The sequence below is a fragment of the Pecten maximus genome, chromosome 12 (genome assembly GCF_902652985.1).
Source record: "Pecten maximus chromosome 12, xPecMax1.1, whole genome shotgun sequence".
NCBI lineage: Eukaryota > Metazoa > Mollusca > Bivalvia > Pectinida > Pectinidae > Pecten > Pecten maximus.
In genome coordinates, this window is record NC_047026.1 from 6160139 (window position 1) to 6304317 (window position 144179).

The 144179-nt window shown below is 37.2% G+C and overlaps 3 protein-coding genes across 7 annotated transcripts; 1 reads left to right on the forward strand and 2 right to left on the reverse strand.

Moving 5' to 3' along the window:
- Positions 1–1934: 1934 nt before the first annotated feature.
- LOC117339177 (protein phosphatase 1 regulatory subunit 3B-like) lies at positions 1935–25707 on the reverse strand. 5 transcript variants are annotated; one of them, XM_033900622.1, is made up of 2 exons: positions 25621–25707; positions 1935–5919 (listed from the first exon to the last, which is right to left on the reverse strand). In XM_033900622.1, the coding sequence occupies exon 2, from the start codon at positions 5909–5911 to the stop codon at positions 4862–4864; it is 1050 nt and encodes a 349-aa protein (XP_033756513.1). In that variant the 5' UTR covers positions 5912–5919; positions 25621–25707; the 3' UTR covers positions 1935–4861. The 5 variants fall into 5 exon arrangements, with proteins under 5 accessions (XP_033756513.1, XP_033756515.1, XP_033756510.1 ...); XM_033900624.1 differs by lacking the exon at positions 25621–25707 and adding an exon at positions 19288–19447; XM_033900619.1 differs by lacking the exon at positions 25621–25707 and adding an exon at positions 14076–14191.
- On the forward strand, positions 16246–18131 carry LOC117339742 (sericin 1-like). Its single transcript, XM_033901457.1, has 2 exons — positions 16246–16396; positions 16729–18131. The coding sequence occupies exons 1-2, from the start codon at positions 16246–16248 to the stop codon at positions 18129–18131; spliced, it is 1554 nt and encodes a 517-aa protein (XP_033757348.1).
- An 11193-nt stretch (positions 25708–36900) lies between the features above and the next one.
- Positions 36901–84640, reverse strand: LOC117339476 (DNA replication complex GINS protein SLD5-like). The gene is made up of 7 exons (XM_033901085.1): positions 84466–84640; positions 83272–83418; positions 82493–82546; positions 80290–80387; positions 79765–79853; positions 72708–72798; positions 36901–37342 (listed from the first exon to the last, which is right to left on the reverse strand). The coding sequence occupies exons 1-7, from the start codon at positions 84550–84552 to the stop codon at positions 37246–37248; spliced, it is 663 nt and encodes a 220-aa protein (XP_033756976.1). The 5' UTR covers positions 84553–84640; the 3' UTR covers positions 36901–37245.
- Between the last annotated feature and the right edge of the window lie 59539 nt (positions 84641–144179).

A 144179-nucleotide genomic window follows, 5' to 3' on the forward strand; every position in this document is an offset into this window, starting at 1 on the left:
GTAGATAACCTCGTGTCTATCGCAAAGCCGTATACGGCTATAGCTATGACTTACAATGTTTGTCTGGGCTCCGTGAAGTCTGTTTGGACTTATACCGCAAATTTACTGGCGAGGCGGTAAAAATAGCCGTCTTTCCACCCAAACCAAAACTGTAGAATTCGTACAGCTGAAAGTCGTATGCCATTTGTATGGAAACAAAGTGCACAAAATTTAAGCTTACAAAAAAAAGTTAAAAGTTAAAGGACTAACAGACGGTCCATGCCGCAAAAGTGATCTAGTCATCTTAATTTGAAAGGCAGTTTTGAGTTAAGGTTCTTATACCAGTATTATACCCAATTGCCATTCAAAGAGACATATTACCAAACTCGGTATTGGTAGCATATAAACTCCTGATAGAAGGGGGTCGGTACCAAAATGATATCAACGATGGCGACCAAATGTAATGATGATTTTATTGAGGACAAAAACCATTTTTAAATAATATACCAAGTTTAGTAACGATTGATGGGCAACTTCACGCCTGTAACGTGAAGTGTCCAAATTGTTCTGCTCTAGAACTACCAGGCAAATATATAGAACGTGGCTTTATATTTAAAGAATTTACATGACCATGTCCATGAACCTATCTTGTTGGCCACATTTTGTTGTCCTATTTAGGCCGAAATTTTTTAAGAAACTGAATCTTATTGTATAAACACTTTTTATATGTGAAATAGTACATATTGACCTTCTATCAATATACATACGCCTTATTTCCAAGTCCATGTGACGTTTGTGTTTCCTTTGCTGGGGAAAAGGATGTGTCCAAAAATGCACAGGGTATTGTAATATTCCAGTTTCTCGCCTTACAAAAGGGAGACTACCGCGCAGCGTCTGCCAACGGTAGAATTTATTAATGGATATCGGAAGTTCTCATCTTTCTACTTAATTTCCCTGTTCCGCTAAAAATAAGACTGCCTTTTTTTCTTCCAATTTCTCTCCAAAGGCCGTGTATGGAACCACATGTAAGTCATTATTTTGAGGACCATCATTCAAGAATTTCAAAATCCAAGATGGCCGCTTACCCGCCATTTTTTTAATAGTTTATATATACATGTATATGTGCGGACCGAGGAAGCCTACAGTTTGATAATTTCTGAAATTTCATTTAAAGGGGCATTCCTTCGTTTGGACATCAGAAACATGCACAATTTCTATTTATGAAATATATGCCCTAACAATGACTAATGAGTGTCTGTGCTTGTAATTTACATGTAATGAAATTAACGCCGAAATGTAGAAGAAAAAGGCGTATTGTTCACAAATACTGTATGTCTTTGCGGTAATTAGTGATACTTCCGATCAAATTAAGAATTTTCAGGATTTAATAACTTGAAGAACTTTGGTTTATCTTGAGAATAAAACTGCCTTATTAATGTAATGATTATAACTTTTACTACTTGGAAAAAATACATATTTTCCAATTAGTTTAATCTTGACAACCTAAACTTTATTCAAACGAAGGAATGCCCCTTTAAGTACGTATGAAATAGTGACAGCACATGACATTAGGGATCTTATTATATGTCCCTGATGACATACACTAAAAGGATTATTGATTGACAGACAGACTACCATCTGGTGATGGTGGATTATCAATAATGTATTCCATTGTCCTGCAATTCAATAAGCATATCTATAGCTATCTAAAAGTGTTTGTCCCTTAGGCTTATTATAACAGGATATGAAGTATAGGTATATTGAACTCCCGACTCCTGGGTCTTTGCAGCCAAGATTCTATCCACAACCAAAAGAACCTTTATGACCCTTCGCCGTCATAATTTTTATATATTCATCATTTCGAACATCTTATAATATCACCACATTTGGTAAAATTCCATTGATTACAAGAGATATCCAAATACTTGACTTATAAAAGACAACACAAGACCAGGTTCAGTTTAAAATTTGAGTTTTTTTAATGAACACTCTCTGACGATACACACCTGTAACAATGATGACGGATGACTTATAAACCATTCTCATGCTCTCCGTTCATTACATAGCTCATTACCTGCCGTCACTCTCATTAATTAAAAATCTGACACCCTATTTATGCGTTAAGCATGTCCGTTGAAAGCCACTGCATTCTGGTCAGTGCATATAAGGATATATATAATGTCATCCAAAAAAACTTGACCCGCAGCCAGCTGGCTTTCGCCACCTCTACTCCCTAAACTTTAACAATAATGCAGTAGAGTCAAAAACTCGCATCTTATATATAATTTGTAGGAAAAACATTTTATCACAGATATATCTAGTTTCTGTGATCTCAGGACCCTAAAGTGAAACAAATTCCCAGTTTCTAGGGCTATTTACATGTACAAAGAATACATTCCCAATATCACAATGACTTTTTATTAGTATATATATGCTATCGAAGATCTAGGTGTATATAACAACAGGTAATAAGGGCAGGCTTGATGTGTAATGCATTACACATCCTAAAGTATATATCACATAGGTACATATGTATAGATAAGGTATTTATATAAGTATTTAATTATTAAATGTACAGTCCTGTTTGTAAAATTTTACAAGCATGTTATTATTAAATATTATTCAGAGGAAAATATTTAGTTTTTCTCTTCATCATATTTTGAAAACGTTTAAATGATTTGATAAATTCATAATGAAAGCCAAATTTTGACTTAAAGATATATAAATAATTACAATCAAAATAGTGCAATTGCCATGCATATATATTCATCTGTACAAAACTATAGACCACACAAAGTTAAAAATATTTGTGTTTCTAGTATTTAAATTAAACCTCACAAATTTTACACATCGTAATTAAGAGATTCCTGGTTATACTTATTTCAATTAATTACAGATTTTATTTATGTATGGTGTAATTTGTAAACTTGGACTCTACACTATACCTATACTATGATTCAGATTTTCCACCCAGTGATCGCGATCAAGTCACAGAGAAAAAGAAACCCAAAATACGGGATTGAAGAGACAAAATCATTGTCCGAAGACGACTAGTTTGTAGCAATTGATCACTCTGAAGACAAAGATGCCACTTACAACAAAAAGTGAAAATATACCAACTATATATATATATAACCGACTTGATTTTTTTACATCTTATAACATAATGTATTCGCATGAAGTCTGTCAACATTTTCATTCTAAAGAAAGAATATGTTAAGTCCTATCTTGCAAGCTAAGATTTATTTAAATGACAGCTATATATATATGTGTAGTAATTGGATTCATTTTTTATCTAATACTGCAATAATTAAAGTGATCAATTGCATAATACAATATACATTTAATCTTATAGAGTATTACATCAGGAAATTTAATGTAAATTAAACAGATCCTCTCACATATTCTGTTAAATTATTGTTCAAATCTCACGCATATCATTATGACCATTTCTTCATTATAGTTCAGAATTTATGACCATTTCTTTGATTCATTAGAGTTCAGAATTTATGAATATGTCCAAATTTCAAAAAACAGAGATCAAATTCAAACTGTGCAGGGGTTATTGTAATTTTTTTATCAGAAAATTAATTATAAAGGAAGCATTAATATTCCTATAGTATATGTGATGTTCCTGTATATATATATTATAATTTGTGTGCATCTATAGCACAAACTAAAATACTTTTATATATCACAACCTTACAGAAATCATAATGTCTATATATTCATAAAACCTATTTAATTGAAATTCACAAAAAAAGCTGGTACATCTTGTAATTGACAACAGGCTATTTATATAGATTAATTATGCACAGTAATTCAGCTACATAACATAAAACTTGTATTGTATTCAAATAACAAGAATATTATATACAAAACACAATTTTACTAGCTACAGTAAAACCTGTGATGTAATCACCTTAAACATATGACAGGCATATTCAATGTTGATTTGAAAAAAAATAATACAGTTTTCTTCTGATTACAAGCAATAGGATACTGTATGTAATTATATATATGGAACAGTGCTTTATTTAAGAGTTACTTCCCTTCCACAAGGCTGAATAATGTTGGTTCAAAATAGAATTTCTGAATAGTGGCTGGGCAAAAAATCCCTCAAATCTTCAAAATAAAATACTAAGGTTTTATGAGGAATTATTTATAAAGCTCAAAAATGTTTTGTCATTTGACAAACAGGAATATCACTACAATAATGCACATGGTATGGCAATATTGAAAGGTATTTACAACTTCCTGCATCGTTTGTAAATTACACATTTTGGCACTTGTAATCTTACAAATTTAACATGTTTTTGTACAACATCAACTATAATATTTAGCATTCAACAAACTTATATAAGTTCAAACCATTTTTTCCAACAATTAAAAAAGTCTACCCTTTGTAGACTTTTTGTTTGTGCACATCTTAATGTGTAGTGTGGTACACATTTAAAGGTGAAAATTTTACAACATGTATTTATATTAGCTTACGTCTCTCAATGGTGTGATGGAATCCACATCAAACTGATGTTCAATACATCTAAATCAAATTAAAATGTTCAAAGGTAGATCCTACATGTAAACTTCAAATGCTACACATTCATATAAGGACAATTACATGTATTTTTTACATTCAATTTACATTTTAGTAGGACCTGACCTTCATAAACATTTCTGTATCATCCAACCTTATACAACGCACCAATTGCAATTGCAACATCCCCATACTTTATCAAGTTCCGACCATCACCTACCACACTTAAAAACAACTATCGCACATGTAAAGCATGTGCATATATTTCCTTCGTCACAATTTTTAGTTTTAGCCATCACTGAAACTTTTGACAATTTAACCACTCAGGATGTATATAATAAACCTTCACCAATATGGCACACTTGTGTCCACTCTGTTCCAACAAGCAAACTTCGTCCAAGAGTCCACATTCTGTAAAATATCGCCTTTCTTGTTGTTACGATGTTCATGAGGAAGTTTGTGAGAGGCATCGGTGACATCTAAACTCTCAAAGTTTGCAGACACAATTCCATAGTTTTTACAGTTATTACTATCCCAAAATTGCTGAGTTTTTACATCAAAACACACTGCAAACTGAATGCTTTTGCTCCTATCGAAATTGGTAGGAACTTCAATTTCAAAAGAGAAAGTATCGAAAAGGTTTCCACTTTGTTTCGAAGAATTTGGCACGTAAGTTGCCACAATATCTTCAGAGGTTTCCCAGGAGTCAAACGTGCACCTCACAAATACATGCTTTTCAAACGAAATGTTTTTCACTTTGACTGTCCCAAGAACATTGTAATCGCGAAGGATTACATTTTCCAGGGACAAATTGTTGTGTTCCAAGCGATCTCTGAATGCAAGGTAGTCTGAAGCTGGCTGCTGAAACTGAAGAACGAGCGGAGGCTGTTCTGTTACACCTGCTGTAGCTCCTTGTGTGAGGGACGAGATGATATCTGGTCGCAGACGAGGTGGCATGTGTGAGGGCTCGGTCATGATTTTCACTGTGGCTAAAGCTAGTCCTTTATGGTCTGCGAATGAGACCTTTTTCTTAGTCTTTCCTGGTGATGGAGACTCTGACCTTGATGAAGACTCTGACCTTGATGAACTGCAAGATTCACAGATATCTAACTCATCCTCCCGATCACTACAAGAGCCAATATATTGGTTAATTATTGGCTTTAATGGCTCTTTACTTTCATTTGGATCAATCGAAGGATCCTCAAGTTTTGTAAAGTCCTCATTTTTAGATTCAAAAGCACATCCCCGATTCCATGAATCTCCCCTCGGAACAAAGGCCGAGGTAAGGAACTCGAAGCTTGAGGCCGGCGGACTTGAGGATAGGAGATATGCTGATAGATCAACCGGCATGGTTTTCAGCAGGTAGTTAGCACCAGGTAATACTGACTTCAGCATTAGTGTATCTGAAAAATATAAAGGTAAAGCAAATGTCAGTTAATCATAAATATTTTATTTTTGTAGCAAAACAAGATAGATTACAGGGATTACTTTAGGCTACAAATTAAAGTAAGGAATCCCCTTATACTAATTTTGCTATTTTGACCAAAATACATTTTACAATTTTTTTCAATAAGAATTTTTAGAAATGTGTATATTTTCCAAAAGTGATAATCCCCTGATTTACATACATATATAGTCGTATTAAAGTAATACAAAATTTATTCAACCTTTTTGCACTGTATGTATAAAAACAGATCATTTTCACTTATGATATATCAGTAAAATATCAAATGTATCAACTATGACAGTTTCTTTTTTAGGGTTTGGTATAAGCAAAACAGCAGTACATGAATGTCTGAATTAGTTGTGCAAGAGCTCAGAGAGACTTGGTTCATTTTGAAAAGTAACCTCTCATAGTCAGATTGCTACTTACAACTTGTGTTAGGGCATTTGAGATATTTCAGATGAGGATTTTAAAAGACTTCTGCATTGAATGCCAAACGACTAAATCAACATTGGTTGATCATTACACAACCATTGCAAATTACAATATAATGCACTTTCACATTCAATTAAGTGAGTACATTAACTTTCCATGGACTAAATTGTGGTACACAGTTTATCAAATTGTCAACAATTTTATAAACTAGCTATAGGCTTATTATTTAACTATTACTCAACATATTTATAATTTTGAAGCCCTACTACAGTAGGCTAATGCGCACATTTTGCTGAGAATTCATGCATGGTTGTCATTTAGCAGTAATACCATAATACAAAAAAGACATGTCCCATCCCAAATAGGGTACAATGACATTACTATACACAAGCCAAAGATCTATATAGTCTAAGAAATATTGCTAATATGGATCTCTGGACAAGGAAAGAGGCCAGGGGTGATGCAATGTGCAAGCCACCGCAAAATTCCACTATAACTGTTAGTACACAGTGGGCCGGACTAGAAAATTAAAATAATTTAAAAATAATATGTAAACGACATTCTTAACATAATTATGGAATCAAGGTTACAGTCTATGTAACGTATAATAAAATCCTTTTTCATTATATTAGCAATCAGGCCCAGTCAGACCATTGACCTATCCCACGACAAAAACTCCCTTCGATCGCCAGTCAAAAGGAGTGCAACTGTCAGAACTCAAAAATTATACAAGCACAATATCATAATTTTAAAACTCACCGTAATGTTACCCTTCTTAATAAGACAAAATCTGACCACCTTTCATTCACATATATCCTGGAAAACAACTATTCTCAGCATTACTCCTCACTACAATAAGGCTTGTCCTCATATGTACGAGTACAAAAACACACCGGTCCGTATTGGTGTCAAGGTCTTTCATAATTTTCAGGCAAGCCTTAGGTTACCCAATCAGAGATGGTCTACTACAGCATTTTGACCAATCAACATGCTCAGCTCTCTCGATCATGTGATCAGCTGCTTGGCAAGTGGAAATCCCCTCGTGAAGGTCGAACCATGACACGTGTGTACTACTTTGCTTTGTGCAATGTCAAAACAGCTGACAGTGGCATGTTGATCATGTCCAGCTATTGTTGGTTGAGACAGCACTGCTCTGTAGAATACTACAGGCTGATGAAATACTTGCATTTTGAACAACTAATCTACTGTGGTCCGGACAAATTAAAAATTCAAATGATATTTAAATGAAATCACGGAATTAGATTATAAATCTTCAATTCAAGTCCTTGTTAAAATGAAAAGACGTAAATAATTACGTATGATATTTTCCACGTGTTAAATTGATGTACTGAGTTGAAATAGATCCCAATTCGTGTGTTTGATTGTTTTTAAATAAATGAATTTCTACTAAAAAAATAAATTCGTCATAGAATCTAGACTATATGGTTTTATCCAGGGACATATATCTTAATTATATATTTCCGTTTTGTGTGAAAGCACGGGATTTTACATGATTACAGAACCAGACATGCGAATAAAATACTAGACTAACTTTAATTAATTAAAAAACATCTTATTTTACCTTAAGCAGTCAAGTCGAATTATGGAATTCTATACAAAAAAAAAAAAAAAAAAAACCTTCTTTAAACAGTAAAAAAACCCTGTATAAACCCCATCGTCTTACAGAAATTTGCTTGACGCTAGTTTACATATTGTACTAAAATACTTCATACCTGATGTCGTTAAAATTTTACCACTTGAGAGATTTTTTTTCCATTTAATTGAAATCTGACGAAAAATAAACCCTTTATATGTAGATAGGTAGGCCTAGCATAGAACCTTTTTTTTGTGTGCGAAAAAATATAAATCAACAGTTCATATTTAGTTTAACTTGATATTCTACATTATACTCTCCGGTGATTCAAACTTGATGGATACAGAAAACAAAACAGTGACTACAACTGTACAGAATTTTATATTTTAAGAGGTTCGAGTAAATATATACATATATATATATCTACTCTAATTAATTATCTCAATCGAAATTAACTAATGTAATTATATATATTTATGTCCTACAAATTTTCTAAACTGACATTGCTGTCAATCACTATTGAACCCTTCGTTAAAATAAATACTTTTTATTACTATTTTGAAACAGTGTTGGTAATTCAACTTATATTTAATACTATGGCCAAACTTAAAGAGGGAAATAGATTAATAAAAGCTTTAAGCTTTTTTCCAAAACCTTCATAAAAGTTTATTTTCATCTTGTAATATATATTCATGATTTAATACAAAATTATAAAGCTGTTTAAACTTCAAACCCGGACTGATATCAGAGGCCAATATAAAAATAGATATCGTAATTAAGGCCTCTACTGATACAGAGTCCAATTTCAGAGTCTATCATGCTCACAGGGACCCGATAAATTCCCTGGCTAGTGCGCACGAGACTGTAACAAATTCTCAGGTCCCCGTGATTATGTAAATATGACCTATACACTCTCGCTCTCCAAGACCTCACATTAATTTCGTCTTCACATTAATCTTACTGCTGATGTCATTCCAAGAGGACACGATGTTTTGCCGTTAATTAATATTCTCAGCAGTAATGATATTGTCACGTGCTGGCTACTCCAAACTTTATCTGTACACGTGTATCAGAGACACGTGTTCATCTCTCGTGTGTGACCGCGACACACCCCCATAAAAAAGGTGATGTGTACACATGTTACATATATTGTACCTAAGTGTCAGATTGAAATTTTCAACGTTGATCTGTACTAGGTATATGCATAATCTGTTTTGGTAATATTTGACGAACCGTACATTTCACTTTATTATAAAAATCACGGACTAATTAACTAAGTATGGTATTCCAGTTTATTATTTTTTTTAAATTGTAGGTCGGTGTATTAACTGTATCATTTTGAAGCAAGCGTTGCACGAGTACAAATGTAATTACATGGGATCGAAAAAATGCTTATTTTAGTCAATTAGACCAGCTGACGAACAGCTAATTAAGAAATCTTAATAAATCTATAATTAAGAAATTTTAATAAATCTATAATTAAGAAATTTAATATAAATCTATAATTAAGAAATTTTAATAAATCTATGTCAGAATGTCTAACTCCGGTGTCAGGGTCAGAGGAAACTCGGGCTATGTATTTTGTCGCGAAATTGATTAAAACAATAAAAGCCAAATATTTTATAGAAATTTGCGTAACACTAAGTTTCTATGACGTTTTATGACATATATAACAAATGTACACATATGTAGCTATTTAATGAATATGCATGATCAGATCCGTTATCGGAGCTAAAAATAACCGTAGAGGTGTGTTGCCGACAGACAGGTCACACACAACTAATTATCTTAGTGACTCCATTCCTGCTCATTTGAAGTTCAAATGGCGTGAATTTCATTATCAAATTAAAGTTTAAATTTTTCGTAACCCGATAAATGATGTTATTTGATAGGTTTAATGATAATTATTTAAAAGCACACGAATAACCGGTAGCCCTGATATTTACAGTGAACGGGGGAACCCCCTACTTGGGGAATTCCTTCCTTTATACACCTGTATTTTAAACGTAACTATTAATTTCCCAAGAAAACTTCAGAAACACGCTTTCTTTAGGGATTTGGTTTAGTAAGCGAAACATGATTAGCTGAAATACTTGTGTGAGACCTAAGATGGACTTTGTACAAATTTCCAGTCCAAGGTCTCATATATTTAGTTTGTAGAAAGTCTATGTAGCAGGCGATTGCATAATTCTCCTTATCTTAAAACGGACAAACTTAGGAATTAAACAAAATTAAGGATAGCAATCTAAAACGGATACATAGCATGCTGCAACTTATGTGATCCGCCTCAAATTAAGTATACAGAACGGGAAAATGGTATTAAAAGCAACAATTTCCCCTATATGACGTTTAATATCTTTCAAGAAATACCGGTAAAAATATCTATAAAAATTAAAAAGTATGGCTACTCTCCCGAAAAATCGAATTGTTAGCAACCATGACGGCTGTAGGGGCGCACTTGATCACTTTTATTCCTGCCCAATCTTCAAATGGAGCATGCGCAAATAAGGACAAAGAGTATCCCGGAAATGGATTCCGAGATACATTCTCTCGGAAATACAATTAGCTTTGTCCGCTTGATTGATATGTTATGATATATTCCGAGTGATTGATCAATAACCTATGTAAATAGTAGCTAACTGCCTCACACAGCCTCAGCAAGGGACAGACTCTAAAACTCAATTGGAGGAGTGTCGGACTGGTAAGTCAGATGTCATGGGTTTAATCCATAGCGGGTCATTACAATGTAAAGACAATGTATGGTGGCTCATATACATTGGCGCTCAATTAGGGACCCCGAGGAAAATACCAAAAGCATAATTGTTACTGTACCTCTGGAAAACTCGAGGACGGCTTCTTTTCTGAAGCAGGAGCATGGAATACTAGCCGATCCATACTGTGTCGGCGAGAAATAAGCGTCAGGCCAAAAAGCCAGCGGTCACGGGTTTGATCCGAAGCGGAAACAATAAATATGGGGGAGGAGAATTACAACGATCAGATCGGGACTCGAACCTGTGACCTCTTATCTTTAGACGGTAGCTCATGCCATTTCAGCTACCTCCCAGTCCAGTTCCGCGATACACATCAATTTAGATTTCGGAGAAGGAACTGTACCCGCAATCGGAAAAAAAAACATTCGGGTCTTTCCGTCATATGTGATATGACGGAAAGGCCCGAGTGGATTTCCGATTGCTGTACCAGGTTACCGTAATCTGAACATGGACACAAAGCCAATTGTTCAGCCGAAGATATGACGGTTGTATACTTAATATATTGAGGATCAGCCGAAACTTATCAGTTAACACTTCAAACCACTAAATCCCCTAGGAGTGTCCGACTGTCGCACACGGAAACTTACTTCCGGAACAACGACTTCCGGTTAACCACTCGGTAGCCACACCACAGCTTTAAACATGACCAGGTTTAGCACAATCGTGCTTTGTCATTATGGACACTTAATGAAATGTAAACATATCTTATCGACCATGCTTTATAATCAATTCTAACTGGTCTAGTATCAATTATGCCAAATACATGTAGTTGGTAGGATATTTGCAGACGTAATACTCCAGATTAGAACCACCTGTGCATTATAAATATACGGTGTCACGCAACACAGAAGTTTTACACTGCATGCTCAATGGAAACCTTTGGAGAGAAAAACAAAACTGTCTACAATTTTGAACTTTACGTGTCCTTTAAAAGTAACGCATAACCCTGCTTCTCGGGACCCATGGCGATACTTACAATATACTACCTCAATATGGTAGCCTTCTTACAAGGTTAAGGATAGGTCGGATACTAAACATGTCATTTCGAAGCTTTCAAGCTACGAATCGAGAGAGTTCATTGTCACAGCGGTAGACATCGACACTATATTTTTATTGCACTGCACGCGAATTTTACAGAAAATCAATAGCACATGTACTTGATAACAAGAATTCCACGGAAGTGAAGGTGTCGCCTGTGTATGCGAATAATTAAAGGGTCATAACCCTTTAAAATTAGGACTTGAATAAAAAAAAACAATAACAAACTTGTCCACAGTATTATGGTAACGAACATTCTATTTTCGCAAAAAAAATTAAAGGGCTATAACTCTTTTAAAAAGGTCCGAATACATTTGGTTAACGAACTTGTCCACAGTATTATGGTAACAAACCTTCCCATGCAGTTTCAAAGTTAATCCAGTAATAATTATTCAAGTTATTGAGTGGAAACCATTTTCGCAAAAAATTAAAGGGCCATAACTCTTTTAAAATGGTGCGAATAAATTTGGTTAACGAACTTGTCCACGGTATTATGGTAACGAACCTTCCCATGAAGTTTCAAATTAATCCTGTAATAATTATTCAAGTTATTGAGTGGAAACCATTTTCGCAAAAAATTAAAGGGCTATAACTCTTTTAAAAAGGTGCGAATAATTTTGGTTATCGAACTTGTCCGAGCTATCATGGTAATGAACCTTCCCATGAAGTTTCGAATTAATCCGTTCTAAACTACTAAAGTTATCGCACGAAAACCATTTTCCGGACGACGCCGACGCCGACACCGACACCGACGCCGCCGACGCCGCCGAAAAGTAATACCTATATGTCTCCTTTTTCAAAGGCGACACAAAAATGACGAATGCTTTCATTTAACACACCGATATAAGAAAATTGTATGCTTTTAACCATCGCATTGTCAAACTATGCACATTAATTATTCGTAGAAAGAGATTTAATATAAAATGAAGAATACTGAAAATTTAGAATTTACATAAAAGAAATGCACAATAAGCTATCATTTTAAGATTTTATAAAATAATCAATTTTCAATAAATTAGTTATGTTCATAAAATCGTAATGCCAATTTAAATACATGTACCTTGTCTGCAGAATGAAGCAGGAACTACCTTGCTCCAGCGCTTGGCCAAACAACAATGGCGAAACTAACTATACACACGTAATTTAAACCTATACCGAATGTCGGGGTCTTCATCGTTCAAGGACACTTGTTGGCTCCGTAAACAGGTAAATCCTCGCCGTGTGTTACGTTCATACTGTATCTTGCACCTTTAAGATAATGCTGTAGGTGTTAACTGTTTTAGATATTTCGTCCGTTCGACAAAGCAATGTCAATATTGATATTCTCGAAACGCAACATCAGGATATAGCTTGCTAATGAGCCAGAACCACAGATCTTCTGAAATTACACAATACGGATCGCTGCCTGGTATATCTAGATAAAAGAAACACCCTCTACATCAAGCTGAATGATTTTCCAACTGAACTAATATAAGCAAATTTAGGAAATATTACAATATGATCTGCATATCATAATAACTATAGTTGAATTCATTTGCAGAGAAAAAGCGCGCACAAACGCATAAATCATTACAAGCATATCGTGATTGACCCTTGACACCGATGACATCATTCTTCCACGACCATGCCAATACGTGAGGGAGAACATGTCCATATTCGCTGTCACTGTTGTACGAACAGTTAGTCCGAGTTTCCTCTGACCCTGACACAATTAGGGCTAACGAACAATATAAGATAATACTTGTTCCGTTACCCAGCAATATGACTTCTATACCTGCGTGAATACAGTGTACAGATGTCAAGCGGAAACGGATGATGTGTCCTTACACATGCAGAATGAGTATACCCGCTACTTCCTCCCTACTCCTATTGTTTAGATACTCAAGTTTTTGTTACATGTTGCCAAATTTATTATAGTTAATTTATCCATTTCTTCGTCGAAGATGTATTTAATACCACTTCCGGTTCATGATCAATTCATTTTGAACATCGCGATTCAAGCAGGAAAAAAATATTGAAATTACAATAATCTAAAAAAAAATTAAAAAAAAAAAAAAAAAAATGTTTCAACCTTTTTGCCAAATATTGTCTAGATAGCAGACATATTGTAGAGACCTTTATTTATCAAAGACTGCAAATATACGACAAATTTACAGAAAATATATAAAAATATGCAAAGCGGGAAATGCACGAGACATTCACTGGAACAAAACAATTGATTGAACGTTCTGTTTCGTTTCTGATCAATTCTCATCTGTAAATGGTGCCAAAACGTACCTTTTACGATGTGCATTTCCTGACAAAACCAAGCCTGCTCTGTCTACCGTCTCGCTCAATAATAAATGACTGTCACGTACTTACGCGAGGTTTTGCCTATTGACAATGGCCATCCAATGGCTGACACCAGTGTGATGCGGATACAGAATTGATGAGTCAGCGTCTTTTCCTTACATACATCATTAGGTTACTGACAAAATAAAAATCGAACGCGTAATGTATATGTATATCTACAGGAAGAGAGACTTAGTGCATCGCCCCGGCCGCATATCGATATACAGAAAAAATACCAACATTGTACTGAATGACGTCTCGATCGATAGGACGTCATGCCGTCACGCTGTATCATCTAAAACACTTATGTGAGCTGTCGGGTCAGATACAGGGCATGTCTCCTGAAAGGTCTTGGATGTTGCCGAAGCGGTCGCGGTTAGCACCAAAACTTCAACAAAGGTGTATGAAGGAGTCGAAATATACGTGCGAACATCCATGTCGCGTTCTGTTTGAGACCAGTTTGTTTGTTTGTTTGTTTTTGTTTAACGTCCTATTAACAGCCAGGGTCATTTAAGGACGTGCCAGATTTTGGAGGTTGAGGAAAGCCGGAGTACCCGGAGAAAAACCACCGTCCTACCAAAAACTGGTCACTTCAATCTATGATTGACGACGATAATTTAATAAAAGATTAGATCTTAAGTTACCGAGAATCAAGGCGCCAAGTATGAAAACATGCATGTTCCATCAGTGGATTCCGCTGACGATGTATAGATTGTTTACAGGGAATTATCGAGAACAGAACCCTTTGATGTCGAAGTTGGAACAGTATCGACAGTCGTGTTTCATTATTAATGTGTGAAACAAATAGGATTGTTCTGTCCATTTGCTGTGTACATGTAAACTGATATAGGGGATTATTGAACTTAGTTCTATGGTATATCTGACAATACTTTCAACCCAGAATGGTGTGCCTAATTCAATTTACTTTACTCCTGTTTTTTATTGCGAAAAGCTGGAGTAGTTTGGACAAAGGTACAATGCAATTCAATTGTATTTACGTCATCACTGTTTTATGCTTGAACAATAGCTAAATTAAATAAATAAATACAAATGAAACTTTTGTTGTATATATAATTCATCCATATACACCACACGTCGTAATTACAAACGCACGCTAGCCCGAGTTTCCTCTGGCCCTGTCACCATGTCTGGTGTATAGCCCCTACACCAGATATGGTGACAGGGCCAGAGGAAACTCGGGCTAGCCCCTACACCAGACATGGTGACAGGGCCAGAGGAAACTCGGGCTAGCCCCTACACCAGACATGGTGACAGGGCCAGAGGAAACTCGGGCTAGACAGACGCGTGGTGACTGTAACGCCTCATAACAAGGGGACAGAAACATTACGTCATATTGTCTTCTCGACTGTTTCAATCACACATTGGTGGAAGGTGTAGTAGGATTAGGAATAAATTGAACATGCACTTTTTAAGTCTTGACGTTGACGATGTTTTTGTTAGAAAATAATTTGGCAGACTTTGCATCTGTAAGCTTGATGCAGGTTGATAATTAAGCCATCGCTCTAATATACATACACATACATATATACACATACAGTATATAATATAGTAACACAGATGACGAAAGAAGACAACTTTATGACTCATGCCCTGACCGGGTCTCGAACTCACGATCTACGGCACCCAAACGCTTAGCCAGAAATACCCACAGCTTATACCACTGCGCCACAGCCACGATATTTTTACACGTTCTTAAAAAAAACATTTATATATAAGTATGAAATTCTATCACACCACATTTTGAACATTTTCATGTTGGTTCTAACACTCTTCGCGGTAAAGATCGATGTAAACATTTAAACATGTTGAGAAAAACTGACCGGGGTGGGACACAAGAAAATAACAGAATATGAATCAACTTGACGAAGCTATATTAACAACTCATAGTAATTAAGGCGATGTTCGATAATGATTGAATAATCCTTATTGTATATATCAGACCATGGTATAACCATTGTATGTATTGTAAAGACATGGAGTCATCACTGCAGATATACAGACTGAGAGAATGGCGGAAGGGAATTACTAAGATATATCAATAATTAGAACAAGAGACAGATGATTACGACGAAAGGACGATACAAGTGATGGAATAATGTCTCGGGTTGTAGAGAGTGACGTCATAGAGACGGTGGCTGTATCTCGAGAAAGAGAGGATAACGGCACGAGGAGGCCGTACGTCGATATAAAGAGATTGGAGATACGAGAGAAGAAGTCGTATCTCGACATTCACAGTGGAGAGCGTCGTATTTCGAGCTTGAGAGGATTGTGACACGGGGGAGAGCGTCGTATCTAGGATGGAGAGAAATACGAGACGAGGGGGCCGTATCTCGAGATAATGCGACTGAGGACACGGGAAGGAGTCGTATCTCTTGAAGGGGATGATGGTGATACGAGGGAGGGAGTTTGATGTCGAGACGAAAATATTGAGGACATGAAAGTACAAGTCTCATGTCGAGATGGACAGATTGACAACACAAGGCGCCGTATCTCGGTAAAAAGATATTGACGAAACGAGGAGGGAGTCGTGTCTCCAGATTGAATTGACGTTACGAGGGAGTGAATCGTATCTCTCGAGATGGAGAGATTGACAACACGAGGGACGGAGTTACATCTCGAGATGGAGAGATTGACAACACAAGGGACGGAGTTACATCTCGAGATGGAGAGATTGACAACACGAGGGACGGAGTTACATCTCGAGATGGAGAGATTGACAACACGAGGGACGGAGAGATTGACAACACGAGGGACGGAGTTACCTCTCGAGATGGAGAGATTGACAACACAAGGGACGGAGTTACATCTCGAGATGGAGAGATTGACAACACGAGGGACGGAGTTGTCTCTCGAGATGGAGAGATTGACAACACGAGGGACGGAGTTACCTCTCGAGATGGAGAGATTGACAACACGAGGGACGGAGTTACCTCTCGAGATGGAGAGAGTGACAACACGAGGGACGGAGTTACCTCTCGAGATGAAGAGATTGACAACACGGGGGACGGAGTTACATCTCGAGATGGAGAGATTGACAACACGAGGGACGGAGTTGTATCTCGAGATGAAGAGATTGACAACACAGGGGACGGAGTTACCTCTCGAGATGGAGAGATTGACAACACAAGGGACGGAGTTACATCTCGAGATGGAGAGATTGACAACACGGGGGACAGAGTGATTGACAACACGAGGGACGGAGTTACCTCTCTAGATGGAGATATTGACAACACGAGGGACGGAGTTGTCTCTCGAGATGGAGAGATTGACAACACGAGGGACGGAGTTGTCTCTCGAGATGGAGAGATTGACAACACGAGGGACGGAGTTACCTCTCGAGATGGAGAGATTGACAACACGGGGGACGGAGTTACATCTCGAGATGGAGAGATTGACAACAAGAGGGACAGAGTGATTGACAACACGAGGGACGGAGTGATTGACAACACGAGGGACGGAGTTACATCTCGAGATGGAGAGATTGACAACACGGGGGACAGAGTGATTGACAACACGAGGGACGGAGTGATTGACAACACGAGGGACGGAGTTACCTCTCTAGATGGAGATATTGACAACACGAGGGACGGAGTTACCTCTTTAGATGGAGAGATTGACAACACGAGGGACGGAGTTACATCTCGAGATGGAGAGATTGACAACACGAGGGACGGAGTGATTGACAACACGAGGGACGGAGTTACCTCTCGAGATGGAGAGATTGACAACACGAGGGACGGAGTTACATCTCGAGATGGAGAGATTGACAACACGAGGGACGGAGTTACATCTCGAGATGGAGAGATTGACAACACGAGGGACGGAGTGATTGACAACACGAGGGACGGAGTTACCTCTCGAGATGGAGAGATTGACAACACGAGGGACGGAGAGATTGACAACACCAGGGACGGAGTTACATCTCGAGATGGAGAGATTGACAACACGAGGGACGGAGTTACCTCTCTAGATGGAGATTGACAACACGAGGAACGGAGTTGTCTCTCTACATGGAGAGATTGACAACACGAGGGAAGGGGGCACATCTCGAGATTGAGAGATTGGTGACATAATCCGGCATAACATGCAAGCCATCAGAAATCCAGGGAAATTTCGAGAGAGTTAGGAAACTCAGGCTAGGTAGTCATTAGAACGAATATTCATACCCTGCCTACACTGCATCTGTCAGAAATTGTCCGTTCGTCGTCCAGAGCTATGTTATCGCAGCTAGGTAGTCATTAGCCCGAGTTTCCTCTGGCCCTGACACTATGTCTGACCAGACATGGTGTCAGGGTCAGAGGAAACTCTGGCGAAGTAGTGATATCTCGAAGCGGAATTCGCGATTCAAGTCCGAGATATTATTATATAATACACGTATGTATATGTTTCACGTGGCTTATAAATAGCATACAGATATATACGTTTCTGTACTGAACTATCTTGTCACGAGTGTCCCAGATATAATACATCTGAATTTTTACTAACGTTATACATGTTTTTCATTGCAAGCTCACCATTATCAATATATATATATAATTGTCAAGTAGTAATAACGACAGTACAGACAAGTAAATTGTCGAATTTTCGAGACAATCTGCCCCTTTATCAAGACACAGTGTCCTTTTAACTTTGTCTTGATAAAGGGGCAGATTGTCTCGAAAATTCGACAATTTACTTGTCTGTACTGTCGTTATTACTACTTGACAATTATCTATTTCTAGTAATACGCATCCAATATTTGTTTGTTAGGATCCAGTACCTAAATTGGATTATACCGTCTTTATTACTAACTAGACCCTAAATATAAACGAAGCAAATCCATAACATTATCACTGGCCAATTACTACTTGACAATTATAAAAATATATATACATTGCATATGGACCGTCATTCGGAAAATCGTGCCAGGCCCCTGTGATTATTACAGTGAATACAATTTACAAACAGCAGAAATGTCCAGGAAGTTAATCTAGCACCATGAAACGTCTAAAATGTGTTAAACAAACTAGATTATGTCGAAATACATCTTATTCTTACAACTCAATTGCATGTGTCCCATGAGTTACAAGTCTTTATGAAATGTTATTTCATATTTTGCAGTTCATCTAGTATTTCTCTAAATGTAAATTTGACTCACCTACGCCGAGCAGTTTTTACATACATCTTGCCCATAAAACTTGGTAGCAATGTCGATGATATAATTGTCTATGTTCGTTAAATATCCCATGTAAACAGCATGAATGGACGATTGTCAGCTCGCCACACTTCACACCATACCTATGTCGGGCACTGAACCTCGCAACACGGAAAAATGTGAGCACAGCTCGGACATCTAGTCAAAAACAATAGGTACCCGCGCGCATCGGTGGGCATTAGTGACGGACAGGTATAGACTGCAATAACATGTTGGGTTTTTTTTAAAACGAGATATGGTGATTTTCAGAATAAGATAACACTAATCATGTATCAATGTAGTCTTAATAGGAATTTACATGTATTTTAATGTGAAAAAAAAATGTTCAAGATAGCATTGCCCGGATCTTACCTACGTGAAGCAGACGACACATGTGCAATACATACTGATACTGGTTACCTTTAAAAGCTGCAAGCTATCAGCTGAATACACATACAAATGTTTCACATTTCTGCACAAATTACGTAATAGTCACGACACCTGACTATATTAGGCCGTTTTCGTTTTTGCGGTCCAAACGGTTGGACCAGTTGGCCCGCTGTTGTTCGTTTGTGAAATAAAGACGGACCTGGTGATTTTATATTGTAACATTAGCAGGTCCGTCAAGATAATATGTTTGAAATAATACATTTAAAAAACTGATGAACCGGTTTGTCCGCATAAATGAAGCGGCCCTGGTTTTTAAATAACAGAAGCGAATTTAATCAACCCATATACGTACCGATGTCCTTATTACACTCCTCTCACTACCCGACGACCACGAACAATTTTTAACTTTTCAACTTTGTATATTATTCCTATTTACAAAAATACAACGTATAGAGAACATATATACAACATTCAAGAAATAAAATATATCTGTTTATTACATTTTTATCATAGAGGACTTAAATTATTTAGAATTTAATTAACTAGAAGATTTAAATATAGAAGACAAAACATATAACATTTTTAAACAGTACGCTGATAAATTTACATAAATTCCGTCAAGTTTTGATATTGGTAGAGTTAATTAGCTGTCAAGATTTAACAATATCATGTATAGAATAAAAGTGTCTCTTAATATATTATTTTCGTTCAACAGTCACAAATTGACATTTTTGCAGTTTCTACAATGAATTTATGGTTACTTGTTCTAGATTTATAGCGAGAGAATCGTGGAGATTGTACTTTTTTTTGTACGAGTCCGCATAACCTTTTCAAGTCCATTGTTTCAAAAGGGATACATTTTTATCTGAAATTATTGAAGTCACCGCGGCGATGTGCACATTCATTGGTTGCGTTTCAAGCAACACTATATACTGTAAAAATAACTGAATAAAAAAATAAATCAAAGAAAAAAAAATGGATGATACAGGGACATAAAAAAAAGATTGATAAAAAAATTAAATGTTAGAATAATTTTTTTTATCACACGAGAGTTTGACAATTTCTACGGATCATTGAAAACTAACGTCAATGACGTCACCACAGCTGGAAGAGTTCAAGGTCGACATCTTAGTGACGATTGTCTATAAAAAAAAACTGGTGCCAAAAAAACATAAAGTATGCATGCTGAAGTTTGCTAACACAAAAAAGGTCAGGGTTAAGGTTAATTTTAAACTGACGTCATACAGACCAAATAGTGAGTCGCCAGACAGGCATTGTTAGGAGATCCGATGGTACCATCGAGTGTTAGTCTATCGGCCAGTCAACACGCCGTCCGGGGTAAAAAAATATACCACTAGTTTAGGACGGGATAATGAAGTAATGACATTATCTATTTATTATAAATACCAATATCTGGAAGATTGTCAAATGTCATGACAAAACGTGATTTAATTTAATATTACACAAGTTTGTTTTTACCTCATTTCGTGTCTGTATAATACGGTTAGGGTTTTATACGAAAAGCTGTGTAGCGGTATGCATTTGGTCACGTATACAAAGTATATATTATCTACATGTAGGCCTATGTAAGGTTTATACAAAACACGACCTAGAATACCGTGCCCGGGGGTGGGGATGGCGGCTGGGTGGGTGGGTGGGGAGGGGGTTAGTGTGTATTACGAATCGAATCGAACCCGGGACCTTTTACCTAACTGGTGTAACGCTCGCAACAGGGACTTGACGAATTCCCAACCCCAGGTCCACACAGGCATACAATTGTATACTGTTATAGACAGTGGTTTGGGAACTCGCGCCAAGTCCCCGTGCATGGTGACGCTAGCGACTAGACTTCAACCATTATCAAAATACACATAATAATTATTGATGATCTGTTTCTTAATCAGATTGGATATTTGATTAGTCGCGGATCGCACCAGGACATCCACACGGACTTGACAAGCCCCTATGAAGACATCTTGCTTATTAATCGAATATTCTTCCAAATTCAACTTATGTGAAAAATCCTCGATCCCTCGACGAGCTGGTAGCCAGAAGTGGATAGTATTTTTACCTCTGTGACACGATGGAAAACACTCCAAATTCTCCAGGGACAACAATGGTGCTTATGGGAATATTTCTCTGTCCTTCCATTGCACAAAGATCGAATAAAATACCACTGTCGTATTTTAAACTTCTACCATATGAACGAGATACTACCATTTTAAACAATGATGGTCTATGGTCTATCTGTGAATGTAGGCTTAGTCTATAGTATTTTATATATGCCAGTCTATACCGGGTTGACTTATATATCTGACCACTGTCCATCGCGTGGTCAAGCGGCCACAGGCACTCCTCGTGTCACCGGACAAACTCGGGTCATTTCAATCCCGTAGCCCAATCATTTTGTAGGCTGTCACAACACCATTTGTTCCATGTCTACTTAAACGTAATTTTATCATAAATCTCGTGTTCACCTTTCGTCACGAGGTCCCATGAGCTTATCCATCACTCGTCTGGCTAGTTGTAGTGGCTGGATAGGACCCTAAAGTACTTAAAATACCAGCAAGTCTACGAAGGAACCTGTCTATAGCCTTATTTAAACGACAATCGTTCTGTAACGATCTCGTACCGAATATAACGAGACCCGATTTATAAGCAACCATATCCAACAATTGAGGATTATAATTGACTGAAAAGAAGTTATGTTTTTTTTTATCTGTTTAGAAAGTGGAGATAGTAAGGTTTACATAATAGCTCAATCGCAACATTTCAGGGAAATTTCCGGCAATCCTCGGAAATCGGAGTTCCGAGGTTGTCGGAAATTTCCCTAAAATGTTGCGATTGTCACACAGTTTGGGATTTCCCTTTAGGCTAGTGGTAGGATGTTTGCCTAAATTGAATGAGGGGTCGCTAGTTCGAGCCTCTATGTGGGCAAGACGTTTCATTACTCCCTCCTATTACAATTTAAAAGAGTTATTAAGGTAAAGAAGGAAAAATTGCAATGATGGGTTTGGTCACAGTTAGACAGTATTTATCCAGAGTAAAATTATTCGTTATGAACCACTAAGGCCACATGTAGGTCACAGAAAATTCATAATTGGCAATAAATAATCCAGCTCACATTTCACATTTCGATCGTATTGGAACAAGTATTACCAAAAGGCGTTTAATGAGTATGAAATCTACAGATATAGTCGCTTTAATGAGTATGAAATCTACAGTTATAGTCGCTTTTATGAGTATGAAATCTACAGATATAGTCGCTTTAATGAGTATGAAATCTACAGTTATAGCCGCTTTAATGAGTATGAAATCTACAGTTGTAGTCGCATTAATGAGTATGAAATCTACAGATATAGTCGTATTAATGAGTATGAAATCTACAGATATAGCCGCTTTAATGAGTATGAAATCTACAGTTGTAGTCGCTTTTATGAGTATGAAATCTACAGATATAGTCGCTTTAATGAGTATGAAATCTACAGTTATAGTCGCTTTAATGAGTATGAAATCTACAGATATAGTCGCATTAATGAGTATGAAATCTACTGATATAGTCGCATTAATGAGTATGAAATCTACAGATATAGTCGCTTTAATGAGTATGAAATCTACAGTTATAACCGCTTTAATGAGTATGAAATCTACAGTTGTAGTCGCATTAATGAGTATGAAATCTACAGATATAGTCGTATTAATGAGTATGAAATCTACAGATATAGCCGCTTTAATGAGTATGAAATCTACAGTTGTAGTCGCATTAATGAGTATGAAATCTACAGATATAGTCGCTTTAATGAGTATGAAATCTACAGATATAGCCGCCTTAATGAGTATGAAATCTACAGATATAGTCGCATTAATGAGTATAAAATCTACAGTTATAGCCGCTTTAATGAGTATGAAATCTACAGATATAGTCGTATTAATGAGTATGAAATCTACAGATATAGCCGCCTTAATGAGTATGAAATCTACAGATATAGTCGCATTAATGAGTATAAAATCTACAGTTATAGCCGCTTTAATGAGTATGAAATCTACAGTTGTAGTCGCATTAATGAGTATGAAATCTACAGATATAGTCGCTTTAATGAGTATGAAATCTACAGATGTAGTCGCATTAATGAGTATGAAATCTACAGATATAGTCGCTTTAATGAGTATGAAATCTACAGATATAGTCGCTTTAATGAGTATGAAATCTACAGTTATAGTCGCTTTAATGAGTATACAATCTACAGATAAAGTCGCTTTAATGAGTATGATATCTACAGTTATAGTCGCTTTAATGGGTATGAAATCTACAGATATAGTCGCTTTAAGTGAGAAGGTATGGTCCCACTCGATCCCGTAAAATGGCAGCACGTTTATTCAATATCAGGATACAGAGGAAACATGGTCATGCTCAAGCATGTATAATCCTACTCAAGCTATACCGGATAATATATGACCACTGGTCAAACACTTAGGCCACTAAAGCGACATTTTACAGTCTCACTCGATCGAAAGTAGGTTGCACAAGGACAAAAGGTCATTAAAGAATGGATTTCAGGGAAAGAATACGTCATAAAATCACAGAATAATAACACAAATATTGACTTTGGTTACAACATGACGTCAGATAACTATGTAGATCTAAGTCCAGGGTTACAGACACTTTGACCAGATCTTTGAAAAAGGGCGATAACTACGGTCAAACTTGGACCACAGCCCGGGACCAGCTTCTATCGAAGATAGGAGTGATACTTCACGACACACAAACAAGCTAACAAGGTTACCAATTATTTTGACAAGATGACGCAAAGCAACGACAATATGAATAATTTGTCAGTAAACGAAGACAGATTAATTTTGACTAGCTTATTTATGATCACTCTCGGCTGGAAATCAGTCTGGTTTGGGGATCCTGACATACAAGTTGATATTGGCGAGGCATTTCGACGACACAACTTCATTATGCCACCAGGAACGAAGGCAATATCTAATTTAATGTAAAAGTAGAGAATATAAGGTCGCCTAACTAGTTCAGACTATTGGGAATTTCCCTTTAATCTGGGGCCTACATGTTCGTTTACGCGGACAAACCGATTCGTCAGTTTTCAAATGTGATTTTTCAAACATTTTTTTTTGAAAGACCTGCAAATGTTAATTCAGGTCTTGAAAGTCTTTGTCAAGGCTCGTCTGAAATCAATATAAAATCACCAGGTCTAACTGTCTTTATTTCATAAACGAACAACACCGGTCCAACTGATCCAACCGTTTGGACCGCAAATGTGAAAATTTGTCTCGAGAGCGAAAGGTTGCTAGTTCGAGCCCCAGCGCGGGCAGGGTATTTTCATTACTCCTTCCTATTACAATAGTATCCCCAATTACAATAGACAATGAATTCATTGTTTATGACCTACAGGGCTGTAATTACTAGTATTGCAACACCCGAAACTGTCTATCACACCTCTCAAGTATTCACAAAAGGAGGGAGACATCTTCTATCAGCTAGGTACCGTGTACTTTAAGGGGTATGTCTAGTCCTATATTAGAAAATGGCCAGATTTCTGGCTATTATTTAATATAAGACTAGACATGCCCCCGTGGTGTACTAGTTTAAGAATCAAGATTATGTTCACGCATAAAGGTGGTTTGCTTACGTTAAAAAGGGACTGGAATATTTAAAACAAAAATAAACAGTTATATCAAATAATATATTGATTTGAATCTTCTAAAAATTTTAAGTACTTACATAATGTAATTGCATAAAAGAGCGGAGAAACGAATACTCGGCATATCATGATTCGACCCGTCTCATTTGTTTAAGAAATATTATCAATGGTTCAAGGAGTAGAAAATGCACGCTTTAAAAAAATAGCAAATCCCTGTGGGCTGCCTACAACGAAAACAGCTTACCTTGTTTTCAGCAACGTCCATCCAGATCCTGTGCAAACCGAACTGCAACTGCCGGAGTTGACAGGAAATAAACACTTATTGATTGCTGCGCATGCGTCACTTTTTCGATGTAGGGCTGATGTTGACGATTCTTAGTCGGCAAAGATGTAGACTGAATTGAAATTGTACATGTCGTATTTTAAGCACGATTTGGAGCTCTATTTGTGTCAGACATTTATATGTACAGTTTGTACTGGAAATACGATCGATCTAGCACCATTACATAAGAGTTACATGCATAAATAATTTGCTGGATTAAAAATCACACAGATCTATATATGGTGTGTACCTTGCACGACTTATTGTCTCGTGGGTATCGTGCATGATTTGAATTAAACATTTATCGGAACTTGTCTCGAGAAAAAAACAAAAATTCGATACTGATAATGCATCACGTAAGATATTATACAAGCTACCATATAAATTATGTATGGCTATGAACATTACTTAGATGATACTAATAGTTTCGATATTAATCCTAAACCGGCATTACTATGCAGACACGGGGGCCGGATGCTTGATATAAGACACATACTGAAATAAATATATTTTGTCATGTTTTTTTTTGCGTTTTAAAAACAATGAATTGACCGACTGTGAATCTTCAATCTAATTAAAATCTAGATGGTCATTATCACTACGTTACAGGAACATCTAACAACATCCCATAAGGGGTCACGTCAGGGTGACCTTTTGGATTAGCGAATCAAATGACTACTTCCAGAATCTTGGAAGTGAATTTTATATGTCCGAATTAGCATGACTAGAATGCATAGCTTGTATAATCTGTCAATTTAATTTAAGTCATTTCGTCCCATAAAGCATATAACTATATACTGTGCCGAAATGGTTTGCTTCAGATGCATGCTGTGACGAAATGTTTTGCTTCGGTAATATCGACAAAATGCCAATTCGCCATGAAAAAGAAATCTCGGAGGTCATCAGAACGTGACCCCTTATGGGATGTTGTTAGATGTTCATGTAACGTAGTGAGAATTACCATCTAGATTTTAATTAGATTGGTGAATCTTCGGATTAACACTAAAATAGGTTACACGACCACAGGGATTACATGAACCATAGGTACGTACCGGTTATAATAGTTTTCTTGCTAAAGTAAAGCGACCCAACGTATAGTCACAAGCGCCTGTGGTAAACGGATTTTCGCTGTAACTTATTTTTAATTGCTGTAGGAGCGAAACACATTTTTAAAGTACTAATCACATTTTAATTGGGGAGGTGATTGTTTACAGAAAATATAAACATTTTTTTAGAGTCGGCGTCAACTTCTCATCAATTTACTTACTGTGGGAATATTCAATATTAATACGACAATAAACTGAATGTGGTTTCAAAATAACATTTAGATAAAGCCCGTTAAGATTGACTATGCTTCTTTATGATCGTTAGGTTAGTCAAAGTCTGTGTTCCTGTTCACATGAACACATGGTACCATATATATGGTTTGGTGTGTGAAATATCGCTCTCCAACAAAAGTCTGGAGACAACTTAGCACAAACCAAAATATTCAACTGTCAACATTATTTTAAGCCACAAAGGAAACACCGTAAATAATTTTAAATATTCTCTAAGTTTAGAGAGTGAAAGCATTCTGTCCTATCGGTAGATATGGAATCTCTCCATTGATTAGCCTTACCCGAATCGAGATGAGTGGGTACATATAAGTAGACTCTTGCACATCTGTGATCAAAATTACATATAAAGCGTAGCCGTATTGATACTTCAATTCGTATGATACATATAGTTGATGTGACACCGGAAATGTAATTGCAGTCTGACTCTCGTATATTTGACAACCCTCGAGTATATGTACGCTTCATCTGTTATTATTCGTATGAAGGTGATGGAGTACAGATCGTAGTAGCGAAAGTTCACACATCGTATTTCTCTGGCTGTGCTATATAAACCAAAATATACATACGTATTTATTTACCAACCAGAAGAAAAAAAAATCTTTTTGGCTAACTCCCGAGACAATAAGATGTCCTTGACGTGCATTGCAGAACACCGAGTCCAAATCCACAATGAACGTTCTTGGGATGTGTATTCAGAACAGACGTACGATTGTAGTTTTTCGCGACTTCATAAAAAAATAACGGCCCTTTTTACTGGAAATCTTTCATGTTCAAATCGCCCGAATTATTTTATTGTATCTTCCTATCTATTGTGTAAAATTTAAGATCCGAGAAAAAACGAAACGATCTTTTTTAAAAGTCGGCATAAAGTGAAGTGCATATGTTAATACACCTTATGATAAAGCTGTTAGTCCAGTCGTTCTGTAAGGTCGGGAAGGGTCAACACCACAAAATGACCAATTGATTTGGTTGAAGCTTAATAATGTGCTATTTTTATTCAGAGTTGAAAGGAACATACACATGTATAGATCTAATTTAAGTCTATTTAATCCCCGGAAGTTCCTATTTGAAGTCAGATTTCACCCTAGACTGGAAACCGAGGCCATCGACTTAGTTTGGTAACGCCTGAGATTGTTTTTCCTCTGCAACAACACATAACCGTTATGGATTAGCCTTGGCCGGCTGGATAACAGAGGGCGTTAACCTACAGCCAGGTCAGGCAAAGTTCATCACCGCAAGTACAGTGTAAAATGAGTAATAGAATAGAAACGGAGGTCACGTATGTTTTTCTTTCTTTCTTTTTTTTTTGATAAAGAAGCGATGTTATAATCCTATTGTTGTTTTGTTGTTTACATAATTAAATTAATCACATAGGAAAAATCATTAATAAAACAGCGACACATAGGAGATCACCCTGTACAAGTCACTACCCCTTACGGCCAGTTAAATGTCCCCGTTACAAGCCAAGTTCGACCTGGCTAGCAATTTCATACCAAAACACCAGAGATTTATATGACTATAGTTAGTATGTATATAGATCTCTGCAAACACCAAACAAATTAGTATGTGAGCGTCGTAAAGTGTTTTTAGTGAACGTTCTGTGCTGCTTTTATATAAAATATTTATCAATTTCATGGTTAGATTATTAGATACGCCTGCTATTTTCATTATTCTATTGGCAAAATGTGCTGAACCTCGAAAATTACTTTTGTGATAGTTATCTATGCTAATACGATTGACAGACATTTTCTTTAGTGAACACTGAAGCATATCATGGCGATATTATGATATTTTCAGGTTGTTTACATAAGAAAAGTAAATATAAGCATATATCGTGATTGTTAACCTCGCGCGCTGGGGTACACGCAGCGGTTACAGAGGCTGAGGACCTAGGTACGGGGTCACAATCAATATCTGATGGCATGGATACCAGTATTAGTGTTTCTTTACACGGATATCGTTTATCGTGTTTACTTATGTATCAATTCGTCCGATATATGATATTAATTTCGCGGTGTAATTATATCTCTGAAATAATATAATTTTCAAATACATGTAGAAAGTAAGAGAAAGAACACTCGGTCAGATATATTGCGTAGATAGAAAGAGATCTGAGCCAAAAAGACTGCACTGACACCTCCTTCCTCTCCATAACTGCCAATCTCCGATGGAACTTTCCACCTCTGGAGGTTGAACAAAGGGCAATAACTCTAGAATTAGCGAGACACAATGCCCGAAATGATTGTAAACGAGATACGCCCCTCCGAACAGCTTGACTGACGGACTGATTCTCCAGCATCTGGACCAATTCAGTCAAATCTCAGAATGCGAGCATTGACGGAATTGGCCGAGATGTTACGATTGATATACAGTGCCCTCAGTAGAACCACTAGATATAGTACAAGGCCTCACTTACACACATCTACATTGTATGTTTCTGAAAAACATTCAATTAAAAAAACATACGAGCTTCAATAATGACTAAGTAAAAAATATTTTGTCAAGATACCTCAATTATAGAGCGGGTCTAGTTCTATAATAGGTTCTTACACTTTTTGTATCTTATTTTCGAAGACACATATTATAGGACAAAGGGTGGTTTGGTTTGGTTTTATTTCTTTAACGCCCTATCAACAGCCAATGTCATTTAAGGACGGCCTCCCGTGTGTTTTAGGAGGCCGCGGTATGTTCGTGTAAAGTCTCCATGTGATAGCATGGAACTTTTGTCGATTTATAGTGCTACCTCACTGAAGCATACTGCCGAAGATACCCAACGGGAATCCCCACCCGGTCACATTATACTGACCACGGGACAAACTAGTCGTCCCACTCCCAAAATGCAGAGCGCTAAGCAGTAGCAACTACCATTTTTTAAAGACTCTGGTGGGGACTTCTTATTGAGTATACGTAGGGATGAGCATTGCACTCGCATATCTTAAAGTTTAATGTAGCGTATTTTGTAATTTTCATATACACCAATACAGTAAAAAGGTTTTGTATGCTGATATCAGACTTCCGGTTCGCTACCTCTCCCAAATGATATCATATACGTTTATATTCTTATATATACTTATGTAGGTAATACAAAGTCAATATCTATATCACAGCCCTAATGATTGCTCAGATTTTAAATTGGTTTGTTTTTGTTTAACGTCCTATTAACAGCCAGGGTCATTTAAGGACGTGCCAGGGGCCGCGGTGGCCGAGTGGTTAAGGTGTCCCGACACTTTATCACTAGCCCTCCACCTCTGGGTTGCGAATTCGAAACCTACGTGGGGCAGTTGCCAGGTACTGACCGTAGGCCGGTGGTTTTTCTCCGGGTACTCCGGCTTTCCTCCACCTCCAAAACCTTGCACGTCCTTAAATGACCCTGTCTGTTAATAGGACGTTAAACAAAAACAAACCAAAAACAAAACAAAACATTAAGGACGTGCCAGGTTTTGGAGGTGGAGGAAAGCCGGAGCACCCGGAGAAAAACCACCGGCCTACAGTCAATACCTGGTAACTGCCCCACGTAGGTTTCGAACCCGCAACCCTAGAGGTGGAGGGTTAGTGATAAAGTGTCACCTTAACCACTCTGCCACCGCGGTCCCCTCAGATTTTAAAACAATACGGTTAAGCTAGTAATGAACATTTCTTTGAACATTTCTTATTTATTGTCAACACTTGCATATAATATTCTACTCTGCAATTTACACATGACACTATGTTAACCTTCACCGCAAACAAGATGATGTATATTTAGCCGGGAACTATTTGGCAGTAGCTCAAATTCAAACTCTCCTGCACAGATTCTAAATATCGCTGCAGTGTGATTGAGTGTATCGCGTATCAAGGACCATCCGTTCGGAGTCGTACAATATTTTTTTCGTATCTGGCATTGTTCCAGGTGTATTGTTGTAAATTGCATTCAGCTTTTAATAGCAAATATAGTAATTTTATGCTCAAGTGCAGAAGTGTAAATGCATTCAATTGACGCATTGGTGTCGATTTTTATGCCATAATAATTGGTTACTTGTTTTCTTGTAAAGGGCTGCAGAGGTTCTTTCTTTATTAAGCACGGGGACTTGTGCAGCCTCAGAGGTGTTCCGAGGGGCGTGCTTCGACTTTTACCTTGGCCGATTTCACAGGAAGCTGAATGTTCTGTGCTTTTATGGTAGTGTGCTCTGGATAGCGGACGACAGGCGTGTCTCGTATGATATTTAGTGAGGTAGCCCCCAGCTACTACAAGATGCCTCACCTCAAACCGACTGTTCAAAGGGCGAAAAAAAAAAAAAAACAGAAAAAAAAAAAAAAAAAAAATTTAAGCAAACGGATTATACATAAGTGTTATGAACTGAAATTTCGACCGATTTTATCCGCGCTTATAAACGCATCAGTATCACAAGGCATACTTAGCAATACATGTCCCCTACCGGTCCCCAATAGAACAGTAACAGTGACCTTGACCTTGACCCCAAACCCCTGAAACAAGAACATAATCTGTAGCTACTCATAGGGAAAATACATACGAACCGATATCACCAATAATCACTAATATACCTTGAAGTATGGCTGAGAGAAGTGCGGAAAACTGAGTGGACGGATGGACAGACGGACGGACGGAGAGGAAACCTATAGTCCCCGCTTTCATCGGTAGGGTACTATATTGATTTTGAATTGAAATGTACAGAACTGGTCTATTAATAAATGTGTTGCATCCAATTTTAAGTCAGTTGCGGATATAATCATCATACTTACCTTTACAAATAAGTTCGAAATGACTTAATTAAACACAAAATAATTATTGTATATAAAATCGATATGACCACGCGGCATCGTACGGGATCTAGAACATTAGCCAAATTACAGCGAAGAGTATCGGTTGATGACTTTGTATGATTAATCTTTTACGCGAGGTAGACCCGGGGTCAGGGACCGAGGTATATTGTAACACGTTTGGCAGCATGTGACTCTTGTCTTTCAAGTCTATGACACGTTTACAGACATGTGAAGAACTTACGCCAATTTTAGGCCCGACAATCCAAACTTAAGATCATACAACAAGAATAGAATTTTAATGTATTTTTTAAAAGTTTTAAAGTACCGCCGGAACTAAAGAAGTACTTCGAGTTAAGCGGAAATTCGAGTTTTTAGAGTTCGAGTAAACGAAGTTCCACTGTACAACAGCTAAAGTACAAATAAACTAGAAATAAATTGGTCTTGAAATTGGGAATTTGTGCAAAGCCCATTAGTAACAGACGTGAAATGGCGTAGTTTGTATTAGTAACATGCGGGCTAGGCCTTTCGGACAACAACGTGTCTAAGAGAAAGGGGATGGGGCGAGAAACAACATACCTCTCCCGTACGTAGTTCCGTATCCTGGGCCCACAGAAGTGTTAATAAGATAATACATCACCAGTGTATACATATCTTATATACCACTCTAGACTGGCCGGCCTGTTTGATATTTATATACAATGTATATTCTAGTCATTTCTATACTTATGATTTTCATTGGCTACCGGAACTGTCCCGTGAATTGCTTAGATTCTAATTGCCTTAACCTTAAGCCTTGGACTTGTCTTCAATGACTTCCAGAACTGTCCCGTGAATTGCTTAAGACTCTAACTGCCGTGACCTTGACCCTTGGGACAAGTCTTCACTGACTTTCAGAACTGTCCCGTGAATGGCTTAAGACTTTAACTGTCGTGAATTTGACCACTGGACTAGTCTTCACCGACTTCTAAAACTGTCCTTTGAGTTGCTTAGATTCTAACGGCCGTGACCTTGACCACTGGACTAGTTTTCAGACTTACAGAACTGTCCCGTGAATTGCTTAGATTCTAACGGCCGTGACCTTGACCCTTGCAATAGTGTCCTCGGTCATATTAATTCAATGTTGAGTGAATTTTACTTTTTGAAGTATTCTCTATGTAGGTTTAATTACATAATTGGCTACTTAAACATGCTTTTAATGTTTCGTAGACTACACGAAGTATACATTTAGCACTATTTAAAGTCTGTTCCCGTTTGTAGATGCTCTTGAAAAATCCACTTTGCTATCTTGTTTTGGAATCCATAGCTGATGAGGATTACAGAGTAACGCTAACATACAAACGTACGGGGTTTAACGTCATCGAAACGTAGGATGGGTGTCGGGGAGACACCAAACAGGCGGGGTCAAACGAGGATGGGTGTCAAGGAGACACCAACAGCAAGGGCCATATATATGAGGACGGATGTCAAGGAGACAACAACAGCCAGGGTTAAATGAGGATGGGTGTCAAGGTGGACACCCACAGTCAAATGATATGTGTCAATGGGACATCAGCTGCCAAGGTCATATGTCAAGGAGACACCAACAGTCAGGGTCATATGAGGATGGGTGTCAAGGAGACATCAACAGCCAAGGTTAAATGAGGATGGGTGTCACGGAGACACCAACAGTCAGGGTCATATGAGGATGGGTGTCAAGGAGACAACAACAGCCAAGGTAAAATGATGGATGTCACGGAGACACCAACAGTCAGGGTCATATGAGGATGGGTGTCAAGGAGACATCAACAGCAAAGGTCAAATGAGGATGGGTGTCAAGGAGATACCAACAGTCAGGGTCATATGAGGATGGGTGTCAAGGAGACACAAACAGTCAGGGTCGTATGAGGATGCGTGTCGAGGAGATACCAACAGCCAGGGTCATATGAGGATGGGTGTCAAGGAGATACCACAGCCAGGGTCGTATGAGGATGGGTGCAAGGGGGGCATCCACAGCTAGGGTCATATGACGACGGGTGTCAAGGAGACACCAACAGCCAGGGTCAATAATTTTGTCAAAGGTTAGAACTTTTGTTTGGACAATCTAGTAGATATCTCCAGCAGCGGTCTCAGAATCAGAAGACATGTCAACTTTTAGATAAAGGTGAATATCATCATCCTTCATTTTAAACAAGTAGAAGACAACAATCTTTACTTTTGGTTTGATATATTATGTCTGATGTAAGATTTTACACATCTGACACAAAAAATGGCCTTTTTTTATTTGAATTAAAACTTTACAATAAACAACAAGCCCTTTTTTCATTTCATTTTTATTCAAAAGTCAAATATCGGATCATCCTAGGTCAATTAAAGTTCTTTTTATCATTTACAACAAGTTTGAAGAACATATTAGCTCTTAGGACCTTTGTTTTGTTTAACATATCTGGCCCAGTCATTGAACTTCAAGGTCAAGGTTATTTATATTCTTGCAGAAAAAAAAATAACATTATGATAGATTTGATAGCCATTAATCATCATAGATATTCTCATATGAGAAAAGTCTTTAATTAATTAAAGTGTAAAATCACTCTGGTACAATATAAGGTAGATCTAACATAACTCATGTTTTTCAAAAAAATATGTATATTAGTTCATCTTCTAATTAAGCAGGACATTTTTACATAACATATGTGATGTGATCTACCAGCACAATAAGTTAATCTTGTGTCTAAAAACACAAACATCATTACATGATCGAGAGGTTAAAACAGGTATAGGTATGTGCTGACCATTTTTTTTCGGTTAAACACAGGGATAGCGATTTAATCTCAGCATTTAGGTGGAATGGGCTTATTGCTGTGATATAAAATTGGAAATTCATCCGAGTTCATTACAAATACATGGGCTTATCACCAGGCATGGGCTTTTAACCAGGCACGGGCTTATTGCCAGGCATGGGCTTATTACCAGACAGGGGCTTATCACCCGACATGGGCTTATTACCTGACATGGGCTTATTACTAGATATGGGCTTATTACCAGGCATGGGCTTATCACCAGACAGGTCATATCACCAGACAGGGCTTATCACCAGGCATGGGCTTATCACCAGGCATGGGCTTATAACCATACATGGACTTATCACCAGACAAGGGCTTATTACCAGACAAGGGCTTATAGCTGGATAAATGTGGTATGTGTATAACTAACTCCCCTAACAGATATGAAAACTACTTTGCCAGTAAACATACATGTACCATGTAGATTATCAATATCACACAGTAGGTACATTAGCAGCCTGAACCAGCATTACAGTACAGTAGTTATTAACAACAATATGAGGAAATCAATATGAGAGTTTTATGATTAATGATCAGTGGTAGTCAATGTCCTGGTCTAGTTAGATCAACAAACATGATCATGATAGATCAGGGTCATCACCACAGTAACATCAGCCTCATCACCACAGTAACATCAGCCTCATCACCACGGTAACATCAGCCTCATCACCACAGTAACATCAGCCTCATCACCACGGTAACATCAGCCTCATCACCACAGTAACATCAGCCTCATCACCACAGTAACATCAGCCTCATCACCACGGTAACATCAGCCTCATCACCACAGTAACATCAGTCTCATCACCACAGTAACATCAGCCTCATTACCCCAGTAACATCAGCCTCATCACCACAGTAACATCAGCCTCATCACCACAGTATCATCAGCCTCATCACCACGGTAACATCAGCCTCATCACCACAGTAACATCAGCCTCATCACCACAGTAACATCAGCCTCATCACCACAGTAACATCAGCCTCATCACCACGGTAACATCAGCCACATGACCACAGAAACATCAGCCTCATCACCACAGTAACATCAGCCTCATCACCACGGTAACATCAGCCTCATCACCACAGAAACATCAGCCTCATCACCCTAGTAACATCGGCCTCATCACCACAGTAACATCAGCCTCATCACCACAGTAACATCAGCCTCATCACCCTAGAAACATCAGCCTCATCACCCCAGTAACATCAGCCTGATCACCCCAGTAACATCAGCCTCATCACCACAGTGACATCAGCCTCATCACCCCAGTAACATCGGCCTCATCACCCCAGTAACATCAGCCTCGTCACCCTAGAAACATCAGCCTCATCACCCCAGTAACATCAGCCTGATAACCCCAGTAACATCAGCCTCATCACCACAGTGACATCAGCCTCATCACCACAGTAACATCAGCCTCATCACCCTAGTAACATCAGCCTCATCACCACAGTAACATCAGCCTCATCACCCCAGTAACATCAGCCTCATCACTCTAGTAGCATCAGCCTCATCACCACAGTAACATCAGCCTCATCACCACAGTAACATCAGCCTCATCACCACAGTAACATCAGCCTCATCACCACGGTAACATCAGCCTCATCACCACAGTAACATCAGCCCCATCACCACAGTAACATCAGCCTCATCACCCCAGTAACATCAGCCTCATCACCACGGTAACATCAGCCTCACCACCACAGTAACATCAGCCTCATCACCCCAGTAACATCAGCCTCATCACCACAGTAACATCAGCCTCATTACCACAGTAACATCAGAGTCAGCACGACAGTAACATCAGCCTCATCACCACAGTAACATCAGCCTCATCACCACAGTAACATCAGCCTCATCACCACAGTAACATCAGCCTCATCACCCTAGTAACATCAGCCTCATCACCACAGTAACATCAGCCTCATCACCCCAGTAACATCAGCCTCATCACTCTAGTAGCATCAGCCTCATCACCCAAGTAACATCAGCCTCATCACCCCAGTAACATCAGCCTCATCACCATAGTAAAATCAGCCTCATCACCACGGTAACATCAGCGTCATCACCACGGTAACATCAGCCCCATCACCACAGTAACATCAGCCCCATCACCACAGTAACATCAGCCTCATCACCACAGTAACATCAGCCTCATCACCCCAGTAACATCAGCCTCATCACCACAGTAACATCAGCCTCATCACCACAGTAACATCAGCCTCATCACCACAGTAACATCAGCCTCATCACCACAGTAACATCAGCCTCATCAGTCGAATAAGATCAGTGTCACTGCCCCAGTAAGATCAGTGTCCCTGGTCGAGTAAGATCAGTGTCCCTGGTCGAGTAAGATCAGCGTCCCTGGTCGAGTAAGATCAGCATCCCTGGTCGAGTAAGATCAGCGTCCCTGGTCAAGTTAGATCAGTGTCTCTGGTCGAGTAAGGTCAGTGTCCCTGGTCGAGTAAGATAAGTGTCCCTGGTCGAGTAAGATCAGTGTCCCTGGTCGAGTAAGATCAGTGTCCCTGGTCGAGTAAGATCAGCGTCCCTGGTCGAGTAAGATCAGTGTCCCTGGTCGAGTAAGATCAGTGTCCTTGGTCGAGTAAGATCAGCGTCCCTGGTTCCCTTAGATCAACGTCACTGCCCCTGAAGTGACTAGTGGTGCTATGGGTTTATACTGCATGATGTGTTGGTCACCCTTCTGTAAGTCCACAATCTCCTCTCTGTAATGATAAAAGATTGACCAATCAATGACCATCTGCTGACCAATGACAACAGTAATAGCGAATCCCCAAAACATCTTTATGTTGGGTTTTCTGTCTATGAATTCTGTATTTGGTCATATCAACAACACATATCTGTTAAAAATATGTTAAAATGGAGTGTTATACAGATGTATTGTTATGCTTTGTGTAGATTTTAACAAAGGCAGGGGTAGGGAAAGAAAGGATCCATGGGTCCTTGACATTCTTCATGGCCCATAGAAATTTGAAAATCTTACATAGACAAAGAGAAAAAGGCCCATAAGAAGTTTTTAAAACAGTGGTAAATGGCCATGACATAGTCACAAGTTTAAGATTTTGTTTATCATATGAGTTTATTAATGAGAATGTCAACCTGTGAAAACTCGAGAATTAATTTCTATATGCTTGTAAACAGACAAATTTCATTCCCTCCAATACCATACCTTCCGACAGGAAAGACTCAACACTTGAATAACAATAATAGTATTTATTGATAAGGAGCGCATAATTGCCGACACATACAGTGGAACTTCGTTAACTCGAAGTCGACGGGACCACGAAAAAACTTCGAGTTATCCGAGTGTTCGAATTAAGCGAGTTATCGTTTGTGGTGAAAAGTTTGGTCAATATTTGTCAACATTATATAATCATTATAACTTCGCTCTGTCGCTCATCAGTTTAGTGTGAAGACTGGTCAATACATGTAAATATATATGTAATGTTTCGTTATGTCACTTGTAATTTGGTGTAGTTTTGCGGATATACAGTCACGATAAAGTTTCTTTCACTTAGTCACTTCAATAACGATCTGATGTGCAAGTCATGTTTGCAAAAGGTAAACGATAAAATGGAATTCGACAAAATAACAAGTTATTAATGTCAAAACAAATAACCGTTTAAACACAGATTGCATACAAAACGTAACAGAACCATTACCTTTTATTGGACATATATAAAATACTGTTTGATCGGCCTACTTACTTTTTATTGATAACCACGCCATTTCCATGTGTATTAGCACCGGAAGTTGGGCTGCGCATGTGCGTATAAAATGTTACTGTAACTGAGTTGGCGTTTTATCCGATTTAATAGACAGCACTGACCGTTACAGTTGTACTCTGAACACCTCGGCAGTAATTACGCTATTGTTTCAGCAGTTTAAAGATTTAATAGGCGCCGGTGACTGTGTCATTTCTACACCTGTAAAAACATCAGCCGGGTAGATCTACCGGTGTGTCAGAGATTAGTTCCGCTTGAGCGAACGGGTAGATGAGTTGTTGACTATCGTGTGTACTGATATCGGCGACCGCCTTGGGAAATTACCTGATGTAAGTAAAGCAGTACTTTTTATCACCAAGACTTGTTGTTATAAGATTCAACCGACAATTTCTTTTATGAATTTATGAAACACTTATAATAGCATGTAGGTTAGTAGTGCCGATATGTTCAGTATTACAAACGGAATTTAGCTCTTAAAAAATGTCGGCGTTTGCCACCGATCGACGAAAATTATACTTCGAGTTATTCGAACATTTCAAGTAGGATTTGTATTGTTGGGACCAAATTTTTACTTCGTATTATCCGAGTTTTTCGAGTTATCCGAATTCGAATTATCCGAGTTTTTTTTACTAAGATAAAGAGAGAATTCGGCCGGGACCGGCGAGGTACTTCGAGTTAAGCGGGGTATTCGAGTTATCCGAGTTCGAGTTAACGAAGTTCCACTGTATGTAAAATGTTATCAAAACCCTCGCACAGCTCACTTTTTTGATATCCCATCTAATCTCATTCTATACAAATTTTATAAATTGTAAACCAATAAATCACCTACATGAATATTATTTAAATTTATATATTTTAAATCAAAAATAAAACCCCATGTGCATTATCACTGAATGAACAGACAGTCACATACCATGTAAACAAGCATATGAGCTATTTGACCATAACGCCTATCGGAAAATATGACACTGAAGGGAAAATAATTATCGGCTAATTCTGTTCAATCAACCTCCGATAATTATATATTTGGATGTTATGTTTTTCTCTACAATTGCGCAACATAACAGATTCACTCTGACATTACAGTTGTTCTATAAAACATAATAATGATGACATGGTCGAGAACGTTGTACACCGTAGAACAGGACAGTCATGTGATAATTTGATTTTTGAACAGGACCAAAACATCAGTACATAATGCCTCTATTTAGTCAATGGAACCCTCATGTTCATTCTACTAAAATAGAAAAGAATATTTCTCTATCTCATTGCATTTATACCACTGTAAATGCAATTAAAACAGTTCAATCCCTTTACAAACTTGTGTCAACGTTCCCAAAGATATTGAAGGCAGTAAGATAAAAAGTAGAAAATTACTCATGATTCCTTTAAAAGGAGATTATAGTTTTCTACATGCAGGAATGTGATCGAAGGAGAACCATACAGAATCCTATCAGAGAGGATTAATATTCCGACAGAAGATCGGATTAAACATCATCACATTCCCCACGATCAATACCATCAGGTAATGTGTATTCAGAATCACAGACTATTAACGAATGCCTGATATGTCTGAATCAATACACAACATTGTGATAACGATTCTACAGGTACAACAGGCCCATGTGGCCTGTACTGTTTATAAATTATGTAATAGTGCTGACGAGATATGCTGATATCTATTGACTGAGGACTTGCCTTTTGTACTCTACAGAATTTGATGTGTGGCCTTGTTGGCAGCAAGTTGGGTGATAGAAATAAGTATATTTTTCACTTCAAAAAAATAATGTTAAAAGCAAGCAAGACCGGCATCATTCAAATATGCTCGAAATTCAGCAATACAGAGTAGGATCATAGGGTCAATGATCACCTCAAGAAATTTGAGTTGGATTGGCCGGAGAGAACTGGAGTGATTGCATGGATTCTATCTTTTATTTGAACACAGAGTTGAGCCGTACAATATTCGTTGAACTTTTGGCTAATAGTTGTTGATATGGTAGATATTGTAGGTATATAGGTAGATATAGATGAGGTGAGGTTGTGTACTATCAGTGAAATGTATCTGAAAACATTAATTGAAGTAAAAATCGTAGTGTCACATGATTATCCTAGAACTACCCCAGAGAAAAAGTAATTATGCGTGAGATGATTGATCACCCCATTACAGACAGGTATATTATTGTAATTCATAAGCAACTATTCCTCTGGGCCAAGGTTCATTACTGTTGATACTGACAGTACATTATAAAATAAGTCTTTGTAAACAAGAACATACATCGCCACTGAGATGGAACCTAGTAAGTCATAGAGTAGATGGAGTCACGCAAACTAAAAATTAACGATCATCTGTAAAGAAATCATTTGTCCTTGACCTGTACGTGACCTGGTGACCTTGATATCTCGTAAGACAGCTTTTTTGTTGAACATTGATCATCTTTTCTTTTACATAGCCAACAATTAACTTTAAAAGATTTTTTATTGACTTTGAACTATGACTGTGACCTAGTGACCTTGACATTGGGGACACAATTCCTCATTTTATTCTGATAACATTTCCTACAAAATGTTGATGAGGACAACAATTAAACTTTGACATAACATTTCTCCTTTGACCCAGTGAACACTAACCTTTAGCTAGGAAACTTTGTTGAATTTTGATAAACATTTCTTCAAAATGTTATAATGTGATATTTACTTATTATGAGCTGAACAATTTGACCTAATTAAGTCCTTTAATTCCAGACATGCTGAAGACCTAGATTAACTGACCACATGTCCATACAATTTATGTTTTCCGACTGATTTTGTCTCATATTAGAAATGAATATCAGTTTTATTGCAAATATAGTTGTATGAATGCAGTTTGGTACATGTTAACATGAAGTCATTTACCACTGAGAATACTGATTTAAACTTGACCTTTCCCATACCGAAATAAAGCACACTAAAGTATACTTTTATGCTACTTTAAGTATACACTTTTTCCTACTTTTTTGAAAAAGTACCAAAAAAGTATACTTTTTTTGTACTTTTCTGGACTTAGAAATTTTTCAGAGTACTTTTTCTGTACTAAATTTGGACTCTGAAATTTCTCAGAGTACTTTTTTTGTACTTTTCTGGACTTAGAAACTTTTCAGGGTACTTTTCTGTACTTTATTTGGACTCTGAAATTTTTCAGAGTACTTTTTTTGTACTTATTCTGGACTTAGAAATTTTTCAGGGTACTTTTTCTGTACTTTATTTGGACTCTGAAATTTTTCAGAGTACTTTTTTTGTGCTAAAATCTGACTTAGAATTTTTTTGAAAGATTGTGAAAATATGGATGTACTTTTTTCCTACTTTTTTGGGACTTAGAATTTTTCAGCTAATGCCATTGTGCTTTTTTTGTACTTATTATGGACTTAGAATATTTTCAGACATTGCGAGGGGTTATAGCATATTAATATTTTCAAAATTAAATCTGACTTTTTCAGTCGACTACAAATCTAAGACTAAAAAAATAATACCCAGGATTAACCACAACAAATATCTATCAAATAAGATACAGTCTCTGGTAATATTAAATGTTTTTGATCTCGTTTTTTGTTGTTGTTTCTTTTGTCTTTTTTATGTTCTAAAAAATACTTTTCATATTTTGATCAGTACCACAGAAATTTATCTAAAAATAATTAAAATTCAACAATTATTATCATAAGTATTTCACTTCAATGTACTTTGTTAGTAAGGTTCACACATTTTAACGGTGATTTCTTTGTCACTTTTCGTTTGTATTTCCATATGCATCTCAGATGTAATAAACTTCACATTGATGAATGTTACTATACGTTCATGTGACGAACGTCAAAACTTAGCTCTATAAAAATTTTGTTCCAGATCGTTCTTTGAAGTTACAGTATTTTGGCTTTAATTATAAACTCTTTAACGGAGTTTAAAACATTTCGTTTATCCAAACGTTAACCTCTACCAGATCGGGGATCACTCTACGAACACACATGTGCCCGTGCCTGTAATACGCTTTTAATTCATTCAAATGAAATTAAAATCACCTGCTCTTTGTCTGCATATCATATACTTGCTGGATATACGTGGTTTTAAGATTACATCTGATAATTGCACCCGAAATCACGTCGTGTTCTGTCAAAATATTCACCGATATACTCATATAAACATGTGTAATACTGATATAGTCACTCGGACGCTTCTTTGTAAAACGTATATTGAAGTCAAGCGCTGTGATGATCTCGATCTCGATATGGCTTGACTGACAACAAACAGGCATGATCAAGGAACAATATTCCGGTATTTAAGTCAGAATTACATCGCATTCATTGAAATGGTGAAAGTGAACACAAAAAGAAAACTTAATTTGTCTGATATTTATTTAGCAAGATCGTACGATAATTCGGACAACGACACAATGTAGCTGTACTCTAATCTGTTGTAGAATGATCTCGTAGGAGTGTTGTGTGTACAAATAAAATACTCTATTGTATACAGAAATCAAGATCAATACCAAGATCTATCATAAATATTTCAATTGATACAGTAGACGGCTTGAATAACTGCAACACCAAGATCGATCAAAAATATTTCAACTGTTTTAAACTAAATCTTGAAACCTGTGTGTTAAGCTAACAAAGCGATCAGGATATATGCTTAACGTCGTACCGAAAGTTAATTTCACCCGTGGTGTTAATTAATATAAGCGACAGTCGACTGTAATGGCAAATCATACCTAGCTTTTTATTGTTTATTGGAGTTACCTGTGTACCTCCCGTCTCACCTGTACACATATTGCCCCTCTTAGACTAAGTCTTATGCCCGCGGCGTTAATTATAACAATTTATATTGTCAAGCTTGACTGCCTTTCACTACGATCAGATCACAGGTGCCTACCCTCATTTAAACAAAACATCCGGATTACATAACAGGTACTGACGAGGCTTATACCTGTGTCAGATTACCATCGGTCGGTTCACCTATGACCTCGGGGCCGTGATCTCGTTTGTTTACTTCGGTTTACGGAATCTACCGAGATTTGACGAGTTCGCTTCGTGCGATCATTTTGTGCAATGTGCAAGCTTTAAATGCTGAAGTAGTAATACCAAAAGTATGAAACAATAGAGGTTAAGGAAGTAGAATATAAAAAAAACAAGTAATAAAAGAATGAAATCGATACAGTAGATCTCCGACAAAACTTTTTTTTATCCCATGATGCAACAAACAGCGAGATTTTAGCGGGAAGTCTGATAGCCATGTTTGAATTTCACCGGATGTTTATCAACGGAAGAAACATAAACAAACACGATTTTGATATAGAATAGCCTAAAAACGAAATTCATTTTCTTGCCTAACTGAAGAAGATCGACTATCTGTCAGTAAGTGGCCAAAGAATATCAGCTTTCTTGTTGTTTTTGGCGACAAATGCTCATTTTCACCCGAAAATATCACAGATATCGCGACCAGGTAAGTTTACAATTTTATTATTTAAATCTATTTCGTCTTCTGCACGTTCCTACATCGTTTCACATTATATAGGTGAATAGGGGCCTACACATGTTAATATTAATACTTGATTACTTCGTGTTTCAGGGTTTTCATAATGAATTCATCACCGATTACAGTTTACACGGCCCGAGTTTAATTAACAAAGAACTGCTAGATCCACGTGTGTTTCAATCGTAAGTATTCAATTTACAGATTTATGCTACCATACGCCTGGGATTTTATAAGCATCCTGATTGATAGCACCCAAATATTGAGAACAAGAAGAATTTTATTTCTTTATTGACGAACTTCGACGTAGTTATATTGCATTTTTATTTCTGTCACGTAACGGTAAATTCGTAATATCTTTTAATTTTTATGACTTCGTTTTTCAATGGAATTTATTGAAATTTCACTTACATATAAAGAATTATTTGCTTATTCATCTGATAATATTTACAGAATTTTTTGTAGTTGATTTCAAGAGATATTGCATAAAATTTCAAAAAAAATAGCAATGACATTTTTAAGTTAGAATATAAGAACGAAAGTAACGTCACATTTCGGGCAACATGTGTATATCTATTTTAGGGAATATATGTAAAAATATCGGTAAATGAGCTAATAATTGTCTACTATAGTATATGGAATTTGAAGAAAATACATTCAAAAACGAAGTCAATAAAATCCATTGAAAATTTGTTGTATGTCATGATCATGATCAATTCACAAAAAAATGATCTCAAGAAATGATTGAATAAAAAAAATCTGTGTTTTGGAGTATTTTGATAGTTAGTTGCATAATTTAAGATGAAACAAACTGTCAGAGAATTCTGGAGTAGCTTGATTTTTATTAAAGTACTTATCCTTATAATTAAAAGTTTTATGTTGTAGCTTTAAACTTGTATACCTGTGGCTAGCTTTTCTTGATAAAAAGACTTCCAAGCAGACATGCATGTAATAAATGACAGTAAAGTGATCAGGTGCATATATAAGGAAAATTATCTACATTTTTATATTGAACAAATCTTCACAATTATGATAAGTTTTGATATAAAAAATATTTTAAAATTTTCTCTTTCTTCCAACAGATTATGCAGTACATTCTGAAGTGACGGAAAGCTTGAAGATATTGCATTGTGGTCCGAATTGAGGGCAATGATTCGCATAAAGCAAAAAAGCAATGAAGAGGATCAGACATTTTATTTTCCGAATTCACACTTACTTGGATTTGACCAGTTTAAGCAAGCAATATTATGCATATACCATACTTCATTGTATTCAGTATGCATTTATGCATTGTTTTTTATTTACATTTTTTTGTTGTGTTTCCTCAAGAGGAATTATGATTCGACAATTTTTACAAATGTTATTGCCCTTTTTATTTAGAATAGTATATTTTTTTGTCTGGATCTCCTACATACACATGATATAAAATTGTGTTTTCCTGCTTGAAAAAAATATTAGAATAATTTATCAAAAGTTATTGCCCTTATACATAGATGTCCATCTGTAAATCCTTAACGTCACCCTTAAACAAATTTCGAGCTTATTAGATCAAGACTTTGCTATGGCATAAAATTATACTCAGTGGAATTGTGATTGGATAACTAATCTTGTATTTCAATGTTTGTTTTCACTTGATACAATTGTGCATTTCTCTTAGGAATGGGACTGATGTATGTATTGTTTAAGCATGCAGTATTCTCATTTAAGCTTATCTCCTATATTTTCAGAACTAATTTCTAGATCCTACACCATTAAATTAAGTCCCTTTTTTTGGTAATTTTTTCCTACTTTTTCAGTACTTTTTTTATACTTTTTCAGTACAAATTTCCTACTTTTTTAGTACTATTTTCCTACTTTTCTAGTACTTTTTTCCTACTTTTCCACTACTTTTTCAGTACTAATTTCCTACCTTATTGGTACTTTTTTCCTACTTTTTCAGTCCTAATTTCCTGCTTTTCAATACCATTTTCCTACTTTTTTGATACTTTTTCAGTACAAATTTCCTACTTTTTTAGTACTATTTTCCTACTTTTCTAGTACTTTTTTCCTACTTTTCGACTACTTTTTCAGTACTAATTTCCTACCTTATTGGTACTTTTTTCCTACTTTTTCTGTACCATTTTCATACTTTTTTTGTACTTTTGTACTTTTTTTGTACTTTATGGACTTTCCTGTAAAAGTACTAAAAAAGTATAAAAGCACAAAAAAAGTACACCATCAATTTGGCCCTGTGCACTTTATACTATTATTGTACTTTTAATGTACTTTTTCTGTACTATATTTGTGCTTTTTCTGTACTTATTGAAAACAATAAAATGTACTAAAGGTATACTTTTGTTAGACTTTTTTTGTACTTTAGTACTTTTTTTGACTCAATTTGGAACCGTGTTGGAATATCGGTTCCAAATTGAGTCAAAAAAAGCATACTTTTTCTATGCTTTTTTAGTACTTTTTTCCCATACTTTTTTTGTACTTTATTTCGGTGTGGGAATTGACATAGTCAGAGACTATGACCTGTTTTTAGGCAAGCTCACATGATTTTGATGTGCATACCAGTGAAAAATGAAATTGGACATTGACATTTTATCCAATGACCTTGCTTATAGATCTGATGACCTTGAGCTATTTTTTTTTTTTTTCACTAGCTGCATGATCTTTACCATTGATGTTAGAATCATATAAGAGTACTAATTTCCATGTAATCTTGATTTTTAATATTTTTTAAAAATTATTATATACAAAATATACTTCATGTACATATGCTTAAAGTGTTTGGGTTCTGATAATAAGTATCAAAATCAGACTTGCTTTGATAAATGGCTGGCAATATATAATGGGATAGATGACCAAGCAGTAAATATATAGTTCAAGTTCAGAGAACTGGCAAGGTTAAGAATTCAGGTTTACATAAAGCTGTTGGGCAGTAGTTATGAAACTGACACAGAAAAAGTCACATGACCAAACAACAATACATTCTATGGCACACATACACTTGGATCATGACACATGTTCCATGATCAGCCATGAGTCAAGGTTTTAGTATGCATAATAACATTATACAATTCAAATATGATTAACATCGAGTAATACAGCTGTGTACCCTTATTTAACTTAAATTTATGTATAAATTTTCTATACTGATATGTTCAGTAAATTATGTGTGACGTCCATCTTACCTTGTTAAATAATTTAAAAAAATTAAACTTAAAGAAATTTTTATGAAATAAGACTTTTATCTACAGTCAATTTAAACCCGGGGCCCCATATATCCAATTTTATGTTTCTCCATTAATTTAGAATGAGCTCTTAATTATCGACTCATTTGGCGAATAAAATTAGTGAATTAGGAATGGGATATTTCATGAGAACATAAATCTAACAAAAAACAGCTTTATAGGAAATATTTCAATTGGAAATTGACTCTAAACAGCTCAGGAGTAACCGTTACACAAGCAGGGATTTATCCACTGAAGCCTGGATCAGACACTGTACACCAGTAAACAGCTGATCAGCTATTTTTAGCTGAACTTGAACTTTTGTTACAGACGGACTGAACTTGACCTATATAGACCACTATGAGTACACATGTGAAGGTACAGGTAGGGCGCTCTCGTGTTGTCTGCGTGTTAGGGTGATTATGGTAGTGTGGAATGGGAAGGTCTTATTTAAGGGTTCTCAGATTGGCCTATATGTATACATGGGAGGAGGGTGAACACCACAGGAACCAGGGCATGTGTGTCCTCAAATGTTAAACTATTAACTCTTGCTACACAATTAATTTGGCTGGAAAAAGAAGTTAACAGTATATGACATTGTAGACAGACTTTGAATCACACTTGAAAGACATTTATTTAAATAAGAGATTAATAACGGTATATGACATTGTAGACAGACTTTGAATCACACTTGAAAGACATTTATTTAAACAAGAGATTAATACACGAACATGTCTTTAAAAAGTGTGAAGCTCCCCATACCCCCAATCCAATATCTTATAGTTCTTGAATAATAGAATTATTCATGTTAATTATATATGTTTTTTTTCGTAATTTTTTTTATCAAAATTTAAAATCAAACTTCAGTTTGAAACCATCAAGCTACATGAGTCTATAGATAGCTAAGCTCATATATAAAATCATATAAGAATTTCATCACATAAATGATTGATACTATCAATATTTTAATTTACGAAGAATAACATTTTGGTTTGAAGAAAGCTGTCGGAGGTCCCTTATGGAGATTTACACTGACAGGGAATAATATAAGATAAATAAGTCAGTTTTGAACATATTAAAAATAATTAATCCAATATAGTTGTACTTGAGTAGCATGGAGTTATTTCCCTTGCTATGGGGGTTTATAATAAAGCACTATCTAGTGTTATTTGTATAACACAGAGTTATTATCCCTGACTTGGTGGCTGTAGTGCACCATCTAGTGGTACTATGGAGTTATTCCCCCTGATTTGGTGGCTGTATAGCACCATCTAGTGGTACTTGTGTAACATGGAGTTATTGCCCCTGATTTGGTGGCTATAGAACACCATCTAGTGGTATTTGTATAACATGGAGTTATTCCCCCCTGACTTAGTGGCTGTAGATCACCATCTAGTGGTATTTGTATAACATGGAGTTATTGCCCCTGATTTGGTAGCTATAGAACACCATCTTTTTTTTTTTTTTTTTTTTTAATCTGACTGAAAATTGGATTTGCACAACTAGGGGACCTACATGTATCATGTCTGAGAAATATTCCTCAAATACGTCTCAGGAAATACTTTTGTATATAGATATAACAAACTCCAGATATCAAAATACAAGATGGCTCTCTGTTGGCCATTTTGTTTCCCTCCCCAATTCAATGGGCACAACGAGGTACAAACAGGAACCTACTCATCAAGTTAAATGTAACGGTAGTTCACACTAGTCTAGCTCTGGCTAAATATCCGGATCCAGACAATTTGGCCAGGGAAGCTGTATTTGACACAGGAATGCTTCCTAACTTAACTGGTATTTTGTGATAATGAGGAACCATACAGGAAGTTATCTATTACGCAACTAACACCCGCAGAGCATGCCGCAACGACTCTGAACATCAGCTGATTCACAACAACAAGGTCAAGTTCAAGGTTACACATCTCAAGTGCACATACACATATATCTCTGGTTACGGCTGGATATTTTCGTCAGTCAGAAAATTTATCTTTCTAGAAACATAACCAGGGAATAAAAAATAAAAACTCTGCAGAAAATTTATAACTTGAACAAATAAGAAAGGTAAGAAAGTTGAAGAAATTTAATGAATATACAGTGTCATATTTCTGCAATAAGCCCTGCCCATAAATAAGCTTGATCCCCTTATTCCTTCTTGCATTATCATCAATTTCACAATAAGCTAAAAAATGTAAGCCAAACTTAAAGACTAAACTTTTACACTAAGGGAAGGGGCTAGGATTATAAGGTCAGTTAATTGGTAGAAGAATTTATGGTTTCTTCGTTGTTAAGGGGATACGTCCACACAGACAGAAAATTATGAACTGATTATCTTGAAAATTGACATGAGTAATCTTTATGCCACCATTTGCTTTGTTTTAAAAATTATTATGCCTTTCCATGCTAATTTTCTTGATATCTAGACTTGTTGGAAGTCTTTTTTCTTGGGAGATAGCATTTTATGAGTGTTCATGTTCCATTAAGATTGGATAAAGAAATGCCTGGGAGTTAGGCAGAGGTCTTAACAAGAGCTGTTGTAGAACAGCATAGCTCGTCTCGCAAATGTTTGCCAATAAATAATTAAAATGTATGAATTGGTATTGTTTTTGCATATAGGATAAATAATATTTATATTGTGCTCTTGACGGAATTAACTTGTGACACTCAACCGAACTGACGTCATTTATAAATAGCTGAAAAATCTAAAATCTCTTTAAAAATGCAAAAAAAAGTCAAACCTCACAGGGACCTTATGTCAGGTCTAACCCCAAAGGGACCCTTATGTCAGGTCTAACCCCAAAGGGACCCTTATGTCAGGTCTAACCCCACAGGGACCCTTATGTCAGGTCTTACCCTCACAGGGACCTTATGTCAGGTCTAACCCCAAAGGGACCTTATATCAGGTCTAACCCCACAGGGACCCTTATGTCAGGTCTTACCCTCACAGGGACCCTTATGTCAAGTCTAACCCCACAGGGCCCCTTATGTCAAGTCTAACCCCCACAGGGCCCCTTATGTCAGGTCTAACCCCCACAGGGACCCTAATGTCAAGTCTAACCCCGAAGGGACCCTTATGTCAGGTCTAACCCCACAGGGACCCTTATGTCAGGTCTAACCCTCACAGGGACCCTTATGTCAGGTCTAACCCCACAGGGACCTTATGTCAGGTCTAACCCCCACAGTGACCCTTATATCAGGTCTAACCTCACAGGGACCCTTATGTCAGGTCTTACCCTCACAGGGACCTTTATGTAAAGTCTAACCCCCACAGGGATCCTTATGTCAAGTCTAACCCCACAGGGCCCCTTATGTCAAGTCTAACCCTCACAGGGCCCCTTATGTCAGGTCTAACCCCCACAGGGACCCTAATGTCAAGTCTAACCCCGAAGGGACCCTTATGTCAAGTCTAACCTAACAGGGACCCTTATGTCAGGTCTAACCCCACAGGGACCCTTATGTCAGGTCTAACCCCAAAGGGACCCTTATGTCAGGTCTAACCCCACAGGGACCCTTAGGTCAGGTCTAACCCCCACAGGGACCCTTATGTCAGGTCTAACCCCAAAGGGACCCTTATGTCAGGTCTAACCCCACAGGGACCCTTATGTCAGGTCTAACCCCAAAGGGACCCTTATGTCAGGTCTAACCCCACAGGGACCCTTATGTCAGGTCTAACCCCACAGGGACCTTATGTCAGGTCTAACCTCACAGGGACCCTTATGTCAAGTCTAACCCACAGGGACCCTTATGTCAAGTCTAACCCCACAGGGACCCTTATGTCAGGTCTAACCCCACAGGGACCCTTATGTCAGGTCTAACCCCACAGGGACCCTTATGTCAGGTCTAACCCCACAGGGACCCTTATGTCAGGTCTAACCCCACAGGGACCCTTATGTCAGGTCTAACCCCACAGGGACCCTTATGTCAGGTCTAACCCCCACAGGGACCCTTATGTCAAGTCTAACCCCCACAGGGACCCTTATGTCAGGTCTAACCCCACAGGGACCCTTATGTCAGGTCTAACCCCACAGGGACCCTTATGTCAAGTCTAACCCCCACAGGGACCCTTATGTCAGGTCTAACCCCACAGGGACCCTTATGTCAAACACTTGCACCAAAAGTTTTTGTTCAGATAAAAATTCTATGAGAACCCCCCCCCCCCCCCCCCCAAAAAAAAGTCTTTTAGTTGGATTCCGGGAGAGGGTAGTATAACCCCAACAGGGAACCTAATGTCAAATACCCTAGTACAATCATAAAGTGATGTGTTAATGCCTTTTAACACTTGTACCAAAATGTTAATATTATAGAAAACCCAAGCTGATACAAACACAAGGGGTGACACCATTAACTCTCCCTCTTCTTCGGAGAGACAAGCTAAAAATGTTGATTTACTTCCAAATCAAACTTTTTTATTTTATTCTACAACAATTGCAAAACCAGTTATATAAACTTACATCGATCACTCTTGGCTGGGATGGAAGCCTACGATTAACTGTCATCCTTTATCAATTGAAAAAAATAGACATATTGAAAAGTATTTCATTCATGGAAAGTCACCTTAACCTTTACGCAATGTTAGCCGTAATCCTTTTTCAAAATGGCTTCATGTATCAATGCAAAGGTAAGAGAGCAGTTGAGAAGAACCAGCTCTTTATCTGAAGTAACCCCACAAAAAAATGGCTTTGTGGAAAACTCTTTCCAATTATAACTTTGAGTTATTGATAAAACACCTTTTCAGTGCAGAAAATCCAACCCATACAGATAGTCTTGGTATGTATGTTGATATAAGGTTTCTTTTAGGTTTAACTCCTTGATTTGTGGCCATGGACTCTGCTGAACTCTGAGAACCTGGACAATACCAGTGCTATACTATGTGTATATGGATGATTCCACTAGATTTGTGATCTGGTATTTAAATACATTTGTAAGTAAATCAGTTTATCTCTATCCTAAGTTGTATATACATTTGTATAAATCTGTTTATCTTTGTAAATAAACTCATTCTATGAGTAAATTCATCCTTTTAATTTAGACCTTGTGTAAATGCCCTAGACTTCAGATCCCTGAGTTCTATGTCCGTACAGGTCAGACGATATTTAACTCCAGTACAATGCTTAATTCATTACAAAGCACCTGTACTTTAGCCAGGTACATATTTCTATGGCTAGAATTTGTTAGCTTTACCAGGTGTAAAAAAAAACCCCAAATTATAAATTTTGAAATTAACAAACACATATTCCAGTTCGTTGCATTTAGTAATGATATTTTGTATTTTAGAAAAAATAGTCTTGGTTTTCATTTTCATAATAAAAAATGTAAAAAATAATCCAGATTCTGAAAGGGGTTACTTCAGGTTAAGCTATCAAAGTGAATAACTGGATTTTTGACAGACTGGTAATATTTGAAGACATTCGGGTTCACAGAGAGGACAAAATCGTACCATATATTATTTAGATGACAGAGGTAATGGATGCCACCAGCTACAGCGATACTACCTCATTATCTAAATAACAATAAACAATGAATAAGACACAACAATGTTAACTTATTATAACATAAACTTGGAAACTGATGAACTGCATTTTATAAATTCCATTTTCTGTCAATCTATGCATTTTTCTTTTTATCTGTCCATCAGTGCATTTTCCCTGAGGTCAACCCAAGGTCAAATTTTTAACATGATATGTACCGGTACTTTATGTCGTAAGTGCTGAATCAGTTTGCACTGTAACAGCTCCTGTTCTTTTGAAACCTACATGTGTCATTCATATCATTAACGTTTCTTATAAACGCATAGTGATTATAGGACACGGTGCAAACCAATCAATGGGATTGGTACACGACCTTCAGCAAAGGGAGACAACTCTCCAACAATAAATACTACATTATTGCTGCCAGATGTCATCTTAAATACATGTATTTTCTTTTTACATTTTTCTTGATATCAAGTAGGTTAATTTGAGAAAAAATTGTAAAGAAGAGCAATTTTCACCAAACCTTGAAAAATTTCAGTTTTAAGTTGAATGTGCATGTAATCATGTACTAAACAGCTGGCTATGGGAAAATATAATCAGACAAGATTGGGAAATGATTGCTACTCCTCAATTTGGTAAACATAGATGTGCATTCTTAACAACCACTAAGCTATAAAGAACAAAATTGGACATGACCTTTATAGCTATATGAGTTCCCATTCTCGTAAAAGAATTCATTTTTGATTAAAAAAAAAGGGGGGTTTTACTTATTATTTATGAAGATCAGCTGAATACGATAACAATGTTTCAGGGTGGAAAAAATTACCCCTCTACCATACCTATATAAAAGCATCAAAAAGCAGAAAAATACATATATGTAACAAAAAAACAAAAAAAATTGTCACAACTAATAAATGACATGATAGCCTAAAACTCCCATAAAACAAAGGGCAGCAACTCTTCAAAAAAAAATCTTCCCTTCAAAATTTCTCTCAGTAAGGACATTTACATATTGTACATGTATGACTATATATCTAGCCTAGCAAGTTTCACATAGAGATTGATTGAAAACTGAGAGGTAGATGATATCTGCACAAACAGATTTTTGATAGACATTTCAAGGCAACATTATAACACTCTGGTCAAACTTAGTTCAAACCAAGGAAAGGTGTGTTGTAGAGGTGAAAATAATCAGTATAAATTTGCTTATAAGGACCTTAAAAGACAAGGTGAATTCAAACCAAGGAAAGGTGTGCTGTAGAGGTGAAAATAATCAGTATAAATTCACTTATAAGGACCTCATTTGATAAGGGAAGGTAATATATTCAGTTTAGGTAAATATAATGTATTTATTTACTAAGGAATATTCTGGATAAGGATATGGCCCTGATATTATGTAGCTAAGTGTTTAATTCTGATATATATATATATAAACGTAGATATAGTCACCTCACAGACAGGCTGATAGGTGTGTAAACACCTCTGTCCCAGCCAAACAAAACCCAAGGTCCCAAGGACAAGTCGTCCTTATCCTAAATCATCCTGACAAATATCTACTGGCATGACCTTGAACCAAACCTGTATTTAACAGCCAAACAATGAGCACATTTTGTATAATACATTAGGAGATTATTGTCTGATTGTTAACTCTGAAGGCTAGGCGTACTTTTAAAAGTCGTTATGTTTAACTGGGCAGACACTCAACAGTCTGGTGACTTGAAAAGTTATACAGTAAAGCGTTGTCAATCTCGTAATATATGTATAATTCCACACATATAACATTACTGATGTTATAATACCAACTTATACTACTCACTCCTGTTGACCAGGACACCAGGGTTCTTACTGTGGGAGGAAACTGGAGGACAAAACATCTGACTGACCCCAGCGCAATCTGACCCCTGTGCAATCTGACCTCTGCGCCATCTGACCCCTGAACAATCTGACCCCTGCACCATCTGACCTTTTGTTTTCGATGTATAATTAAACAATAAATTTCCTTGTTATGTTGCTCACATTTTCGTTAAATAAAGATTCTCACTAATGATTTTCATTTCTATTATAATACCACTGTAATCAAAAGGAGGTTAATCCAAACAAAAGGTCCAAAAGGCCTGCATAATTCAGTAATATTCTATTTTTTACAATGAAGCAAGTGCCATCCCTGTCTACAGTAGCATGGTTGTATTAGTCTTTTCATGCCCAGAAAACATATATACACAATAGTTATAGTTTAAGAACTTTCTTAGTAACAGTTGCAGGATGAGGATTTTAAATTCAGTGAAACCTGACTTTATTGACACACTGTTGGACAGAGTCAATGTGTCAGATACAGTGAAACCTGACTATACTGAAACACTGTGGGACTGAGTCAATGTGTCAGGTACAGTGAAACCTGACTTTACCGACACTGTATGGGACTGAGTCAATGTGTCAGATACAGTGAAACCTGACTATACTGACACACTGTGGGACCAGGTCAATACGTCAGATACAGTGAAACCTGACTATACTGACACTGTGGGACCAGGTCAATACGTCAGATACAGTGAAACCTGACTATACTGACACTGTGGGACCAGGTCAATGTGTCAGATACAGTGAAACCTGACTATACTGACACACTGTGGGACCAGGTCAATGTGTCAGATACAGTGAAACCTGACTATACTGACACACTGTGGGACTGAGTCAATGTGTCAGATACAGTGAAACCTGACTATACTGACACACTGTGGGACCTGAGTCAATGTGTCAGATACAGTGAAACCTGACTATACTGACACACTGTGGGACTGAGTCAATGTGTCAGATACAGTGAAACCTGACTTTACCAACACTTTAGGACTAAGTTAATGTGTCGGATATGACAGGGTGACATTAAAGTCGGTGTCGACAATGACGTATAACTAATGAAAACAACGCAATTTATAAAATCTTAAAATAAGTTTAAACCAAACATAATTATGATCAGAACTGTTTTTCAAAGAGCTCAATCTTGTCAAGGAAAACACAGCTTCACATTGAAATATCAGAAGATTTATTTAACTCAAGGTTTTAATATTATCCACAGGTTTCAAGCATCTTAAGTATCACCTTTCAACGCAGCAAATGTTGCATTTCATATAACATCTAAGATGTGTTCAGTAAGTCAGAGTCACATGTCTCAAGACTTGTCACAATCACTGGTATATGTCCCCAGTGTGTTGTATCACTTACATTACCTCTGAAAGTAAAATTAATTAAATGTTTGTTCCCACTCGATGTTGTTAAAATCGTCAAACATTTTGTATTTCGTTCGGTTCAATGTCTATCCCAACACAAGTTATCATTTTATGAAATGGAGCATTGAGTCAAACAGGTCATTGAAATTGTCGTCACTTAGACGCTTGGAGCATTCAATGGGGAAATCAGCATGAATGGTATAATGTTATACCTAATTATTGATTGTGCTTTAAATCATACGACTGCAGAGTGATTAATGAAGTCAACAAACGATCGAAGGTCTATCAGGAATTGAATAATAAATCCACATCACAAAGTGTTATCAGAGTATCTCTTTATAGGGTCGACGCCCATTCAGTGTGTGACGTACGGTCTGTGTACAGATGAGACTGCATGTGAACTTTGATTTAAAGATATAATCTGAACAAAGTTTACATGATTTTTTTTATTTTTACCAAAACGATAGGAGGGAAAGTCAATGAGAAAATATACATACCGTATATAGCAATTGCAATTCTGTACCAAAAATAATGTTAGATTTCGGAGAAGGCAGGTTCTGGATAAAACAGGGTAAACAAAGATAATGTAGTGAATGTTATTGGTCTCCAGGATATGGTCACATGTTACAGGATGTCATTATAGTCAGTGGTCGACAAAGTCAGGTTTCAATGTATATGCAAGGTTTTACTTGGGGACAGAGTCTCCATGGTGATGGGGTGCAGTCCTGGGGGACAGTCTCCATGGTGATGGGGTGCAGTCTTGGGGGGACAGAGTCTCCATTGGTGATAGTGTGCAGTCCTCGGGGATGGAGTCTCCATGGTGATGGGGTGCAGTCCTCAGGGACGGAGTCTCCATGGTAATGGGGTGCAATCATCGAGGACAGTCTCCATGGTGATGGGGTGCAGTCCTCGGGGACGGAGTCTCCATGGTAATGGGGTGCAGTCCTCAGGGACGGAGTCTCCATGGTGATGGGGTGCAGTCCTCGGGGATGGAGTCTCCATGGTGATGGGGTGCAGTCCTCAGGGACAGAGTCTCCATGGTGATGGGCTGCAATCATCGAGGATATGCACCATCGAGGACAGTCTCCATGGGAATGGGGTGCAGTCCTCGGGGACAGAGTCTCCATGGCAATGGTGTACAATCCCCGGGGACAGAGTCTCCATGGTGATGGTGTGCTATCCTTGGGGATGGAGTCTCCATGGTGATGGTGTGCTATCCTTGGGGATGGAGTCTCCATGGTGATGGTGTGCTATCCTTGGGGATGGAGTCTCCATGGTGATGGTGTGCTATCCTTGGGGATGGAGTCTCCATGGTGATGGTGTGCTATCCTTGGGGATGGAGTCTCCATGGTGATGGTGTGCTATCCTTGGGGATGGAGTCTCCATGGTGATGGGGTACAGTCCTCGGGGACAGAGTCTCCATGGTGATTGGGTGCAGTCCTCGGGGACAGAGTCTCCATGGTGATGGTGTGCTATCCTTGGGGATGGAGTCTCCATGGTGATGGTGTGCTATCCTTGGGGATGGAGTCTCCATGGTGATGGGGTACAGTCCTCGGGGACAGAGTCTCCATGGTGATGGGGTGCAGTCCTCGGGGACAGTCTCCATGGTGATGGGGTGTAGTCCTCGGGGACAGAGTCTCCATGGTGATGGGGTGCAGTCCTCAGGGACAGAGTCTCCATGGTGATGGCGTGCAGTCCTGGGGGACATAGTCTCCATGGTGATGGTCCATGCAATCATGCTAGCATAAGAAGTTATTGTTGTTTTTTTGCCCTTTCCATCAGCTTTTTTTAAACACATAAGGTCAATGCTTCTGATTGAATACTTTTATATATATTTTGCGCAGAAGAAAAACTGCTTAAAGGATTTAGCGCCAGTTTATAGCAAAGCCCCATCCCACCTCTCTTCAATAATTCCTAATTTTTTCCAAGCAATGACAATCATTAATCAAAGATTTTTTTGCATATACTGGTAAGGAACCATCGGTTAAATTGTGTCAATAATTGCTGTCAAAATAGGAACTATATTAGGCTGTAAATGTATATCATTTGTATTACAGAAAAGAGAAGCTGTTAGCCGGAAACAAATGTGTCACTAACAAAATTTACTCACCACAACTATAATGGCAGGTGCCAAAGGCATCCTGACATTAAAAATTAAAAATATTAATCGTGGATTTCTTTGACAAATGTATCTAGACTGAAGTAGTCATGTTGTCTAACATCACCAAAATAAAGAAAAAAAATAATCCAGGCAAATATACATATGAAGTGTTCCTTTAACATATTAACATATGATAACCTTGACTGGTATACAGCTCAGGGAGGATAGAGATTACTAGTGTAGTAAACAGCTGTCATATAGAATGTCACCTGACCTTGAGAGCTGGTGTTGTTTACGAGTTAGGAACTATATATATACTCTCTACATGTGTTAAATAGAAATAGACAGGACTTTCTTGAACCCTAAAATAGAACACCACATAAGTAACCCTATACCTACATGTACTCCATAATTCCGGGTGTCTATTACTTAATGACGGGCCAAAAGTTTTTTTAATACTAGATTATCTCCCTTAGTTTGACACTCAGAATCAGACATATCTTAGAGACGAAACTTATAAAGCTCAATTTTATTTACAATTTTAATATTCCTAAGATAGGGGCCCAGTCTTTGTGACCTCATACATTTCAAAATGTATAATTGTACATGTAGTAGCATTTTAATGAAAAGTGGGAAGAAATTTATCTTGGCTGTCAACCACGTATCCATGAACATGGACAGATTATATCATCTACACGTACGTCGTATGTGGGTCTACAGAGAGTAGGTGGCTGTTTAGAACATTCAATATATGTTATAATCAACTTTTGACTAATGAGCATGCTAAACACTAGCTATGCTAACAAACATCCATGGTAAAGCAATATATGTTCCCCCACTAAATATAGTATCAGCGACCTTGACATTGACCCTGATACTTGAACTTGTCTGAGGTGTTATGATCCTTTATCATTGTGTGAAGTTTGACCAGAATCACTCCAGGAATATAACCGCTAGAGCGCTGAAAATCTTTGGTATTACGTACATACATACAAGATGGACAGTAGCGAGCTAATAAACAAACACTTAACTATACATATACATATTACAAATGTGAAATGGCAGTTAGTTCCTTGACTGGGGCACTGACATTTACTGGGGCACTGACATTTAGCTATCTAAAAAAAAAATCTGCAAAAAAATTGGTACTGTCAGCGAAAACCAGTTTATAATGTGTTGTGTAAATAAACTGCACACTCTGTACAAATCTGGGAGTTCACTTTTCCCTAATTCTCTTATCAGTTCCTACAGTCGTGATCGATAGATCAATCCAGTTTTATCATAAATTTGTCTGCAACCTGTGGAGAATGTCCTTGTCCTATTATTAAAGGGGCCGCGGGGGCTGAGTGGTTGAGGTGTCTCGACACTTTATCACTATCCTTCCACCTCTGGGTTGCGAGCTCGAAACCTACGTGGGACAGTTGCCAGGTACTGATCCGTAGGCCGGTGGTTTTTCTCCGGGTACTCCGGCTTTCCTCCACCTCAAAAACCTGGCCCGTCCTTAAATGACCCTGGCTGTTAATAGGACGTTAAACAAAACAAACCAACCAAATCCTATTATTAAAAGTTGGATTGACCACCAGTAGAGAATGGCCTTGTGCTAGAATTGCTCAGCCAAATTCTGATACTGGATTATCTCCCCTAGTTTGAAACTTAGGTTTAGAATCAGACACACCTTGAGACAAAGGACCAGTCTAGTTTAAAGTAAATACAGTTTTATATCAGATATATCTATTGGGAACGGCACCTATTTTTTCTCAAAGAGATAAAAGCATGTTCAAACGAGGCCATTACAGACAATCATGGGTACTGCCATGTAGTCAGCAGTCGGTAGGATTACGAGTGCCCTAAGTTATCTTTGACCTGAGCTATCTGCACTTATGTCTATAACGTAGATAAGTTATGATTCTGAATGAGATAAACAATATGTTGATGTATATTGGATATGTCAGGTGTTTTATAGTCTGATAAATACAAAACAAAGAATCTTTTGATAATTCAGCTAGGATACAGAACATAATTATACAAACATGTACATTTATTTGTAATTTTTACAACTGCATTATATTGTATTAATTTAAGTTTTAATTTTGAAATGGAAATTATTATCTCCAATTTAAACCATAGCCTCCTTGTTAGAACGCCCATAACAACATTCACACCAGTAACAAGCACTTTTTTTTTTACATTTTAAACGATCTGTGTATGCCTGTGCACATCAACAGTTGAAGGACACTCTGCCAGACAAATACATAAAATATCAAAAAATAGCTTTTCTGCATGCATGTACACATATATTTGGTTTATGACCCTGACCTTTGCGAATTTGAATGGTCATGTGATAGCTTTCCTGTCCGATTTGATTTGTTTGCAGAATATGAAAGTGTGGTGTAATACAACACGAATTCTTGGTGAATAGCCATACACAATACAACAGCTACAGACAGGATTCGAGCCATGCTGTCCCCATGAGGTAGTCACTTACAGAGCCCCTGGACGAAATGCTGTCTCCATGAGGTAGATAACTTAAGCCATACACAGTTATACAGATATAGGAACCATGCCGTCCCCATGAGGTGGTCACTTGAAGAGCCCCTGGACCTACAAATTACCCCACCTCACAAAGCCTGGTAAAAAGTCATACACAATACAAAATCTACATAGATAGGAGTCATGCTGTTACCACGAGGTAGACACTACCCCACTTCAAAATCTGGTTTGCAAAGCAGTTCATGTTGAATTTGTCACAAGAGCAATGTAGTTCATCGCCCAATGATATTGATCAAAGCAATGTTGGATCCTCAAATGGTTAAATAGGTCTGACATTTGCCATAAAACATCGTTGAAGTGAAAGCTGAAGGCTATTCAATAACCTTTCTTAATATGCCAGGTAACATTGAAGTTTTATAAGCAAAATATTGTACAATGTTTCCAAAAAACTGCAATACCTATAAAAATTCTGTTCTGTTGTAAATAACATTGTTAAGATTCAAAGTTGTTAGATTATATTTTTTTTTTATTTCAGTAGTTCCAACTTGAGAAGAAACTGAAATATATGACCTTGAATGTTAATCCAGGTAGACTATGTAAAATACTTGTCATGTCAGAAATTTTAACCTACACTTTTTGTATATATACTGCATCATATTTGGTAAAGGAGCCATTTAAGACTGCAGTAATTAGGTAGTGTAAATTGGTCTCCTTTTAACTGTGGCCCATGTAAATATAAGGGACAGAGACGGATGTCATGCTAGTGTGTCTGTGACCCGACATTTCAGTGGGGTAGCACTATAAAACGGGTAAATACAACGAGCCTAAGCCTTACATGTGATTCTTAGGAGGAAGTTATTCAACTGGAAAAAGTTGATGACTCACAAATATATTAGAAATCACCATATTTACCAGTTAATCTTAATTGCATCAACAAAACATAGAAAACACAACTAATCCATGTATATATACAAAAAATATATAAATATAATTGATCATGTAGTAATGATGACAGAACAGACAAGTAAATTGTTGAATTTTCGAGGCAATCTGCCCCTTTATCAAGACACAAGTAAATTACAAACGATCACATATAGACATAGAACATGGAACAGTTACACAAATTTAGTAGATATAGGGTCCATTGTTGACGTGAGAGTGGATCAATGTAAACTAAACAAAGAATGATTATATTGAAACAATACGGGTCCACAGACAGAGACAACGAAAAGACAGAAGAATATCAATAAACAAAAACAACAGATTAGATATACGGGATCACAATATAGGGAGACTAAGTCAAGCATTGCTTCCTTCCTTCAAGTCCAGAAATAGTACATACCAGATGAGAGAGGAACGGAGAATGATAAGTATGATGTAATGAGTCTATACTGTTTTGATTATCAGAAGGCAAACACCTCGAAACCTTGGCAAGGCATCAAAGTGTTTCTTAAGTGAGCACTGCATGCACAATTGAGTGTAAACTGGTAGTAATGTATATACATGAAGAAGAATAGTTCATACTTAACATCAGAGGACAATGACACAGTTGCAAGGTCACATTGTAACGGTAACACAACAATGGATCATACAAGCTACATGTAGGTCACATGTATGTAAATACAACATGCAAGGTCATGTGACAATGATTTATACAAGGTCACATGAGGATGGTTCATACAAGGTCACATGACAATGGTCCATACAATGTCACTTAAGCATTGAACTGCTTTCATTTGGAAGTTATGGGCTGATGAATGCCAACTGGATAAAGGCAAATTTAATGAAGCGCTAGCGTGCTTCATGTTGAATTTGCCTTTGTCCAGTTGGCATTCATCAGCCCATAACTTCCAAATGAAAGCAGTTCAATGCTTATATTTACATTTGACAACAATTTTTAAAGACTATATCCAGGAATTTTGCTCCTATGATGAATGAACAAATTATTATCGTCAAAGACGGAACAGCCTTTTCAACAGCAATCTTTCGTTATCGCCGATGTAACAATTATGACGTCACTATAGTAATGACATCATAATAAAGATTTGGAAGTTATGGACTCGTAACTTTCAAGTGAGCTTGGTAAAGTTATATAGTGGGGCTGCAGTTTAAATGTAAATATATGACAATAGTTTCTATAAGGTCACATGACAATGGTTCATTCAAGGTCACATGACAATGGTTCCTATAAGGTCACATCACAATGGTTCCTACAAGGTCACACAACAATTGCTTTATACAAGGTTTATACAAGGTCACATGATGATGGTTCATACCAAGTCACGTGACAATGGTTTAAACAATCTGGGTTACATGAAAACCATTGCTATCCTTGTAAGTTGAAATGACCAAGTACCTGTCTGCCACATCGGCCAATCAAAATCAAGGATGAAAGGGCATTTTAAAGGATCAGCACCAAGTACATTATAGAAAATGCCTTGTAATCTAATTGTACAGGTATCATATCTGCATGTAGAATATTTAGATGATATTTTACTCTCTAAACACTATTCTAATCAAATGCAATAAATCATCAGGTGATTTCAGCATGATAAGGCAAATATCGGTATAAGTATGGCCTGATGAAATCAGGTGATTTGGCAATTGTACATGTCAATTGCTATTATGACACTCCTATTCTATATAATCTGGCTCAATATATACCCATTGGAGCCAGGAGAGCGAGTTAAAATATCTAAACATATTCTAATCTCGGGTTATTATGGCAGCCTTTCCTTTAGCTGGCAGTGTATAGCAGTATGTGTATTAAATCAACTGCATAAAAAATAAGATTAATTATTATAGAATGTCCTGATATGAATTATTTATAGTCTGTATGTAAAACATTTAATGCCAAATTAGACCGGTGTTTAAGTCTCTAATCTGTGTATCAAAGTCACATACGCCGCCATTCTACAAGGCTTTTATAACAAAATCTACGAGGCAGAAAGATTTGAACATTTCAATCAAATTCAAAAGGAGCTTCCACAATGACATTAAAGTATTTTTAATGAAACAAGAGATCCCAGAGGGATCTTGGCGCCCACCATTGAATGATCTTTATAGATTCCATGTCAGATTGATCTTTTCCCTACTTTTCCCTTCCTCTAAGACTTACTAATCTGTGTAAATTCAGAAACAGCCCTCTAGTACTTTTCAAACAAGGGGAACCTATATATAAAATTTAAGATTTAGCGATAATGGCTGTCTGTCGGCCATGTTGTTTTCTAATTTGTCTCAAAATGCAAAACTAGGCACTGAGGGGAACTTACATATGAAGTTTGAAAAAGATCCCTTCATTACTTTCTGAGAAATAGCGATAACAAACTTCAATTGTCAAAATCCAAGATGGCTGCCTGTCGGCCATGTTGTTTTCCGATTGGTCTCAGAATGCAATATGCATATAACTAGGCACCAAGGGGAACCTACATATGAAATTTCTGAAAGATCCCTTCATTAGTTTCTAAGAAATAGTGATAACAAACTTCAATTGTCAAAATCCAAGATGGCTGCCTGTCGGCCATGTTGTTTTCTAATTTGTCTCAAAATGCAATATGCATAACAAGGCACCAAGGGGAACCTGCATATGAAATTTCATAAAGATCCCTTCAGTGCTTTCTGAGAAATAGCGATAACAAACTTCAATTGTCAAAATCCAAGATGGCTGCCTGTCGGCCATGTTGTTTTCCGATTGGTCTCAAAATGCAAAATGCATAACTAGGCACCAAGGGGAACCTACATATGAAATTTGAGAAAGATCCCTTCAGTGCTTTCTGAGAAATAGTGATAACAAACTTCAATTGTCAAAATCCAAGATGGCTGCCTGTCGGCCATGTTGTTTTCAGATTGGTCTCAGAATGCAATATGCATATAACTAGGCACCAAGGGGAACCTACATAACAAATATGAAAAAGATCCCTTTAGTACTTTCACAGAAATAGCGATAACAAACTTCAATTGTCAAAATCCAAGATGGCTGCCTGTCAGCCATGTTGTTTTCAGATCGGTCTCAAAATGCAATATGCATAACTAGGCACTAAGGGGAACCTACATATGAAATTTGAGAAAGATCCCTTCAGTGCTTTCTGAGAAATAGCGATAACAAACTTCAATTGTCAAAATCCAAGATGGCTGCCTGTCGGCCATGTTGTTTTCCGATTGGTCTTAAAATGCAATATGCATAACTAGGCACCAAGGGGAACCTACATATGAAATTTGAGAAAGATCCCTTCAGTACTTTATCAGAAATAGCGATAACAAACTTCAATTGTCAAAATCCAAGATGGCTGCCTGTCGGCCATGTTGTTTTCAGATCGGTCTCAAAATGCAATATGCATAACTAGGCACCAAGGGGAACCTACACATGAAATTTAAAAAAAGATCCCTTCAGTACTTTCTGAGAAATAGCAATAACAAACTTCAATTGTCAAAATCCAAGATGGCTGCCTGTCGGCCATGTTGTTTTCTAATTTGTCTCAAAATGCAATATGCATAACAAGGCACCAAGGGGAACCTGCATATGAAATTTCATAAAGATCCCTTCAGTGCTTTCTGAGAAATAGCGATAACAAACTTCAATTGTCAAAATCCAAGATGGCTGCCTGTCGGCCATGTTGTTTTCCGATTGGTCTCAAAATGCAAAATGCATAACTAGGCACCAAGGGGAACCTACATATGAAATTTGAGAAAGATCCCTTCAGTGCTTCCTGAGAAATAGTGATAACAAACTTCAATTGTCAAAATCCAAGATGGCTGCCTGTCGGCCATGTTGTTTTCAGATTGGTCTCAGAATGCAATATGCATATAACTAGGCACCAAGGGGAACCTACATAACAAATATGAAAAAGATCCCTTTAGTACTTTCACAGAAATAGCGATAACAAACTTCAATTGTCAAAATCCAAGATGGCTGCCTGTCGGCCATGTTGTTTTCAGATCGGTCTCAAAATGCAATATGCATAACTAGGCACTAAGGGGAACCTACATATGAAATTTGAGAAAGATCCCTTCAGTGCTTTCTGAGAAATAGCGATAACAAACTTCAATTGTCAAAATCCAAGATGGCTGCCTGTCGGCCATGTTGTTTTCCGATTGGTCTCAAAATGCAATATGCATAACTAGGCACCAAGGGGAACCTACATATGAAATTTGAGAAAGATCCCTTCAGTACTTTATCAGAAATAGCGATAACAAACTTCAATTGTCAAAATCCAAGATGGCTGCCTGTCGGCCATGTTGTTTTCAGATCGGTCTCAAAATGCAATATGCATAACTAGGCACCAAGGGGAACCTACACATGAAATTTGAGAAAGATCCCTTCAGTACTTTCTGAGAAATAGCAATAACAAACTTCAATTGTCAAAATCCAAGATGGCTGCCTGTCGGCCATGTTGTTTTCCGATTGGTCTCAAAATGCAATATGCATAACTAGGCACCAAGGGGAACCTGCATATGAAATTTGAGAAGGATCCCTTCAGTACTTTCTGAGGATTAGCGATAACAAGAATTGTTTACGGACGGACGGAGGGACGGACGGACGGACCACGGACGCAGGGCGATTTGAATAGCCCACCATCTGATGATGGTGGGCTAATAAAAAGACAATAATGTTTGTTTTGCCAAAAAAATTCAGCTTAAAATTGGCCAAGATGCTAATGATATTGCAGTGATCATTTGCAGAAAAGACCGGAGGGAAATATTGCAAAATTTAGTTTACAACATTTTCGAATGGCAAAAAAACCCCACTTAAAGCTAATATCAATGGAAACTAACGTAATCTTTCTTGTTCACAAAATGTTGACACAGATGGAGGGGTGTTTAACTGTGGGAGGAAACCAGAGTGCCCGGGGGGGAGGGGGTCGAATCGATCCACCATACCCTAGCTAGGCCAAAGGCAAGCATGTTACCACTGTGCCCCCCATCTGCCCTTAAGATGGGTTCTCAAGGCAAGATGGATTCTCTATCAAGACGATGATGATGTATGCATGAATAGCAGTTGATGACAAGAGATCCCAGAGGGATCTTGGCGCCCACCATTGAATGATCTTTATAGGTTCCATGTCAGATTGATCTTTTCCCTACTTTTCCCTTCCTCTAAGTCTTACTTATCTGTGTAAATTCAGAAACAGCCCTCTAGTACTATTCAAACAAGGGGAACCTATATATAGAATTTAAGATTTAGCTATAATGGCTGTCTGTCGGCCATGTTGTTTCCGTATTGGTCCCAGTATGCAAAACTAGGCACTGAGGGGAACCTACATATGAAATTTGAAAAAGATCCCTTCAGTACTTTCACAGAAATAGCGATAACAAACTTCAATTGTCAAAATCCAAGATGGCTGCCTGTCAGCCATGTTGTTTTCTGATTAGTCTCAAAATGCAATATGCATAACTAGGCACTGAGGGGAACCTGCATATGTAATTTCAGAAAGATCCCTTCATTACTTTCTGAGAAATAGCGATAACAAATTTTAATTGTCAAAATCCAAGATGGCTGCCTGTCAGCAATTTTGTTTTCTGATTGGTCTCAAAATGCAATATGCATAAGTAGGCACCAAGGGGAACCTCCATATGAAATTTGAGAAAGATCCCTTCAGTTCTTTCACAGAAAAAGCGATAACAAATTTCAATTGTCAAAATCCAAGATGGCTGCCTGTCGGCCATGTTGTTTTCCGATTGGTCCCAAAATGCAATATGCATAACTAGGCACCAAAGGGAACCTACATATGAAATTTGAGAAATATCCCTTCAGTACTTCCTCAGAAATAGCGATAACAAACTCCAAATGTCAAAATCCAAGATGGCTGCCTGTCGGCCATGTTGTTTTCTGATCGGTCCCAAAATGCAATATGCATAACTAGGCACCAAGGGGAACCTACATATGAAATTTGAGAAAGATCTCTTCAATACTTTCTCAGAAATAGAGATAACAAACTTCAATTGTCAAAATCCAAGATGGCTGCCTGTCGGCCATGTTGTTTTCCGATCGGTCCCAAAATGCAATATGCACAACTAGGCACCAAGGGGAACCTACATATGAAATTTGAGAAAGATCCCATCAGTACTTTCTCAGAAATAGCGATAACAAGCATTGTTTACGGACGGAGGGACGGACGGACGGACGGACGGACGGACGGACGGACGGACGACGGACCACGGACGCAGGGCGATTTGAATAGCCCACCATCTGATGATGGTGGGCTAATAAAAACAGGAAAACCAACGCGATGAATGGCAATTATGCATTTTCGAGGTATACAGAATATCAGCTGGCTATTATCAGCTGTGCGAGAAAAAAAAAATCTATTAAAGCTATTCAGAGTTGTGTACGAGTAAACAAACCTCAAGGTCAAGGAGATCTTCCATATACACAACTGATTACAATCAGCGATAGATGTTTTAGGGTAGGTAGGTAGGCAAATAGCCAGGCCATATTGCCAGTACTATATACTGTCTACAGCATCAAGAGAGATTATAGGGCCGTTCTTATAAAGGTGAAGGTCGAATCAGATTTTGATTAAGTTGTCAAAATATCTGTACTTTTAGACGTAATTGATTTCAAAATGAAACTGCATCTTTATGTAGTCAACATCAGCTTGTCAATTTCAATTACATGCATGTTGATTTTATACCCAGAAATGCCAAGCCAGCAAACTGATACCTCTCAGCCCTTACACTTAAAGTGAGAAGCATTACCCAGTAATGCTGTACAATGCACATGCATTTTGTATTTATTGAAAAAAATGTGAATAGGTTATTTTATATATTTAAGATATCTACCTTATTTAAAGTTATTTACAATTGGTTATTCTTGAATGTTAAAATGTCAAAGAACAGATTCAGATATTGACAGGGTTTTTCCTGAAGGTTTTTTTTGGCCCGACAATGGCCCAAATTTCCAACTGAAATTATTTAAAATCTTAGCCAAATTCAAAATTTTGCAGTATACCTTGAACGCCCAAATGTTAAGTTCTTCCCAAACTACAGCAAAAAGTTCCCATCTAAAACCTTTGAAATACTTTTGAATAGCTAGATCACTTCATTTAGAACAAAGAAAATCATAATAGTTAATTCCATTTCATTGATACTAAGATTACATTCTAAAAATAAATTTCATTATATTATAATGCTGACAACTCTTATCCTAAATAATATGTATGAAAGCTTTCAATATGAAGGCTGGCCCCATTCAATAACAGTTTTATTTATTTTTTATCAAGGCCGGGGTCACCTTAACAGCAACGTACATACAATAACAATTTTATTTACTTGACCCTGAGGTCGAGGTGACCTTGTTAACAGTGAACTTGTATGATACAACTGTGTCGTTCTTGTTTACTGAACAAACCGCCAATTCAGGCAAAACGTCACGTAGCTCAGTCATATTAAGACCAGGTAGCGTCGTCCCAGATATTTGTTAGCTTTACCCTGCATTCTTAACAGAAATTCTAAATATATTTTACTACCAAAGATTATCTCAATATCCTCTGTTTATATTCACATTTCCTAAAGAAAATGTCATTCCTAAATGGCCGTGTCATACATATAATTACTGGTAGTTTGTATCTGTTTGTATAGACAGGCCTTGTTTGTAGACAGGCCTACGTGCAGTATGAAGGTTGGCCAGGATCAGGTCGGCAAGGGTGATGTTTACGATCTATATAGTACAATAACAAAATATCTGTATGAATCGACTTCATAAACAGGTGGAGGTCGTCTTCAAACAACCCCAGACACATTCCTTAATGGTGAAATAATAATCTTTATTTTTATTTTTACAGAACCACCTATAAAACCCAGCGACATTTTCTTATCGTGATAAAATGCCTTACATGTGCCAAAGTATGAACATGTTACTGCAGACTGTAGCGAAAAACAAAAACAGGTACATGTCATTCTAAAAATAGCTCTTGCCTAATCTTTTGACAGGGTGACCCGACCCAATACACAAGGGCAACGACCTTCTGACTTGGGGTGAATGCCCTGTGTAATTAGAAGCATCTATCTGAAACAAGTGCCTTCTTTATGTACCGGTGTGCAGGGCAAATGTTTTGAAATGTAGCTTTAGTTAAACAGTACAGATTCGGTAAAGTTGATCCTGGTCAGCAGTAGTCTTGACCATGACCATGGCTTGGCCATCAAAAATGGTCAAACATTTTTTTTGGCAATAGTCAATGTCAGCTATATATATATATATATTATATTACATTTTTACCAGTGAAATATCTAAAAAAAAATCATTCTATAAAAGTGACATTTTTCACTAATGAGAAATATCACTTTTTCTGAAATTTTTCTTTTTTCAATTTTTCTGATTTGATCAATCAAAAACACTGCTTACAAGCAAAAAAGGAGAAATTCAAAAGCTGACCCAGTATATTTTGCTATAGAGACCAACCAACCAATTGTTTTCCCATAGAGTGTTAACGTTTTGGAGTATTTCATTCAAATTCTTGAATTCAATATGACAATTATGGTTTATAACAAAAGTTTAGGGTCTGATATAACACCTAATCAAAAAAAAAAGTTGGGTCCTTCAGCTCAAATTTTCTCCAGGGTAGCCATTTTGAAAATAGGTGAATTTCGCAGTAAAAATTCTCAAAAATCTTAAATGTTTACCTGTTTACTATTATTACGTGAACTTTTGGGAAAAAAAACCAATCGGACTTACGAAATTTATATCAACATTTCTTATTGATAGTTACCTATCAGGCTACATATCTATTTTCCCACTTCATAACATACTGGCCAATCAGTGGCTGCCAGACATTTCATCCTTTGCTCAACTTTCTATACACAGGGGCTGTTTCAAAAATATATTTTTTCAATTGGTTGGTTGTTCCCTATTAAAATATAATAAACAGAATATCGAACAGTATGTTCACTGACTTCAGTAATACCAAATATATTTTACTCGTTTGGCTAGCTAATATTTTGAAATTTTTCATTTAGCACTGCTGAAAAATATCAAAATATTAGCCCCACTTGTGAAATAAAATTTAATTTGGTGTTACTGCAGACACTGTAAGCGCTGAATTAGTAACCACGGCCATGATATATATATATATAACCATGGCTAGATTACTCCAGTCAGTCCGCCTGGGTGGAATTGACATTTCACGACTGAATCAGTATGAATACACAAATAACTATTATATATTATGCCTATCTGCGGTAAAGCAATTTACGGAATTTTCAGTGCATGAAGGAATAAATAATTCAGACTCGTAACCATGAAACGGAAGATGTTAAAATTGACAAGCTATATAAAATTGCCTTCTTAGTTTAATATGGAATGTACAGTCTACAGCAAAATTACTAATCATTTTGCACTGTCATACATACATATGTTGAACTTAAATCAACATAATTTATCTTTTATTTACAGCAAAACAAGTTGTTTTCCTTAAACTTGGAATTATTTACCATGCAAATTAGTAGTTTGTTACGCATGCAGTAAAAACATAAACCAAACCTGTGTTTAGTACATCCGACCAAGGACATTTGCGGACGTACATCCTACCAAGGATATTTGCTGACGTATTGTCATACAGTAATAATACATCATTATCTTATATTCCCCACGGCCTCATCTTACACAGTCTTGCTGTATCAAAAAGTTTTAAATGGATTTCTTAAAACAACCCTTCAGAGCAAACGCCTTCGCTTTTTCCAAATCAACCCATATATACATTGAATATATATGTACAATGTATTTGATATTTATTACTTAGATTTTTTCAAGTTAGCCACAATTTTTTTTTATCAGTTTTATGATAAAATTAGCAATGAAGACCCTTCAATGCCCATTAGCCGTTGACGCTTCCCAATTTATTTTTTTATCATTTTATGATAAAATCCGCAATGCTAACCCTTAAATGAAATGTCCATAGGCCCGAGAACCAAGCAATTATTTTGTTCGGCCTAATGATTAAATTCACCATAAATATAGACCCAGGGTTGAAATTTTAGGTTGATCATAAACAACCCAACGAAATGTAAAGTGCGGCATTAATCCAAATTCTGACTTAAGTTTATATTAAGACAATATTATGGCAGTAAAGATGTTGACGGAGAGATTTATACCACTATAGCTTCTAATTACCGTACCAAATCGGTCCGCATCACCGAAATTAGATCTTAATTACTTCAGAGGTTTTTTAAAATTGATTTTTCATATTTAAGAAATTACTTTGCTATGTTATCAAAGCAGGCATAAATTGGCAGCGATATTAATATTGATTAAGTTTATATATTCAAATCCCTTCGGCTGCTGCATTATTTTGTACAGTAATGGTCTCGAGTTCTGGATCGATTGTGTGCTGCTTCTTAATTTAATTCGATGTTTTTTTTCAAATGACCATGATTTGAAGAAATATTTTTACTTTGTGGATGAAAGTTACGTAAAAATCATTTTTGCTATCTCTTGTTTGTGTTTACGTTTTCACATATACTCCACAGGGTTACCTCGCTGTTGCCAGGGAAAAGATTAATAGAATCTTTCACCCCCTTGGGGGTGAGACGAGGGAATCTCAATCCGAGGGGAAGATTCTTAAGTTGCTAAACACCGGGCTTGCTGAGTGTTTGGCAGCTTAATTATCTTACCCCGAGGGTTGAGATTCACCTGTCTCACTACCATGGGGGTGAATGATTATTTTTCTCTTACCCTGTTTACCCTCTTATGTATCTAATATTGACGTTACATCAATGCAAGGAAATGTTGACGTGATTGAATTGTCTACGTGATGTCATGGCACTGTTGATGTGAAGAAATACAATTGTTGAGAACATGAGAAGAGCATGTGTAGCTTGTCTTTTCCCAATGACGAGATAAGAAAATCTCACCCCGGTAAAACTGGATATCTCTATCCAGGGTAAGAGAAAAATTGATCTCACACAGGGGGTAAAGACAGCCGGCACGCTGTATATGACGTTGCTCATAATAACGTAATGTCATCATTTTGCGTTGAGTAACCAAGTCATAAATGATGACATCATTAATTTTGATGCACATTCCAAGAAGCACTGCAGATGGCCATGGCGTAATGAAAAAATTTCACAAAAGCTTACATTTGCTTGCAAGTATGTGAGAAAAATAATCAAACATGAGTCTGTTCTGCGAACAAGGATATCTCGACCCTCGTGTAAGAGTTAAATTTGGCTGGCCAGCACTCAGCAATCCTCATGCTGACTCCAGGCCAAACTCTTACACGAGGGTAGAGATATATCCCTGTTCACACAACAGATCCACGTTAGATTCTATTACTCTGTCCCAAAGTTACAATTGTATTAATAAGATATTAATTAAATGGGAGTAAGTACCTGGTTCATGTCTGTGTTTGTGAGACTTACCCTGTTTCTAAAGTTTCCTCCTCCACCAATACCCCTTCTGTATCTTCGTTTACTTGTAGGAACACATATTTATCCATGTTTGGTCGCACGGCTGTAATAAGACACACAGATTCGGTATTATCACCTATTCTCATAACAAAAGTGACAGTATTGAAGGATTTTTTATCTTCACACCAGTCTATGAGCTCCAAGGCAAAAACAAAACATTTGGCAGCTTATACTTCAAGGTATAATAGAATTTGAGTATTTCCAAATAATTTGTAAGTTTTTCATGAGCTGTATAACAAGTAAATTTGAATGCATGTCATGGTATCTGAATCTAATTGAAAAATTGTGCTTCTGAAAATATTTTGACTTTGAAACACCTTGACAATGTCATACAAACAATCACAACTACGACACTCACAGTTCCAGTCGAGACATTGGGTTTATTAACCTTCGACCCCTTGACATGACCTAATATCATTGCTGATGTAATATTAACCTTCGACCCTTGACATGACCTTATATTGACACTGATGTCATTAACTTTTGACCCCTTGACATGACCTTATATTGACACTAATGTCGTATTAACCTATGACCCTTGACATAACCTTATATTGACACTGATGTCATATTAAACTTTGACCCCTTGACGTATAACTATATTGACACTGATGTCCTATTAACCTTCGACCCCTTGACATGACTTTATATTGACACTTATATTTATATTGTCACATTAACCTTTGACCCCTTAACAAAGGTTAACACCTGCTGAGGTCTTACTTTGCTGATACTTCTTTAAAAACATTTCATTAAATGTTCCTCAATTCAAAAACTGAGGATTTTTTTTTCTAAAATCAAAGGAAAAGTTTCCTGAGCTTGGTAGTTGTAACAATACAGATTTTAGATCTCAGGGTAGGATTCCTGAATGAACGATGACAAATCTGGAATTTGGGCATTTGATAATCCTACCCAACAGTTGGACTTTCTTGTTATAGAAATGTACTTTCAAGATCACAGGGAAAATCTATTTTATCCATTAATATCTATCTCTCCCACACAGACAGCAGTATGTATTTTTGATGTATAGTTTCCCTACTCTGCTCCTTGAACCCTTGACAGATCAGTTATAGATTTTTACTGGCTTATGCTAAAGCATTCAACTACCTTGCAATTCAATTTAAACATTGCAAAAAAAAAATTAAAAACGTAAAATTTCCATTTTTTCTCCCCATATTTTTTCTTCTCAAAAGAAAGAGTAACAAGAAAAATCTTTAAAAAAGATAAACGGCATAGTTTTAAAGTTGGTGGTTATAATGTAAACCTGCTGGTGAAATAAATCAACGAACTGATAACAACAGTCGGACCTTGTTATCTCGAAGCAGGAAGAATTATCTGTTCGGAAATCACATAGCAACATATAATCTTAAAAAATTAAATTCACAACTGAAATATTATTGAGTCTATTTATAAACATAGATACAGTCCCATTTCCAGCCATCAGGAGAGCTCGAGATAACAAGGTCCAATTGAAATTGTAATTGCAATTGTAATTCATTGCAAAGTATTTACAAAATGAGCAAATTTATTTATAGCTTGTTCAGGAGAGGGCCTCGATAAGTTTTAGAACTTGTGCCCCAATCCTATTTGTCATTATGAACCAATCAAAGGCAAATAAAATATGTTTAAACCAATAACAAAATTATATCAGTTTGAATAATTTTTGGTGATAATAAGACTGCATTGGAATCAGGAATATAGTTTTATCAATGTGTCATTTGAAAAGATACATTCTCTTATTCAGCATGCATTCGTTTTTAACCGCATATCTGCATTTTGCATTTACCGCTACATTGACCAATCACATACAATGTACTTCATCTTGACCAGTAACGCCACCTGTCACATCATATCCGGGGCCAAAAGAATATTATACGGTTATGCCGAAAAATGTATCTATGCACTATACATAGGAGTTATTTACGATGTATTAAAGTTAATAAATGCATGTAACAAAGCCCTGGCCACATGTAACATGCATTGTTACGAACACAGCCTCGTCAGTCAATAAAACAGTTAGGACTTCACCGAGGATGGTGAGCGCCCTCGTAAAATCAATCTTGTGAATCTGACTCATGCTGCCGGTAATACGCCTGAAACATGTGTTACCCAATAGATTTATGTTACTGGAAACATTTGATTCAATTAAAACCTCAGCTAGATACATTGTTTTACTAGCAAGTATTTTAGCAGGAGAATAAAATCTATGGTTACCACACGAACATGTAATTAAAGATTTCACACAAGTACCGCCAATAAACTTTAATTAATCAGAGTATCCTATGACCCCACCACCATATATCAGACATTCTGACAGATAGAATCGATAGTTTGTTTCTTTTGTTGTGGCTAGGGCGTCACTTGAGCTTACAGAGAGTATATCATGTTTTTATTTAATTTTCATTTTTTACGACGGGTAAACTGAATTTCAGGCGTAATATAAGTACTATATATTTAGATATAATATATGTGTGAATCAATTTAATTAATTCATAATTCATACAAGAGGCCCAGAGGGCCTGTATCGCTCACCTGGATTTCACGAGATATGAAACAAGAATGATGATTAAGTATATTTGTCACTTGGTATTGCTATGTCAATATAACATATGCATTTTATATGGGTACGTGAGGTTTTTATGCCAAAAAATACATTAATTCATGAAATGAAATTGACTTTTGGCGCAACCTAATAGGGAATCTGTTACCACACAAATGTGAGTGATATCCATTGCTTAGTTTCAGAAAAGAAGTTGTTTAAACCAATTGACCCCTATTGACCCTGCCCTCTGTACCCCTGGGGGGGGGGGCAGCAGTTCCTTCCTTTGCTACCAGTCAAACACGAGCTGTTTCAGAGAAGAAGTTGATCATATCAATTTAGCCAAATTGACCCCTTTTAGCCCCACCACTCAGTCCCCTGGTGGCCCCTGGTCAACCCTAAGATTTGTACTTTGAATCCCCATCCCCATGATCATGCTATCATACAAATGTGAGTGATATCCATTGTTTAGTTTCAGAGAAGAAGATGTTTATATCAATTTAACCAAATTGACCCCTTTTGGTCCCGCCCCTCAGCCCCATCATTTGTCAAATTTTGAATCCCCGCCCTATAGTGATGCTACCAGGCAAATAAGAGAAGAAGTTGTTAATATGAATATAGCTATATTGACCCATTTTGGCCCCGCCCCTCAGGCCCCTGGGGGGTCAGCCCCACCATTTGTACAATTTTGAATCCTCACCCCATAGTGATGCTACCAGGCAAATAGGAGCAATATCCATTGCTCCGTTTCATAGAAGAAGTCGTTTATATTAATAGAGCCAAATTGACCCCTTTTGGCCCCACCCCTCAGCCCCACCATTTGTACAATTTTTAGTTGCCATGCCATAGGGATGCTTCTGACCAAATTTGGTCAAATTCTGATCAGTAGTTATGAAGAAGAAGTCAATTATTGACGGACGGACGACAGACGACGGACGGACGGACGGACGGACGGACGCAACGGTATGGCATAAGCTCACCTTGGTCCTTCGGACCAGGTGAGCTAATAATTATTCATCATACATAGATCTTTTTTAAATGGACTGAATCGAATTCAAACAAATTTGAACTCAATTTCAACTTAAAAGATATTAAGAAATCTATCTGATCTCTAAGTTTAAATTACTCCATTGTATTTTTCACATTACACATAAGGTCAACAAAACACCCTGGCAATGTGATCTCTGGTCTGGATCAACAGGTGTGAAAATAGACAATGATCCCTTTAATATATACTGTAAATACTGGATGAACACCCACTACCTATAGTACTGGATGAGAGAATTGTCTGGATAAAATGGCAGGGCTTTTTCTCGCTGGTTAAGGAAAGGGCCTTTTTGTCTCATTTTGGGAAGAAAATTGGTGAATTGGGACAGATTTTTTCAGGAGTAAACTGCAAATTTTGGGAATTTGGCTTTAAAATGAAATAATTTCAATTGGAAATGGGGCCCATTTACGGCCCCAAAAAGCCCACAGAAAAAGCCCTGAATGGTTGGACGTCTTTGAAAGCACCAAACTTTACATGGCTGTCTTAACAAGCCATTCTAAAATTAACAAACATAAAATATAAGTTTAATTGTTTCAGTGTGATGATTTTAATTTTTATGATTGTACCAAAATTTTGAAGAAAGAAAAAAACATTTTTCACAGAAATTTTTAGGCAGATATCTAATTATCATAACCAATTTTCTCCACAATTCTGCTTTTTACTTCTCTTATTTTTAGAGATTTTACTCCATTCTTAAAACAGGGTTCACCCTGGACCCAAAAATCAAGGGCCATTTTGACAAGATTTCAGAAATCGTATTTGCCAAAACACAGAAAATTGAAGAAATTTGTGAGTTTTGGTGGGCCACTTTGGAAAATATGGGACAAATGGCCCCATGGCCCCCTCCAGAGTTATCCCTGTTAAAACCACTTAAAAGAAATACCTTTGAAATTAACAGCCTGTACAGAACCTGACCTCAGTTTATGATCATTAATAATTTCAATTATTAGGAATATGGATTACCTGTTTACAATTGTGTAAAGATGTGTAACCCGGTGTGAAGGTCACTGAGCTTAACATGTCCAAATCTCCAAGAAACAAGACACTTAGTTAAATCTAGAGGTTATTCGAGGTGAGGTCTCACAAGGTCAAAGGTCACGTCTCCAAGGGTTAAAGGTCAACATGTCTGGATAGCCTGGTAACCGGACATGAACTTATCATTTCATTGATAAATGAAAGTCTAACGACATGTAGACATGTATACCTCAGTAGATGTGGATGTCCCTCGAATGTATTGACTCAGGAGTTTTATCTTAATCTATAACAGACCGTATGTAAATAGAGATCGTGTGTTTAGTGACAGTATCAACCGGTGCTGTATAAGCTCCGGGGAAAACTAACCTCCTCGCACAACCTTGTCACTAGATTGCGGTGATAATCAACTGATAAATGCTATTCTCTATGAAAAATAAATTCACATGGTTAACACATACTGCAAATTAATGCATGTATACAAGCCTTTTTTTATCTTATCTATACAGGGTGTATTACATATACCTGCCAAACATACCTATTTGGAATAAGCCCCACCCCACCCTTTTGACATTCACTGTTATAGTAAATTATCCATATTTTCAAAAATTCCTATAAGTCCACAAATTTTTTTAATATATAATATGAAGTTTTGCATGTTAAGTATTGTATTTAGTTAGTCAAAAGGAGGAATATTTCTTTTCTTTTTTTCCCTTGGTAAATTTTTATATGCACAATATATATACTCTCATGGATAGAATTTCCCAGAAGTTTGAATGACATTATTTGTCCTCCCTTTATAAAACAGACATACAATCTTCTGACAGTAGGCCTAGGTTTGACTCTTAGTAAAGAATTTGGGAAAAATTTGTGTTAGATTTTTAAAGATGATTTCCAAATAAACTGCACAGATTGATATTATTGTAATGTTTTATGTGTCCGACAACTTGGTAAAAATATTGATTGTTGTTCCAATTATATTCTATCATCTTGTGCTTTCATGTGAAAAATGAATAATATTTGCGTGAATAATCACAATTTTATGTAACAGACACGGGACCTAACAGATCATCCCACTACATTTATTTTATGACTATCTCCAGTATCTGTCGGCTATCTTTCCCGTACCTAAATATAGTAACATAGTGCTCATAGTTATCTCCTTAATGTTTGAACTAGATATACATGTATACCCTGCAGTTTATGAAAGTTAACATTTGTTTTTATCATAAAACAGTACGATTTCCTTAGGGGTGTTCACATGTACCGGTATATATACACCTTAAATTGTGTCTAGAATGTACGTAAGGATAGAAGAGTTACTTCCCTTTGTATTGAATTGTTTAATACCTCGTACAATAGTCACTAGCCGTCTTCTAATCAGAATCACTCAAACATGAAGATGGAAATGCTTAAGCTTGATCGATCATCAGTTTTATCTATCCGATGGATGATCTATTAAAATAAGTTAATTTTTAATTATCTTTCTTTGGTATTTAAATGTTGTTTTTTTTCATATGTCTTCATAGTGCTTCCTGCACCGTTCCAGTCATCTAGAAGCTTGTATTTTATATTATATAAGTGACACCCACAATCAAGCGATCGATTGCGACAGGTTTTTCTCATATGTTATACCAATCAGTTAATATTGTTTTGTTTCATGATGTTGGGCATTTCTGATGAAACGTGATTACAGATTTCTTACTAGATTAATTGGTTAAGCATCTGAAACAAGCGACACTCGACGAACTTGATTAATCAGAACACCATTGCTCAAACATTTTGATCTTTAATCATATCACTGCAAGCCTTGGATCAATCAATTTAAAAGTAACCATGTTGTCTAAAACCAAGCAGATAACGTACAATTAATTTTTCGTTTTGAAAGTCATGTTCTCCCAAAGATACACTTATATATCAAAGGGCAATACTTCATCATCTCTGATCATCTGATCCTGAAACTAAGACACTAAGATATTAAGACACTAAGACACTAAGATACTAAGACACTAAGACATCAAGACACTAAGATACCAGGATTAAGACACCAGTAAGACAATAAGATATTAAGACACTAACACTAAGACACTAAGATATTAAGACACAAACATTAAGATACAAAGACACTATGACTAAGATACTATGATATTAAGACACTAAGATGTTAAGACACTAAGATATTAAGATGCTAAGATACTTAGACACTAAGATATTAAGACACTAAGTTGTTAAGACATTAAGATACTAAGACACTAAGATGTTAAGACATTAAGATACTAAGACACTAAGATGTTAAGACATTAAGATACTAAGACACTAAAACACATCAGAATGAAAGAAATGGTACACCCTTCGTTTTGTATTTTGCTATATTGCTAATTGACAGATCTACAACTTTTTAATTTCAATAAAACTTAATGATGTTGGTATTTTCCTCTGCACGTGCTCACCTGTCTGTTTTGTGTCTAGTGTTTGGAGGTTAGGAGGCATGTGTCGGAGAGCCAGCGACCGGAAATGACCGTCCAGAGTTTCAGCATATCTGAAACAGATTACAGGTGATATATAATCACATGATCCAACCAACCTGTTTTAACTATTAAATCTGGTCCCTTCATTCCAATACAGTCTTAATATGACTGCAGACCAGACTGTGTAAATTTGTATTCCTACATGTAAACTACAGTATCCGACATGACCCAAGGGGCATAGCTCTGTATATGACCAGATTTTCACTTACAATTCTACAACCCAATATATAGCATAAAATACTTACATATTTGTCTTAGCATAAAATACTTACATATTTGGCTATTACAGTTTAACACATCAAAGATATATGTAATGTTATCATTTACCAAAAATTGAGAGTGCAGTATATATGAATGGACTAACTAGAATATACAACCCCCTCCAGCAATGCCAGCGATGTACTGTAAATATCAGAGAGTTATAGCCATAATCCTAAATTATCTTACTCTTTAGCAAATACAAATTCTTCAGGTGACATTCTACATGCATCCTCTTCTTTCCTCTGTCTTTCTTGTTCTAACACATGTACAGTGTATCGTTCAACCTAAAAAAAACCATACAATGGTTAGATGAAATCTACATCCAGTTCATGAAATGGATTCAGCCTTTCCAGGACCAAGAAGTAATCATGAGACTTTTATTACCAAGATTGTACCGTTTTTAGATTTATTTTACCATAAAGAATTAAAAATTTATCTGGCAGGTAAGATATGCTTGCATGGCAGCTTTAATCGACAGGTAAACTCAATTTCAGTGAATACCTGTATATAACACTGATTGTATAAATATACCTAAGTCAATTTATACAGGCCTCAAAGTGGCGTCTATTTTAGTGCCACGACGCCTTTAATTCACCATTGGTGACCAGTTATTAACCTATAAGGTGCCTGCATGGCCACTAAAAAATTGTGTAAATTTGCAATTTGGTTAATCTTTCAAAAGTTGCAATCAATGCTAAAATGATGTTCACAATTGAAAAAGTTATTGAGAGATGTTATATTGTACTAAGGAATTAAAAGAATTTTTAAAGGTAAGACAACTTGGCTGGGGACTAACTTTTTTTTGGCACCTAGATTTTATGACCTGTTAAAATATCCACTTTGAGCCCTGTTATATTTAAACTTATATACAGAGCAACCCGCTTATTTGCATAGCCCTTTTTCCATGACAAAATATGCAAATAACCGGAGTATTCGTATAGGCGGAGTTGGGTTTTGGCCCCTCTTATACACTATGTAGATCGTCAGGTAGGTGCTATATGATTGTTTACGTTATTTGCATTAAAAATATATTTTAAGATATAAGAGTAAATACGAAATAAATGGGTTGTTATTCTTTGTAAATGTACAAATATTTGCATATACTTCATCGTTTACTACTTGTCATTCCGAGTCTGTGGGTCCGATATCGGTCATACACGCGTGGGTTGGCACTACGATGTACAATGTCATCGTTTCAATAAACATTCATTATCGTCTCGAGATGCGTTTTGTTCCTGCTATGAGTATATTAGTTGTTTGATCATAGATGATGAACTGCTTAAGCAACAGACTGTCTTAAATGACCGTGAGATGTGTATTGTCGGTTGGGTTTGTTTTGGAAAATGGCGCACACACACAAAGAGTTGTCGTTCATTACACATATGCCCCCACAATGCAATGCCTAGTAAACAATCATGGCGATCGCAACCTGCCTCAGCGAGTGTTCAAGTGCACAGAACACAGGTTTGGATTGATGCTATAATAAATAAACAAATCTCATCAAAAGATGAGGCATATAAATATTTTATTCAGTAATTCTTCTTCACAATGCTACTGATATGGTCTGGATAATAACTAAATGTCGGTATCGATGCATCGAACATAACCTGTTTTGACGAAGTGGGAACCAATGATTAGATAACGTTGTACATCGTGTCGAATCAATATGTAAGTTAAAACACTTTTCATTAAACTTTTATTACGGGAAAATCACAAAAATACCCTAAAATCAATTAAACTTTTTCGATTTTTTGGAATTTTTATATGCATATAAGCGGGAGTCAGTGTTTTAGTCGATGCAAATACACGGGATTAAAATACAAAGATAAAGAAGAAACAAGAGAAAAATTGGGACCTGAGAATTTTATGCAAATAAGCGGGATATTCAAATAACCGATATGCAAATAAGTGGGCTCCTCTGTATATATATTTTTCTAATCATTTCATTTAATTCATTGTGAAGTCAGTTTTACTCATCAGCTCTACAGGACACAAGACTAATACTGGTGGCAGATGATAGAAGCATTGCATCAGTTTACGGCTGACGTTTCAGCAATTAAATTTATTGCTTGAAACCAAAACAAGATCATGCACCTGCAGAGAAGAATTATGAATGCTATATTGGTAAAAATTCACGTCACAGATGCTATTTGTTTATTTATATTCATTTATTTATTCTTTTATTTTTTTATTTTTTTGGGAGACAAATTGAAATCCAACATATTTATCTAAAGGGAGACAAGTCAGAATAAAAATTGAATCCAAATTATATTTTGAGAAGATCATGATTAGGCCAAACAATTGATGCTGTATCGCTAGGGATAAGAAAAGTGTGATTTATGGTTTTGCCTATGGGGCCTTATATCAATGAGTGGATAATGTTACTGACCTTTTGTAGACGACATCTGAGGTAGCTGCTGATGATGTAACGAATTCTGTCAATCTGAAATAAAAAATAAACAACATCATCAACAATTTTCAAGTCTTCAGAGCTTGCATGAATACAGTGATGACAATATGATTAATCTTCACAACAGGCTTAAAAGAATAATTCATGTGTTTCCACCAACATGCAGAAAAAATTTATAGTAAATAGGTAGGTAAATTAAATCTTTTTATTTTTTAAATACTTTTTAATAAGGTTATATAGACAAGCAATCTTGACTTTTCACATTCCTTCAGAAACATGGGTATTTTTTTGTTTTTGTTTTTATATTTATGGCCTTAATATTAATCATTTCTTACATTTGTAAGATTCAATTTGTCAAATAACATATTCATAATGAATAAGTGCAAACTCTCAAATAGAGTTCTGATTTGGATGTTATATACAACAATTCCTGAGCTTTTTATATAATTATCACTGGTTTAGGACGGGAAGTTTTGGTCTCATTTTTTGAAGAAAATTTGTGAATTGGGAAAGATTTTTTCAGGAGTAAACTGCAAATTTTGAAATTTTGGCTTAAGTATGAAATAATTTCAAATGGGAATGGGCCCCGTTAACAGCCCTTAATTATATATATATAAAAGTCCTTCAATTTAATCACTGACAAATGTAATCAGTGTGATTTATACCACGACTGTGGTAATTAACTTATCTGACTACATCCTGTGGGTATATGGTGTATATGTAGCCTTTTAAGTTCTGATACAAGATTTCTTAATTACCTCCATTCTGTGAATGCTGACACGCATATCAGTCCGTTTGGCCCGTTTGATATTTTCTTCCATCTCTACCAACTGTTCCAACATACACTCCACCAGATCCATTTTAGCATCCAACAAGTCGGGTGAAAACTTTTCATTCCGCCAAGCCTGAACACAATGTATAATAAGATTGTGAGAAAAGAAACAGTGTATGTAACTTCATACAGGAAAACATACAAGGAATAATATACTCTACTATAGTCTGACTTTCCTCTGGCCCTGACACCATTTAAGGTTGGTGTTATCACACGCCTGATTTATCTTATCTGTACCAAAATCCTAGCAACACCACTCGGAGAATTCAACATTTTCATAGTCGTGCATTCGAGACTTACACCAAACATGGTGTTAGGGTTAGAGGAAACTCAAGACTAACTACACGGTTTCCTACAATGTAACTGTTAAGTTAATATCCTATCAGTCAGAATAAATGAGTGTAATAGGAGAAGAATGCACGACCAGACAGGGGTTCGAACCTAGGACCTCCAAACACTAGCCAGTTGCTCTACCAATTGAGCTACCTGGTCGCCGACGATCGACCCAATCCAGTTCCGCTACATTCCTCCCTCCTTTAACAAAGTCCTCGACCCCAAAGACACAGAAGACCCTATACCACCTCTGTGGAAATTTTAGTTGGGCACCATATGTAATAGGAGAAAAAAAATGTACGACCAGACCGGGGTTCAAACCTAGGACCTCCGAACACTAGCCAGATGCTCTACCAATTGAGCTACCCTGTCGTCGGCGATCGACCCAGTCCAGTTCCGCTACATGAGTATTAAGTAACTGTGTTGTGGAACTGCACTGGATTGAACGTCTGGCGATAGGTGACCAGGTATACATAACTCAAATGGTTAGAGTGTCTGTCAAAGAGTTTGGACTGGTCTAGGGTGCGAGTCCCTGTTTGGTCGGTCCATTTTCCCTCTCCTGTTATATCCAGACTCTAGAGCCCAATGCAACTTCATACTCACAGAAGTAGTATATGCTGGTCTCTTGTCACTTTAAGCATTGAGGTATCATTTTCCAAAATGTTGATAAATCTCTTTTAAGATATTTTAATGAGTGCTAAAAATACACCACGAGGAAATCAGCGAGTCTCGGACAACAAGTGTTCTATTATTAGCTGTTTTAGTCTATCTCTACCGAGTCACTGACCTCTTCCAGTTTCTGTAAAACTTCAGCTGCTGTCATTGCTTCTCCTTCCTCATCGCTGCCATCGCCGAACTCGTCAAGCTCCGACATTTTGGCTGGGGTGTAAAATTTCCACAATAAACGCAGCGTGATGTTTACAACGTCAAAGTGAAACTAAGATTCCCGCCATGTGAAAGAAACTTCCGGTGTTTTTTTTCTGTTAGAGTTATTTCCCTTCGTTCATAGCAGGGACATATTTGGAGACTGACAATATTAATATGTGCACCAAGCCGTGAAGGCGTGACTATCACTAAAATATATATCCTCAGAGGTCTGTTATTTGATGTTGAATTAAGTTAACTTTTTCAAAATTGTTTGCTATTAATGTGAATGTTTTCAGTTTTGAATTAATTTAGTAATGAAAACAATCGGATGAGTACTTTTTGAGAAAACTTGCTAAAAAATAAACTATATTTGATGCAAAATTTTGATAACTTTATAACAACAGAGACATGTATATATATATATATATATATATATATCTGATATACACGTCCTGATAGCAATACATTGTTTTTAAAAACTTCATCATTGTCCATAGAATGTATTCAGCCTTTTACTACTTCAGAAATTAAAAAGAAATGGACAATTATTGTTGGAGGAAAGTGGTTCACAGCAAGTTCGTATATTTCGGTAATATTTGTTATTTACTACGAACACTAATTATAGGCGGCTGCCGCCATTACGTCAAATTACCGATTATTTATGCAAAATTTGATCATTTTTCTCAAAATCATTTGCTTTAAAAACTTAATTATTGCCTGTGGATTTTATTCAGCTTTTTACAGATCCATCCGATCAAAATGCATGTGAAAAAATGTAATCGTGTGTACGTATCTACACAAAATGAATTCTAGGCATAAATATTGCAATGTATAAAAGCTGAAATATGAGGTTTAAAGTTCCATATTAGAATGAACCTACTTAGCTGACAACATGTTTACACAAGTCCGTGATTAGACTGTTGATTTAAGTAGAGTGAGTTAAGTAGAAGCTTATTACTAGTACAGGATCAATTAGAATCCTCTTCACCAGAATCAAATATAAAACATAAACAATATTTGAATAATGTAATTGCGGCAACTTTTTTTTTTTTATTTCCATAGCATTCGTAATTACATAAAAGTTCTTGATCCGCCCAACTGTTTGTCCTGTTTTGTTATACAGTTAAATCTATTCTGATGTAATTTCGGTAATTTCAGAATATTTAAACCATGTTGTTCTTTGTTTCCATCATGGGACGTAATATTAAAAACGATGATGGCAATTAGGAAAACAGATATTGCTGTCACGATTTGTAATGTTTTTTTTCGTTTTCACATTGTAAAAGATGTGGTTTCTCTTCAAGAAACCTAACACATGTTCATCGATCTTTGGGTCCATTGGGGCTTTAAAACTTGATAAACATGAAGTATGGCAACTGAACGCAGACTCAAAGATATAGCATTCAATATAATTTATTCAACAGGACAAGTGTAAAAAAAATACCAGTACACGTGCAGTGCACTCATATACCTGTATATATCCCACACACGCGCATCGCACCGTTCTTTATAACCTAGTGGTTACAAGGCTTACTAACCACGGTTTGAGAGACATTTTCGCATCCGTATTCGGACTATGAAGAATGATATTTATAAGTCATAACAAATTCCATCATCATTAGGACGTCACCACACTCAATGAGAATCTGAACCAATGTGAAAACACGCCCCGGAATGGATATTACCTGTCAATTAAACTTGGCGTGATAGTTATTTGATGAGCAGCTGGCCAATCACAGACCGTTGAGCATGCGTCAACTCGCAAAATAGTGTCGTCTGCACAAAAAAGACAGTCATATTTGAAAGTTTGAATTTGCCAAAGTTTGAACGAGAAGACGCACAAAAATTGCTCACGGAAAATACGAAACGACATTCTGACTATATGTATAACGGTGGTATATGCCCGTGTAATGATCAAGAGAATACTTAGCTAAATTATCTAGGCCTACTTTATTTCGAAAACAATGAATAGAAATGCAAACGTGTTCCTCAGTATTTTGAAAACGACACTTGGTTAGAAATGAAATGACTGAGCTATGGTAATGCTTTTCAGCGCTGTACTTCAATAATCAATGATTTTCAAACTTCTGAGTAGTCTGTTTCCCGTTGCTTTTGAGGGTCCTACCGAGTGGTTAAGGTGTCCCGACACTCTTTCACTAACTCTCCACCTCTAGATTCGGTCTGAACATGACATGGTAGTCCCAAATTAGTTTGTTAGCAAGATGTTTACCCGCCAATATTCCAGCGATGTCAACACATTGGGGTTTGAACCAGTCACAGTATCGTTCAGAACAATATAGGGTTTCACCAGTCACAGTATCGTTCAGAACACAAGGGTTTGAACCAGTCACAGTATCGTTCAGAACACAAGGGTTTGAACCAGTCACAGTGTCTTTCAGAACACAAGGGTTTGGACCAGTCACAGTATCGTTCAGAACACAAGGGTTTGAACCAGTCACAGTATCGCTCTGAACACAAGGGTTTGAACCAGTCACAGTATCGCTCTGAACACAAGGGTTTGAACCAGTCACAGTATCGTTCAGAACAATATAGGGTTTGAACCAGTCACAGTATCGTTCAGAACAATATAGGGTTTGAACCAGTCACAGTATCGTTCAGAGCAATATAGGATTTGAACCAGTCACAGTATCGTTCAGAACAATATAGGGTTTGAACCAGTCACAGTATCGTTCAGAGCAATATAGGATTTGAACCAGTCACAGTATCGTTCAGAACAATAGGGTTTGACCCAGTCACAGTATCGTTCAGAACACAAGAGTTTGAACCAGTCACAGTATCGTTCAGAACACAAGAGTTTGAACCAGTCACAGTATCGTTCAGAACAATATAGGGTTTGAACCAGTCACAGTATCGTTCAGAACAATAGGGTTTGACCCAGTCACAGTATCGTTCAGAACACAAGGGTTTGAACCAGTCACAGTGTCTTTCAGAACACAAGGGTTTGAACCAGTCACACTATCGCTCTGAACACAAGGGTTTGAACCAGTCACAGTATCGTTCAGAACAATATAGGGTTTGAACCAGTCACAGTATCGTTCAGAACAAAAGTGTTGCATGTATTTAATCCTTAACGTTGATAAAGCTACCAGGCTGATTTTCATATATTTCATATAATAACATTTTGGGATTCATTTAATATTCAAATCATGCAGGGATTTCAAATTTTAAACTGTATTTTTTCTATGCAATTTCCAATATTACCATGGTATATTACATATTTACATATATATATTGTCACACAGACGTACTATGACTGTGTGGTCGTGATGAGCATTTGTAAAAAAAAAAAATATCCCTTCTGGCGCCGAGCACCCTTCGCATTTTCTTATTATTGAACTTGCGTACATTATACCTGCTACGCACTTTCATTAACAAAGAAAACTTTATTTTTTATTAGATAGTCGAAGTTTGAAGTCCAGAGAAAATATCAAATTAACTATTTGGGATCCGGGTACGAAAATGCATCTTGGATTTCTAATTAGATTACCACGTAATGTGGTATGAAACGGGAAGTACAATTTACATATCAAGATGGGGCGTGTGAGGACGTTTCTCTTACCGATAAGTTATCGACACATATACATAATTAAGAGTATCGACCGCCTCGCTAGCTCATATTAGCGGATATTGTTCGCAGTTTGACATGGGTAGGGCATTTTTTTTTTTTTTTTTTTTTTTTTTTTTTACATATTTCTATTACAGGCACAGCCACACTCCGTACATATATAGGGTAAAACAACAACAACAACAACAACAACAACAACAACAACAACAACAACAACAACAACAACAACAACAACAACAACAACAGAAAACCACAAATGAAAAAAAATGCAGCTTATTGTCTGAACGATTTCGCGATTGCGTTCTGAAAATTCGGGATTACTTGTTACCAAATGATATCGTGGATTATAAATTCGCATATATGACCGTCTTGCTTTCTCCTTATATGGTAAATATTAGACGAACAAGTCGTGATAGTACTTACCCGGATTTTTTTTGGGGGTTGTTTAACGTCATATCAACAGTTTTGACAATTTAAGGACCCCTGTGTGCGGAGCTGTATGCGTGTGGTGACTGTTTGTATGTTTGTGAGAGATTGGTTTTGTTAAGGTCATTAAGGACTACCATTCTTAAAGACAAAAGTGAGGCATTGTCAAGGGAGACATTAGGAAGAAGAAAGTTGTTCAGAAAGAAGAGAAAAGATAAGATCCCAAGTTTAGTCGCCACCTACGATCATGCAATGGGGGCAGCAGGTACAATTCTTACGCCCTATCTGCAGGGCAGGTTTGTGGGAGACCGCGGTACAACAGTTCGTGTGTGTAGCCTTACGATAGCGCGGCACTGATGTCAACTTTAAAGTGTTACCTCACTGAAATACACTGACGAAGACAGCCAGCAGGACACAAGAAACGATAGAAATGTAAATGATTTAAACACGAAAACAATTGTGTATGTTTGTGCTTTTGCGTTTTAATTTTTGATACTTTTACTTACAGTACTATGGTCGTAAAAAACGTATATAGACTACATGTAGTGTTATCTATATGGATACTTACTTTTAATTTTTTTTATGGTACAAATAATTTATTTCCCTTGCTGGAAAAAAACAATAAATGTATGTATACAATTATGGCTAAGCAATAATTTTATACACACATCCTTAATTGGTAGCCTAACCCAGTAGCCCACTCGGCTATACTAACCTTTTATTAAACGGGTGAATATTAGATATATAAAATTGTAACAGCCGTGACTCACGACCGTGTATTATTGGCACGAGCGTGGGTTATTGGAAAATAATACATGGTTTTAAACCAAACAAAACTGGCGTTACATAGCAAACATGGTAGAATTGTGATTATATCACAATATTTTATATATATGTAACAGAGCACATGATAAATGAAATTTAAATCACTGCCTCCGCTAGGGATCGAACCCGGGACCTCTGGCTTACCGCCTAGCCGAGCGGTATATTGCGGCTAGTATTTACCAGGGTTACATATATGTATCTAAAAGATGTCAGAGGGAACTTTTATGATTGAAGAATAGTAACGTTTGGACAAAATTGCTGAGTAATAAACAAAGGGAAGTAATTCGGTAAAATTATTTACGTTAAATTAACATTTTTTTAAAAATCTATCAAAAGGTGTCACTGACTATGCACGAACCCTCTCCAAGGCTGTGATTTACGCGATGAAAAATTTGAACACAGCGTAATAGTGGATTTCTCCGTATCAACACGAGAATGTCACTTTAAGACAGGAAACGTTTACTTAAGCGGGCACATAAAATGCTTCCTCGTTTTAAAACACCTAGACTAGAGGACCAGCTACGGACAGATTAACATCGTACCTCGACGAGGAAAGGTGAGTACGTAGGGAAAAGATAATTTGTTATTTGGCGATATATAGTGATTTGTGATTGTAAAAGGGACAGTTTCATCTGACAAGTCATATTTTATAAGAAGTAAATAGCATAGGGGGTCATCATACAAAAACAATTAGAATCACATATCCTTTGTTGTTTTCTCACTAAATCATGATAGCTGATTGGTTGACGTGATATGAAAAGGTGTTATCTATCCTTGTGTAAATACACCCTTTTATCCACGGAGAGTACAGATACATGTTTACAGGAAGTTACTCGCCTCGTCTGTTAATAAACATACAGCATTGAGGTTACTGACACGGGGCGAGAAGCTACAGTTTTACTACCGATACTCGCCTCGTCTGTCAATACACAAATTATTGGGTTATTAACACTGGACGGGGCGAGAAGCTACAGTTTTACTACAGATACTCGACTTGTCTGTCAATACACAAATTATTGGGTTATTAACACTGGACGGGGCGAGAAGCTACAGTTTTACTACCGATACTCGCCTCGTCTGTCAATACACAGATACTCGCCTCGTCTGTCAATACACACACATTATTGGGTATATTGACAGATATGACGAGTACCTGCAGTTTTACAATTGAACTATCTGGCAGGTATAAATCTGGTTTCATTACCGATGGTGGAATACTTATACAAAATGTAGTTTTCTCGGAATAAAAAAAACATGTAAATTGATGATTCTAGTACATATTATCAATATGAAATTCATAAACCTTCGTATTAGGTCCTATCATCGACAATAAACGGTAAAAAGAAAAATGAACAGGACACACAGAGATATCCATTCAAATATGCCGCCATATTTGGTATAGATGTAACGGTCAGTTTATTTTAGTCGTAACAAGGGATTTCCCGCGAGATTTTAACAGGTGAACAAATTTTTATTTAAATACCTCGGTGAACAAGGTCAAATATTCTAAAACTGAATTTTTACACAAAATAAGATGAAACAGATTCTCACCATTTCTATCTTAGTAGCTTTATCCATATATGGTCACGAATACCATATTTGGATCAGCGTCCTCGTTAGACAACTCCAAGTAGTATACACATTTAGCGTGTTCCATTTAGCGGAACGTTCCGGTTGTTCCGGAACGAACCAGACGTTCCGCTAAATGGAACACGACGTTCCGCTGGAACGAACCGGTTCGTCGGGAACGTCTCATTTGAGGGTACCAAGTTGGATCAAATATGGCCGCCAGTGATAGATTTACGATTACAATTTACACAAAATGCGTTATATATGTATGCATGATGTGTTAACCTGTATTTCAGCTGTTCCGTATCCTTTTAGCAATCCCAACTGCGGGAATTGTAATTGCTTTGAAAGAATTACGACTTGACTCTTCAGGTTATATCCGGTAAATTGTGTTTTTGGCAACAAGCACAACAAAAGATGACAACAGGTGAAAAAAAAAATGATCAAAATTTATAGTACTTTCAGTGCGCTTCGTGTCAAATTTATCACAAGTGTCTAAAAGTATCCATAAGTTTTTTTACGGGGAGAAGACAAACATACCTCAGATCTCTAAATGTCTTGGCTTATTAATACTTTTTACGTCTCGACATGTTTGACGATGCTTCTGTTTATATCAGAAACTTCCAATCACATTTTTGGAGCAGTGATGTTCAACACCTACGTAAACGTTTATGTATAAAGTTTTTGTAACCACCGTTGGAACGATCATTAGCCAAAACCATTTCTTTTTACTCTGAGGCATTTAGGAATGACTTGTTAGTAAATTAAATGATGATATTGTATATTGAAATATAAAACCAGATATTTGAAGAAAGAGAGTGAGTCTTTGGATTTGGCCAGTCTTTAAAAAAACAATATTAGACCGTTTACAACAGAATGTATTTACTGTCATTTTCCTCCTTAACGATTTTGCTGATAGCCAAATGATTCCTGAAAAGTCTGTCGAAACTCTTGAAGCTAATTAAACTTGAAATGGCTCATTATTTGGTCTTGAACCTGTCTTAATTTCAAAAATTGATCTTTAAATATTTTTACCAAATTAAGGGCTACACACATAAAGGATTTGCTAGTCGACAGAAATGCTGACGAAAAAATAAAATAAACAGTTTCAGTTCAATAATTATCACCGTTCCTATATTTTTTTCTTCAAATTATCAACTAGGAACTCGCCAAAGATAAACAATAAGAAGAACATTGGGAAATTGCGTATAACCGTTTTTTTATACCACATTCTTATCTCGCGAGGAAGAAATGAGTGAAGATTTACAGCTGTTATGTTAAAGAGGCTTGCCCGCAGAGAGATCAGAAAAATTGGCTAATAGAAAAAGATTTTTTACACATGACAGATTGTTGGAATTGTTGAGTTTTTTCATTTTATTTTCCTTATAAAACGCTGAAAAGTGATATTGAACCTCATTTCCAAATATTATTTATTTAATCGCAACCCGCAATAAGGTCCCCGCTATAAAGTGGAGTCTAATTTGATTGACACATCAAAGAAACAAGCACGTGCACAGTGCCGCACAGTGATAACTTCAAAGGCAGCTGCGTTATATTCCATACATTTCCCTCTCAGGTTGAGTTTTAAAACGTCTTTTAAATAAATATTCTGTAATTGTTTTCAAGAAATAAATTCGGAAAGCCTCTAATTTTGTCACATAGAAACGTGTACTGAAGTTTATTTAGTGATCGGAGATGTGCCGTTTACCGGTCCGTCTGCGGGTAAGCCTCTTTAAACGGTATTATTTTTTAAGATATTTTCTAAACAAAAAACCCAACAATGTATTTGGATTAAATGGCCGCAGCCTCTTTTAATATACTAGTAGATTGTTTTACAACCTCAGAACATGGCGAGCAGGCTTATAGCCGTAATTAATAAATTTAGTATTTATATAAATTTAGTATGACAAGTACATGTAAAAGCAAGAACCCATGCTGAATGTATACTCGCAGGTATCCGGACATAAAGCCCCTTGCCCTCTGACCTAGCAGAGTTTGCATGCACTTGTACAAACCGAAACCACCTCTCGCATTTAATCTCCCGAAGAGGAAACGCAATGGCCACCATTGTAATGTTATATTCCTTGTTCCCCATCGTTACCACAAGTTTAATGTTAAGAAACACCTTAAAGCCTTATCAAATATGCGGATAATGCACACCATATCGACATGGTTTTTTTGTTTGTTTTTTTTGGGGTTTTTTTGTTTGTTTTTGTTTTTGTTTTTATTGTTTTTTGTTTGTTTTTGTTTTAACATGAATATGAACAATCCACATGTGCACATGATAAAGGACTTGTGGTAAGACTTTTGCTCAATTCAGAATAAACGTAGGTAGTTTTTTTTCTGTGTTTACTTCCGTTTCCTCGACCCTTTAAAGAGGCCTGTCCGTGAATCTGTAACGTGTTGATCGGGCAGCATAAATGCAAAAAATATAGAAACAAAAATCATCAAAAGGCCAACTCTGGTCATTTTTACATCACTACCACGTCAGCAAATTGCGGCGCCCGGGTGTAAAGCTCCCGAGTGTCTTCGTTGCAACAGGTGTAAAATATGGAAATGTTTTATTTCCTATTTAACTATTACCAATCAATCCAATAAGACTTGACAATGTCAAAATATATAATTCCGATAAACTGTGAGATTAACAGACATTTCGATCGCGGATTTTGCTGTATATGTTGCATAGTTTGTGGATTGGGGCATAATTTAGTCATACCCGCCTACACCGTGGGCGAATTAGCAAAAAATCTCGAGTGTTTTCGCGTCCGTTATCCTTGCAAGTTATAGCCAATTTATCATATTGTTCCGTGGTCGGGTTATTTTCCTTGAAGGACAGCATTATCACTTCAAAAAAAAAAGAGAAAAACTATCTCAACCGTTCTTCCGATCCCGTCTTCGGCGTTCATTTTCTATAGAAATTATCGTTGCCCGGGTGTAAAATTCATCGACGCCCAGGTGTAAGCACCGGCGCCCGGTCAGTACGATTGAACCCGGTGGAAACGGTCTGCTATCTCTCTATGTGAATCTTTATTGGCTAAGTACCATAGGGTTACCAAAACTTACTTTTCAATAGATATGGGCTTACGGCCCTGCTCATGATAGACCGTCACTTTACCAGTGCCATGAATAAGATCTATTAAGATTTCAAAACAACTCCTGGTCATTCTGAAATGTGAATGAAACTCCTGTTCTTCATAACATTTGACAATAGTCTCTACATAAAAAGGAATTCTGGTACGTTCGTTTCTTTTTGTACAAACCGCCGCTACTGTTTCTACAGTATCGTCTTCGTCCTCGTTGAAAAATGACAAAAACGTGTAGGACGCTGACGCAATCATGGTCAAGTCCGCCATGTTGGATTTCGCGTGCACAGAACGTGATTGGAACGCCATGTACCATTTAGCGAACCCGTTCTAAGTTGGCACAACCGGAACGTTCCGCTAAATGGAACACGCTGATTGTGTATGTCCGTATTTAAGGTTTTCAGAGCCTAAGAGGTGACAGTAGGCTACACAAATGCTACTTTACATTAGAAAAGTTTATTTATACAAAGTATTATTGCATTACACGACATCTACTAATTGTAGCATTTTCGGGCTTCATACTTTTGCAAAATACATTACCGTCAAAGGGAGGGAACCGTAGTTATGATGGCGACCATCTTTCAGGAATCATACGTCAGTTGTCCTGAGCGAAGTTATCGCTGCTAGTTTTTACCAATTCTTGTATTTTCATTTGATGTTATACTGATATTCCAAGCGACGAAGTTAGTCCTTTATGGGAAACTGGAATTGATGTTTCGAGAAATCGGAACATGGCATGAAGACTGTTTTCAAGAAAAAAATTTCAACCACTAAGTTTGAGGTAAAAGACAAAGATTTCTAACAATAAAAAAAAGAAAGAAGAAGAAAAAAAAAAAAAGAATTGAAAACACCCTCCTTACTTTGATCAGATGTCTTAACAGTATCCGACGGGAGTTTTTTTTATTGTTTGAAATGCCTTCCTTTATTTCGTATTTGTGTAAAATTATTCACAACAGCCATTTGCATTTCAAAGCCAAACCAAAATTTAGAACCGAAGCGGTCACACAAATACCCCTTTTGGGTGTTATAGTCACGAGTGAGCATAACATCATGGCTATTTCTCTAGTTTGATTATTTTTGTGTGAGTTAAAATTGTTCGTTGCTACATCTTTCCACAAAGTAACTCACCAGAAGAAATTTTCAGCATGTAGAGCAAAAAATCGATGACCTTACATGTACAGACAAACATTTTAGTAAAATGTACATGACTGTTGGATATCAATTTTTTTTTTAATTCAATATTTTCTTCTCTATTACATAATGCGTTTGATTTTCCTTTACCATACGCATATGATCTATTTTGAACAATTGGACGGATGAAATGGTCACTTGCGAAGTATTGAACACCTGTGACGTTTTTGAATGTGGTCACGTGCGAATTATTGAACACCTCAATCGGAACCCCTCGTTATTTTCTACGAAACTAGAATTAAGTCCTACCCTTTCAAGCGTCTAAGCACAGGGGCACGACACAACTGTTATATTGATTTTGTTATAATACACAGGGCTATACAAACCCAGCGAGTGTATGTAGAGACCAACCAACCAATTGTTTTCCCATAGACCTTAGTGTTAACGTTTTGGATTATTTCATTCAAATTATTGAATTGAATATGACGATTATGGTTTATAACAAAAGTTTAGGGTCTGATATAACACCTAATCAAAAAATAAAGTTGGGTCCTTCAGCTCAAATTTTCTCCAGGGTAGCCATTTTGAAAATAGGTGAATTTCGCAGTAAAAATTCTCAAAAATCTTAAATGTTTACCTGTTTACTATTATTACGGGAACTTTTGGGGAAAAAAACCAATCGGACTTAAGAAATTTATATCAACATTTCTTATTGATAGTTACCTATCAGGCTACATATCTATTTTCTCACTTCATAACATACTGGCCAATCAGTGGCTGCCAGACATTTTATCCTTGGCTCAACGTTCTATACACAGGGGCTGTTTCAAAAATATATTTTTTCAATTGGTTGGTTGTTCCCTATAACAAAATCAATATGTAACAGTTGTTGCGTGCCCCTGTGGTCTAAGTCACTCAGATGTCAACACTGCCAGACGACAGCTATGGTGACTTCTAGGTCTACAGGAAAGTGGAGATTTCAGTGATTCTAGGTGTGTTTTAGTGATTATGTAATAAAACAAGTATATTATGGGTGTCTGTGCAATGGTCCAGAATATTTGACCCTTTGTACTGATAATGTTCTTTTGTACTCGGCCCTCGACCTCTATGGATCATCGGTTGATTACCAGTATCTGGTGACAAATATCCTGGACTATTGTTCAGACACCCATGACATATTTGTATAATATAGATGACCCCTAGTGATATTTGGTACACATGCTCTTTAACTAAATAGTGGTACATAGTCACCAATAATAAATTCCGTAATTTTTATTCTGGGAGTTATGCCCCTTTAATGCTATGTGCTGTCCTATTCTTGCAATCAATTTCTATCTAACATTGATCAGTAGAAACTTGTCCGTTTATGATTTTTAATTCAATGATCTTCCTGTGTATTCTATACGTAAGCATGCGTGCTATACATTAATGTGTTTTATTGTTCTGTCACTTTTTAACTTCATTTTGCAATTTTTGTTATATAGTTCTAATAGGCATTGCAATTTAAACTGGATATATTTGGTATGCAAGTACCACTTTGTGTTTCATTTTCCTACCTAAACATTTGTTTACCATCTATTTGCAGTGCAAAGCAGACAACCAAAATGTCATGTTCAGAAATTCTCACACTTCCGTTTACGGCCGGGAATCTATATACGTCTACGCATGGGCGAACGCACCACGACGGTTCAATCTCTACTGTTGTTGTCGTCACTTCCGCTTTGGCATACATTACCGTATTGATTTCTCTGAAGGCGAACTCAACATCCGGTCACGTGATCCTTGACCCAATAGTCATGAGGTTATCACTCACAGTGGTCGTGGCTGCTGGAATATGCTCTATCATGTATCTTTTGAAAATTGCCAAAAAACAGGAAACAGCAGTTTTATATTCTAAATCATCCGTCTGCTTTCATCGTTTACATTTGAGCTTTCTTTGGCTGTTCGGGTTGGGAGTAATGCTGATTTGCATATTGGAGATATCCCGTCTTGCCTTTTGTGGTTCTGAAATAACTCGGATAGTTCGGAGTGTGGAATTCGGTGTGGACATCAGCTATCATGTTTCCAGGATATTACTAGTCGGCATTGAACTCTGTTTTATCTCTTACTTTTCCCGCGTGAAGTTTGAACATTGTCTATCAACTTATTACGCATTGCTATTCATCATATTAGCAAATTCATCGGTCTGGATATACTACTACCTGGCACTGGACGGTAAAGCATCATCTGAGATGCCTAATGTGGACAACTCTACCTTCATTGAGATCAACAATACTAGATCGTGTTATGAAAACTCCGCCATCGGAGCCGTGACGCGACAGGTAAATCTGATTCTTTATCCAGTAAACACCGAGTTCTCATTACTTGTCTTGAAGTTTGTTTTGGAAATGTGGAGTTTGGAACGTCAAGAATCGCCAGGTGTCGCTCACCGAAACAGTGTGATGGGGAGTACCAGAGATTGAAGAAGACGGACCACGATCAGACGTGGATCAAATCCTCCCTTCACAACATTTGAATGAAAGATCAAGTTTACTGGATACACATTGGGAGTATCGGCTTCATAACAACAAACAGTATACATCTTTCAACGAAACTTGTCCGGGTTCTTTCTATCTCGCCGTATTTGTCGCCATTTGCATTTTTCTTCCTCTTGCCGTCCTTTATCTGGTTCTAGAGTTTCGTTTCCAAGACAACGACGCGTTCTTCCGGACCACAGCGATATACGAAACATTGTATAGAATGGTCATTATCATCGCTGTTTTATTTACCTGGGTTTACTTACAAAAGGACTGCACACCAATTGCTGAACACTCGAGTCTAAAGAGCAAGGACTACGTTCTTCTTCTGGGCACATTCGGTTCGGCTACCTACTTCATCCATGTCGTAATTGCAAGTTCTCTAAACAAAAGCCACATTGGAACAATAAATGTCGTGTCAACTGTTATAAGCATAGCGTCGCTTTATTTACAAACTACTCTTTTGTTACAGGCTAAAAGATATGTTCCAAAGCCAACGATCGAAAGGAAGTTTCCAAGTTTTCGGTCGCTGTGTACCGTTCTGTCCATTCTAAACTTCGGATATTGGATAACAGATAGTTTCGTCGGCATGGAGTTTCAGACTGTCTTCACACCCAAAGTCGAGGTGTTTGGAAGTGAATACTGGATGTTCATCATGCGCTATGTATTTCCGCTGGTAATATTCTATAGATTGGAGTCGGGTTTTTCCTTTCTGAAACTGTATTGGGACTTTTCTCACGAAAATTATGTACAATAAAGATGGACAAGGACGTGCTTGTTCTGTAAGGATGGCAAGGACATGGCGGCTGGAAATGCTGTTCATAAACTCTTTAAAATCTTTACCTTTAAACCCGTACGGCATTTCTTTCTCCTCTCTCAGAATGGATGAAGAATCGATAAGAAATGATGTCAAACTCCCCCTTTCAGTAATGGTATTTCTTCATTCCTGTTGATAACGTTCTGTGTTCGTCCATCCCGATTTCGAATCCTTCTCTCCCAACAGCATAGCCAGAGTTTTCTCTGGTCCTGTCACCATGTGTAGAGGGCCTACACCAGACATGGTGACAGGGCAAGAGAAAACTCGGGCTTTCAACGGCATTGTCGGATACCAATGGTCGATTGCATTACGTTACGCTACACTTAACACTATGTGCAATCAACCGTGGATATCCGACGATGTCCCAAATTGCTGCGGTTCATTCCCACTCAGCCAACATGTTGTTTTTGCTATATAAACATTACCTGAGTTTACCTGTGGAAAATGTAGGTATAGTCTGTTTCAGTATATGTATACATGGGACTCAAAGGTGACTAACAATAAAAGTGATGAAAATGTTTAAGAATACCTTTAAAAATATACATTCATGTGTACGTATAATAACAGAATACATATACTGATAATTTATTACTTATATTAATAATGATAGTACACAACACTTCAAAAATGAAATAACGGAAAAATCTTTCATAATTAAAAATGCACCATATACAGGTAACAATGATATACAGTGTACTTTCAATCATTTTTTCCCTTGTTCTTTTTCCCCTTTCAATTAGATATAATTACTATCTTATAATAAGCAACTAATTCTTACAAATGGAATTATTGTTTCAACAAAGATAAAGGTGCATTTTGTTAAAATCACATAAAGAGTTAACGGCATAAACTTAATGATATGTAGTCAAAACTGTTTACAAGAGTATGTGTATGTAACCAACACAAAAACAACCAATTGTTATTCCCTCAAAATTACAATAAACAGTATACACCTTGGTCCAATCATTTGACCAGATCCATTAGTTATTTTTCTCTGAACACTTACTGTTTCCTGAACATTAACATTCAATTTCATAAAGGGACCTAAGTGTTTATGATATACTTTGAGAAATTGAACTTGTGTATTCTAAACATTATATACAAGCGTAATTTAACATTCAATTTCATAAAGCAACTTGAACTTGCAAGGGTTATGATTACCATATACTCGTGTTAAAGGAAGTGACAATTATATAGACTAGTATTTCTTTGTAATAATAAGATTGAACTATTTATTACGTGAATAATTTCGTATGTGAAGACTGCATATATGAGAACCGCCGATATGATTAATTGACTTTGGTGATATTGTGAACTTTATCCGTGCTTTCTAGGATTATACTGATTTGTGCTTTATTATTCAATCAGTTTCACTATCATACATGATTTGTTTTACTTGAACTATAAAAAATGTGATTTAAAGTGTTTTGTTTTTAATCGTTTTCTCTTAAGTACATTATATATACCTGTTATATATTACAATGAAACAGGTAACGTTGACTTAAACGTATTGATAATGTGACCTTTCAATGTAAAGGTTAAAATTGAACAAACGTATTTTCTGTTTTATTTATAAAACATAATAATTATGATAAAGTGTGAAATTTTTAACAATGAAAGATATAGAAAAATGAATTATTTTCAGTAATGTATGAAAATTTGAGTTATTTTATTTTAATTTTTTTAATATAATAAAAGTATTTGTGATACATATACATTTAGTATACATTATCTACAAACTGATAACAGCATGTAGCACAGGTAATACAGGTAACACAGGTAACCTGAGAATCAAGTACTTCTCCAAAACAGGCTATAACTTACCTGTAATTAGTGCCTATTGTTCTCTATTGTTCCTACCCCCAATGTTAAAATAGGATATGTTGGCTGAGTGGGAAGACACCATTGCTGCTCTTCAATGACTATACAGCTGTTTATAGGAAGTTAAACAATACGAAATCTAAACATGACCATCCAGCCCAATACCTTCCCGAGTTCGTCCTGCTAAATGACGATAAAGTAATATAAATATTATTTTATCCAATAGTTTCACAAAGTTAACAAGTTCTGACATTTAATTGGGATTACACCTGTAAAAGTTCAAGGAGTAGTAGTGTGCAGCCAGCCTGGATCGAACCCGCGACCCTCTGATTACTGGTCCGCCAGTCCCATTAGCCTGAAGCTAGAAGGCGAACCACCCAACTATGTACAGTATTTACAATTAAAACCCGGCCTGCTACACACTTATGCTAATTCCTCTCTACCAAGGCTGTTCCTCGCCTTTTGGTTAATGTATGTTGATATAAATGGAGTTTGTAAGTTTCACAACATCTAATGGGATACTCGGACCGTTTATGAAACTCGTCATCATTTTTCATCAATCTAATATCAAAGTAGAAATTCATGTGCAATTCAATGGAAATTAGCGTATATTTCAGATAAAAATCGGTATAGTAATACATGCATTTAGTGTTACTATCTTCGTCATCACACTGGCTTAATTAATAGAAATGTGCATTTTAACACAACTTAACTCGCAAACAGCAACATAATATATCTTGATTTATTGAGAACTTTTATTCCGTGCTTGCTATGTGTGACTATGGCGCCGCATTGCAATTTCCAAACTTATTCGTCTAGAGGGAATAAAAAGAGGAAAGTTAGCGAACCAAAATGTAAATTTGCTTTATAATACTGGCATAAATAGCCCGAGGATATGTTTATCAGTGAATTGTATGACTACACCAATGGCGACACAAATCTGAAAACAGCTTGTTTCCAGCGTCGAAAGATTGAGATAAACAACATCCGCTTATTTTTGCAAGAAATTCCCAAAAGATTTCTGGAAACCAAAATGCTATAGCGAATTTGCCGGGAGTTACGAACAGTTTTAAATCAAATCCGTGATTTACAAATTTTAAATCTCGGAGATTGTGTCATTTACTTGGAGCTGTTCTGTTATAACTAGGTTCGGAAGATAAATGTGAATTGACTTTTGTTTCTCGTTGTATTATATATATCAACTGTCAGAAAGATATGAAATCTTTAACGACCACACCACCACACCACCACACCACCACACCATCACACCATCACATTGCTACACAAACACATCACATCACTACACCACCACACCACCACACCATCACATCATCACATTGCTACACAAACACATCACATCACTACACCACCACACCACCACACCATCACACCATCACATTGCTACACAAACACATCACATCACTACACCACCACACCACCACACCATCACATCATCACATTGCTACACAAACACATCACATCACTACACCACCACACCACCACACCACCACACCATCACATCATCACATTGCTACACAAACACATCACATCACTACACCACCACCACCATGCACAACCAGCACAGCATCAACAGTGCTACACAAACACCATCACAGCAATACACCACCCACCATCACATCATCACATTGCGAGACAAAACAGCATAACATCACCACACCACCACACCACCACACCATCACACCACCACACCACCAAACCACCACACCATCACATTGCTACACAAACACATCACATCACTACACCACCACACCATCACACCATCACATCAAAATATCACATGCATACAAACACCACAACCAACAACACATCACAAAACACAACAAACACAACACCACACACAAACCACCACAAATTAACAAAACACAACAACACCAACACACACCAACACACCACACAACACATCACACACACATTGCTAACAACACCACCAATAACACACACACCACAACACCACACACACACATACACACAACAAAACACACTCACCCCACCCACACCACCACCAACCATTTACCACCACCACCATCACCCACCCACACCACCACCACCACACCACATCACCCACCACACCACCACCACATCACATCACCACACACCACCACATCACATCACCACATCACCACATCACCACATCACATCACCACATCACCACATCACATCACCACATCACCACCACACACACCACATCACACCACCACATCACCACCACATCACATCACCACATCACCACATCCCCCCACACCACATCACATCACCACACATAACCACACACCACCACACACCACACCACATCCCACCACACACCACCACACCACACACCACCCACACACCACATCACCACCACATCACTTACACTCACCACCACATCATCACTTACACTCACCACCACATCACCATCACCACATCACCACCACACACTCACACACACAAAAACACCAACATCACTCACCCATCACATCAACCACATCACCAAAATCACCCACACACCACATCACCCACCACACACCACCACCACAACCACCACACACCACATCACATCACCACACACACCACATCACCACATCACACCCACCCACCCACACCACCACATCATCACCACCACATCACACAACCACATCACCACATCACCACATCACCACATCACCACATCACATCACCACATCACCACATCACATCACCACATCACATCACCACATCACCACATCACCACACCACATCACATCACCACATCACCCACATCACATCATCACATCACCACATCACATCACCACACCACATCACACCACCACACATCACATCACCACATCACCACACCACATCACCACATCACCACCACACCACATCACCACATCACATCACCACATCACCACATCACACCCACATCATACCACCACATCATCATATCCACACCACATCACACATCACACACCATCACCACAAACCACCACACATCACACACATCACCACAACACATCACACACATCACACACATCACAACCACACAACACATCACACACATCACCACAAACCACCACACATCACCACACCACCACCACACACACATGCACACACCACATCACATCACCACATCACATCACCATCACATCACATCACCACATCACACCACCACACCACTACACCACCACACCATCACACCATCACATCATCACATTGCTACACAAACACATCACATCACTACACCACCACACCACCACACCATCACACCACCACACCACCACACCATCACAATATTACTACATCATCACACCAACAATCACTACACCATATCAAAACAACACCCCATCACCACATCTCACCACCACATCACCACATCACACCACCACATCACCACATCACATCACCACATCATATCACCACATCATACCACAACACACCACATCAACACATCATCACACCGCTACAATGGTTGAGAGTGAAATAAAACAGTGTAATGTGGTAGAAATGTATATACATGTATATATTCTTTGCTTATTTTGATATTAATTTTGATGTAGTAAATATCTCCACATTGAATCATATAGCGAAGGACATTACTGAGAGTCATACATGTACAATGGGCCTTTTATTTATGTAACGTTAACTGTAAAACTGTCATATCATCATTTGACTAGCATTTCCAACGTGTTCCAAATTTTTTTAGGAACAAGGATTTGCTGATCATGACATGGTTATATATCACTCTGGAAACATAACTAATTTTATCTTGAAATTAACCTTCAGGATGTACCGATAGTAGAGCAAATCTTGGCAGTTATAAACGGGTTCGTTTACCACTAGGCTCTGATAATCATTGGTAATCATGTTTAGTCGATTCATTACCTCCTGAATCTGAATCTCGTTTGCAGTGACGAGGTTATAAAATGAATTCCTCTTATAATTTTATTTTTAGGTCGATCAGCGTCGTTTGTATGTTTTAACGTGATGTTGACAGAGAGGCCTAGTTACGTAACTGTGAGAGATTACAAACGCCTAAACGACATAGATAGATTCACAACTAATCCGTTTTCTAAATCAGAAATAATTGGAATAGTGTACTTGTACCACACCGGAAGTTTGATTTCCTTAATCGGGTATTCTCGGCTGGTTCCGGTACGATTCGTCAGTATGGATGTATTCTCGGATACGCCGTCTGCTCACCCATGCTCATTTCAAAGCTTCTGTTTCGAGTATAGAGCAATCGAGTATAGAGTAAAAACATGTCTAAATCTCCATTTATATACACTTGAAACTTGTAAACAATAGAAGTTCTATGGAGATGATCAGAATAATTCTGTCGTAACTTAATGTAAAGTACTGTGGTAGAATAAACAGTTAATTAATAAATTACAGTACTAGAAATTATTAATGGAACTGCATTTTCTTTCCGTCCACGCGTTCCTTTATCGAGTTCTTAACAGTTGTACCGGTACAAATCTGATGTTTTCGTAATGGAACGCGGCATACCATTAGAACCGAACCGGCTCACGTGACTCGTTTCCTGACACGTACAGTACTGTACCACTTGGATCTAAGATGGCGGAACTATGATGCTTCATTCGTCCAGAGACGTATATTCGTCATACTAATGAACGTTTTGTTAAAAGCAGAGACGTACACCTGCTATACAAGTCTCTGTTAAAAGCAAGACGAGGGATCTTCATTTGCGATGAAATTGTATAAATTATACGTATTGGTATATAACGCAATGATTTTACATCCGTTACACTTTAAAGCGTATACTTTGTAGAGACGGCTGTCACCTTGAAAACTCACGGAGTGTGTTACATTTTATAGGGTTCGTACAAGTTGTACCAAATAGGCACGGCGTCATATAATTGAACGCAATTGAATTTCAAGCGAGTTCCCAAGATGGCGACCTTCGCTCGCTTCAAACATCAACCGATTATTTTCTTTTATAACGTATGTAAAATCAATACCTGGAAAGTTCCGTCAAACACAAACATATACAATTCATAAAATTTCACCGCAAATGGATACTCCCCTTCTCTTTCTTAACAAAAAGTACTTAGATAATCACAGTTCCGCCATCTTGGATCTAAGTGGTACGTTTGAATCGATCAACGAGAACCGGTTTGGTTTTGTGGGTAAAGCGCGTTCCATTTTCCGCGCGTTCCTTTATCGGGTTCGTATCATTTGTACCGGTACGAATCAGCTGTACTCGTAATGGAACTCATTGTACCAGCAGAACCGAGCCGGTTTTCGTGGATCGTTTCCTGAAAAGTACCACTTGGATCCAAAATGGTGGAACTGTGGTATGCTTCTTTCGACAAACTGAAGAATGTTTTGTTAAAAACAATAGATTCTATGATGCATTTTTATATGCGATGAAAGTTTATAAATAACACGTGTTAATATATGAAGGAATATTCAGGTGTTTATTTAACATTTTTTACATTATAATATATATATATTTATATATATTTCGGCATTATCCGTGCTGAAACGCATTCGTTCGTTCGTTAATTTATTTCACCAACAGTTTTACATTATAACCACCAGCATTAAAACTATGCCGTTTATATTTTAAAGATATTTCTTGTTATGCTTGAAGCGTATAGTTTGTAGAGACGGCCGCCATCTTGAGAACTCATTTGAGATTTAGTTGCGTTCCATTTTATGGTACCGTACCTATTTGGTCCGACTGGTCCGAACCAAATAAAGAAATACACCGTACCAGTATGAGAACAGCAGATCCGTACCGTACACCTGGTACGAAGCCGATAAGGAGACGCACGGCATGTCATGATTGCATTGTGTATATCCACATCAGATGCCAATTCTGGATTAATTCCGGAGAACGTTTAAAACGAATTCTTCTGTAAAGTAGCAATAGGAATTTCCCACAGAGACTTCAAAATCTTTACAAATTTTATCAGTAGCAAATGTTTAATATTACAAGCACTTCACCGACTCTGACACCGAATTCCCGCTGGATATCGAGATTGGAATTTTAGCGCGTGCATGTTCCCGCCATTGACATTGCCACCAAAAACTGACACATTGTACCGGGGAAATCTCCAAAGATTACCACACACAAAACTGATAGCTAAATCAGCGCTAATCAATTTGACTAAATTCTAATAAGATTTATTTAATCAAAAGAGAAACCCGACACAAATTGGCTAACCAGATGATGATTTTTTTTCTGTTAATTCAATTTTCAGAAGAAAGTGGATGCCTTCTATATGTAAAGAGTCATGGTATGGTGAAATTAATCTGGACATATTTTCTCCCTATCGCTCCTTCCCTCCACCCTCTAGGGTTGATTTGGTCAGGAAAACTCGACATACAGGCCACTAGGTCACTCAATCTGTGTAAAAAAAAAAAAAAAAACCCAGTTTATTCCGAAGGCCTTACGGCTCATACACTGTAGGTATACGTGGATACAAAATATACATATTACATGAAGTCATACATATTTAGAGAGTGATTTCTCATTACAAAACTACTAGTAACATTAACATCTTTTTATAACATGCAACAAGGGCATATAAGTAAAATATAGTTTAGTTTAAGTTAAATCTTAGTTACCGAAATATTGAATCAATTAATCTACCACTTAAATGTAAGTTTGATAAATATATGTCGTGCAACATCAGCAATGTTATTTGTATTTTACCGACAAACATACAGACGGATGAACAGAAGTAGAAGTAATTAAACATTTTCAGCGAAGACATGTTTTTCTTTGCATTCAAAATACTACTTGAGGTACATGTTAATTTTTTTCTGCCGCATCACTGGTAGTTTCCTCTTACTTTACATATTACACATATTACAGTCATTGTATTGGTGTGAGGGAAATAGCACTTTTATTGTCCCCCGAGACATTAACTATAACCCAAGGGGAAGCCGAGGACACTTTCCGAAATGTTCCCGTTGTATTCACTCGAGCGATTTTAGTAAACAAACTGTGTCTGCTTCATCTTGGTCTCGAAAACGCTTACGTTTACGGATTTTAACCTGATACAAGGGATGGCGGTAGACACGATCCGAAGGGATATGACAAATGCAATGTCCAATCAAAATAAGCAAAGCAAAAAAAATCCGCGAACAGATGAATGCGCTCATTCCGGGTAAATAGCATTTTGACTATCAACCTGTTTTTTTTGGAGGATGTGTTTCAAATAGCTTTCTATTGCATACTTTTTATATAGTATAATAATGGATTAACAACGAAAAGACGATAAATGAAGCACATTAAAACGTTAGGTGCCCAACAGAAAAATAGTAAAATTGTCCAACTATTAAAATTTTGATTCTCGTGAGGCGGCGTGTTGATTTTGTGCGCAGCCAAGAAAAAGTATTCTAAAAAGTATGACATTGATGAATGATATGTAAACAGCAGACCAGACAAACTATCATCAAGCCTAAAGTAATTTGCTGTTTGAGAAATTGGAAATAAAAAAATCAAATTTCCATGCCGACTGCGCAACGATATCAGATTTTCTATATAATGCACCACAAGATATCATCAAAGTCTTGTCTTATTTCTTAATTGGAAAACAGAGAGAAAGAAATTGAGAGAGTGATGAAGCTTAAAAGTAACGGTAATTCTATCTCAAAACCGATAAAGAGGAAGGCAAGATAGGACAAATAGATTCAACGGGGATATATTTGAAAAAAAGTAAAATGAGAATCCGACAAGATAATGTGGAAGGGAAGAATCTTCTTCTAAATCGATATCTCCGTCGCGTTAACTTAAGGGGAAATCAAGGCAATGTCAGTATCTCAAAATAAATGCAAGGGTAGTAGTAATGGAAACAGAGTGGCTACAGTTAAAGTGGAGTGACACGGCTTATATTTTAGTCCTTGATATCACGTTCTTGGGGGTATATCTGATTGATTGTAGGGAAGACACAATGGTATAGAACCGATAAATACGGCTGTGCTAACATACAGATGTTTCGTCCTACAAGGCCTTTTCAGTGATGTTAAGAACATTATACAGATGTTTCGTCCTTCTAGGAATCACCAATAATGCTATGGACATCATACAGACGATTCATCCTTCTAGACCTATTCAGTGATGCTAGGGGAACATGCAGGCGATTCGTCCTTCTAGGCCACTGAAGTGATGCTAGTCAATACAATTGCTTATACGTCAATACGATTCACGTGAATTTGTTCCACATCTGACGGGACTGCTTTCAACTTGACCCTCAACTTTGACCTTAATTTGTAACGTTCACGAGAGTAAATGCTATGTTGCAATCGCCAATAATGATGTAAATAAATACCGAATTCTTACAATTAGAATATCACAGCGCTAGCAAACACCTTGTTCAAAAACTTCGAGATGCCAATGTTCTACCAACAGACATCTCTAGTTAACTGCAGTTCCATCTCGGAAACACAATAAAGAACATATATGCAAACATATTGACAGCTAACCTTCAATCTGAATAAGAAAATCCACCCATGCCCAGTTTCACCAAACCACGTGCTCTAGGCCTACAGTTTAACATCAACTCGAGCACGGTGACGCAGGCGAATTCCCTGCTTGATTTAATGTTTTATGGCGCAACACTCCACATAAATAACTTGAACATTTATACAAGCCAAACTAATTATCCATTGTAGTGTATTTCAATGTAGGTATGTTCTTGACCTTCAGATGTGGCCGCGTTCCAACACCAAACATGTTGTCATAATAACGTTAGGCCTACGTCACAGTGCTCGAGTTGTTGTTAAAGACTATTACACCTTACACACACAGTGACACACTTTTGTGTCTGATGTCTGCGAATTCATAATACTTTTGTTGATTGTCGTTTTACAGATATTGTCAATTAAATTGGTCTTTGTCATGAATAATTAGTATTTGTGTGATATTTCCATACATGTTTAACTGAAACTGAACTCTGATTTACATAAAAAGCATGGAACTATTTTTCAATGGCGTATTGATAGTTAACACACACGAGGTATCAATGAATGGGTATTTTCCTGCGCAACGTAGCCGTTCACGTCACTCGGGGTCACTCGTACCCAAGAAAGGTAAACAAAACGGTAATTTGCTTGTTTTGATTGTCGTCTACCGGTAGAAAATTGTTGCATTATATAGAGAATAGATGGTTAGTATCTTACAATACAAGGTTTATTTTTTTGCTCGGAACAGACAGACGAGATTGGTCGGGAAAGACGAGATGTAACCTTGTTTTGTAAGAAACTAATAATGTTTTCTCTATATAAACTAATGACAGTTGGTGCTATTGTAAAGAACCTCAACATGTAGGGGACTTAGGACATAATCATTATGCTTGACCTGCAGTACTATAACACAGTTTGGCCCTAGTCTTTGATGATCTGGCGGTATTAACGAAGCGCTTGTAATTCGTGATATTGGCTTTGAGAGGAATTTACCAGTCTGAAGCATAGTTTGGTTAAAAGGCGATATATTTTCACTATATCAATATCAAAGGAAACAAGAAATATTTTAAAAAAAGAAAAACGTCTTAGTTTTAATGCTGATGGTTTTAATGTAAAACTGCTAGTGAAATAAATTAATGAACTAATGCGTTTCAGCACGTAAAACCAAATCATATCAGTTTGAATGATGTTTGGTGAAAATGAGACTGCATTTTAATCAGGAATATAATTTTACTAATGTGTCATTTGAAAAGATACATACACTTATTTAGCTTGTACTTAATCTTAACTTTGTCTCGCTTTTAACTGCATATCTGCATTTTGCATTTACCGCCACATTGACCAATCATATACTTCATCTTGACCAGTAACGCCACCTGAAGCGTCATATCCGGAGCCAAATTAATCCTATACGGCTATGCCGAAAAATTGTGCTTAGCTTAATTAGATTGGAGTCCATGTTCAAAGCGTTTACTGAAAAAAGCCTCTTAGATTTTCAACAGTGTCAAAGGAAGAGATCCGAATGATTATGAAATCGAATGGGTAAATCAGAAGAAGGATTTACTTATTCTTAGAACAATTCAGTAGTGTAATGAACCTTAGACTGGCGTGGAATCACTACAGGACTAAATAAGCCGTGCAGTTTTACAGTTTCAAGTTGTTTACAGTTTCAAGTTGTTTACAGTTTCCGCTTGTAATCAACAAGTCCTAAAGATATCGTAACGCGTCATCTGTATTGAATTATTTAAACGATTAGTTTATTTAATGATACCATCACTTCTAGTTATTTGAAAGTCGTTGAATGTTAAGAAGAATTAGAAAGTAGAAAATACAAAATAAAATCTGCTTCACTTATAATCAACATTAATACTGAATGGAGTCGATGGAATTAGCCCGGCTAATCTTAGAAAAGAATAAAGATTATATAATATCCGAATGTTTGGTATCGTTATGAGAAAAATCATTCTCTTTAATACAATGAAATGAGGAAGCAATTCAAGCATTCCCAGGGGAATTGGAAAAGATATTAGAGTTTAAAATCCATTTTGACAAACGGTACGATTATGTAACTACAGGCTAGTTCGCCTAATAAACAAATCTTTCTAAATTTTTTTCTGTGCATATTGCATTATACAGTAGAGAACGATTTGTCAAATAAAAAAAAATATCTCTTTTGTTTTATTATCGTTGTCCCATGTAGGACTGTCGTATAGGAAATACGCCAACAAAATTTCACTTCAAGTACCATTTACCGATATGTCTCTGGTATAATATATTGTTCAATTTATAACCACAGCTTATTGCAAATGATACACCGAACCCGCCATAAAATTGGTTTGCCATGTAAGCATATTTTTTTCTTTGCAATATTCCCATTATCGGGTCCGTCATTACAATTACCCATTTTTGTGTTAAGAAGCCGATAAACCTGTTCCTTCAGGACGCTCGAGACAAATCGCCATAGGCTATAATAACTTATAATGCCCACTCGATTTCCTTGTGCCGTGGTAACGCATATCAAAGTCAATAAAAAGAGAGTGATCAGGCGAGATTATTCTGGGTCAATATTTAACCGACAAAACCCAACTGCAATATTAATGTGATAGTTTTATTCCGGATGAATTTAATTGCACAGTGCCAATCATATTGGAGTAATTATGATATCTGGGATATAAACTGGTTACTCGATAGCCTTTCCGCCACTTCCAAGTTGCATGAGTTCCTTGTAGTGGTAGTGCGGCGTAAGGACGTCTGACAGTCTGCCACTGACGGGGACAACGATGGCCTATCTTTTCCCAGTCCCTATAGACTGGATAGCTGTGTAATTTATTTTATCAATAAAGGCCATCACAATTGACTAGTGTTCCTTGATTTATAGACCGTCTGCTCCAATGAATCTTACATAATCTTACCCGTATGAACGTTACGTACATCTTTACGAGACCCCAGGTCATGTTCACCTTCAACGGAAAAGAAGAAGCCGTATAGCAACATACTTGTTACTTGTCATCGAGCTCTTCTGCTAGGCTTGGGAGCCGATCTGAGCCATTTGATGTAGCAAAAGTGGTCGAAACACAGCCAGGCATGAAGCCAACAAGGCATATAACACCACCGTAATATGTTATACAGACAACAGTTAAATATGATAAAACATACCATTACTCATTTCTGTAATAAACCAACATTGGTATGATAATCATATTATGATTTCAATGTTATTCTTTCTGTCTCGTCGTTTCCAGTTTGTTCCGTCTGCTCTTTCTATCCATGGCTTGCTCTCTTCGGTTGATGGCTTCTATGACCCTGGGCGTTGCAAGGACATTAATGTCCGTTGAAACAATAAGAGATTAGAGAGTGGTTTATGGGTGTACCCATACAGTAAGAAGGGAGATAACATGTTTTTCATTGTACTTTGTATACCTGTGATGTTTGGTTGGTTGGTTGGTTTATTTTGTTTAACGTCCTATTAACATCTAAGGTCATTTAAGGACGGCCTCCCGTGCGTGCGACATGTATGAGTATGGTGAGTGCGTATGTGTGTTTTGGGAGGCTGCGGTATGTTCGTGTTAAGTCTCCTTGTGATAGGCCGGAACTTTTGCCGATTTATAGTGCTACCTCACTGGAGCATACTGCCGAAGACACCAAGCAGCATACCCCACCCGGTCACATTATACTGACAACGGGCGAACCAGTCGTCCCACTCCAAATATGCTGAGCGCTAAAGCAGGAGTAGCAACTACCATTGTTAAAGACTTTGGTTTGTCTCGGCCAGGGGACAGAACTCAAAGCCTTCCTCACAGGGGCGAACGCTCAACTAAAGGCCACAAGTGAGGCATTGTCAAGGGAGACATTAGGAAGAAGAAAGTTCCTAGGAAAGAAGAGAAAAGATAAGATCCCACATTCAGTCGCCTCTTACGATCATGCAATGGGGGGTAGCAGGTACGTCCTTATTCAATCTACTGATTTTATGATCAGAATTTGGTTGACAGATTAATAGTTGTCTTCATCCGTGTAAAGTGCTTATAGATACATTTTAAACTTGTCTTTTTACAATCTGAAACAAAAAATGCTTTTAATTTTCTGCTCGCAAAATCGCTGGGGTTAACAAGTTCAGTTTCTAGAATATCCTCATAATAATGATAATAACAAAAATGTTTGTTCCTATTTTGTTTTGAAAAATGTCGTTTATCTCGAATTGATATATATATAATTTCAAAATGCGACTTGTGTAAAAAACACATCGTCTAAGCAAGCGTTGCTCTTATAGTGATTTAAAGTGGCAATTCCAAGTTGATTCCGTTAGGCAAATGCAACTGGCGGTCATGTTTGTTGGAGACACAACAACCAGCACTGACCAAGTTACCGTAAAGTATCAGATATTACATTTTGGTTTACTTACGACACATAAGCAAATGTAACATAGTGAAGATAGACCCACGCCTGTCGTCTCGAGACTGTCACCCCTAGGGCAGACACACCCAAACGTGTTGTCCATAGACTGCCACCCCCTAGGGCAGACACACCCAAACGTGTTGTCCATAGTCTGTCACCCCTAGGACAGACACACCTAAACGTGTCGTCCATAGACTGCCACCCCCTAGGGCAGACACACCCAAACGTGTTGTCCATAGTCTGTCACCCTTAGGGCAGACACACCCAAACGTGTTGTCCATAGACTGTCACCCCTTGGACAGACACACCTACACTCAATTCTCTACCCAATAATTGACTTCTGTATGGCAGTGAGAACTTCACACCGAGTTTCAGAACTGTAGGCATTGGTCAATATGTTTAATGTCAATGGACTGCCCGCTTTCATATTTAAGATTGTCACCAAAAATAGACAGCAATTCACTTTATTTCCGGAACGTACTTATTACGTATATTATATCGGTTGACGACTTCCTGAATATGACACCTTGCGTGATCCGACAAACAACATATTTAATCTGACAGAAGCAGAGGACGAGGAGAAGAATTCAAATGATTTTTGTTAATCACGTTTTTCAAAATTGAAGTGATGAACGAGAGCGCCATGGGTACTGGTATTTTAGAATATCTACACAGTTGTACGTGGTGATAAATGTATCAGATGTCTAATGTTTGTCTATTTTTGAACAACTTATAAGTAGTAGACATGTTTTAAACATGTCGGTAAGTACCTTTATTTTTTATGGCAATACGTTCTGCACGCAATCTACAAAATAGGTCGAGTTTATCCAATGACAGTCGACATCCCCCAGACGTTGATGACGTCAGCTCAATCCCAGACGATGACCTAATAAGTACCCACGTTTGATTTGTATATTGGATTCTATCCTCCTTGTTGCTTACTAGAACCATTTAATTCATGTTATTCATATATAAGCAATTAAAGTGTACCCCATAAAATATGGAAATAGCCAGAACATTCCCAAGCGGACATGACAATTACCTGTCTGTAATTCGTGACCTGATATGCAATGGGGTTACATGCACGAGATGTTTTTTTTTCATTCAAGTTTTCTCTATCGCGCGACAAGAGTCTAAGTGATGTTGCGCGACAAGAGTCTAAGTGATCTGGTGCCAAGATGGCGGCCTGTTGTCCAGACGACCTGACTGACTGTTGTCACACTCTGATCAGACTTATGACGTATATCTGGAAGGTGAGATAATCTAGTTAGAGAAAGGTTCAATTATTCCACACTTGGAACAGATAAACCATTTAAATACATCTTAGAAAAACGACAGATATATCACCATTTGGTTTTACCAGTTTTGATAAAGGTGAAGTAACAGAAAGGAATGAAAGGACGAAATAAACGAAATGATGAACAGACGAAGGAATGACAAAATAAAGAGAAAAACAAATGAAAGAAAAACATAATGAAAGAATGAAAGATGAAAACAAAGGGGAAATAAATGAAAGAAATCAAGAAAGTGAAATAGAAAAAAAAGGAAAATGAAAGAAACAAAGAAAGAAACAAGGAAAGAAACGTGAAAGAAAGAAAAAAAAGAAAAAAAGAAAAAAAAAAAAAGAGGTTCTTTTCGCATTTGATTCAATGCCATCACTAGGTTCCAGGTATTTGACTGATACGACTGCTCTCATTCGGTGAAGTCTACAATTTTCAAATCCATTTAACTTAAGCAGTGAAAGGCCACGTTATGGATGGTGATATATTCGCCTAATCACCACAACTCATTTATTTTGTTAACAGGGAGCGATTTATCAATTGATAATGCCTTCGGTGAATTTCTTATCATATACTACGCTCAAGATTAATCTTAAGATATTAATTTCTTTTTATCTGAAGGGAATAGGCGATAATTACAACGAACGAGGTTCCTTTTTATGTAAAGAAAACACTTATAAACAATGTATCGTGTGGAATCGATCATTTCTGGATCACCGGAGTAATGCAGTAAGCGATACCCTGCTTGGCCTGTGAAACAAACATTTCGTAACCAATAATTTCTGTGAAGTATGCATACTGCGACAGGAGATTAAGTTAAAATAGGATTTTTAAGGATACTAGAAGCTTATCGTACCCTTCAGGTCTACAGATGTTAAGGGGCATCTAAACAGCAAATCCAGTCAAAGCTGTGATTTTTTACAAGCTTATGAATTTCTTTTCAACACCACTCTGTACAATTTAACAGAAAATAAACATTTAGTATAAGTATCATGGCAAACCTTGGAACTTGCTGTTGCTGTAATTCGGTAAGCTTTTTGTAAATTTCAGCAAAATATGCAAAAATGCATGTTTCAGGGGGACATAATTAGCTCATTTGTATCGCATATATTGCACAAAATAGCCATGTCGTTTTGCTCACAAGTGTCTAAAGCACAAAATAGGAGCATTGGTTTGACCAGATTCAGCTCTATAATATGTATAAACACTGTTTTTATTTTGACCTTGAAATGCAAATGGCGGTTGTGAATAATATCACGCAAATATTGGCTATAAGGAGGTATTTCAAACATCAAAAATGCTCATATTAGATACCATAAAAACTCTAGACATAACAATAAGAATGATTTTAGAAAAAAATTCAACCGTTGAGTTTTTGGGTAAAATATGCATATTTTTGAAAAACAAGGCCCCAAACTCTCCTGTTTAATAATTTGTATTAAAAAGTTCCTTCTTTCTATGATCAGATGTATTAAATGTATGATATAGGAGTATATTTATTCATTGAAATGCCTCTCTTTATGCCATATTTGCGTAACATTATTCACAGCCGTCATTTGCATTTCAAGGTCAAAACAAATTAAGTGTTTATATGTACATAAAGTCAAATCCAGTCCATGCTATATCTTGCTACAAAGTAACTCTACAGAAGAAACTGTTAACATCTACAGGAAATTATTTGTGATTTGAAGAAACTACTTGTCCACGCAAACGCTTTTGTACATTACATGACTATTTTTGTGCAAAGGGCCTGTTTCCAGTAATGTTAATTCTCCATAGGAGCCTGCCCCCGTATAATTTCTTATCTAGCTCAACTACAGTTTTTTTCTTTTCCGAAGAATAATTTTACACCTTTCCGACACCCAGATTTCATAATGTCAGTGAAAATGTATTTTTATAAAGTTGTCATTTTGAGCATCAAAGACATAAGGTCGTAAATAAAAGAAGGTTATCTCGAAATTGTAATTCGCAACATAGTATAAATTTCTTTTGATAAATATTTCCAAAACATCGTTTTTATTCATAAAACATAAAACAAAAATTTTCTCGGATGAAAATGCACTTGCAGAGACACAATTATGAAGAAAAATGCCATAAAATTGCAATTTTCTCCCGTTATATAGTTTTGGATGCAAATTTCCATCACAAAATCGGATAGAGCTTTACTTGTTTCATATGTGTACCAAAAATCAGCTTATTCCATGTGGTGGAACGTTCTCATATCGCCGCCTGGATGTGGTTGTACATTGAAAGAAAAGGGGAAATGAGTAACAACCTTGTCTGAAACCCTATAATATAGCTTATTATATACAAAATTTTATATTGAATATCAGAGCGGATATTTTCATGACAGTTTTATGATATCTAACGACAAAATAAACAGTATCGATACTGTTCTATCTCAAGTTGTCCTCTTTTGAATTTTCTGATCGTGTGGCTTCATAAACCAATCGTTATTGTTTCAAGATGGAGGGTAAATGTGTTGGAGAAGGCTGTCAACTATACTTCAAGAAACGTAGTGGCAATAAGAACAGAAGTGCACGCAATGTAAATAGTCCACAATATAAATGGCTCCTAGATACGCTGGTGCAACAAGGATTGATGTCAGCAAAGGAACAAGCACTTATTTGCCAGAAGTGGTACATGAAGTATCTTCGGAACAAAAATCAGCCTGAACCTGAACCCGAGCAGAACCAGGAAATAGAGGAAGAAGACGACTCCCCGTCCCATATCCTGCCGTTGCTGACCCTTCATGATCTTTTGAATGGATCATCTTCACACAAAAAAAAAAGCTGTCTCTGTCTTGTTACCTTTGCAATAAATGGAACAAAATCATCAGTCTTACCAAAACGTGCAAGACATCACCTGATCTATTCACACAAACTGTGGTGTCCCACCTCATCCCGCGTCTGCTCCATTCACCTTATTGGTAACGACTTAGATCCGTCTACAGGGATTGTCCTTGATGGTAGAGGTTCCTTGGAATCTCAGTTACCATTAAAATCGTCCGAAATCATTAATGACCTCCTACAGGTGTCGCACGTCCTTTCACAGAACCAGTCTGCGTTTGCAATAAGCTTTTCTTCTCTTGATGACTCGGCATGCATGGCCTGGACAGGTTGGTCCAAAGATCAGTTCCTCGAAATCCACTCGCACTGTTCCCCATATCTTTCATCTGGTATATATACCAAGACTACACACGATGCTCTATTACTGTTCTGGGTAAAACTGAAAACCGACATTTCCTGGAGTCAGTGTTCTTCTCTTTTTGGAATTTCCAAGTCAAGTGTGTCTAAAACTTTCCACTCCATAGTACAGGCATTAGACACATCGATAGTCCCACAATTTCTAGGTCCGGATCACTTGACAAGAGAACAGTTGCTCGGGCACAATACTGTCTTTTCAGAAGCATTTTTTGGAGATAAAGCCACTGCCATATTAGATGGCACCTATATTTATATCCAAAAAAGCTCCAACCACAAGCTCCAGAGAATGTCCTACTGTGGCCAGAAGAAGAGAAACGATCTCAAATTCATGAGCATCGCCTTACCAGATGGCTACATTCTGAACACAGTAGGACCATTCACTGGCAGCGAAAATGATGCTACAATTACAAAAAAAAAGTCATGGACAGGCTAGTTACTTGGCTACAACCAGATGACAATGTTGTCGTTGACCGAGGTTTTAGAGATGTCCTACCAGTTCTCGAAGCCTCTGGCCTCAATGCTAGCATGCCGTCATACCTGAAACCCGGTCAAAGTCAACATTCTGACGTCCAAGCAAATCTTGACAGAACTATAACCAAATCGAGGTGGATTGTGGAATCCTATCATGGTCGTCTGAAACACTGGAGATCTTCCGAACGCAATTGGTGTCTAACAGCTTTATCAATGTCATCGAGGCTTTGCTTCGAACCGTCACAGCCTGTCTGAATGGTATTAGAGGACCGATCTACCAGAGATCTCCAGAGAGAGATGCCAAAGATAGGCTAATGGCTAATGGTATGAAGGACCGTTTGACAACACCGAATGGTTTAGCTCAGAGAGTCAAGACAGATCCGGATCTATCTAGACGGGCAAGGTCCGAGTTTGTCAAGATGGATGCATCTTCCGTACTGTTTCCCCGTCTCGATCTCGATTACTTGAGAACCATTACGTGTGGAACGTATCAGATATCTCTGGCTCCTGGTTACATCGCCGAACATTTAAGTGATGACGGGGACTATGAGGTGTGGCTTTACCAGCACTCCCCAGACCTTCTATTATGTCAAATACATTCTCGACACAAAAGCCAAACGAGTGGAGTGCATATGTCGAAAGTATGTTAGGGCTCGATATGAAAGATCCCCGTTACCATGTGACTAACCAAACTTATAAATATAGGTATTATACAATCGCCCGTAGCTATGAACACTCCCGTAAATGCGAAAACCAACCAAAATCATAAGGAACACGTTTTGTTTGTTTGTTGTTCTGTCTATTTGTCAGCCAATGTCTTCAACCACGGGGACTTGTGAAGTAGCCATCTTGGATTTTTTTTCATGAAAAAGTGTTTCTCTCACTTTTTTTCATATCTGTGTACAAATTCTCAACATACCGAGCAAATACTCTCGTGTTTTTGTTAATTATCTAAAGAAAGTCGAAAATCGGCAATTCAACCATAGGCTAATTCAACCCAAGATTTGAAAATGTTCCACCACTTACATGTTGATGATTTTTCCTCTCATCAATAGCATATTACGTACTGTTTAATAGGATAAAAATTGGTTTGCATCCAACGCCCATAAAAGGGTGTATTCTCTAAAAAACACAGTTTTTGTGTCTAAAATGTTATCATCGAAAATGGCATTTTTGAGATTGTTTCTTCCATAAAACAGCCAAATGGCGCGATGGAAACATGATGTTTTGTCACAATCATGCCATGAATGTATTCTTTACGGTGACCATCATTTGATTAGATTTTCAATAATATTTTACATAACATGCACATTTTATCAACACTTAGACAGCTTCTGAAAGGTACAACTTTGAGGAGCCATAAAAAACAAACCAAGTGACCTAAATCTTTATACTTTATAGATTTGTGACCACAACGGAATGGGCAATGCACCACCAACAGGGAATTTGAATCAGAGAAGGGACCATTTTGGAAACAGGCCCTTTTTAGATATCTATTCGTCTTTGAAATTCAACATTAACATGCTATATAGATGACACTAAATGGGATATTATCAAATATTCCTAAGTTCAACGAAATTGTGGAAAGTATTGAAAAAGCTACCTAAGGGACTGCAGTTATTCTACACCGTGTAAGTTACCTATATATCTATGGACTAATAAATATGTAGCAAATATCACCAACTTAACAACAATAGCAACAACAACATATACAAATATCTAATAAATGTGTAGCAAATATCATTGATTTAACAGCAGCAGCAACAACAATATATACAAATATCTAATAAATGTGTAGCAAATATCATCGATTTAACAGCAGCAGCAACAACAACATATACAAATATCTAATAAATGTGTAGCAAATATCATCAACTAAACAACAACAGCAACAAAAATATATACAGATATCTAATAAAGGTGAAGCAAATATCATCAACTAAACAACAACAGCAACAAAAATATATACAGATATGTAATAAAGGTGAAGCAAATATCATCGATTTAACAGCAGCAGCAACAAAAATATATACAGATATCTAATAAAGATGAAGCAAATATCATCAACTAAACAACAACAGCAACAACAATATATACAGATATTTAATAAAGGTGAAGCAAATATCATCGTCTGAACAGGAAATAAGTAATAACAAATATCTAAAGTGTTGTTTTTATTTCATACTACAGTTCATTTACATATAGCTACATATGGTCGACATGTTGATCATATTCGCTAATATCTTCTTGCGCGTTATGAAGTCAGACGTGTTCTGTGCCTAGTGGTGCCATTGTCACCACCTTAATTCTCATATTGAGGACGTTACATGAAACAATTTTGGCCTAGATTGACATGACATGACGATTGCCCTTTTCAAGGGTCTCCGTGTAATTTTTCTTTTCATTTTTGCGTTCTTTGTCATCATTTTATCGATTTTTAATTAAATTGAATGTTTTGTGAACATGTCGGTATCCTTTGATGTTTTCATATTTTTTTTTCGTATTAGTTTCTCATACCCCCCCCCTCCCACAAAAAAAAAGAAAGAAAAAAAGTCAAAAGTCAAAAGTCAACAACAACAACAACAACAACAACAACAACAAAAAAGCCCAACAACCTTGAACAGAACAACGATAGCAGAGAAGCATAGGACAATGACACGTGTTCGGAACCCGACTCTTGTTTTAATTTATCGATCTAATCAACAGATAAAAGCAGATGAGTTCTAGTTAAAAGGGAGTTATGTAGCGTGAATAGGTATTAATAGTATTTACTCGTCACTGTACTTGCCAGTAATCAATAAAATCTGTCTCTCCTTGGATTAGGAGGGTAAGACCTTTCCTTCTACCCAGACTAATCAAATTACTACAAATAATCATGTCTACCAGGTCAACCTGATTTGTTTATTTTTTGTACAACCTTGAACTCGGCCCATGACCGTTACTGATATATAAGCAGCCTCGGTCTGCTTTTGCAGTTCGGAGTCGCTTATGTAACTGCAAAACATAAGCAAAATGATGTGTTTGAAAAGGGAGATAATACTCAGGTTACGAGAACATGTCTTTTTCAGAAGACAGATAATACTCAAATTGCGAGAAACATTTCTTTGAGAATGGAGATAATTATTGAGTTAAGAGAAAACATTTCTTTGAGAAGGGAGTTATACTCGAGTTAAGAGAAACCTGTCTTTGAAAAGGGAGTTATACTCGAGTTACGAGAAACATGTCTTTGAGAAAGGAGATAATACTTGAATTAAGAGAAACATGTCTTTGAGAAGGGAGATAATACTCGAGTTAAGAGAAGAACTGCTAAGAGCATACGCACTTTTTTCAATGTCTGCCAATAGCTGTCAGACATGATAGCTGATATAAAATTGCATAAAATAGTTGCCCAGGTGTTTTTTTGTGTGATGTATGATGAATGAAATGTAAACACATTTGTTTTCGAGTTCTATTACCATCCCTTACTTTAGTGTTGAGGATTTTCATTTTAAAATTGATCAATACGTGATGTACTATCAAACACTGTAGACACTTGGAGAGAATAGATACAATGTACATGCCTTTTTGGTTCAATCGACTTCTACCGACTATGACAAAAATTGTTGAAAGCTCTGTTAAACTATGGAATCGTTGGTTTCATTTCTATGAAATGATATTTTTGATCAAAATCATGGTTGAATATATCATTAGATATAATTTATATGTAGGCGACTGATATAGCTATGTAATTCATTATTTTATTTAGTGACCGTTTGAAATAAACTTTCATCCTTCATTTCAGATACGATGGTGATCAATATATATTTGATCAGTGAAGATTGCTAAATGGGGACACTAAATGAGCAGGAATAATCTCGTCTGTTGATCACATGCTGTCTACATTTGTGATTGTATACTCTGTATACATTGTTTATCATCTAATGAACAACAAACAAACAACAATCTCCATTGTAATACCTATTGTGTTAGATTTCGTTAAGCATAAATTCGTTTGTTTTCGGCCAATTCTTGCGAATAGTCTTGGGTTATATAATTATCTTCAAATACTTAGAACGATTCAGATTATCTTTAAAGTTCTCAATGTGCCGTTAGCCATTAATTCGGAAAAGGGAGCACTTTAGAAATATATTTATTTTGAAACAATGGTTGCACTAAATAATTAAAAAGCTAGTTAATCAAATATCAGAATGAGCGAGAACGAGGAAGATGAGTGTTAGACTGTTTAACAACAAAGTGAAATTCGTAATGGAATACGTGTATGGTTATTATTGCTTCATACAGAAATGGCCTTGGATGGGGTATTTCGAAATTATCTCATCACTTTCAATATTTTTCAAACATCAAATAAACACAGCACTACTTGAGAGACGTCAATCATATATAGCGTCAGTCATCAAGAAAAAACATTCCGCTGAAAGTGACCGACATGTCTCTCTCACTGTCATCACGTGTAACTAACCGTCGTCTTATATAGTGCTTAAACAGTAATCGAATTCTCCTGTTTAAACACGGCTGAACACTGTTCAACATGGAGTTGTTAAATTTCATGGGGCTAATAATTCGGGAGGTCCGACCTAGTTCGCAGGATTCAAATTTCGCGCTATACAGACTTATTAGCATTCTGCAGTGAATACTTTTTAATAGGGAATTTATTTTCGCGCCATATTTAATGAACTTGTGTACTGTGCTGACCTCCTTTCTGATAATTGAAAAAAATGTATTTTAGATTTCTGTGATTTCCACTATCCGTACATGCAGCAATATTTGACATGTAGAAGGAAGTAATGTACACTTGCAGTAGTTCAGACGAATCCTACATTTACAAATTGAATGCACGCAGAAATGAGAATGTTACTTAATTGATGAATATTCATCGTGTATCGCGACGTTAATGAACCTGTTGAAGCGGAGCAGACAGAACGAACTACTGTTAGCTGATAAAAATGATGGCTGATCAACATGACATATTGTCGAGGGTTTGTTTCAACATCAAACTGACATCCTTATCTGATAAACAGTGCTTGCTGATCAACACGACATATTCTCGATAGTTGTTTTACTATTAAACTGATATTCTGTCTATCTTAAACACAGACAGCCAAACTCAGATTGTATTCATATTGATCAGAACTATCTGGGAGTCGTTCAATAGTTGATTATAATTTCAGAGTTTCCTTGCATTTTATCAAAGTAATGAATCAAATTCACACAAATTTTAAAATTCACCATATAGTTGTTCCTCCCTTCTTGGACTCGTCACCGAGGCTAGAGACAACATAATGTTACATGTGTTTCGTCCTTCTTTGACTCGTCAGTGATGAAAGAGACAGCATACTGTTGCAGCTGTTTCGTCCTTCTTAGACAACTCACCGATGTTAGAGACAACATACTGTTATATGTGTTTCGTCCTTCTCGGACTCGTCAGTTATGACATAGGAACATCATACAACTGTTTGTCCTAAAACCAGTCATTGATGCTAAGAACATCATACAACTGTTTTGTCCTTCTAGAATCAGTCAGTAATGCTAAGGACATTATACAATTGTGCAAAGCTTTGATGTAACATAGACGAACACGGTGTCAAAATTCTTTCCTGGCCACAAACTTTCAACGTTTAGGTGGAGCTCCGATTAATTAAGAGGAACATCGATTTGTTTTGTAGTACGATTAAACAAGACCTTTCTTGATCAAGACTATTTGAGAGTAAATGTGCTGTTGAGCGATCGAGAAAAACGTCATTTTCATACAACTGTTGACTTATGTTTTGTGTCGCAAATAAAAAAATAGTTCAGATATATAAAATATGTTATGGAATGACAAGGTATCTTGGAATACAATATTACAACAACAACACAAGTACTACTTTAAGAAAGTACACAAAATCAGCGTGTACATTTTGACGTTATTAGAATGTGGATACTTGAGAATTCTGGACAGGCATCAACATACCAGATCTCAGCCTTTAGACTTAATACTTAATAGTTTCAAGCAGTTTATTAATCCAATATATGCTGTCACATTTTTTCAAATTTTGTTTTTAAGGTAGTGATGTGTTAGGATATGTTTATATCAATATAAAAAGATTTCCAGTAAAGCTTTCTTATAAATTAATCGTGCCTTTGTCCAGACGCAGGGAATTCCTGGCAAACGCCAACAAACGTTCAGAGACTCCTCAAAGCACCAAAATAAGCCATTTAGATTTCATATAGGTAATGAAAATTCAGGCAATTTAGAAATAAATACAGTTTTTACAAATATTGTATCTCGAGGAAAAGAAAACTTACAGTACCATCAGGAAGTGTAATTCGTCACACCAATGTCAAATACGCGATTGATATCGAGTAAGGTTTCACTATTTTTACAAGGGTGCCTTTTCCCTCACACCAATACAAGCGACAAAATAATCACGAGGATGATGATGACGGTTGGCAAGCTAATTACTGCCACGGGATATAATGTGCACAGGCAGGGAATTATTAACATCGAGGACATAAGTATGCCCTACGGCTAAATGTTTGTTAATGCATGAGCGATTACCTAAATTGGAACGAATCAACTGATAATTAAATTTCTTAAAAAGTGCCCACGAACTTCCTTCAACATTACTCATTAACCTTATTTTAATCTGAAAAGCAGTATACATTGAAATTAGCATTTACAACGAGAAAGTGTGTGTCGTTTCGCCGACCCTTGTAGAGGTTTTTTTTCTTAAAGTTTTTTCCTTTTGGTTTTAAGTTTATGTATATTTTCCTGATATATAAACAGCTGACCTGATGACGTAGTAACACAAGTTCGACATATTATGTATATTTTCCTGATATATAAACAGCTGAACTGATGACGTTGTAAACAAGTTCGACAAATTATGTATATTTTCCAGATATATAAACACATGAACTAATGACGTAGAACACAAGTTAACAAATTATGTATTTTTTTTCCAGATACATTAACATCTGACCTGATGACGTTGAACACAGTATTACCCTAATTCGTATCTCAAAACTAGTATAAAACGCTTAACTAATAGTCTTTACATGTAAAATATAGATATCAAAGTAACGGAAGTTGTAATTTCCTCGATTGTTAGAGCTCATTAAAACTAATCGATGAGTTGAAGACATGCTGGACGCCTCACGTTGTAGTGTGAGTTGACAAATGTATTGATTTGAAATGATAGACTTGAATTTAATCCGTGGACTATTTACACCAAGAAGAACTTTCTTTGGTGTCCACATAAATTCTGAAATGGCAGGATTTCACAAGCCTCTTTTATTTGGCAACACATTCTCCTGCCAAGAAGTCATATTCGATATTAGAATCTCACAAACAAGTGCCGGGTGGTCTGGTTGCCATGGTAGCAGCTTTTCTAGACCGTCTGTTTTTTTCTATATATATTCGTACAAGGATGTAGACAGCTCAATGACCTTGTTAAAGAGGGCTGGATATAAACATTAGGGAAAGTCTTTCAAGGGAAGTTGTACTATAGACCCTTATTTATAGGTCAGAGGGGACATCATCATCCCATAAACAAGTCTAGCTAATGATTATAGAGATGGGATGCCCAGCCGAGTATCTTATGGGACGGGAAGATTAAACTGGCTGTTTGAAGGGCCCCAGAGTAGCCAATCACAAAGGTTCAGGAGTACTCCTTGAGATGTACTTGGAAGGTCAGTATGCCATTCGACAATCAACGATAGATCACTTCCATTGATCGGGATAAAAAACAAAGGGAGGGCAACCGAAGTGCTGTGAAGTTAGATCGATAGATTGATGAAGTTGGTAAATAAATCTATCCAGTTGCCTTCTCGCTCTGCCAGTGCTAACTGATAGGTAAAGCCGACTGATTAAACTCAATAAACAAAATAGATCGAAAGCCATGTTTTCATCAACACTGTTGAGAAATTCCTGGACACAAACTCTCACGAACGAACAAGATACCTCTCACCTGAACACAGTTCGATATATTGCAGTCAGTCCCGACGTCAGCGCTAGAATTTAGAAAACAGAACCGAAGAATTTGATAAATGGTCAATGAATAACTCTCAAGGTCAGTGTTTGACGTTGCCGAAAAACAGCCCAATATTGCGAAACTATCAGGGCTACACGTTGGATCATCACAAGGTCGAGGTTTGATGTTACAGAACCGTCAACAACACACTACCAGGACTCGGATCACAACAAGGCCGAGGTTTGATGGTACAGACCCGTCATCGACAAACTACCGGGACTAGGATCACAACAAGGTCGGGGTTTGATATTACAGGCCCGTCACCGACAAACTACCAGGACTAGGATCACAACATGGCCGAGGTTTGATGTTAAAGGCCCGTCACCGACAAACTACCAGTACTAGGATCACAACAAGGTCGGGGTTTGATATTACAGGCGTGTCACCGACAAACTACCAGGACTGGCATCACAACAAGGTCGGGGTTTGATGGTACAGACCCGTCACCGACAAACTACCAGGACGGGGATCACAACAAGGTCGGGGTTTGATATTACAGGCCCGTCACTGACAAACTACCAGGACTAGGATCACAACAAGGCCGAGGTTTGATGGTACAGGCCCGTCACCGACACATTACCAGGACTAGGATCACATCAAGGTCGGGGTTTGATTGTACAGGCCCGTCACCGACAAACTACCAGGACTGGGATCACCACAAGGCCGAGGTTTGATGTTACAGACACGTCACCAACAAACTACCAGGACGGGGATCACAACAAGGTCGGGGTTTGATGTTACAGGCCCCTCACCGACAAACTACCGGGCTCGCATAACAACAAGGTCGGGGTTCGATGTTAAACGCCCGTCACTGACAAACTACCAGGACAAGGATCACAACAAGGTCGGGGTTTGATGTTACAGGCCCGTCACCGACAAACTACCAGGACTTTGGTATCAACAAGGTCGGGGTTTGATATTACAGGCCCGTCACCGACAAACTACCAGGACTAGGATCACAACAAGGTCGGGGTTTGATGTTACAGGCCCGTCACCAACAAACTACCAGGACGTGGGTATCAACAAGGTCGGGGTTTGATGGTACAGACCCGTCACTGACAAACTACCAGGACTCGAATCACAACAAGGTCGGGGTTTGATGGTACAGACCCGTCATCGACAAACTACCAGGACTTGGGTATCAACAAGGTCGGGGTTTGATGGTACAGACCCGTCACCGACAAACTACCAGGACTGGGATCACAACAAGGTCGGGGTTTGATGGTACAGGCCCGTCACCGACAAACTACCAGGGCTCGGATCACAACAAGGCCGAGGTTTGATGTTACAGACCCGTCACCAGCAAACTACCAGGACTAGGATCACCACATGGCCGAGGTTTGATGTTACAGGCCCGTCACCGACAAACTACCAGGACTGGGATCACAACAAGGTCGGGGTTTGATGGTACAGACCCGTCATCGACAAACTACCAGGACTTGGGTATCAACAAGGTCGGGGTTTGATGTTACAGACCCGTCACCGACAAACTACCAGGACTGGGATCACAACATGGCCGAGGTTTGATGTTACAGGCCCGTCACCGACAAACTACCAGGACCAATAACCATTTTGACACATTTAAGATAAGTAAAAATCAATGAAACGAGGAAAACTTGCCAACAAAGAAATATGTATGTACAAGGAAAGTTAGACAAGATTTCCAACAAATATAAGCGTCGTCCTCTTCGGCAAAGAAACCCGTCATGGAAATCAAGACCAGAACTAAAGATAACACTTCCCAATGTTTGTATGTTTTTGTTTAACGTCCTATTAGCAGCCAGGGTCATTAAAGGACGTGCCAGGTTTTGGAGGTCGAGGAAAGCCGGAGTACCCGGAGAAAAACCACCGACCTACGGTCAGTGCCAAGCAACTGCCCCACGTAGGTTTCGAACTGGCAACCCAGAGGTGGAGGGCTAGTGATAAAGTGTCGGGACACATTAACCATTCGGTCATCGTGGCCCCTACTTCCCAATGAGAACATGATAACGACCATATGGCTTCATATTTTCATCTTCTACGTAAATATTTTTGAATCTGTTTTCCCTTAACTATTGAACCATGAACCATGACGTCATAAGTTATTTTTTACTGAGGCGGTTTTCATCTTTTTGATAAAGTATCTGTTAGTTATTTAGAATTTTTGTCGCTTGACGTCGAAACAAATTACAATTAAAATGTATACACACATAAATATTTTTGGATATATTTGAAATTGAATTAAAACAAAAATTGAATAATAAGTTTTGACTTCGGTTTCTAAATATTCATCTGAGTTTTCATTATCATTGCTTAAATTAAGTTCGGAACTATACGATTTTTAAAAATAATTATTGCTGTATACAGCTTCGACATCGTAACATCCAATTGCATGTAAAATTGAGTTCTCGACTTATCTTTAGATGTCCATTTAAATTAGAAAGATCCTATATTTCTACTGTAATACAATGCCGTCTAGGCGACCTAACGGGGAATGATGGATATAGATGTATGTCATACTTATCAGATTGCCCCTAATAGATAATTATTACCTATCAGAAAGCCAATCCAAATCCTATCAAATCGCTAACCGAGACCTATTTTCAATTTAGTTTTGACGTGTCTAAACGTAACTGAGACCTATTTCCTATGTATCTGTCTCGCCCTATTATGCCAGAGTCAGATACAAAGGATTCTGGGACGAAAATAAATTGTCGTCAGCAGACAGCAGTGAAATCACAGATATAACCCTGTTTCGCCTCAGACGAGGTAGATGTACTTTTCTAGTCATTGTTATATATTTTATCATTGTTATATACTTTGTCAGGCGTAAGTCTACATGACACTGAAGGGGTTTTGTGATTGGTTGCCTCGCCGGCTTATTAACTGAAAAGGGTCGGAGGTTCGAATCCCAGAGGCGCTTATTGGCGATAGTTATGTACTTAAGCAAGTTATTGACCCTTGTTGCTGATATCTGTCTGCTCCGAGTGAGAATTGTTGAAGGCTCTAAAACACTTTCCTTTTATGTGGCATTTCCCTTCACGTCTTTTAGATCGGTTAAGTATGTAGTATAAACGACCTTCGGTACTGGTTTATGTTGTTATCATAAAGTATGATATATCTGCCTCGGAGATTCCTCCCTATATCAGGATTTCCATGACAGAAAAAAATTCCGACGAAAAAAGCTTATATGGCATGGTTTCAAGGATGAAGGTTTATGAAGTCTAGACGTTTACGTGACGCAGGATTGAATTAGATAATATCCTTTTACTTGTGCCATATGAAAATTGATATGTTCGATGTTCTTTAATATAACTGGCACTACCATTATTACTTCCTCGGTTATCACATTGATAACGTGACATCATCCTTGGGTTTGCCGTAGATTTATATGCTGGTGTATAAGATGAACCAGAGGACGCTTTCTATTCTGGAACACATGCTCTTTCTACCATTCTATAAGTACAAAATAATGTATAAGGACCCGTGTAAGAAGAATTCATGTGTTCACATTTAGCATTCTCATTATCTATGAACGTTCTAAAGAAAGGAAATTTTGGAAACAAAGCGAAAGAGATCTAGTAGATATTAAAAATATAGTATTCCATTGAAGCAAATATTTTGACCTCAGGTACCAAAACAAATCTGTAAAAATGTTGTACATTATTGTGTAGTTTGTGAGGGGTGGAAAGAATCTACGGTCAAACCTGCCTTAGCGACCACCTGATTAAGCGACTCCCTCTCATATGCGACTGTATTTTTGTAATTCGAGTACTATAGTATGTAAATATAATATTTTTCGTGATTGTTAATTGTCGGCTAATATGAGTAACTAGTATAGAAAAGTTTTACCTAAGACAACAATACGTATGCAGATATTGGAAACTATTTCACCATCAACAAGAAAGATCTTTTAAAAAATATAAACGGCATAGTTTTAATGCTGATAGTTATAATGTAAAACAGTTAGTGAAATGAATGAACGAACTAATGCTTTTCAGCACGGATAACAAAATTATATAAGTTTGAATCATTTTTGGTGATAATAAGACTGCATTTGGATCAGGAAGATAATTTTATTTATGTGTCATTTAAAAAGATACATCAATTTATTTAGCTTGCATTCAATCTTAACTTTGTTTCGTTTTTAACTGCATATCTGCATTTTGCATTTACCGCTACATTGACCAATGAGGAATGGGCATCCGTGATACCAAACAATTTTAAACAGAGCATTCAAATATTTGGACATATCGGTAACTGTGTCATCGATACATTAAACAACAATGGCTAGAAACTAGCGATATAAACAAAATTACACGCGATTCTGCTTGACAGAAGATATTCCTCACACCAATAAATACGACCCTGAATAAGCCTTGACAAACTGTACCGTGTAAGGGGTCACGGACCTGTTCTCTGTCCACTAGTAATCTGACCCAGGGCTGCTTTGTCTCCCTGATCTATACTAACAATCAGCTCGGACATCGAGGCACGTCACTTGTCATTGGAGTATAATTGAAACAATCTCTCACTGAAGAGTTCCAATTTGGAAGACGTCCCTTTGAGAGTTTAGATAGGACCCTGTACAAATATCTGATGATGTTTGACATATATGTTTTACACAAACCCGAGAAATGGGTCAACAACTGTTTCTGTCAATCATATTACCAAACGAAGGCTCAACATCACGTTTGCTTAATCATAAGCTCAAATTAGATGCCAAAGAGCTATTTTCAAACTTGTTAGTAAGCCCTGTATGGGTCTTATGACGATTAGCTTAATATAGTACGCAATCTCTTATAGCTATAAGTAGAAATTGATTGTCAAAGTAGAAAATGCGGCAATTCTATATATTTTGGATAAGCTAACCCTTTCCATCTTCGGTCAAGGTCTACATCACATTGTCACGTGACCTTGCGTTCACTGTAAATAACGTAACGACGGAGGCATGGCGCGGTGCCACATTAAATCACATGAATGGATGAAGGATAATAAACATTGAAAGAAATATGGAATGCCCTACTTCTAAGAGTTGCGAAGTCGTTTTTCACTCTGCAGTTAGACGATTCATATTGGACGTCAGATCGAACTCCTGGAGGTGCGCAGCAAATATATCTGTTCCGAGGCGAGTAAAGACGGAACGGGCCGTGCGACAGTGAAACCATTAATATAGTTTCGGAGTTCCAGGTATCAAAATCCGGATTCCGGTTCTTATCTTATTTGCTCCTTGGTTAACCTGTATAGATTGTAGATTGCTTGTGCATGAGTTTATTTGAAACTAAACTGTTACTCGCTTTCCGCTTACCTTAAATTTTCCATATATGGTAATATAAGTGATTTTTTTTCAGTCTAGTATACTATGTACATGTGATTGGTGACATCATAGGGTGCAGAATCTCGGTTCTGTTTTTTTTCTATCTGTATCTCGATTGTCCATACTGTAGGCTTAATACGTTTTATTGATTTATTTCTCAAAATTACCTGTCCTGCTTGCCTACCTGGTTAAACCTTGTAAAATATTTATCTATTTTATACTAATTGTACACCCGAAGAGTGCAATGAAGGTTGCAATCTGCTAGTTTGAAAGCCAGTCATTAAATCCTGTTAGCCCTCAGTACTTTAGCTTGCCTGGAATTTGCATTAAAAATCACTTGTCGTTGGAACTTTATATGTGGGCACAAGTTCACCTAGGTGAGGCGGTGTCCTATGTATCAAAAGAAAGTCACTCTGACATTTATGTCGACCTTTGAACTACATTCGGTGGATTACTGCAACTCGCCGATTTTTCTATATTTAGACCTGCTCTGTTGGAGACTCCTACTGAGAACCTGCGTTGGCCATTATTAGTCGGAAGGGTTATATCGTCACTGCCAAATTGCCTCCGTCCGATGATAGTTTGCACCACAGGGCACCAATTTAACACTAGCTTAGTCGGTTCCGCTCAAGGGACAATGTCGTGCCATGTCTTGATAAGGACGAACGATACGTTTTCTTCATCTCTAAATGCTGCGGCACGAGGAGACAGATTTTGACTGCACGCAAAAAAAAAAAAAAAAAAGAAAAAAAAATTGTATGAAATATCATATACTCGCAAGTACCTCAGGTCAAGGATGCTCGTCTTCCCGCCCCCAAATTGTACATCATTCTTCATATTTGCATTTTAAACCATCAACGTTACAGTAGTTTCGAAACCCCCTCGGAATGTTTTGACACATGTATTGTGCTACGTGACAAATATGTCATTTTTAGATTAAATCTGAAAACTGAAAACTCCTTTCGTGACATAAATTCCAAACTAAATCAAAGATGTCTATAAACTACAAAATGTAAAAAAAAAAGAAAAAAGGTGATTCCCTAGACCGATATTTAAACTTTATTTATTTTACAACAATTGTGAAAGAAGTTATATTAATTTATATTAATCACGTTTGTTGGCCCGGATAGAAGCGTGCGAGGGGTCTTATTGTGGGAGGAAACCGGAGTACCCGGGGAAAACCCTCGTGGTCAGGCAGGTGACCCCATACCTTTTCACGTCCGATCGAGGAATCGAACCCCGGCCGCCTAGGTGAAAGACAAGTGTGTTACCACTGTGCCACCCGACCACCCTAGGCACCCCACGATTTAGATTTTTACCTTCTTAACTTAATCATGGAAAAGTGAAGAAATATGCATTATTGTCGAGCATTTAACTACATAATAACTAATGAATTACAAAATGCTGTATTTCTGCTATGCAAACACAGCTTAGTAATTTACATATCTAAATTACAGGATGTATAAGGTGCATAATAAATTAACTCCTCATTACCTAAATACCCTTTTACCACCTTTAATCGGAGAAATATCAACTATGCTCTACGTAACAAGAATGACTATAGAATTCCGCGATTCAGGCTCTCTCTTACTAACTCGTCTTTTATACCGTCTACCCTTCATTGTTGGAATAATGAAGATAATTCAGTTCGGTCCTTGCCGTCTTTGCATTCGTTTAAATTATCATTATCGAAAAATGTCCAGTCACGTCCTCCAGTGCATTTTAAATTTGGAAATCGCAAACTTAATATATTGCATACCAAACTAAGACACCAATGTAGTTCCCTTAATTAAGATCATTTTAGAGTAAACCTTGTAGAAAGCCCAGCTTGTATTTGTGGTCATCCCTGTGAGAATGTCCGTCACTATTTTATGGAATGTAACCCTTTTACTAAAGAAAAGCATATTTTGTTCCAAAACCTAAATAATCTGAATGTTACAATACGTTTAGAAGTTATGTTATATGAAAACTCACATCTTTCCGTTGATCTTAATAGAAATATCTTTAGATATGTGCAAAATGTTTTATGAAATCCAGTAATAGGTTTTAAATTTTGAAATTTGATAAGTTTATTTGGTAAACCGTATATCATATCATTTTTGTCATTATCCATGTAAATGTAACCATGCCTTGTAATACACTGTAGATATGTTGGAAGAAGGCGTTGATAAGTTGTTGTAACTTGTGCCTAATCCCGTGTCTAGGTTTTGATAATAAATATGTTTAAACTAAACTTAAACTAAACATAACTAAATAGAATTGGAACAATAAGGTTTCATTGCCATTGTCCTTTTAAGGACGGGGGTGAATGGCGGGGTTGAACGACGGACTCAAACGGTACTGTAGTTAATAAGTGTGTCTTCATGGCCGATCTGAACACGAAATCATTGAATTGCGCGAAACATGTCTTTAAAAACTAGTTAACGTGATTCGTTGGAAAAGTGATCTTCAGCAGAACAATTTAATGAGGTTGGTATGCTGCAAAAATGTCAACGACCCTTGCTTAATTCCGGCAGCACCGGAAGTAGAACAAAATTATAGCAGCCCCTGCCAAGTGATTCATCTTTTAAAAGATATTAATCTCAATGAAAAGAGATATTTTTTAAGGACTTAACCATAAAATGCCTTCTTGAGGTTAAGGCTAACAAAAACAATAGATTGTCGAATTAGTTTAAGCCGCCGTTAGAAACGCACAAATATGTCATTTATATCGTTAAAGATGCTGAAAGGAGAACTAGAATGTAAGGAATGTACAAGTAATATACATTTGAAAAGCAGGAAACTTGGAATTGTGCAAAGACCTTCCTGCACCATCAGTACTTGGTGTTGTCATTTGAATGGGAAATGTCGTACAAAAAATATATACGTATACAATAGTAGGAGTGAATGTTTTTATTGATATGTTTAAACTGTGTGTATAAACATGTATATAGGGGAAACTCTCTGTCTCTTTTTGTGTCTTTGTCTGTCTTTCTGTTTGTCTCTGTCTGTCTCTGCCTCTACCCTCTCTCTGTCGGTCTCTGTGCCCTCTCTGTCTGTCTGTTTCTCTCTCTCTCTCTCTCTCTCTCTCTCTCTCTCTCTCTCTCTCTCTCTGTCTGTTTCTGTCTCTGTCTCTCTCCTCTGTCTCTCTCCTCTGTCTCTCTCTTTGCATCTCTGTCTGTCCGTCCCTCCGTCCGTCTGTCTGTCTGTCTGTCTGTCTGTCTGTCTGTCTGTCTGTCTGTCTGTCTGTCTGTCTGTCTGTCTGTCTGTCTGTCTGTCTGTCTGTCTGTCTGTCTGTCTGTCTGTCTGTCTGTCTATGTCTCTCTCTGTCTCTCTCTCTCTCCTGTCTCTCTGTCTGTCTCTCTCTCTCTCAATGATGAAAAATGGTATGCATTGAATTACTGTTTAAGCCATCTTATGATGTATATAGGCATTTTTCATTTCTAAAGGAAAGGTCGTTTATAATGTTGATTTAACTTGTGCCCAATCTCTTTGCTTTATGGCCATACGATATGTTTAAACAAAACTAAGATGAAATAGGGGCTTCCATATCTCATTAACTAGTGTTTCATTTGTATTTTTAAAACTTCACGAGGTTGAGGATGAAATATGCATCTTTTAAAAAGAAAACAAAAACGTGGAGACTCTGAACACAGGTCATAAGGTGTGTTTCAGTGTTTCAACAAGTCAATAACATTTCTTTAACTCAACATTGAAAATTTCATTTGAGGTCGCCGTGTCTGAAGTAAAAGATAATGTTAAAGATATTCATAGGTCTCCAAAGAAAAATAATTCAAAATGTTTTTCAATTGTTTCTCACAATCAGAAAATCAATAACACGCTATCACGAATGCGTGAACGTTAATCAATTGCCTCGTGTGTTTAATTGAATATATAACTACAATTAAGATTGGTAACAGCAGGACAAAGGATAGCGATATTTGATGTCAATTTCACATGAAATGTAATTTTTAAATGACAATTATTAAAAAATATGTTTACCCAGTAAGAGAGTAATTTATATCAATGTTGCATGTCGTAAGGGGCGACTTATTGTTGGCCGTCCAATCAGGAGCAGGGTGGTTTCTTCAATGTGTTCTGTTCAGGGGAATGTGTTCTGTTCAGGAGAATGTGTTCTGTTCAGGGGAATGTGTTCTGTTCAGGGGAATGTGTTATGTTCAGGAGAATGTGTTCTGTTCAGGGGAATGTGTTCTGTTCAGGAGAATGTGTTCTGTTCAGGAGAATGTGTTATGTTCAGGAGAATGTGTTCTGTTCAGGAGAATGTGTTCTGTTCAGGAGAATGTGTTCTGTTCAGGGGAATGTGTTCTGTTCAGGAGAATGTGTTCTGTTCAGGAGAATGTGTTATGTTCAGGAGAATGTGTTCTGTTCAGGAGAATGTGTTCTGTTCAGGGGAATGTGTTCTGTTCAGGGGAATGTGTTATGTTCAGGAGAATGTGTTCTGTTCAGGAGAATGTGTTCTGTTCAGGAGACGTTGGGGAGCTCACGTATTAGGACCGCTGTTTTAGAAGACGTTGAAGTGACAAAACTATATCTCCAAACCCCATCGCAACACTTGGGATCCTCTACTTTTCCTTTCTTTCCTCACTGATTCTGTCTTTCTGTGCTTTGTTTCCCTCTATACGTGTCTCTTTGACCTCCGTCCTCATATGACCATGGCTGTTGGTGTCTCCTTGACATCTCATATAACCCTTGCTGTTGGTGTCTCCTCGACACCCGTCCTCATATGACCTCGACTGTTGGTGTCTCCTTGACACCCGTCCTCATATGACCATTGCTGTTGGTGTCTCCTTGACAATCATCCTCATATGACCCTGACTGTTGGTGTCTCCTTGACACCCGTCCTCCTATTACCATTGCTGTTGGTGTCTCCTTGACAATCATCCTCATATGACCCTGGCTGTTTGTGTCTCCTTGACACCCGTCCTCATATGACCATTGCTGTCTCCTTGACAATCATCCTCATATGACCCTGGCTGTTGGTGTCGCCTTGACACCCGTCCTCATATGACCATTGCTGTTGGTGTCTCCTTGACAATCATCCTCATATGACCCTGGCTGTTTGTGTCTCCTTGACACCCGTCCTCATATGACCCTGGCTGTTGCGAGAACGCTAAACCCCTAAACAAACAAACAAAGTGAAGTTATCTATATTTGAAGCCTCGATATCGATTTCGGTCAGGGCAAACTGAACTCGATTAATTGTGTTTCCTGTTCGCTGTGTCCAAGGATGACGTACATACACTCGTTGATTTAACAGAGACACGAATTTATTGTACACGATTTTTTCAATACGTATACAAATGGTATCATTTATCTTAATTTGGTTTGGTTTGTTTTATTTAACGTCCTATAATAGCCAGGGCCATTTCAGGATGTGTCATGTTTTGGATGTGGAGGACAGCCGGAGTACCCGGAGAAAAACCACCGGCCTACGGTCTGTGCCAGGCAACTGTCCTATGTGGCTTTCGAACTGGCGACCCAGAGTTGGAGGCCACTGCGGCCCCTCATTTATCTTAAATAACTTGACTTAAAAAGGGGCATGCTTTCTCTTGAAATTCTTTGTTTTGTAATAATTGTTACTAATTGACTATATTTGACATTGCATATTGTTGAATGATAATCTCATTTGGCAGTTGTACTATTTTGATGATGCTTTTCAAAGCTGTTAAATCAAAAATCATTTATTATTAGATTAATCTGAAAAAAGTGAATCCTTGAAAATAAATTAATATTCTATTTGTATATTGTTGATACAGTCCAACTCGGTTTTATTAAAAGATTTTGGGAATTTTTGAGATAATCAAATGAACCGATTTTCAATATAACCGGATACCAATATTAGAGACATGTTTCGATGACCAGTCTGTCCCAGTTTCGGTTCTTCTGTTTATTTTCATTTGATATTTTTAATTTCATAGGCAGGTCTGTGCTAAATTGTACTTTTCCATGAGATTTTTTTTTCATTTTAGGCACGCATCTTGGTTATCGTCATATTCTTGGAGCCCACCTTGTAAAATACAACGTTTAAACATGCAATGGAAATAATTTCAGTCATCAGTCACGTGCTAATTATGTATTTATTTGTGGCGTTTCGCAGGTTGTAAAATGTTGCTTGTGAACAGGACAATTAAAAATGAGGCGGAATAAGGGGAATCGAGAGTACGATAAAGAATTCTAAAAGTGCATAGTCCCACAGGTAAAGGTTGGACAAGATTGTTAATAACAACGAATAGGATTTCATCAAGGCCGTTGAATACGACCATGCCTATGGGAACAAACGTCTAATTAAACTTCACCAAACTTAAAGTGATGAGCATTTCTTTGAGACAAATGATGGTGATTATCGGAATTAGACTCAAAGCTGACAGTATCCTTCCTCTCAAGCTTCCACACAATTGCATGAACAAGGAGTATCTAATTAAATAGTCTCAAATCAGTGCATTTAGAGTTTGTTCATTTATCGAAAACAGTTAATTGCCATGAATAAAAGAAGTAAACAAACTTTTGTAATGGCTGCATTATGTAAATAAAAATTAAATTACGGAAATTTCCGGACAGAATGGGACGCTACGGGATTCGAACATAAGGAACTGCCTTTGTGATAGAATACCAATGATATTGATGCCCGTTATAAGGACTCACACAACTAAATCAGCCAATCAGCTGGTGAATTGAACCATGTCCCCGAGGAAAATGTGTTTCTAAGGTTTGTAGCTGTTTTCCTGAGTAAATCACATTTGAAATGGGTACTTTGTATATAGGAGAATAAAGAGAAGGGTCTAAAGATTTGGAAAATCAACAAAAAGAAAACAAAAAGAAAAAGAAAATATACACTCCTACTGAAAGAAAAATGACGTAGGATTCGAGGTGTAAAAAGGCGGGAATTATCCCAGGTGGGGGGTTTCCCAATGTACTGTTAATGTCAGGGTTACTGTCTTTCGAGTACCCGTGTGCTCTTATATGCCATTAAACTTATACAAAAATAACTTTTATCCGATAGAATAAAATTCAAACTTTAATTTGATATACATTTCACATCCTTTGAACTTTAAACGAGCGAATGAAGGGATGGGGTAACTAGTAATAACATATAATAAATTATTTAGTTGTGTGAGTCCTTTAAAAAGAGCACCGGCAGATCGGCACGTTAAGTCATAATTACTTTATTCTAAAAATGTAAATTCGATCTGTCTTTCCGCATGACATTCAAATCAATTTTTTTTAATTTATCTTACCAGACAATTTAACATTTAAGCCATATCGACAACCTCGCTTGCAGGTCTCAAAGAAATTGTACAGCAACAACGATAATATTGGATATGTCAAGGCTGTACCCATCTCCGTAATGTTGATTCTAACACCAAACTCAATGTCTGTTAAAACGTGTTAGAATACTTTTTTTGATTATGCCGGTATCCCAGACATGTGGAACCTACATTGCAAGGTCAGTCAATGCCTTAATCCATTTATCCTAAGTAGTGAACATATCTTGCCTATTGTGTTGTTGTTTTGTTGTTGTTCTATGTGACACAATTGTATCAATCATATATGGGCCAAGGTCAAGGTGAAGCTAAAACGTAAAAAACCGCTAATGCGATGGATGCAAGTGGCCAGACTCGGCGTTACTTATGGGTTTCAACAGTATGATTCTTGGCAACATACAAAGTCATAAGAAGACGAAACCTCTGGATGCTGCAGTCTTACTTACTGTATCATTTGACATGCATCCTCTCAATCTAAACTCTAATTTAATGGTGTTTTGCATGCGTTTGTAACGTTTGTACAATCTTTCAACTTTAAAAATCGATGAACCCATTATAATGTATTACCATAAAAAAAAAAAAAAAAAAAAAATGGAATTGAAATTTGAAAGCCTCCAAGGTGTTTCCATGCCAAATTCGTTGTGTTTTCTTTCCTCGTATCATCCCTTGTCCCTAGCTGTTTTTCAGGGATACTTTAAGTTATTTTTTTTCTCTTTCCTGTGTGCTTGAGCCGTGGTGCATCTTCAGTTTCCTGTACTTGTACACGTATATTTTAATATTTAAAACGCGGATTGGTTGAGCTTTAAGACGACACTTCCGGTGTAACAGGAGATAAAAATAACGGGTCCTTTGAAGGGTGAAAAAGATGCTAATTTAAAGTCGATTATTATATCTTATCTTCCTAAATTAAGACGATGCACGTGACATGTTTTCTTATCATTATAACAATAAAACTTAAACAAAAGGAAGCTTGATGTACCGTAATTGAAAACAGGAACAATAGAATTTCTCAGATAGATAATTTGGTGCCGTGGGTAGAGTCCCAAACCGTGCACTATCAGAAAGATCTGTAGTAAAATTGATCGTTACGGAGAAAATATATGAATAATAAAAACTTTTAGATGACTCTTTATATATTAATATCGTCCTGAAGATTATCCATTAAAAATGTAGTAGTTTAAAACACATTATACGTGGTAGCAATAAAAATTCCAAGAACATTTAATGAACGTATTTTCGACATAAATGTTTAAATGTTCAGGGTGTGTGATAAAGTCAATTAAAAGCATGTGAAAATTCGGTCTGATTGTGCTATAATAACGACAATCATTCCCACTTATGGTCCTCGTAACACTCACAGCTATCACTGTCGAATTTAACATGGCTATATAATGTAATTCTAAACCAATCCATGGTTTTATCTTCAGGTGTCGTAAAAATTTCCGGCACTCAAATTTCAATTTAACCTTTGTCTTAGCTGGCATTCGGAGTATTACATAGTATCATTATATACATGCTTAATCTAAACAACAGCAAAACACTTTAGGAAAATTATTCAAGAATAAACAAGATTGCAGGTCATTGAATTTAATATAACGCTCAATACATCTTACATTTCATGCAATAGAATGTAGAACATTAAGATTGGAGCTCAAAGCAAGGCTATCCCTGTGGGTTCATCAACATGACGTGAAGGTTTCACGTTGTATTGACGAGAAACAGTTGTATAATGCAGGATGCTGAACTTCCCCATGGTCTGGATCAACCTGCTCTCGAAACTGCATCTAAAGTATTACGATATAAAAGTAAGGAATAATGCGGCTCATATTCTATGTTTACATCCGTATAGGTACTTCGAGAAATGCAGGTTGAGTGTAAGGAGCATGGGAACATTTTGTAGCCGACATCATAATCGCATTCGGACGTATGATATTTCTTAATTTCGACATAAAGTTAGGGTGTGTTCAGCTATTGCTATGACTGGTATTTCCATCCTTGTCCTCATTTTCAAAATGTTAGGCAACACCTAGATATGAATGGCAGATGTCGTCGTGACCTAGATATGAATGGCAGATGTCGTCGTGACCTAGATATGAATGGCAGATGTCGTCGTGACCTAGATATGAATGGCAGATGTCGTCGTGACCTAGATATGAATGGCAGATGTCGTCGTGACCTAGATATGAATGGCAGATGTCGTCGTGACCTAGATATGCATGGCAGATGTCGTCGTGACCTAGATATGCATGGCAGATGTCGTCGTGACCTAGATATGAATGGCAGATGTCGTCGACGAAGCAGAAGCCGCTTACTCTTTCGGCACACCTGGTCTTAACCTCGTCGTAATTCTAGGAAATAAAGAATGAAGTGTAGTAAGGGGCGATAACTCGTTAGAGTTATCAGTCCTTACGGAACGTAATGATAATACGAGCTAATTCGTCTATTTTGCCGGATATAACAGCGATTGAAGACAAAAAAATTGGCACATACAATTCGGCTGATACTTTGAGCCATTGTAAAACTCGGCTCGATCTAGGTCTGGGTGTATCTGGTATGTTAAAATATATATTTCTTGATGGTAGTTTACTCTCGTTTCGACGGTTGCGTTTAAATGTCCGTTTTGCTGGTATCTTTGCTTTTTGGAAACCGTCAAAGAGACAAATGCAGAATTCCTATTTGCATAACGACATTTAAGATATCTGTATTTGATGTCATACTCTACTTGTTCTTGTTTCAGTTCCATCTTTGTATGTTGCATCTTATAGTCATTTATTTGAAAAAAACTCTCGGTTACGAAATTCAAATTTTAAGATGCCTACCACTTTACTAAGCGAATCTACCATTTGTTAAGATAGGTTTCATGTAGAAGTATGAGCTAGAAATCAGGACAATGCTTTTAATGATAGATGGATTAATAGGAAAGGGAAAAATATCAGGTATCCACGAAAGTTAGGAAACCAATATAAAGCTGGAGTTTCCCGGAAATGGAAGCGTTTCATTCATCAGTTGTCGCTACACATTAAATCATATCCGTGTAAATTTGAAAAAAAAAAAAAAAAAAAAAAGGAACCATGTAAAAATGAAAGCCGTAATAATTCGAAAGAGTATATATTGTAGTAGCTCTTCTAGTAGGCAACCTTTTGATTGTAAAGTTAAAATGATGACAGTTGTAATAAGGCTGCAGCAGACGCTTTACACTTTATGATGTTGATTTTATATAAAATATAGTTCCGATAGCTTGTCAAAAAGGAACCAAACACTCAGTTAACTTTGATAATTAATACTTATTTTAATTTCTTTGTGAATAATACTGATATCTAACATTCAAACGTTCCGAGTCAGGTCATAGTGACGTCGACCTATTGAGAACAAAAACACGTTCAAAGAGCACGTGTTGCTTGTCTTTTCCCTAGGGTAAGATGAGAAAATCTCACCCTGGTAAAACTGCTGATATCCCTTTCCAGAGTAAGAGAATGATAACATCTTACACCGGCCTGTTTCGTGGACAGGGATATCTTGATACGAGTGTAAGGGCTGTGCTGGCCAATCAAACTCTTACACAAGGGTTGAAGTACCCCTGCCCATGGTATAGACTCATGTTTGATTATTTAGCACCCAGTCAATGTTTTTCTCAACTCCTTGAGGATCATACAGCCGGAGCTGCCATTTCGGCGCTAACACCTTACAAACGTCTGGAACACAACGGAGTGAGGTATCTTGATCGAGGATACAACACAGTGCTCTTACTGGTACTCGAACTACTGACCCTCGGTCAAGTGGTCATGTGTCCTACCAATAGACCACCGTGCCTCCTATGTATGTCATTGGCCATATTGATAATGCTTGTGATATTTGGTTTGTTTTGTTTAACGTCCTATTAACAGCCAGGGTCATTTAAGGACGTGCCAGGTTTTGGAGGTGCAGGCAAGCCGGAGTACCCGGAGAAAAACCATCGGCCTACGGTCAGTACCTGGCAACTGCCCCACGTGGGTTTCGAACTCGCAACCCAGATGTGGAGGGCTACTGATAAAGTGTCGGGACACCTTAACCACTCGGCCACCGCGCCCCTATGCTTGTGATACGCGAACAAATGGTGAAATCAAGTGTAAGTTATATTAGTAGGTAATAATTAATTAATTACATCGGGTTCGTTACTGTGGTATGAATATTCAGTGCGGGATCAGCGTCGTGTTTTCCTGTCGTAATTCGGATATGTTGCTCTACGTGTATAATCAATATATAATGCCAGTAATGCCGAACAGGGTGTCGTAAAATTGAAATATATGATCCCAATGCCCAGATCTATCGTAAAACAACTGTGTCAGGTTAGTGGTCGGTAATCAAACTAAAACACTGGACACGATTGACCTTTTACACACTTCAGGGCAGGTCTTCCTCTTTCATGCAGCACGCGAGGACCAACAGATATATACCCTGCACGTGTTAATATGTCATGGCACACGAAACAATATGAGTAGGACAATAGATCTATGTTATCCATTACATGTAATGCATTTCGTGATAGCTTCATTGCACGTCTAATTATGCAATAGCTGGCCATTAAATAACTACTTGCCATGCATGCAACGTCTAACAAACTCTTAAGTTCACAACATACACTTGGGGTTTTATGTTGTTTTCATTCAATAAATACATACAACAATGCTTGAATGCTGGGATTTAGTCGTATATCTTTCCACCTATTGTTTAACTATTGATCAGGGCGATTTTGACTTTCTCGACGACTTTTGGTACATGGTATCACTGTCCGGTACAAAAACTGTATACTGCCCCTATAATCAACGACTAGTCCTAACAGGACAAAACAGCTGTATGATGTCCCCATCACCCCTGACAAGTCATTCGAACGGAACTGTCATATGATGTCCCCACCATCACTGTTAGTCCTACCAAGATGAAACAGCTGTGTGGTGTTCATAGCATATCTATTGCGTTCAAGAGGCACGAAACAGCTGTATGATATCCTTAACATCACTGATGAGTCATAGAAGGACGAAACAGCTGTATGACGTCCCCAGCATCACTGTTAGTCTTACCAAGATGAAACAGCTGTGTGGTGTTCATAGCATATCTATTGCGTTCTAGAGGCACGAAACAGCTGTATGATATCCTTAACATCACTGATGAGTCATAGAAGGACGAAACAGATGTATGACGTCCCTAGCATCACTGCAGAGTCCTAGAAGGACGAAACAGATGTATGATGTCCCTAACATCACTGCCGAGTCCTAGAAGGACGAAACGGATGTATGATGTCCCTAACATTACTGACAAAACCTAGAAGGACGAAACAGATGTATGATGTGTATAGAATCACTGACGAGTCCTAGAAGGACGAAACAGCTGTATGATGTCCATAGCATCACTGACAAAACCTAGAAGGACGAAACAGATGTATGATGTCCATAGCATCACTGACAAAACCTAGAAGGACGAAATAGCTCTGAGATACAGGTTTCTAATCTTTTTTCTGCATCTACTTTGTTGATTGCTAAATTCATATCT

What these genes read in the sequence shown, in the direction of transcription:
- LOC117339476 (XM_033901085.1), bottom strand. Translation starts at nt 84,552, where the DNA reads ATGTCGGAGCTTGACGAGTTCGGCGATGGCAGCGATGAGGAAGGAGAA. An exon ending in TTTTACAGAAACTGGAAGAG is followed by an intron (nt 83,419 to 84,465) that starts GTCAGTGACTCG and finishes CATTGTGTTCAG; the next exon opens with GCTTGGCGGAATGAAAAGTT. An exon ending in TCAGCATTCACAGAATGGAG is followed by an intron (nt 82,547 to 83,271) that starts GTAATTAAGAAA and finishes TTTTTATTTCAG; the next exon opens with ATTGACAGAATTCGTTACAT.
- LOC117339742 (XM_033901457.1), top strand. Translation starts at nt 16,246, where the DNA reads ATGTCTCGGGTTGTAGAGAGTGACGTCATAGAGACGGTGGCTGTATCT. An exon ending in CATTCACAGTGGAGAGCGTC is followed by an intron (nt 16,397 to 16,728) that starts GTATTTCGAGCT and finishes GTATCTCTCGAG; the next exon opens with ATGGAGAGATTGACAACACG.